Below are 144,179 nucleotides of genomic sequence, written 5' to 3' on the forward strand. Positions count from 1 at the left end.
CCCCACGTGCAATGACTGTTTTACCCCTGTCTTTTGTGCTTCTTCATGCATCAGTTTTCCTTTCAGTTTCTTCATACAGTTTCCATCTTCTACCATTGCATCCCTTTGTCACTCTCCTTCTCCATTCCATATTCACTGCCGTAATCTTCCTTCCTCCCCCAAACTTCACTTACCCTTTCGATTCCTTCACAGCGACGCAACTATCCAGGTATGTTCTATTTCATCCCTCTCCACTTGTTTAGCTTTACTTTATAGTTATTTGCCATTTCTACGTGTGTGTTGCTGTTCTTCTGGGTTGGATTGCGTATCGAACACTATTAGCATTAGGTAAATGCATTAGGGGGGGTTACCATTCCAGGATGTTGGTTTTTTAGGCCTTGTTTTGACTAGGTTTAGGCTTAGCTTGACCATAAGCTTCTGATAGGCAGACTGTAGCTTTCTGATATTGATGCCGATCTCCTGATCTCTTAGACTAACTGAGTGGTGTCCTCACTGTAGATATGACCCAGCGTCCTACGGCCTCGCGTCCTGTTGCGCGGGCTCCCGTTGAAAAAGCACCTTACGACCGGTATGCCTGGATGACTTCAAACGTGAAGGATTCTCCCAACCAGATGGATCTGGAGGAGCTCAATGAGTTCCGACAAGCCGATTACTTGTGTGGTGGGACCGATGAGGAGTCCCACTACGAGGTTTTTGTCCCTACCTTACATGAGTGGATCTATCAACTAAAATTGCATGCCCCCGAATTGCTAATTGGATATGGTTCTATAAGGCAATGTTTACTCAAGTGGGAGTCCGTATCCCCTTTTCCCTTTTCAGATGGCGCTGCTCAACCGATGTGACGTAGCGCCGTCTCAGTTACATCCGAATAGCTGGGCTTCGATCCACTGCTTTGAGATGGTTTGCGAATATCTGGAGCTGCTGGTCTCTGTTGAAGTGTTTTTGTTTCTTTTTACTTTGACGAACCCTTCTAAAGAGGGGAAGGTGAAGAAAGGCTTTATGTCTTTCCGATCTGCCCAATGTAGGATGATTTTTGGTTTGTTTGAGGATTCCTACCATGGGTTTAAAGATAAGTATTTCAAGGTTCTTCCAATGGAGAGCCATCACCCATTTTGGCTAACGTTGAAGGGAGTGCGTCGCATCCCGACCTATTGGAGTTTTGGGGCGGGGGCCAACGCCTTTACCAAAGTGACATACAAATGGTTATCCTCAGAGAATAAAAGGGTTGCCGACATCTTGTTGGCTGTATTTGGGAAGAATAACGTTAATCCCCATCTTTTGATGGGTGATCAGGATGTAGCTAGAAATTATATACGTGAGTAGTTTTTTTTTTTTGCTGACGAGCTCCCGTGTTCTGTACCAGTGTCGATGGCTGGCGAGCAAGTTGGCCTTGAAGATTTGTTTAACACACGATAGTGACAAGGAACCGGCCCCCGACAACCAGGCCACGAATAATCAAGAGAATCCTTCTCAAAATACTGTAGAGGCTGAAGCTCAGTCCCAACCTTCCCAGGGTGAGATAATCGGAACTAGTGGTGGCCTGAAACCTCGGCCGGAGATCGAGGTGGAGAACCCGGATGTGATGATAGTGGACAACCTCAGAAAAAGGAAACTGTCTTCTAGCCCAGAGGGAGCTCTCACCGTGATGGAGAAGAACTTTGATGCCGGGAACTTTATCGATTCCCAACTGCTCCCGGGCACAGAGGACTTCTTCCATGGTGGGGATCTTCCTGCACAAGCGAGATGGATGTATTGCACGTTGTTCCGGGGAGCCGCTATAGCGAGGAAGGCGGAGTTTACTCTGGCAGGGACTTGTTCTTTGGAGAATAGGCTTGAATCCTCTGTTCAAGCAAATAACAAATACAAAGCTGAAGTAGAATCACTCCGGAAGCAACTGGCTACTGCTCAGGAGCAGCTGGCTACTGCTGCAGAGAAGGTCAAGACTTCTGATGCCGCCATTGCGGGGCTTACCGAGAGGGAGATGACTCTGGAGAGTCAGCTCAGGGCAAGGTAAAAGAAGTCGAAAAGGAGCGTGATGAGGCCCTGGCCTCTGCGACTGCGTCTAAGGATGAGGCGACCGAATTAAAAAGAAAGTATAAGGAGACCGTGAAGCAAGGGAAGAACGCCATCTTGATGACTGAGGAGGCCCTCAAGGCTCAAGTGAAGTTGTTGGCTCCCGACTTCGACACCTCAACTGTTGGCGTTTTCAAGACCATCAAGGATGGCAAGATCGTCGACATCCTGAAGAAGTGATTTGGTCTTGCCTTTGTACATCGTATTTTGTAATATGTAGATTTTATATATTTTTGGCTAGTTTGACTGCTGTTTTTTTATGTATGTGTGACAAGGTAGTTGTGGTGAACTTGGTTGCCATTTTGGCATATATGTGACTAATTGCTTATCTAACGCCACGGTTTCTTACCGTTTTACTGGTAGCTAAACGTCTTGTGACTTGTTGCTTTTAATATTTTGGGTTACCGGGGTGATCAGTCTTGGCATACCGTTTTTGTTTCACTTACCGCTCGCGCAAAGAGAGTACGATGAGTTTCAAATGAAATTAACGAGGCATGATAAAGCCGAATAATATAAATGCAAAGTGAAAAGGATAACAAACAATAATCATAAGTCAAATGACCCCGTGTACAGCAATACAAATCTTACTTGCCTGGTTGAACCGGTAGGACGTTTACTCGTCTAGCACGCCTCGGCTGCTAGGGATAGAATCTCCTTAGGTTAACCGCGTTCCATGTTCAGGGTACTTCCTTGCCATCAAGTCGTTTCAATTTGTATGCGCCGCTGCCGAGCACTTCTTTCACTCTGTACGGGCCTTCCCAATTCGCTGCCAACTTTCCTTGCCCTGGTGTCGTAAGTCCAATATCATTGCCCCTTAGGACCAGGTCGTCCCGTTCGAACTCTCTTTTGAGCACCTTGGCGTTGTAGCACAAGGTCATTCTTTGCTTTAACGCCGTTTTTGATAAATGGGCCATCTCACTGACTTCATCCACTAAGTCTTTTTCCACAGCCTCTTCGACTCCTCCTAAGAGTAGTCATGAGCTCAACTCACCGATTTCTACGGGTATTATTGCATTTACTCTGTAAGTGAGCTGGAAAGGCATTTCCCTGGTGGCCGACTGTTGAGTTGTGCAGTAGGACCAAAGAACTGAGGCCAGTTCGTCTGCTCACGCTCCCTTTTTTTGGTCGAGTCGCTTCTTGAGGTCCTGCAAGATGACCTTGTTCGCAGCTTCAACTTGCCCGTTGGTTTGGGGGTGCTCAATTGACGAGAACTTTTGCTTTATGCCCAAACCGGCAAGAAATTCCCCAAATTTTTTATCGGCGAACTGTGTCCCGTTATCCGAGATAACGGCTTTCGGGATACCAAATCTTTCTATTACCTGCCTCCACATGAACTTCCTGCAATTTGCCGAGGATATGCTAGCCAACGGCTCGGCCTCTATCCACTTTTTATAATAATCAATGGCCACTATCAGGTATTTGACCTGCCCTGGCCCGACCAGGAAGGGTCCTAAGAGATCAATTCCCCATTGTAAGAAAGGTCGGGAAGCCGTCAGTAGGCTAAGTTCAGTCGCTGGTGCTTTGTGGAGGTTGGAATTCTCCTGGCATCTTTTGCACCTTCTCACAAATTCTTTGGAATCTGCCATCATAGAGGGCCAGTAATATCTGACTCTGACGAGCTTTCTGGTTAGGGCCTTTCCTCCAATATGGTGGCCACAGCATCCTTCGTGGACTTCTCTGAGGACATAGTCCGTTTGGTCGGGGCGTAGGCACTTCAGCAGCGGTTGGCTCAGCCCTCTTTTAAACAACTGGCCTTGTATGACCGCATACTTAGCCGCTTCACGCCTTATCGCTTTGGCCACCTTCTCGTCACTGGGGAGCCTGGCCTTTTCTAGGAAGTCGATGATCGGGTCCATCCAAGAGGGATCTGACTGGGTCAGATGTAAAGCCACTACTGGTTCTTTTATCAAACCCTGAATGAGAGACCGGTTGCCAGTTCCTGGTTTTGTGCTCGCTAGCTTGGACAGGAGGTCTGCCCGTGTGTTCCTTTCCCTCGGAACGTGCTGGATCGTGACCTCCTCAAATTGCTTACTCAACTCTTTGACTTTCTCCAGATACTTCTGTAACAGTGAGTCTCTAGCCTGGTAGGTCCCATTGATCTGAGAAGTTACGACCTGCGAGTCGCTACATACTTCCAGTCTGGTAGCTCCGACCTCTCTTGCTAAAGTTAGGCCGCCCAGCAGGGCCTCGTATTCTGCTTGATTATTTGACACCGGGAAATCAAATTTGACCAACTGCTCGTATGCAACCCCAGTTGAGTTTTCTAATATGATTCTTGCTCCTCTGAACGTTTGATTGGATGCTCCGTGAACGTGGAGCTTCCACTGTGTGCTCGGTGTCCGGCAGGGTCCCCTGTCACCTCTACTAGGAAGTCAGCCATGGCCTGAGCTTTGATCGTGTGCCTGGGTTCATACTGTAGGTCATATTGGAAAAGTTCAACAGCCCAAGTCATCATTCTACCCGCCAGATCGGGTTTCTGGAGTACTTGCCAGATCACCTGATCCGTCCTAACGATGACTTGGTGTCCTTGGAAGTACTACCGTAATCGGCGCGACGAGGTCAGGAGCGCATATGCCACCTTCTCCAGCTTGCTATACCTTAACTCTGCTCCTTGTAGTGCTTTACTCACAAAATATACTGGTTGTTGCGCCCTCCCTTCTTCTCGCACCAAAATCGCCGCCAAGGCTTCATCGGTTACTGCCAAATACAAGTACAGCGCCTCTCCATTCTTAGGTCTCGCGAGGACGGGCAGTGCCGAGATCACCTCTTTGAAGTGTTTGAAAGCTTCCTCACATGCCGGGGCCACTCGAATGCGATTCCCTTCTTCATCGGGTTAAAGAAAGGTAGGGATTTGGCCGCCAACGCACCGAGGAAGCGGGATAGCGCGACGAGTCTGCCCACCAACCTTTGGACATCTTTCATGCTTCCTAAGCTCTTCATCTGTAGGATTGCTTCACACTTTTCCGGGTTGGCCTCCACCCCCCTTTGGGATATCATGAACCCTAAGAACTTTCTGGCTTCGACGGCGAAGGCACACTTCAGCGGGTTGAGCCTCATTCCGTGTCGACGAAAGGAGGCAAAGACGCTTTCCAGGTCACCTATGAGGTCCCCGGATCTGGCGATATTGACCAGGATATCGTCCACGTATACCTCTATCGTCTTGCCGATTAGGTCTCTGAGGACCTTGTTCATTAGCCTTTGGTATGTGGCCCCTGCATTCTTCAGTCCGAATGACATCACCTTGTAGCATTACGCCCCTCCTGGCGTTATAAATGCCATTTTCTCTTCATCTGGCCGGTGCATCGGTATCTGATTGTACCCAGAATAGGCATCCATGAAGCTCAGATACCGATACCCCGCCGCCGCGTCAACAAGAGCATCATTGTTGGGTTGGGGGAAGGAATCCTTGGGACATGCTTTGTTAAGGTCAGAGTAGTCCACGCACATCCTCCATTTCTCATTGGGCTTTTTGACCAGGACCACGTTCGATAGCCAAGTCGAGTAGTCGAGTTCCCGAATGAAGCCCGCTTCTAGTAGGCTGGCCGTCTGTTTGGCCACCTCTTCTGCGCTTTCTTGGGACATTTTTCTCCTCCTTTGGGCCACTGGCTTTGCCTCCGGCCTCACGGCTAACTGGTGCGACATGAACTGGGCGTCTATACCCGGCATGTCGGCTGGAGTCCAGGCAAACAAGTCACCGTTGACTCTAATCATCTCCATCAGGGGTTCTTTCAAGTAATGGGGTAGATTTCTATTTACAAAAGTAAACTTCTCATCTAAGTCGCCGACCTTGAACTTTTCGAGGTCCCCCTTCTGGTTCTGGTCTGGGTTTGTCATCTACTCTGGCGTCCAGGTCGGCGAGAAAGTCACCGGATGCTTCTTTAGACTTCTTTCTTAGGGAGAGGCTGGCGTTGTCGCATACGACCGCCGTCTCTAGGTCTCCCCTGATGGTCCCCACGGATCCATCATCAGCAACAAACTTCATTAACAATAGCTTGGTGGAAATCATCGCCCCAAATTCATTGATGGTCTTTCTCCCCAAGATGAGGTTGTAGGCCATGGAGTCCCTCAACATAACGAACTCCGCCATTAGCGACCTCTTCCCCCTGCCTCCGCCAATGGAGACCGGGAGGGACACTACGCCGTCTGGTTTGATGAAGTTATCTCCTAGGCCTACTACGCCGTGTTGGTGGCCCCTCAAGTCGGTATACTGTAGGCCTATGGCATCAAATACATTACGGAACATGATATTGGAGTCAGCCCCTGTGTCCACCAGGATCCGCCTTACTAGGCCGGTGCCCACCCTGGCTGTGATCACCATCGGCGGGTTCTCCACAACCTTATCAAACCATTGATCTTCAGGGCCAAAAGATATCGAGGTTACCCTCTGGGGGTTCGGCATGGGGCCAGAGGACATAGCTAAGACCTTGGTGTCCTTCTTGCTAGTCGATTTCGATCTGGGGGGACGACCCTTCCAATCACCACATTTACCACAGTAAGGCCACGCTCACTGTCCTCCTCAGGTTCCCGTCTTTGCCTTACGGCGCAGCTTTTGTCATGAGTTGATCGGTCCCTCCTCCTTGGTTCCCTTATTAGGTTGGAGAACACAACCAACTTTCCTTCCCGAATGGCTTGCTCCAGGGCGTCTTTCAGGTCAAAACAGTCTTGGGTCTTGTGGCCATAACCCTTATGATAATCACAATAGAGGCTCTTGTTTCCTCCCATCCTATCCTTGAGTTGTCGGGGCTTCGACAAGATGCCCTTGTCGGCGATCTGCTGAAAGACCTCGACGATTGGAGCCGCTAGGGGGGTGTAGTTGGTGAACTTCCCAACACGGGGAAAGGGCTTGAAAGTCTTGGCCGATCCTCCGTCTCTGGAGTGTTCCTTAGACCTTTCCCCGCCGCCGGATGGGCGGGCATTAGAGTATGTTGGCTGCCGTTTATTGGCTGCCACGACCTGACTTACTTCTTCATCATTGATATATTCCCTGGCTACGTTCTGAATTTCCTGCATTGTCCAGACGGGTTTGGTGGTAAGGTATTTTCTGAAATCCTCATTTAGTAGCCCATTGGTTAAGCACAAACTGGCCACCAAATCGGTTAGGCCATCAATCTTCAGGCACTTATCATTGAATCTGTTCAGGTACTTCCTGGTCGGCTCGCCGGTTCGTTGTGTCACTCCTAGCAGATTAATCGGGTGTTTCGCTTTGGCGATACGCGTGGTGAACTGGGCTAAGAAGGCGCGACTGATGTCGACAAACGTGGTTATGGAGCCTTGGGAGAGGACATTGAACCAACGAATCGCCGGCCCAGCTAAGGTTACCGGGAAAGCCCGACACCTTACTTCGTCGCCTACCCCTTCCAGGTTCATCCTGGCCTCGAAGGCCGTTAGATGTTCCTGGGGATCTTGAGTACCGTCGTACCTCATATCTATCGACTTATCAAAGTGCTTCGGCAGTCGTACTCCAAGGATCGAGTGGTAGAAAGGGGTTGCCCCCATGACCACTAGTTGCCGGGTTCTTCTCGGTCTTTCCATGCTGGGCTCTCTGTTAGGCCGGCTTCTCCTTGCCCTTTCTCGATGGTGTTCTTGTTGTGGTCGGCTCCTTCTTCTTCGTTCTCTGTCGCTTTCCCATTCTTCCTCTTCGGTATCTCTTGTCGGCGATCGGGTGTAGACCAGAGGATCTCGTCGTCTCCTTGGCGCCTCTCTACTTTCCTGGCCGTCTGGTTTTGTCCGGGGGCTTGGAGTGCGCCTGGAATGACTTCTTCGGAGACTCCTTTCTCATCTTTGAGAGGATCGGAAAGGCTCAATGCTAGGAGTAGGCTGACGACCTTCCTGATTGGCTACTTCTCGCTATCTGCACCTTATGGCGCAACTCTTGTATTATCCTGGCGCTGTCACTGCCTGTTCCTCCAAAGGGTCGTCCCTCGGGTTGCCACGGGGGGATCTGGTGCCCTCGCGAGTGGGAGCTCTGGCGGCTACCCTGCTGCCTCTGGGATCCATTTCTTCCCCGCGGGGCCCGGCTCCGCCGTCAGCCCCACCAGGAACCAAAACAAAGTCCATATCGGCAAGTCCCCACAGACGGCGCCAATGTTCGGTAAGTTGGTTACCGGACGATTTGGGATTACTGATTGGGTGTGAAGATGGGTCCTTGCCTCAGCCTGGATCCTAGAAACGAACAGCGCGAGCGGCCGACTTCCCGAGTTCTTCGTGAGTTGAGGGGGGTGTCACCTGCAAGGACACTGCGATGCTCAAGTCAGTCTAGTGCGTAGGTGGTAAGGAGGAAAAAGTAATGGTGACGTACCTTGGGGAGGGGTAGGGCCCTCCCATATATACTGTGTCAGAGGTGGACCCCGCATGAGCAGACCCACCTTCCGCGAAGCTTCCCCTTGCCAGCTGTTACCAGGTGAGCTGGCTCCCAAGAGGGAAGGTGCTCGGGTCAAGATCCGGGCATGTAGTGCCCTACGGAGTAGTCACCCGGACCCGACAAAGGCGCGTGCCAGTCGGGTCAGTCATAGGGTCAGCCGGGCTGGGCCGCAACACATATAAATTTATATACATAGCATATAAATTTTTATACAAACATATGTTTGCACATAGCAAAAAATTTATCGATATAACACATAAATCTTTATTCATAGCACATAAATTTTTATATAGAACACAAACTTTTATCGCGAATATAATTTGTTGGTGGGGTGAGTCAGTGCTATAAACACGTGATCTTTCAAAAATTTTGGTATTATCTATCAAAAGTTGATGTGTTGGGCATAAAAAAAATTTGTACACCATAATTTATGTGTATTAGTATGTATATTATTAGTCGGTGTAAATGTTTTGAATATATAGTCTTTTAAAAAAATTTATGCAGTGTGTATTTGGTTGGTTGGGTATTAATGTTTTGAATATATATGTAGTCATTGTACATTCAAATCTTTTGTAATGTGCATCAAAATTTGTGTGTTGTGTTCTAATTTTTAATTTTTGAACATATAGAAGAAGATGAAGAAGGCGACAATAATAACGATGATGATAATAAGGTTTACGAGAAGAAAAAAAGAAGAAAAAATATCAAACAAGAGAATAAGAGGACATTGGAAAAGAATAAAAGGACGGCGACAACAATGATAACGATGACGACGTTTTTGGAAAAAAATATGATAATGACAACGACAAAAATAATAAAAGACAAAAAAAAAGATGAGAAAAAAAGTAGCAACAATATATATATATATATATATATATATATATATATATATATATATATATATATTATTTGTACACTAAAATTAGTCACTAAAATCAGCTACCAATGTATTTATGTATAAATACATATGTGGTTTAATTTATTTTCAATATATATTTGTATTTTAACATATATTTTATACTAGTGAGTGATTTTAGGCTGCGTTTGTTTACAGAAACAGGACACTGAAACAGGGACACAGAGACACAAAATCGTGTTTGGCAGAGGAGACATGGACAGAGACAATGTGTCCAGAGACACTGAATTAGTGTATTTTGTGTTCATTCTGAGAGGAAGGACACGGAGACACTAACAAGGAACACAACTTATTTTTTATTTTTTCTTTTATTATTCTTATTAATTTTTCATAATTATATTTTTTATTATTATATTTTCCATCTCAAATTTTTTAAATAAAAAAATAAGAATAAATTGTTCTAGTTTATCACTAAATAGAATACAAGAACACAATATATATATAAGGAGATGCTTCCATAAAGACGCAGAAAACGTCTTTCTTTAAAGATATTTTTTAATAATTAAAATTTAACACATATAATCATTTAAATTATGTTATTTTTATCAAAATTAGGTCAGACAAATTAATTTGACCGAAAAATAGTAAATCAAATTTTGAATCTGTCTAAATTAATATTATTTTTTATAAAAAATTACTACAATACCCCTATTATATAAAATGATTAAAATATTCTTATTATATATATTAATTTTGAGAATTTTAAATTCTAGCCCTTTTCTTCTCTATTGTTATAGGGTTAGATTTTAAAGTTTTCAAAATTAATATATATATATATATATATATATATATATATATATATATATAATAGGAATATTTTAGTTGTGTTTTATAATAGAGATATTATAGTAATTTTTTATAAAAAAAATTAATTTATATCGATTTAAAATTTAATTTATTAATTTTTTTTTACTAAACTGATTTGTCCAGCCTAATTTTAATAAAAATAATATAATTTAATTGATTATATGTGATAAATTTTAATTTTTAAAAAATATCTTTAAAAAAAATATTTTTAACATCTTTATCTAAGTGACTCCCTATATTATAAACGTTTGAAAAGTGTACTGTAATTCAATTGAGTACTTAATTTTAAAAAATTTAGACGGCTAATCTTATTGAACATATTACACGAAAAAATTCAAAAAAATCTTAGAGATTACACCGCTATTAAAATTGAAAAAGTTTAGAGGGTTAGCAACTTTTATGTTTTTTGGTCAGTACTTAACCATCAAAATAAAAGTGATTGATCTCTCACCATTAAATGTAATCTCACACCATTAAAAACATTAGTAATAACCAATTGATGATTACAAAACACCAAAATTATTGCCCCCTAACATTCCTCGTTAAAATTTACTCATTTCTTTTAATAATAAGTACATAGAAGTATAGATTTATAATGGGGCCAGCTACACATACAAGTAAAAAAGCCGTACAAGTTTTACAAGTTATCAGCTCAAACTTCATTAACACGCGCATTAACTCATTTTGAATGGAGCGTAACTACACGCGTCCCACTCAAACGGTTCCTCTTCGTCTTCTTCTTCTTCTTCTCTTCTTCTTCTTCTTCGTCTTCGTCTTCTTCTTCTTCCTCTTCCTCTTCCTCTTCCTCTTCCTCTTCGTTTTTTTTTTCGATTTTCATGGTTTCTGAAATTCTTCTTCTTCTTCTTGCTGCACGTTCTTCTTCTTCTTACTCTTCTTCTTCTCCTTTTCTTTCGTTTCTGCACGTTCTTCTTCCTCGTTTTCCTTTTCTTCTTCTTCTTCTTCTTTTTCTTCATTTACGTCTTTTCTCTCTGTTTTCTCTTTTTTTCGATTTTTCATGGTAAAATCGTTTTTGAAGAAGAAGAAGCAGCAGAAGATGAGGAGGAGAAAGAGAAAGAGTTCTGAATTTTCTTAAATCCTTTGGGTGTATTTTCTTAAATCCTTTGGGTGTATTCCTATAATCGTTTGGGTGAATTCTTGTAACCGTTTGAGTGTATTTTTTGTAATCCTTTGCGTGTATTTCTGTAATCATTTGGGTATATTTGAGTGATATCTAACTGATATCTATGGGTGTATCTGACTCATATCTATGGGTGTATCTTACTGATATCTATGGGTGTATTTTTCATTTCAGAAAAAATGGCAAGTATTACAGAAATACACCCAAACGATTACATAAAATACACCCAAGAGATTACAGAAATACACCCAAACGGTTACAGGAATTCACCCAAACGATTATAGAAATACACCCAAAAGATTACAGAAAATACACCCAAAGGATTTAAGAAATACACCCAAAATCATGTATAATTCAGAACTCTTTCTCTTTCTCCTCCTCATCTTCTGCTACTTCTTCTTCTTCAAAAACGATTTCAGAGCTTGATGTCAAAAAATAATAGAAATCGAGAATAACGAAAAAAGAAGAAGAAGAAGAAGAAGAAGAAGAAGGTGCAGCAAGAAGAAGAAAAAGAAAGAAGAAGAACGTGCAGAAGAAGAAGAAGAAAAAGAAAAGAAGGTGCAATGAAGAAGAAGAAGAAGAAAAGAAGAAGAAGAAGAAGAAGAGGAAGAGGAAGAGGAAGAAGAAGAGGAAGAGGAAGAAGAACGTGCAGCAAGAAGAAGAAGAAGGTGCAATGAAAACGTGCCGTAACAGTATGTGGAGGAACTAACGTCAACGACGAAGAACAAACCAGTGAGAAAGGGGGAGAAAAGAACGATCAAAAAAGAAGGAGAAGAAGAAGAAGGAATGTAGCGCGTGTAAGGAATGTAGCACTTGCAGCAAATTTTGGGGATTAGAGTTTAATTGACTTGTAATACTTACAAGCCCTAATCGCTTGTACGTAGAGTTTTTCTCATTTATAATAGGTCCAAATAATATGTATAGATTACATTTCTTTATTTTTGGCATTATGTATAGAAGATTACATTGTTATTGTAATGGAGTATAATCCTAAAATCAATATGTAATTATTTTGACATAAAATTAATAATTAAAAATTATTAAATAATATATATAACCAAATATGTCCAATTATATAATAATTTTTAACCATCAAATTTATCAAAGAAATTTGCATGGGAGTTTTAGCCTTGCCAACGGATTGTACTTAGCTTGAAGAGTCTCTTAACCGTTTAAGTTCATCAATGAGAGACGTCAGATTCTTATGTGACGATCCACCTTCCTCAACAGCTGCTCTAGCCTTCTTCCCAAGCTCTCTTGCACGTTGTCTGATTTTCTCCGCTTCATCACCACCATCCATCAGCTTCCTCACAGCTTTCTCTATGCTCTCTCTTCCCACCACCTTCTTCTTCACCACAAAACCAATAAAATTCCACTCCTCTGCACCAACCTCCACCCCAATCCCATGCACCTCACTTATAAGCTTCTCATTATAAAACTGTTCATCATGCACCGGCCACATAATCATCGGAACCCCAGCGCTCACTGCCTCCACGGTGGAGTTCCACCCACAATGCGTAAGAAACGCTCCCACTGAGAGGTGGCCTAGTATCAAAACCTGCGGGGCCCACCCTCTTATAATCATCCCTTTGGTCATGTTCCTCTTCTCAAAACCCTTCGGCATCCACTTGGCCTTCTCCTCCTCGCTCTCATTCTCCTTCCCTTTCTTCTCCGGCACCACCCAGACGAAATCGCAACCCGACGCTTCCACCGCGCACGCTATCTCGTATAGCTGCTTATCCGAGAACTGGTTAATACTCCCGAAGCATATGTAGAGTACCGAGTTCGCTCGCTTCGAGTTGAGCCAACTCAGGCACTTATGCGCGCTCACCACGCTCTCTTGACCCCTCTCCGTTTTCTCTTCGGCGGTTCTGCAGATCAGAGACACAGGGCCAACATGCCACGCCTTGTGCCCCGTGGTTTTCTCGTAGTGTTGGATATACTCTTCTCCATCTAGTTCGGCGAAGTTGTTGACGATGATGCCATGGCTTTTGAGCTCCATCTCGAGCAGTGGCTTTGTTGAATCAATCAACACTGTCGGTGGTGTTGCGTTGAGAGTGATACGGTGTGGCAGGTCACGAACGACATTGGGATCGGAATTGGAATAGGATTCGATAGGGTTAGCGTAGATGGAGTGCATGGCGCATACGGCGAAGAGGGAGAAGCCGTTGAAGACAAGCCTCGGGATACGAAGCTTGGTTGCCACGTCATGCACCCATGGGAAGAAGAAATCTGCCACAATGCAATCGGGTGGGTTTCGCTCCAAGAAGCGCTCCATTGGTCCGCGGAGCAGCATGGCGGCTTCGTGGACCTTGACGGAGTCCTCAACATTGTTGACGGCGGCGAGGTTTTCGACGCCATCAGGGAGTCCGAGCTGGCGGGAAGGGAAGTGGACGGTGTGGAGGCGGAGGCGGTGGGAGATGAATTTATGGAGGGTATGGGCGTTGGAAGGGGTGGTGAGGATGGTCACGTGATGTCCACGTGAGGAGAAGAGCCTTGCTATGTCGCAGAGAGGGATCATGTGGCCCGGTGATGGGTACGGAATGAAGTGAAGCCTCAACGAACCTTCATCAAGATCAAAGGCACCCATATCATCAGAGGTGAAACACACACAACGCAAGCAATGGATTATTCAATGTTCAAGACTAATTTCTTGTATTTATAGTTGAAATGAGTATTATTTTAATATCTTAGTACAAGTTGTTCCTACGGGAAGTTAATTAAACTTCTAAACTTTAATTAGTAGCTTGTAGTGTATGTCGCATCCCAATTAAGTTTCACTTGGCCATATATAATCATCAAAACAAACTTTTAAGATATTATTGATCTTCATTTCCTATTCTGTCTTGAACTTGCAAAGTTTCAATTAGAGTGCCGGGCACAGATATTTCTACTTTTGTATTACAAGACAAACATATATGGCTCTTGATCGGTTTTAAATGATCAGAAATGAAGATTTGGATATTTATGTCGTGCTGATGATTTTGATGCTGCCCTAAGCCTTCAGTATAGTAAATAACAAATTTTTTTTTGGTTGTACATGGGGCCTAAGCCCAGACAAAAAGAAAAACTATTAGCTACTATTCACATGAGATCTATCTATTCTCTTAGCCTCATCACTCAGGATGGTCCGTAGTTTTTCTGGTGGTGCATCAAAGAATTGGAACCCTTCTTTTCTATTCATTCCATATTTTGCTAACCTGCCGCCTTATTTGCTTCTCTGTATATGTGCTTGAACTAAATTTTCCAAGGTCTTTTCTTTCATTCTCTGATTTCTTTCAGCAATGGATTAAGACATTGACTTTTCTCATCGTCCATGTTTATAGAATCGATACCGTCTTTGAAATTCAGCTTAATTACCATTTTTCTCATGCCTAATTTCCAAGCGACGCTCAACCCATGTATAACTCTCCAGAGTTCTGCTTGCAACGAACTGCATTTTCCCAAATTGGCGGTGTATCCACTTATCCATTCTCCATTGTGAGTCTGAATAAGTCAACCACACGTCGCTATTCTCGCCCCAACTAACACTGCACCATCTGTGCTAAGTTTAACCCACCCTTTGTTTGGGGTTTCCAATTGGAATTCATTTTGGTATTAGATGGATTGTGTGTTCCCTCCTCCTCCTTATCAAGGGCTTTCCTGTAATCAGCAGCAGCTCGGTAAATTATCTCAACTGCATTATTGGGATCTGAAAAAGAGGAGAATGAATCTCCTGATTCCTCCATTTCCATAATTTCCAACACGTTATAAGAAAAATATCAATCCATTGTTGTGAATTTTTGGCCCTTAAATCATTCTCCAAATTGAGAACTAACCACTCTTTGAATGGTAGATTAAAGAAAATGGGGGTTGCAATTGGGGACAGGACTTGGATCCAAATTCTAGCTACTTTTGGACAGTCTCTGAACACATGAATCATTGTTTCCATCTTGTCTGAGCATGAGTTCTGCAGTGAGTATGCACTCATGTGCAACTAACCAGGCGAAGGATTTAATTCTTTCAGGACCTCTCCATCCCCATATAATTTTTCATAGGATCCCGCTAGGGAGACAATGGACTATTTGTACAATGTGTATAATGGGCTATTGAGTTACAAAATGAACATCCTCATACTATTTAGAATAATCATTCGAGTACTAGCAATAATAAACATCTTCCCAAAAGTTGATTTTGGGGTTCACCAAGGATCGAACTCTTGACCTTTTAGATCTAACGTTCTAATACCATGTCATGATACCACTCATCCCAAAAGCTTTAGCTGATGGAAAAATGTAACACTAATGATTATATCTCTAATACTCCCTAAACCTCTATTGTACACATTGTATAAATATTTCATTGGCTCCTCATACTTTCCCTTTTTCATATTCTTTTTTTATCGCTTCGTTGCTTAGTTAGCACTTTGTATGCCGAGGCCACAGAGAAGATTCCATTTGCAGTATGGCTCCAAAAAATAGTATCCTCCCACGAACATCAGTTAAGGGGGTTGATTTGTAAGTATTATACCATGTATCTGTTCAGGCGTAGGTCACTTATAAGATCTTTATTCCAATTACTCCAATTATCAACAGCTTTTTCCAGAGGCATATTTTCTTCTGCTTCTGTCATCTCTCTTCGATCTAGCTTGTACAACACTTCTCCTCCTTTGAGCCATTTATCTTTAAAGAACGATATTTGTCGTCCATTTTTTTACCACCCATGAGAATTCTCCCCTTTTGGCCTTCCACAGCTTCGAGATATCCTTCCAAAACAAGGAATCTGTACTTCTGCTCACAAATTTATTAGGCCCATGTTAGTTCCTTCCGTATTTGTGGTTTAGTAATTTAACCCATAAAGCATCTAGTTCATTGATTATCCTCCAAATTATTTTCATTTGAAAACCATTGTTAACCTTCTCAAGATGTTTTAATTCATAACCGCCTTGGAGTTTGGAAAGACACAGGGTGTTCCACCCTACATGATGCATCTTTCTTGTACCTTGTGTTTCTCCCCAAATAAAAGTTCTTTGTAATTTTTCAATTTCTCTACATATTTTCTTGGGCAGAAAGCAGTGCTGCATGTCATAATTTGCAATTGGGACTATCACTGACTTTGCCAAGGTCACCCTCCCTGCTAGGGAGAGACATTTTGCTTTCCATCCCTTCAACTTGTTCTTCACATTTTCTATTATAATCTTAAACCTCTCTTTGCCTACCCGATTATTAGTGATCATCGCACCTAAGTACTTGCCAAGGCTTGGTTGCTCCCTATAATTTTGCACCGATCCTTTATTACTTTTCTCACTTCAGTTTTCATATTCGTTGAGAAAATTATGGTTGTTTTTGTTTCGCTCACTTTTAAGTCTGAAACCTGACAAAATTTATCCATCACTTTTTCACAATGTTGATTTGCTGTAAAGTTGCCTCCGCAAAGACCAAAAGGTCATCCACAAAGAGAAGGTGTGATATGATTGGTCCCTCCTTGCCAACCTTAAACCCCCTCCAGCCTTGCTCTTTAACATGATCCTCTATGAGTTGTGACAATTTGTACATGGCAATGACAAACATATAGGGAGAGATCGGATCGCCCTGTCTAATCCCTCTGGACGGGCTAAATTCTTCCGTTTTGTCTCCATTCCACAACACATTATATGATACAGTTGAAACACATTCCATAATTATGTGAACAAGAATTGGTGGTAGATTAAATTCAGTGAGGCATCTTCTCAAAATATTCCAATTAAGGCGATCATATGATTTCTCAAAATCAAATTTTATCGCTATAAAACCCTTCCTCCCTTTGAACTTTTTTATAGAGTGCATTATCTCCTTGGCAATAATTATGTTATCTTATATCTTTCTATTCGGGACAAAATTAGACTGGTAGGGAGCTATTCTTTCCTTAAGGGTGGGCTTGAGCCTCTCGACAATAATCTTAGATATACATTTATAACTAACATTACATAAGGCTATAGGTCGAAATTGAGTGATAAATTCCGGTACCTGGACCTTTGGTATAAGGGTTATGAGAGTTTTGTTGTGGCCTCTAATGATTTCTGGATTGTTCCAAACAAGCTTGATATGTTCAATGACATCCTTCTGAATAATGTTCTAATCTATTCTATTATATAAAAATCAAATTTCTACACTTAATGATGGAGCTGGCGTGGCATGCTTCTGAGAGTATTTCCTAATTTATTTCTTTTAACTCATTAAATACAAGTTATTACGATAAACTAACTATATCAATTAATTGATTTGATTAGATATTTAAATATCATTTAATTTATTATAATTTATATCAATTTAATTTGGTAGTATTTTTTAATTTATTTATTTTAATATTCTGTTAATATTTTTTAATTTATTTTTTTTAATTTATTAAACCAAATTTATTGTGGGTACTAATTAATTAATTTGATTAATTTATTAGTCATTAAAATAATAAATCTATGAATAAAATAGACAATTGAAATATTTTCAACTAAATCAAATCAAATCATATCATATATATTAAGCTAAATTCAAATAATATGAATTAAGGACTAAATTAAAATGAGATAATTTCTTACTTATTCAAGTTGAGTGCAATAAATACAAATTAATTTTTTTAGATAATCATAATTTTTATTTTTAATAAAAATATTATTGTATTAAAATGATGCATTTTAAAGATGTATAAATGAGATTTTTATTAAAAAAATTTACAAGATAGTAAATGCAATTTTATTTTAATTTTATCCTTAACGTTTAGTTTTAATTTTTACCTTTAGAGTTTTAATATGTTTCAATTATACTATTAGAGTGAACAACATTAATTATAACTAATCAATTATATTATCTGATTTGACCAAAATTAAATAAATATTAAATTATTTAATAAATAATAAATAATAAATAAATTTAATTTGAATTATTTTTTTATTATTTTCTATATCTAGGAATCTTAATGTACTTTTATGTATTTTGATTAATAGTTCTCAAAGGAGTTACTATTTTATTTACTAACATTTTAAATTTTTTATAATATTTTCATAAAACTTGATTAATAGGTTCTTCTTCACAATGTTTTTCTTGAACTTTTTAATAAAAATATATCTTAGTTTTTGTCTTTCATATTTTATATTTATTTATTATACTAATTTTTTTACAGTGTATTTTTATCAACTACATACATTATTTTTAGTCTTTTTTTACTTTTTTTAATTATTTTATTACCTTATTTTTAATTATTTATTTTATTTTCACTCCTCATATGTTTATTGTGTTTCACTTCATTTTAGTTTTAATTTCATAGTGAACTTTCAATTATATAAAAGTCAATAGTTTCTTTCAAAACATGGTTAAATATATTATCTATTATATACAATTATTAGGATAAACAAACAAATATAAATTGAATATATAATTTAATTTTAATTTGAACTAAAAACTAAATAAATTGTCAAAAAAATAGCAACTAATTTTGTTTTTAATTTCTCTATAATTTATTTAAAGATAAAAATCTCTCTATAACTACTAACATCGCCGATAACAAAATTATAAGTTTCTATAAAATAAAAAATATATAAAATAAATAACATATATATAATTTTAAAGTTATTAATCATATACTATGGACAAATTTTTTTTTTAAGAAAATCTTATGGATCAACATGTAATTTTTTTATATTTTTTTTTTTTCTAAAATTTTTCAGACTTATTAACCTTTAAGTTGTCTATACATCACTTCTCAAAATATTATGATTTCACAAGATATAATATGTGGGGTGCGGTAAATCACCTTTATAAACCATTTGCATACTAATTTTACGTATATCTTCCAAATTAAAAAAGGCTACGTGCATGTCTCAATTTATATTTCTATGTAAATCAAATTTATGAAGTTCGAATTATGTGTTTTCGTAGTAAATCGAATCTATAAGGTTCGAATTACTTGGATGCTATCTATGCTACTAAATTAAACGAGGGAGATTCAATTTAAAATGAGCTGGATTGCTACTAAGTGAGTATAAATCGAACCTTATTGCTTCGATTTAGCATGGACTACATAAATCGAAATTTATAGATTCGATTTAGTAGGGGATGACATAATTCGAATTTTTTGAATTCAATTTACTTTTGAATCACAATGTCAAGTAATTCAAATCCTATAGATTCGATTTACTACTTATTACCCTAATTTGAATTCATTAAATTCGATTTTTATATAGAAATGTAAAAGGAGACAACTAGGTAACGTTTTTGAATTTAGAAGATTCAGGTAATTTTAGTGTGGCTTTAGTTTATCAACGTAAATTAACCTAATATGTGATATTAGTTATTGTTATATATATGAAAAACGTGACTTATTTATGCATTGTTTGGATTAGAAGAATTTGTAGGGAAATAAAATGTTGGAAAAAAAATGGATGAAAAAATCAATTTTTCATTATTTGGATCAACAAAGAAATTAAATGAAAAACATAAAAGTGTATGTAGAGGTCATGTAAATTTTTTCTCTTCAAAATTGCGAAGAAAACTAATGCAGAAGTGCAAACATGGGTAAAAATACAGAGTTACCATTTGAATTATAATTTATATATAATATATAAAAATATTAATATAATTTTACTCTATTATAATTTTTTCTCTTCTTACTTTTCCTTCCATCCAAGCAAAAGAAAATTTTCCCTCTATTTTCTTTCCATTCAATTTTGCTTTATCTAAACAACACACACAAAAAATATATACTTTTCTTTCCTATCATTTTCTTTCTTTCTATTTTCTTTTCTCTTATTTTCCATTTTATATCCAAACAATAGCTTAATATTTATCCATTTATCTTCTATTAATATTGTTATAACAAGGATACATGTGAATTTATAAAAATGATATAACCCAAACTCTGATTATCACAAAAACAGTCAAAATGGATATTTGCAGGGATCACTCGCATTTTAGGGCTAGATGGGGACTCGTGAAATCCTCATTCCTCACGACCTGTCACGCGAAAAAGGATAGGGACTAGGAGTGGCAAACGGGCCAAAATCCGTCGGGTTGGCCCGCATAACCCGCCAAAAAAGGCGGGTTGGGCTGAAATTTTGAGACCGCCAAACTTAAAAAGCCCGCCTATCCCGCACCGCTTAATCCATGGGTTTCGGCAGGGCGGAGGCGGGGTGGGACAGGCTTCCCCGCTGGACCAAGCTTTTATTTTATTAGGGCCATTTTTTTACAAATTTCTATTATGTTATTAATCTATGAGATGATAAATATGATAACTGAAGATGTTCTAAGTTATATTTTGGATTACATTTTATGTTTGATTAATTATAAACTTGAAGATGTTTAATTATATATTTTGGATAATATTTGTTTTGGTTTGAACAATGTTAGTTTTATTATTTTGTTTCAAAAGATTTTGTTTATAATTATGTTTATTACATATTTATAATTATTAAAATTTTAATGTGTGTGAATTTAAAAATTATAATTTTTTTATATTTTTAGGAATTATAAATTTATTGAAATTGTTGTGAAATTATATATATTATTTAATATTTAATGGTTTATAAAAAAAGGAGATCCCGCCAACCCGCGAGCCTACCATTAGGTGGAACGGGGGAGAAATTCAAGACCGCCTTACTAGGCGGGGCGGGGCGGACCAGCCCACTAGATGGCGGACTTTTGGCGAGACAAGACGGGTTTTCCCATTTGTCACCCATAATGAGGACATGAACATAAGTATCCGCTCCATGGAACCTATTAAATATACACAAATATAAAATTATTAATTTATCCTAATTACATGCATAAATCCATTTCTTAAATTTAGTAACCCAAATTTCTGCTTCCAATTCAATTTTTTTTCTTCCAAACTCATTCTCAGCCTCGATCCTCTCTCTCTAACTCACTTTCTCTGCCTCTCAAATCCGTCACTACGTGGCTCAGTATCGTTTCAAAACATTATGTTATGTTATTATGTTGGAACATGTTTTTATGTTTTCTCCTTTTAAAATGTTATTTTTCATAACGAATATGTTATAAATTGTGTTAAATTATATTAAATTGATTATTTTATGATTATTATATTTTATCTTTTTGTGTTAACTTTTTTCAAAATTTTTTAAAGAATATTCATAGATATTCTGCGTTCCCTAAGGGATAATTAAACAGAAACTTGCAATGACGAAAAAGGAACGCGAGCATTTTTTTTTTAAATAGGAATGAGGGATGGAAGGAAACTTCTCACTCTCCCTTTAGTACTCATTACCATATCTAACTAGCAATGGAGATTCAATTTGAGTCAATTTAGAGGGGACGCATGGACTTTATCTACATTGGGCCTTTAAGGTAATGAACTTAAGTTAGATTTGGGACCCTAACAATGGGTTTTAGTTGATCTTGCTTGCATTGAGATCTTACTATACCCAAATATACGCGTTTTATTTTATTATGGAGAGGGCCTTGGGGTAGGACCGGTATATGGATAATGTGTGTCCTTTACCATGGTGTGGGATCAGATGTGAACAAATTGCACGGTCCAAAATCTTCTTGACAAATCGGAGGGTGCGCATTGCTTCAACAGATCGGTGGGTCCGATCTCTTCCTCCCCCGCCACGTGTCGAATAGCCGTTGGTCCCCAGAACGGTGCCCCACTAACCCCAGCTTCCCTTCACTGCATGTATTCGAGCTATCCGAGTTGAGCTCATTCTTCCTCCCGGCAGCAACCTTTCTCCCATTCCCTTCCTCCTCCAGATCTTCTTCTTCTTCCTAAAGTGAGTAAAAAAAGTTATAATGTCAAAAAAACTAAAATCTAAAGATGTTGATCGTCCTGAGTTTCATATTATAAAATATCTCAGCCATCCCGATTATATAAGTTTGTTACTTAATTTATTTTTTAGTTTTTTAAAAAATATAAATAATATTATCAGAAATTTAATTATAGGTGTTGTTAGTAACTCAAGTTAAGAACATATTAGTGATATTAATATTTCTATTGTTATTATTTTTATTTTTATTATTATTATTATTGTTTGAGAGTTATAATAGTTGTTGTTGCTGTTACTAGCTCAACGTTCCTATGAGAATGTTATTACTATTATTATTATTATGATTAATTAATTTTATTATTATTATTAATTTAGAATTATAATTATTGTTGTTAATTTAGTTATATTATAATTATTCTTGTTAGGTCAATTTGAAAAACATATCTCAGTGATATTATTATTATTATTATTATTATTATTATTATTATTAATTTAGAATTATAATTATTGTTATTAAAAATTTAATTATAGGTTGTTAGTAGTTTAAATTTAGGGTCAATGACGGTAATAATAATAATAATAATAATAATAATAATAATAATAATAATAATATAATTATAATTATTATTATTATTATTATTATTATTATTATTATTATTATTAGTAATTTAGAATTATAGTTATTATTAGTATTAAAATTTTAATCATAGGTTGTTAGTAGTTTAAATTTAGGGTCAGTGACGGGATATTATTATTATTAATTTAATCATAGGTTGTTAGTGGTTTAAATTTAGGGCCAATGACGGTGATATTATTATTATTATTAGGGGTAAGTATGATTTTGGTCCCTAAAGTTTTGTACCAGAATCGATTTCGTCCCTCTTCTAATTTTGGATTTAAAATCGTCCTTAACGTTTTTTTTTTGTATTAAAATCGTCCTTTTAATTGTTTTTGGACAAAAATACCCTCACCACTATCAATATAATTACCTCCTCCACCACCACCAACACCAACACGACCCCCACCCACTACCACTCCATCACCATCTGCATCACACCAACCAAAACTCAGAAAATCAACATCATCATCGTTATCCTCCACCAACTGCCACTCCACCACCATTATCAACATCATCATCACCATCATCATCACCATCAACACCCACTGCCACTCCACCACCACCAACCCCTCCCCCCTTTCCCCTTCCCCCACCCCCACTCCCACCCCGCGTCCCCTCCCCTTCCCGTCTCCCCCTTCCCCCCACCTCGCGTCCCCTCCCCCTCCCCGTCTCCCCCTTTTCCCCACCCCGCGTCCCCACACGTCCCCTCTCCCTCCCCCTCCCCGTCTTCCCTTCTCCCCACTCCCGCCCCCAACCTCCACCTCCACCTCCACACAGAGAATCAGAAACAGAAAGCAACAAATCAACAAGCAGAAACAGAAAGCAACAAATCAACAAATCTGAAGAAGCGGCGGGTAGCGGTGGGATCGGCGGTAAGAAGAAGAAGAAGAAACGGTTCGGCGGCGGGAAGGTGGGCAGCGGGCGGCGGTGCGGCGGCATGGCGTCCCCCTTCTCTCCCCCCTCCACCCTCTCCCCCTTTCTTGCCCCCTCCCCCCCTCTTTTCTTTCTTTCTCTCCCTACCCACCCCGCTTCTTTGTATCCCCCTTGCTTTCTTTTTATTTTTTTATTTATATTTATTTTATTTTAAAATTTTATTTTTTTATTAAAATAGGGGTAGTTTAGGAATTAAATTAAAAATTTTATTTAAAAGAACGATTTTAATACGAAAAAAAAATATTAAGGACGATTTTAAATCCAAAATTAGAAGAGGGACGAAATCGATTCTGGCACAAAACTTTAGGGATCAAAATCGTACTTATCCCTTATTATTATTATTATTATTATTATTATTATTATTATTAATTCAGAATTATAGTTATTATTATTATTAATTTAATCATAGGTTGTTAGTAGTTTAAATTCAGTGTCAGTGACGGTGATATTATTATTATTATTATTATTATTATTATTATTATTATTATTATTATTATTATTATTATTATTATTATTATTATTGTTAGTAGTTTAAAATATAATAATGTAATGTATTTGCTTTTTGATAGTAATTATTTGTTTACCGTTACGTTTTTAATTGAGTTAAGTATGTTGTTGTATTTAGTAGTAATGATTTGTTGATAATATTGGTTGTTCTAGTTTTTCTTATTATAATTTATGTTTTTGTAGAGTTTACGGATGTTGACGTGTGATCACCCTGTCCCTCCGGATCGGTACGATGATAGGGTGGAGGAGCATTTACGTTTTACTGGTTTTTATCTTGCATCTCAAATTGGAATAGTCCAGTGTCAGAAAGCACTCGTAAATGTTTTAGTTGAACAGTGGCATCCAGACACACATACCTTTTACCTACCGATTGGTGAATATGCTGTGACACTCGAAGATGTGGCTATGATTCTTGGTCTTCCGACGGACGGTCTTCCAGTCACAGGGATGACTATCAGCAGTGTTGAAACTTTAGAGGCGGAGTGTTTGCACCAATTTGGGGCTGCACCGAGAAGGTCAGAATGTAGAGGCGGAGTGTTTGCACCAATTTCGCGTGTCCATCTCATTCAAGAAGCGCGTCATCCTGGGGCGACCTTTCGTTACGCGTCGGAGGTACGGATTCGGTACGAATCGCGGCCCGTTGTATGCAGGCCACGTAGTTGGATTCCCCAGTGGCCTAAACCTAGCTCGGTAAACCCGTCGAACTTGGTCCATCTTATACACATCATGAACGTACACTTGCCAATCCAGTCTTTGATTTGCACAACATGCAAACACATGCCGACACGGAATCCGGTCCACCTGGAACTCACCACAGTCACATCAGTGCCGACGAAGGTCAACGACATACTCCAACCCACTTGGCATCTCACGCACTTTAAAGACCTCATTCTGCCTGTCGAAGCAATTAACCTGAATGTTCCCTGATGCAAGTTGGTTTGCATGCAATTTTGAGGTCACAAGTTCAGAAAAAATATGACCAGCACTAATTCGAGCCTCCGCCTCAGATCTTTTTCTAGTGAACAACTCATTAAGCCTGTAGAATGTTGCTTTGACAAGTGCAGTGATGGGGAGATTGCGTGCACCCTTCAAGACTGAGTTGATGCATTCTACTAAATTCGTCGTCATGTGACCCCATCGGTAGCCACCATCAAATGCTAATGCATACTGTTCCCGGGGGATTCAATTTAACCAGTTAGTGTAAGTCTCGCCCCGTTCTCGTAACCGCTGATAACGCACTTCGTACTCATGCACCGTCCTCAAATACCCTGCATAATGGCGACCAATAAAAAAGAAATGGGTTACGAAACACTTATTGAAGGTATCCCTGTTGATAACAAACTTTGAAATACACAATTTACCTATATTAACGACAAGTTTTTGCAGGTACGGTGCCTTGAATTTTCTCAGGAAATTTGACTCTATATGCTTGATGCAAAACATATGGAAAGCTCGAGGAGGTGATCATGCTCCATTACTGCGAGCCACAGCTGCATTGATGGATTCGTGTCGGTCGGATATCAGCCCCACACCATCCCGAGTCACAACATGTTGTCGCAGGCTACTAAGGAAAAAGTGCCACGCATCAGAAGTCTCTCCCTCCACAATAGCAAATGCAATTGGGACGATATTGTTGTTATCATCCTGTGATACTGCCACTAACAAATAACCCTTATACTTTCCGTACAAGTGAGTCCCATCCACCTAGACAACTGGCTTACAATGTCTAAATGTTCTAATGCATGGGTAATAACTCCAAAAGACTCGATGCAACACCCGGATATCATTTACCAAGTCATCGCCTTGGTATGTAGGCATAGTCTCAAAATGGACGATAGCTGATGGCTCCTTATGACACATGGCCTCAAACCAAATCGGCAAAGCTTCGTACAATACTTCCCAACCTCCAAATATTTTTTCTACTGACTTTTGCTTAGCCAACCATACTTTCCGATAACTGACGGTGTAATTGAACTTCGATTGCACTTCTGCAATAACTGATTTTATCTTTAAGGAGGGGTCAGCCTCAACCAATGGCTTTATTGCTTCTGCAATTGTGTTAGAATCCAGCTTCGAATGATCCTGAGAAATGGTGGCTCTGGTACAGGTGTGACTACCATTAAACCTCCTAATAACCCAACAGTACTTTCTGCTGATCATGCTAACCCCGATAAGCCAATCACACTCCTCCCTATACTGTGTACACTTGGCATAAAAGGTCATCGGCTCTGACTCATACACCTGATAGTCTACACTTCTCCGGATGGCATACTCTTTCATCACCTTAATAACAGCTTCCCTTGAACTGAATTTCATCCCCACAGCAAATTCACCATCTGCAACAAGAGGGACTTCTGCCATGACGGCAGCCATACGAAAATTTAATAACCGAAATTAAAGGTAAGTCAAACACTCAATACATCTATGGTCATATTATTAAACTCTACATCAGGTTATTATCTCAATCTTAACAAAATAATAAATAAAATACATAAATACATAAATAAATATTGTTTAACAAACAGTAATTAATATTTAACTACATCAATGACTAACCAAAAATTTTTATTGCCCTACATTTAACTACATAAACACCTGCACAAATGCTAATTGAATATATTCTCACATGTCACTTAACTATTTGCTCCATTAATAACTAACATACAATATTATTATCCTACACTTAACTTATTCAACACATAAACAAATGCTAATTAAATATACTTTCACATGTCACTTAACTATTTGCTCCATCACTCAATATAATTTATTACGGAATTCTAATCCGTCTTATAATAATAGGCAATTACGTACTGGCGCTCATGTAATCTAGAAACTTCGGAGCATGCATGGCTTCCAAATCCAACACTCGCATGAAAGATGGCTCCTCGAACGGCACTTCATTTGCCAGTGCATTTGCCACGTCTGTCACATTTGGAGCCGTGGTGCCATCACCTTGATCTTCATCTCCATTTGGATCCACAACTTCATAATTGCTTTCGAACTCTTCCTCACTGTCACTATTGTAATCTTCTCGTATAATATTTCGGTCGGCCTCAGATTGTTCGAATTCAATGTACAGCTCGATGAACGACATCTGGCCACGAATTTCAATATACATTGAAAACATCTCTTGCATACTCGCTTCATCGGTTATATATTTGGTTTGAAATTGAACGAATCCACCAAATACTGTGATGGGATATCTGTATAAAATACATGATATCTTCCTTGACATCGCAGAATCTATCTTCTCATATATGACACCTTTCAGCTCTTCAAATGAGATTGTGAAGGGAATAACAACATCTAATGGATTTTCACAAATAAATTTTACTCCTTCAGATGTTTCTAACAAAATCTGACCAAAATAATATACTCTTAAAAGAACTCTATCATCCATTTTCCTCAACAACCTAAACAAAAATAGAACCCTCACAATCAAATTTTTTTAACCTCATAAGAAAGAAAAAAGAACCAGAAGAAGTATAAAAACACAGAAGAACACATGGTGTGGGGAAGAAGACGCTCTCTGCCTTATCTATGAGTTACACATTTTTATATACATATAACCCCACAGATCGGACCCTACGAGTTATTCAAACTCGTTCAAAAAATTCTTATAATAATCAAATCGGACCCTACGATTTGATTTTCCTATTTATTAAAAAAAAACAAAACGGACGGTCCGAATTGCACCATCCGAAATTCAAATTTTCCCTCCTAGCAAATCAGACCATCCGATTTGCACCATATATTTTATTCATAGCAATTCGTATGGTCCGAATTGCTCCTGTCTAATGTCACATAAAGCTGCCCCACATTATGGTGAAGCACACCCATACCCCATAATAGATGACTACACACTCATACTTTTGATTACCATAAAAATCAGCCCCAAATATATATTGGATTAATATTTTGAGTCATTGTTATAGTAAATACTAAACTATTTAACATTATAACACTTAGTATATATAAAAGTTGGATATATTTACAAGACATTTTTATTCAAATTAAAAAAATTAATTATCGCTTTTTTAGCTTTAAATATTATTTTCTAATGTAACGAAAAAATAAAAATAACAATAATTACTCACATAATTAAAATAGATAATCTTAATATATACATGACACTATACATATATCAAGGATTATTATATATGATATATAATTTTTTTCTTTTCTATAATGACTATTTATATAATTTATTCAACAATTTTTTCATCTTAATATTTAATAAATTTAACATACAAAATAAGTAATTTAAGTCATCATCTAAGACAATAAGCATAATAGTACAAATACTTATTTATTTATTAGTAGTGAAAAATATGTAAATAGTATAAATTGATATTTTTTAGTATAAAAGCAACAATAAAAGTTAATTACATAATTAAAAAATTATGAAGAATTTTTTAAATAATAATAAAAAATAAGATCACTATTTTCATATATTACAAAGTTTATGAAAAAAATTTTGGATAATAAATCAATTCTCAATAAATTATACATTAATTCTGTCAAAAAAAATAAATAATCAATATATTGGATATTATTATTTACGTACTAATATAATATATATTATTGATTATTAAGTTTATAATTAATTTTTAATCTAATTTTTGGTAATTAAAATTTAAATGATTGAAATTATTAAATGTTAAATATTTTGCATCTAACCAATTTATTTTTTTATTAAAATTAAAAAAGGATGAGTTGTTAATCAATTCTAAATTTAAATTTAAATTTGAGTAAGAAAATAAAAAAATATTTTAAATTTTATCTCGCTAACCAGAATTAATTTCAAGATAAGAAATTACTTTGTACATCGTATATATTGTAGGATAGTATGATCATTTACTATTTTTTAATGGTAAATAATGGTGTAAGAAATTAGAAAAAAATATATTTACAAGTTTAGGAAATATTAATTTATTTTTTAATAGAATAAATTATATATTGAATAACAAAAGTTATTATTGGTTTCTCTTCACACTAACTAATACTCAACGATGGTATTTCGGTACACCATATTACCAAGAACTATTAATCGATCTAATAACTTTTATAATGATATAAGTTTATGAATTTGAAAATTTAAAAATTATTTCATAAAATGTGAAGTTTTGACGAGTAACAATGTTGATTATATTGTTTTGACTTCAAAAATGAATATGATACCAACGAATAAAATTGTCCCAAGTAAATTACAACAAAGACAAAAGTCCATAAGTATTGCTATTAATGAAAAATTAATCTATTTTAAAGACAAATACATTTTTTTTTCTTATGGAGGAGCATATGAAAAATTAATTGTCAACCGAAAATAAAAAATTTGCTCTGGAACCTGATGCATGGAGGACTCCTTGTGAAAGAAAGGTTGAACGCCCGAATACAATCCATCGAACTCTGGTGCCCAAAATGCAATCGGTCACAAAAAAGCATTTTTTCATCGTTTCTGGGAGTGCCCAAATGTGACTAAAACTTGGAAATGTTCAAATTTACCATGGCAGATTTAAGCTCGAGAACCATAGAAGTGGTGAATTCAGTTGGAAGAAGAACTGAGAATGGAAGAAAATTCGATTGAAAAAAGGGCAGTAGCAGCAAACCTCTTATGGAAAATCTGGTTAGCAAGAAACGCCTGGATATTTGAAGGTAAAAATTAAAATCACCCCTTTAAGAACTATGGTGGAGATGGCCAGAAGAAGTGTATGTGAGCGAAGATGAGACCCTTAAGTTTTTACTTTACCTCTTTAGTTTCCTTATGTTTAAGTCATTTTATTAAAGTTGGAACTTCCTATTCTCTTTATTACAATTTCTGTCTGTAGTCCAAATTGGACCAATTTTCAGTAATGAAATTACATAACTTTGATAAAAAAAAAATACAATTTTTTTTACGAATTCCTAACTCAGCAAGTCGAGGACGACTAATCCACCACATATTGATGCTCTATTTATTAAGAGTCTGTCGCTAACTAATGGATTATTTATACACACAAGACGAGATTCGAACTCCAAATATTTGCTTAACCGGACAAATAAGATGATCATTCAACCAATCCAAATTGATTAAAACAAATATTAATTATTTTTAATACTTTTAAGTTATAAAATATTTATAATAATAATTACTATATATATTTTTTATTTAAATTTAAAAAAAATTTATATAATTTTATGTATTACTCCGTACAGGATACGAGAACATACACTAGTTTTCCTTAAAAAACAAGGCTGGAAACCCATCTGTTCCCGGTGCTTTTCACGACCCTATGTCAAAGATAGCTCTTTTGATTTCTTCAGTGTGTGGGGTGCAGCTTAGCGTCTTGCCAATGTCCTCATCAAGAGGTGGGTACAAGGTATTGGAATGAAGAGGGGGGAGGTTATGGTTCTCCTCTGAGTACAAATCTTTGAAGAAATTAACGGCATGTTCCAACAATTCACCTGGTTCCTCTATCCACTCTCCATTCTGTTTTCTTAACTTCAAGATCTTATTTCTTCTCCGTCTAATAATTGTTTTGGTATGGAAATAGCGTGTATTTCTATCACCTTTTACCACCCAATCATCTCTTGATTTTTGTCTCCATAGAGTTTCTTCTCTATCAAGGATATCCTCTAACTCCTTGGTTAACTCCTTTTCCAGCTCCTCCAAGAAGGGATTGCGACCATAGTCACTAGCTCTTTGTATCCCTCCAATTCTATTCATAATTCTATGTTTTTGCCTTCTTACATGGCCAAAAACCTCTCTATTTCACACTTTGAGATCATCCTTGAGAGATTCCAAGGCTTCAAGTAAATTTTCCTTATTTCCCCATCTTTCTTGTATGAACTCTGGGAATTTTGGATGTAGCCTTCACATGGCCTCATATCTAAATGGTCTATTACTAGTTCTACTTTTGGGAGGTTCCAGAGAAACCATAATGGGATGGTGGTCAGACTGAATTCTTGTAAGTACGTCAACTCTTGCTTTAGGGTAGCTAGTTCTCCAAGGAGCATTAGCTAGTGCACGATCAAGTCTCTTGAAGTCTCTTTCCCGCCCTTCCCACTTAGGGTCCCTCCAAGTATACTTAGTCCCTACATGTCTCAGGTCTATTAGGAAACAGTTGTTGATCCAGTTTGCAAATTTTCGGCACGCCTGGGTATCATTTTGTCCCCCTCCTTTCTTTTCTGATGGACAAGCAATTTCATTGAAGCCTCCCAGAAGCAGTCAATCCTCATTCATACTCGTTGCTATTCTTGTCAATTTTCTCTATAGCTCCTCTCTTGCATTCGGTTGTGGGCTAGCATATATTGCTGACATAATCCAACTCTTGTTATCGTGAACAATTCTGCAATGCACGAACTGAGGTGTTGACATCATAACTTCAATCTTTATGTTAGGATTTCTCCATAGCAACCATATACCTCCACTGAATCCTCTTGCTTCCTCAACATGGCTATGACTAAAACCAAAACTTTTAATCACCTTTTGGAACTGTTCACCACTACAATGGGTTTTTAGCAAAATTAACAAATCGGAATTTCTTTGTCGAACCAATTCTCTAAGGGAGTGGCTAAAAGCTGAGCTAGCTTCTCCCCTACAATTCTCGCAATAACAATTATAATATCTATCAAGACAGCATCAAACTTCCTTTATCAGGAAGCAACAGAACGCTAAAAGGAACATACTAGGCATTGTCCCCCTTGGAGGCTATAGCATCACTTTCCTTCTCTTGAAGAGCGGGGCTTGTCTCACATTCCATATTTCCATTCACCATGGGTTCGTCTATTATTTGAGGGAGTTTCAGTCGTACATCTTCTTCATAATTATTGATAGCTTCAAGCATAACATCTGTCCCAACAGAACTGAAGTCAAGTGGTTTGGGTTCCTGGTCCTCATTTTTGTCATCCAACAGAGCTGATTCTGGTACAAAAGTGTCTTTCATTGCCGTGTCTTGGGAAGTATATTGAGACACTTGCCAATTTACACTATGATGGTGTGGAAGGGTTGAATGGTTCAAGAGGGAAGGGTTGGTAGGAACATAGTCATTGTCTTGGTCATGTTAGTTGTTTCATAGTTGGGTTGGAGGTAGTCTAGTTAGGAACGGGGTTATGTGTAGGAGCAAAGTTAGGCTGGGTTAGAACATCACACAAAGGTAGAGTCTGTTGTGGTGTCATTTTTGGATTTTGGGCTAGAGATGCATTCTGGGCTTGTTTTGAGGTTTGGTTTTGGGCAGGTAAAGCTTTGGGTTGGGTTGTCTTTTGTGGGGAGTTCGGGCGGGTTCTAGAAGATGGTTGAGATTGTGATAAACAAACAATATTCTCCTTTTCCACATAATTGGGTAGTCTCTCAGGATTGTTTTGCAAGACATCATTCTCTTCTTGTTGAAGGATCAAGAACCTTGTACCTGGCACTGTCATGGCAGTATCTTTTGCATTTAGCGCATTACCACCTGCATTGCTTGTACTAGCTCCCATTTTGCCCACCTTCTTGCCACGCATAGGACGCTGGACCAGCATCCAAGGTCCGTAGGTGTCATTATCATGTTGGATAACTTTTTTGCCCTTTTCATTTTTTGTAATGACAATATTACCCCTTTCTTGACTTTGACTCTTCTGATTCTCCTCTTGTCTTTCCTCTACTGCACCAGTAGCTGTGCTGCTATTATTCCGTTCGTTTCAGCCGCTTTTTGTAACATCGGACAGTTGAATTTTTCATATCCTGCCATTCCACAGTTAAAACATATACAATGGAGTTCTTCATATTCAACTCCATATTTTATTCCATTAATTGAATATTGTGAAACTAGAGGTTCAGTCAGGTTCAATTTCACACACAGTCATGCAAATTTACCTCTGCATTTTTCTGCAGTATGAGTGTCCACTCTCATGGTTCTCCCCACTATGTTTTCAATTCTTTTTAATATGTCCTCATTGTAATACTCAATAGCCAGGCCAGGTAGTCTTACCCATGCCGCTATCGTGTCAATGGTTGCCTTTAATAGATTGAAATCAGGTTGCTAAAAGCGAATGGAGAGATAATGATAAAAAATCGTCCATGGTCCTCCTATTAAGGCAAAGTCTAGGTCCTCCTATGAAAAGAACCTGACGATAAAGAAATCGTTTCCAATATCGATGACGTCGATGCTTCCCATCTTGCTCCACAATGCCTCAAGCTTCCTCGTCAGTACCGCTAGGGAGATACGACGACCTAAAAGTTTAACAATCAAACATTCCCACCACGGGTTCCTTAAAGACTTCATGACTGCTTCATTTATAACAATGTTGTAAATGCCAGCAACTTTTTCTACCCTTACGTTTGGTTTCTGGTCTTTGTCATCTCTTACCTTGTTCTATTTTCTATTTACTTTTCGCTCTCCATTACTCTTCTCTGTCAATTTTTCCTCCGATTCAGAGAAACTATCATCCTCTTCCATTGTCATTGGTACTCTTTTTCTTCTAGCCATGTCACTGAAAGACTTGGCTGGGAGTTTAGGTTGAACCATACACCCAGGATTATCTCGCATCCATTCTTCCTCCTTTGGAACTGGTGATTCTGTGCCTGTAAAGGTGTGCACCTCTCCTCCTATTTGGACCTTCTTCATTCTTTTGGACAAGTTTGGCTCATGAGCGCGGGAGTGTCCCCCGTAGTAAAGCCTCCCCTCATCGGAGATGACAATAGAATCACACAAGGAAACGAGAAAAAGGGTCACTGTACGGAGAGAAAGAGAAACTATTGCATGAAAAATTTTAAATTACTAGCTAGCTTGAGATCTTACTAAATAACAAAATATTATAAAAAATTTTAGAAAGATTGATATAGTGGATTTATCCAACAAATGTCATATTTTCGGAAACAGGCTTTACATTTGAATGGACCATATAACAGCCCAGTATGAATTCGGGTCTAAAAAATGGAATCCGACAAAAACACAGTATGAATAAAGCAACCAACCCAACCGCTTTCGGCTTTTGGCACAGTCTTAAGTCTAAAACGGCACCGCTTCTTCTCTCTCTTCGCTTTTGCCGTAACCGTAAGATCAGAGATGAGAGTGATAGGTATTCGGTAAATGTAACACGTTTCATTCATTGTGTATTAAGTATTATAGGATAGAACCCAATTGAATTGAACTGAGCACTGAGGAAAGATGAGAGGCCACGATTTGATAAACACCTTCCTCCCCGATGAATTGATGGTCGAGATCTTCGGCCACCTCGCCACCAAATCCAGCCGCGACGCATGCTCCCTCGTCTGCCGCCGCTGGCTTCGCCTTGAGCGCCTCTCCCGCTCCAGCCTCCGAATCGGCGCCTCCGCCTCCCCTGACATCTTCCTCCACCTCCTCCCCTCCCGCTTCTCCAATCTCCGCAACCTCCACATCGACGAGCGTCTCTCCATTCCCCTTCCCCTCTCTCTTCCCGTTCCCGCTAGAAGGCGCTCTCTCAAGGTGCATTGCGTTGCCGACAACACCTCCTCCGCCGAGACCAATCCCGATTCGCTCTGTTTATCCGATGCCGGCTTGGCTGCTCTTGGCGAAGGCCTTCCTAGGCTCGAGCGCTTGAGCTTGATCTGGTGTTCTAACGTCTCTAGCGACGGTTTGAAATCCCTTGCTTACAAATGCACCTTCTTAAAATCGTTGGACTTGCAGGTAATTTCTCACCCTGTTTTTCTTCAATTCAAGATTCCCCTTATCAAATATCAATGCAGTTTATAATTTGCTGAGGATTTTTTAGGGTTGTTTTATTGGAGATCAAGGTCTGGCTGCCATTGGACAGTGTTGCAAGCAACTTGAAGACTTGAATCTTCGATTCTGCGAAGGCTTGACCGATAGCGGTTTCACTGAATTTGCATTGGGTGTGGGGAAATCCATGAAATCTCTTGGTGTGGCAGCTTGTGCCAAGATAACTGATGTCTCCATGGAAGCTGTAGGATCATATTGCAGATCACTTGAGACGTTGACATTGGATTCCGAGTACATACACGATAAAGGGGTGCTTGCTGTGGCTCAAGGATGTCCCCATTTGAAAGTTCTAAAGCTGCAATGTGTTAATCTAACAGATGATGCATTGAAGTCTGTAGGCGCTGCTTGTTTGTCCCTCGAGTTATTGGCACTATATAGTTTTCAGAGATTTACTGATAAGTGAGCGCCTCTCTTGGAAATTTTCTTCGTTATTTTTGGCCTTGTATTTTTTTTTTTCTCCCGGATTTTGCTTCATTTTTTTATTGACTCCATTTTGTTACGTCGGTATTATATACCATGAGTTACTCCAAGGCTTACTCCATGTTGGAAAATTCCTTTCCTGATTTATGAATTGATTAAAGTTTTGTAGTTGATAATTTAGAATAAGGGAACTGAGGAGCTCCATTGTAGCAATTTTCTTCTTGTCTATTTTGTGTTGATAAACTTAGGACTTGTTCTGCATGTGTCCATAATCTCTTCTTGCATGGGTGATGGATCTGATCAATAGTTATGCATCCTCCTTATGATCATGTCTTAACATTCAGGGGCTTGCGTGCCATTGGGAAAGGATGTAAGAAGTTGAAGAATTTGACTTTAATTGATTGTTATTACCTAACTGACAAGGGTTTGGAAGCAATTGCTACTGGCTGCAAGGAGCTTACACATCTTGAAGTCAATGGATGCCACAACATTGGAACCATTGGACTAGAATCCATTGGGAAATCTTGCAAGTAATTTTTTATTTTATTTTTTTCCTTGACATAATTTATGTATGAAATGTTCTAAATAATATGCATGTGTTGTTTAACCAGAATGCTATAATCTTTGAAAAATTGTCTGACTGGGGGATTTTGTGCTTTTTTTTTTCTATCAATCTTTTTTTCACTTCACTCAATTAAACTTATTGCCCATCCTTCTTTCTGACAGATGTAACCATGGTGTGGACCTCTCATATGTATATGAATGTTAGTTCATGATGTTGGCATTATAGTATACTTGATGGCACAAGTTAGAAAAAATTTGGTAAAATTAGTAGAATTGATCCTTAATCTGTGATGTTAATCCAGCTTTCAAAATGCACAGGCATCTCACTGAGTTAGCATTGCTTTACTGCCAAAGAATTGGCAATGTTGGCCTTCTTAAGGTTGGACAGGGTTGCAAATTCTTGCAAGCTCTTCACTTGGTGGATTGCTCGGGCATTGGAGATGAAGCCATTTGTAGTATTGCTAAGGGCTGCAGGAGTTTAAAGAAACTTCATATTCGTCGATGTTATGAGGTAATCTGTCTTCGAGATGTAGATTTTTAAATCTGGCATGGATGGGATTATTTTTTTGGGTTCTCCATACATGGTTATAACCAATTCCACTAGATAAGAAAAGTCTGACCCTGCCATTGTAAATTTTAAACACCATGATATACCTTGTTACTTTATTTGTAGGCTAATAAGGTTTACCATGTTCTAATTCATTTTTACTCATTATTAACTACAGGTCCTCGTCTAGGTTATTATATGGTTAAACTTTGCACATTTCGATGAGTTTATTCACATGTAATGATTTACTTCTATTTTTCCTCCTAAGAGAAAATGAGGGATATAGGAGAAGCATTTTGAGAGGTAGTATTTGGTCATGAATGTCAGTCCCAAATAACTTCTGTTGAACGAATTAAACTTTTATGAGTTTTATCAAAGAAATCTTATATGTTTGTTTATTGCTCTCTCTCTCTCTCTCCTCACCATTCCCCCCCCCCCCCCCTCTTTTTTTTTTCCTTTCTTTACACTGTGATTAGATTGGGACTAAAGGAATCATTGCGGTTGGAGAGCATTGTAATTTGCTAACTGATCTTAGCATCCGATTCTGTGATAGGTAAAACCTTTCTCACTACATATCTATCGCTCCATTTTCCACTGAAAATTTGAAATCATTTTCACCTACACTAACAATTTTGTCTGGTTGTTTTATTGTGTTGATAACTCCTGTACTTCTTTTCTTATATCATCAGTACTATTGTGTAGAATGTCTACATTAATCATGTTTGTTAAATTACTAGGGTTGGGGATGAGGCTCTTATCGCAGTATCTGAGGGTTGTAACCTTCAGTATCTCAATGTTAGTGGTTGCCACCTAGTTGGAGATGCTGGAGTGATAGCCATTGCAAGGGGATGCCCTCAACTCTGTTATATAGATGTGAGCGTGCTGCCGGTATGTGCTCATCTCTGTCTCTCTTTCTATATCGAAAGTACATATAGCTTTTTTAAGTTCCATGTTTCAACTATTTGCTTTCTAATTTTCGTGGTCTTTTCCAAGATTTTCTTGATTCCATCATTGTTGTTCCCCTAAAATAGCATTGATGAACTACATTCACATTTTTAAGTAGTGCATAGATTTTTTAGTATATTTGGAGATACTTGATGCCAAACCCCTGCTTTAGGCATATATGTGGACTCTGCAACTGCACTGCATAATCACTTAATATCTATGTGAAAGTTGAATATTTCATTATGAATATAGTACTTTTTTTGTTCAATTTTTTGTTTACGTTTCAATTCATTTTTTTCCTCATCACAATTGCAGAAGTTGGGTGATATGGCGATGGTTGAGCTGGGAGAAAACTGTCCCTTGCTTAAAGAAATAGTACTTTCACACTCCCGTCAAATTACTGACGTTGGTCTAGCACATCTTGTGAAAAGTTGCACGATGCTGGAATCATGTCACATGGTTTATTGCTCTGGTATAACTTCAGCTGGTGTAGCCACGGTTGTTTCTAGCTGTCCCAACATAAAGAAGGTACTTGTTGAAAAGTGGAAGGTTAGCCAGCGGACCAAGCGACGCGCCGGCTCAGTCATCGCCTACTTGTGTGTGGACCTTTAGAGACCTTTGGTATATATTTGCATCTTTGGGAATTTTTTTCAGTCTGATATATTAATAAAGCTGCTGGCAAGTTGCAGCCTGAATTTATTTCTAGTATAAAAGAGGAGGCAATACTAGGATATGCATGGGCACATATGTTGTAAATTAAGCAGCTCTTTGGTCCCTTACAGGATATGTATCAAGAGTGTAGAAACCTTGGTAAGAGAAATAAATGTTATTGATACTTTGATAGTAGCATGATTTATGGTTAGATACATATAAATGGATTTTATGAGATATGATCCTGATGTTGCTGTAATACATAATAGAAGAATCTTGTCGAGCAAACTTAGGTACTGATCAAGTATAATTCCAGAACATGAAATGTTAGAGCACAATTTTTTCGTTGTATTTGAACCAGCTCTAGCTAGTTTTTTTCCCTCCAAAAATACTGGTCCCTTGGTAAATGGTAATCTAGCATTCTCCAGAATATTTTTTTCTTAAAAAGATGCTTGAATTTTAACAAACGAAATTATGTGATCGAGTAAATGTAAAAAGAGTTAAAAGCAAAGTTATTTGATCCTTTCACATGAAACATTGAGATTGAAAGTTGTTTTTGGGGCAATATTTGGTGGATGAAAGTTAATTTCTATATGAAATGACATCATATATGTATATTACTAAAGATAGGAAAACTCGAACCCACAATCTCTTAGGTGAGTATGGAGAGACAATGTCATTTGAGTTATAACTCATTGGCAAATGACATCATATATTTGAAGGTTAATTTATTAGACAATATACTAGATTTGGAGAAATATATCTTTAAAAAGTTTTATAAAAATAAAATTTTAACCTGATTTTTTATAAGTACTAGCATTAAGAATAGATTGCACTGTATTTATTGAATTCATAATTCATGGATGAGAAATTGTAAAAAACATGGTGATTATTTTAGGCTAAGTTACGAAAAACTTCTCTGTATACGATATTTATCGTTGTATTAGGAAGTACAGATGAATGATTCTGAATCAAAACTCTCAGTCCTTGCTTAGATTTTACTCGTGACAAAGCAACGTACAATTGCCCATGAGTGAAAACAGGCCTAGGCAGGTACAACCTAACTGTGCTTAACGTTTGTCCTTGTGACTTATTAATAGTCATAGCGAACGAAACGATAATGGGAAACTGTCTCCGCTGAAACCTGAATGGAAGAGTCTGGTTGTTAGATATCATGTTCATGCGTGGAATTAGTACCACCTGCCCAGTTTTGTCTCCAGTCAATGTCATACATTCAATTACATGAGTGCCCAGCCTTCTTACCTGTAGCCTTGTTCCGTTACATAACCCACTTGATTGATCAATATTACGGAAAAACATCACAGGCACGCCTTCTTTCAATGTTAGTTGGTGTGGAGGCAGTCCGGAGCAATTAATGGCATTTAGGACATCTGGGGTTAGCGTTTCTAACTCGGATTCCATGTTCCCTTCCTCAAAGCACAATGTATCGGAGCTAAGATAAGTTTTTTCCTCACCACTTAATTGTTGCATTACGTATGCATTGACCTCGTTAACCACTTCCAACGTGGGAGCAAGAATTGATCTTTCCTTGAAGTATTCCATGCGGTTAATGTTGTTCAACAATTTTGGATAGACAAATATCACCAATTCACGAAATGCCTCTGCACTATCATGTATTAACATTTCTTTTGGAATCTCCACCTCTGATTCGCCTTCTGTTGAGTCCCTTACCAACACATCACCAATTTTTAGTAGCCAGTCAGCAAATTCTTTGATCATGCTTACCTCAGATACATTCGTTCCCATTGTTAGTCGCATGTTTTCTGTTAGTGTAAGGACCTGGCAGAAGCGCCACAAATATGAAGAGTTTATTGAAGCATGCACAATTTCTTGACGTGATCCCATTGGAATGACAGGTAGTATCTGTCTAAAGTCTCCACCTAGGACGACAACCTTCCCCATGAAAGGCAAATCTGCATTGTAGTAAGACTCGAACCTAAGTATGTCGCACAAGCACTTATCCAGTAATTCATAACAAAGTTTGTTCAACATTGGTGCCTCATCCCAGATGATTAGTTTAGCCTTGCAGACCAACCTTGCCAATGAACTTCCTTGTTTAATGCAACATATTGAGTCCTCATTTATATCCAAGGGTATCTTAAACCTGGAATGCGCAGTACGCCCATTTGGAAGGAGTAGAGAGGCAATGCCACTTGATGCAACATTGAGCACAATATGACCTTCACTACGAATTGCAGCTGAAAGGGTCATTTATAGATATGTCTTACCGGTCCCACCATACCCATAGACAAAGAAGAAACCACCTTCGTGCTTGTTAACAGCATTATTTATGATATGAAATGCCTTTCTTTGAGCTTCATTCATGCTCTGTAAGTTTGATGACAAATTGACAACTCATCCTTTAGAGATGATAAGTCAAAGTTAAGCTCGTCCATCAACATTCTGTCGTCTAATCCATCAATAACATCCAGAGTTGGTAGAGGCATATGATCATACTCTTTGAGAGAGCGACCATTGGCCTGTAGTTTCTTCTCTATCTTTGTTAACGTCATATTCATTATTTGTTCCTCAGATAGGTGTATGTCTGCACATGAGAATTAGTGGGGTTACTAACCAGAATAATTATCCTTAGTAGATGTATGCTTCATGAGTTTAGAAGAGGCAATACATATGCATTTGGTCTAACCTTCGCATTGCATGCATTTCCTTTGTGAGTATAGTACATCTTCAGATAGTACATGACAGCATTGCTGCCATACAATTGCTGGTCTACCAATGTTATTTGACAATAGCAGCACAACAAAAAGGTCTCAAAGATAGTTTGCAAACGCCCATGTGCTTGCCTCTAGTAATGCATCAATGAAATCTTTGTCGTCTTGCAGCAACCCCAGTGCATAACAGGCTTCCTTAAATGTGTCATATAGAACACCATCAACAGTGCGTAAATCAACAAAACTTAGGCACCCCTTCTGTATATTTAGTAACAGCCTCAGATAGTAGTCATCGTCGTTCCCACGTGGAACATGTGTTAGTCTCCCAACTGAAAATCCTTGCTTCCTCGGCATGCACATTGAAATATCATCCTTCTATACAAACTTGGTTGGAAATTGGCTATACGTTAAGGATCTACCGAATTCGAACAATCTATTTGCAAGCATCCATGCCAGAAGCTTTGTCAACTTCCCATCAATTATGTCGATAACATCCACAATGTTTTCATGGTCTCTAAATACGACTGGGTGCTCATTTGGCAGGTGAAAAGGTAATCTAATAACAGAAGGCTCCTTCAGTTGAATTTCATATCCAAGAATTCGCCATGATGCCTCACATGCTGATATGTACCTGCAATCATAGTAGTTTCGTATCTCGTCAACTACTTGTATGGTATCAGCTTCATTTGTGGTTTGGTAGAATGTAGCAGTGACCCCATCATTCCCTATGTGGACATATTTGAACAGGTACTTGATTGCAGATGTTTGGCATGTATGCTCAACATTGATGTGGCAACCGTATTTTAGCAGCAGTGATGGATTATAGGGAATAATATATGAATTGTCAAGAGTGATGTTTTTCTTCATGATAGTGCGACCATTATCTAATCTTTTATATCTAGGGAATCCAGCATCATCAATAACAGTCCTTGGCCTGAATGGTTTTGGGTAAAATTTTGAGCACCTACCATTTAACATGGGCTACTGTTGTTGTACTTGCCGCATGGTCCATGTACCATGAACTTCTCCATAGCTGCATATAGTTTTGGCCTCATTATCTTATCAGGGATCTGGCTGAGATGTGCTTGTCAATATCATCAGGTGACCTTGGCTTGTCCAACGGATGCATGAACAGCAATATATGCGCGTGGTAATCCCCTCTTCTGGAATTCTATTGTGCAGACATCTGTGCATATTATAATATTAAGTTAGTTATAAGCAACAAACCATGCGCATGAAATATATGAAAGTTAACTTACATGCCACAATCTTCCCAAAAAATCTTCCTTGCTTAAAGTCCATGATCAACTCGTTTAGCTTTATGTTGAATACCCTTGAAATGATGTCAGGCCTCTCTTCTGGTTTGAAACCAGTGTCCTTTAGCAATCGCTTAACCTCGTTCCATTCCGGATTGCACGTAATGGTCATAAAGTAACTTGGATACCCCGCATATTTGCAAATAGCAAATGCATCCTTGCAGTTGTTAAACATGTACCTTGGACCACCTGTAAAGCTGCTTGGTAAAATAATTCTTTGACCGGCGGGAACTGCATTAGCTTCCCCCCTTACCAATGATTCATGCAGTGCACTATACTTGTCCACGCGCAATTTTGGTTGGTTGTTTCTGATGAATCTTAGTCGCTCGGATTCAATCATAGAATATGCATCCACTATGAATTGCTGGAACAATCTCTTCGAATGTAACAATAAGGGAGACTCATGTCCCCTCATTTAAATACGAAATGAGAAGAATTCGCGCATGGTGATATTTTTCCTTTTTTTGGTGTCGTTGATGTCATATCTAGCAGATGTGGCAATGCCGGTCCTAAAGCCATCTTCTCCATATGGGAATACTAAAGAATAGTGTAAGGCCAAGTACAGCAGATGCATTACATCTGTCCTTTGCAACTTGTTAGTAGTAGACTCAAGTATAATATCCCTATCAATTGATAATTCGTTAATGTCTCCTACAATAAGAATAGCAAGCTCAAATTCCGTTGGTAGGTTGTAAACTCTGCCATCAGTATCTCTCCTCCTAATCAATTTTAATCTTATGTCAGTTCTGTTGACGTCATTGAACCGATCTCTTGTTGATCGAAATATCTTGGAGAGTGGGTTGTGTGTGTCTAACATTTGCTTCAGTTGATCCACGATATGAGTTTCAATCTCATGACATGATGCAGAAGACCTACCACATGATAAAAAAATAGGCTGTGTTTTAAAATAGTTGTTTTCATTTATAGTTATAAGATATTGCATATGGTTAGTATCATTGACAATGCGGCCATGCATGGTGTAATAAGGGAAATATATGTATGTAGTATGTGGTACCTGACAACATTTATTCGATTCTGAATTTCGTTGTCTGTGTCATAGATATATAGCTGCGCGAATCTTGGCTTGTCATTGTCTTGAGGGATAAGGCTTCCAATAGTATGGTAATTTTGTCCATTGATTGAAAATATTGGTGGTGCAGTACCATTGTTGATTGATCAATTGCTCTTCCCCGCCATTGACGTGAATGCAAACATCGAATTAAACTTCCTTATGTTCTTTCTAAAGTATCGACTATTTTCGTGATCACCATAATGAAGGTCATGCAATAGTACAGGAGCCTCTGTAAGAAATGGCAACTAAATCTTTCCATCTATGCAACAAAGAGCAAACCTAGGGATCCTATATCTCTTGCTTTTGGCTAATCTCTCTCCATCCCACATACATGCATTACAATGTATACATCGAGGCACTAGATCTCCGGCGTCCCAGGTATCTATTAATTAAAAGGCGATATGTTCATGGTCAGCAAAAAAAGTAATTCAAGGTAAATGGAAATTCTCATTTAGTCAATATACGTAACAAAATTCTTGTAGTAGATATTATTAACTAACCTTGTTCAGATGTATGCGCTTCTGTTTTTGAGTTGTCGACTTGATGGTGATCTAAAGAAATGCAATTGAATAATTTAAACAGAATGATTCTGAAATACATGTTCATATACATTTATACAAAATAGGTTATTAAATAAATAGTACCTTGCTGATCAGTTGGATTGTAATGATGTACGTAGTCAGAGTTTAGAGCAGAATCATCAAATACGTCTAATGCTGATATATTGACATACATTATATGTTTCACGTTAGACATGTTATAAGTTTCCTTTGTCTGGTATGTAAGAGAATAAAGACAACCAGCACAATAAATGACTCCATTTAGTTCTTACTAACCTGCCCCATCCTGGCTTAGGTACTGTATTGTTTGATCGGGATAGTTGTTCCGCGAGATTGATGTCTCCCCACACAGGAGTTGTGAGTCGGAAACACGTCTGATGGATACGTTGCTAACTTTGTTCAGAATTTGATCACGATGATTTCCAGCATGATTGCTTTGCAAAATATTAGGGGGTTATCCAAAAATGTGAAATAGTTAGATGAATATTGCATGGAAAGTGTATTTATAATGAAAGAGTGGGTTATGTAAAATAGGCATGCTACTTTTTCTAATCATGCTTGAAAAAATCCGCATCAAAATTCAATCTCTAAAGTATTTTTTGAAAAATGGGTTAACCATCAAAAAATGCCCGCGAATTATTTAAACGCTAACAAAAATACACTCGAATTTTACTATTGACAAAAAATGCCTTCAAATAATTTAAAAACCCAACAACAATACCCAACAATAAATATATATTTTTAAAAAATACCTTATAGATTGAATTTTGATATAAATTTTTGCAAGCATGATTATAAAAAAAAGATATTATGATACATAAAAATTGGTGATTTTTTGGTAAGTATATATTTTTTTATAATTTTTTTATAACAACCAATAATATTTTTAAAAAATCACAAAACAATATATACTTAACAAAAAATCATCAAATTTTAAGAATCATAATATCTCATTTTTATAATCAATCTTACAAAAAAATGTATCAAAATTCAATCTCTAATGTATTTTTTGAGAAATACATATTTAATGTTAGTATTTTTGCAAGATTATCTAACATTAAATATGTATTTCTCAAAAAATACATTAGAAATTAAATTTTGATACAATATTTTGTAAGGATGATTAAAAAAATAAGATATTATTATCCTTGAAATTTGGTGATTTTTCGTTGAGTATATATTTTTGTTTTGTAATTTTTTTGTTAACAACTAATAATACTTTTAAAAAATCACAAAAAAATATATACTTAGAAAAAAAATCAAATTTTAAGAATAACAATATCTCATTTTTTTAATTATGTTCGTAAAAAATCACATAAAAATTCTATTTCTAAGGCATTTTTTGAAAATATATATTTATTGTTGAGTATTGTTGTTGTGTTTTTTAATTATTTAAAGGCATTGTTGTCAATAGTAAAATTCGGGTGTATTTTTTAATATTTAATGTTAGATATTTTGTTTATAAATTATTTGAGGCCATTTTGTCAATAGCAAGATCAGAGTACATTTTTTTTAACAACAAAATTATTCGAATGCATTTTTTGGCAGTTTACACTTTAATATTAATTTAAAAAATAAACAAAATCTAATAGCACATAAACAAATTTATGTTCTAACCCAAAAGTCTTTTAAATTATGATAGTTATTTAAATTTGAATCATAGTGTAGAAAACCAAATTGGGCTGAACTTGCGACTGGGTTAATTGAGAAGTGGTTATTCGATCGGATCCATTGACTCTGAGAACCATCTAACAAAAAACCGATTTATTAAGCGACCAAATCCTTAATTAATAGGTGAATTGATGAAGCCGACCGAATTTTTTTAGAAATAACCGGTTCAGTGGTAACCCTGCAAAATGACGCCGAACTGAATTTTAAAATAAAGAAACAGAAGTCCAATAAGCTAATACCCATCCCATCCCTTTCTCTCTCTGAAAGTTAAAACAAAAAAAAAAAAACTAACCCTAAACCCTTCGATACACAGCGTCTTAGCCACCAACCCAGCCACGAAAGTTCAGCGTGCTACCGATGCCGGGTGCAGCTGACCGTGGTGGCATCAGGCATCGTCGCCTATGGAAGTTGAAGCTCTGCACGCACTATATTTCTCTAATCATTTTTCTTCCCGTCGTTGTCGCTGTCCATCTATCCCTGTTGCCATCAAGGTCTCTCTCCATATTTCCGTCAAGCTGTTTGTCTCTGTCGCCGTTGAGCTCAACGATTCTTCCTCTGGTTAACATTGCTGCGTGAATTTATTGTGCTTCTTTTTGTACTTTTGTTAATAACGTTGACTGAGTTGCTGATTTTACTATTTTAATGAATTTGATTTGCTGAGTTAATAGGATTGAATCACTGACTTTGATAATTTTTTATTATCCTGAGTTGTTAATTTTTTTAAATATTGTTGTTACTGACTGTTTGAAATAATATCGTTGTTGGTTTTCTGGACGTGGATATGTATGATATTGTAAACAGGGACGGATCAAGATATGGCAAGCAGTGGCACTGGCATTGTAACTTTATTGAAGAAGTATATATATCATATATGTGATTGATAAAAAAAAATATTTTGTGATTTTATATGTTATTATTTTTAATAATGTGATAGGTTTTAGTTTTAAATATTTCTTTTACTGATATCTTTACTCAATCAATTTTATATCATAGTATTATACACTCAAGTCTTTATACTTTTTTAAATTAATTTCTATCTGTTTATTTTTATGAATATAATTGCTTACATTCTTTTGTTTTAATAATTATATTGTCTACTTTAGATATTCTTTTCTTGTAAAAAAATACCAAGTTTTCTTCTAAACTTATATTGTTGAAAAGAAAAACTTTTATCTTACTTTTTTATGATAACTTATTCTAATTATAGTTTTTTTTTTCAAAGTGGTATTTTATAGTCTAAAAGAGTACCAGTAGCTTGGAGATAATTATTAATTTATAAATTATTTTCTACTTTTTGAAAGTTTTAAAAGAATTGATCTTAATTAAAAAGATATGTAACAACTTGTTACCTAAACTTACTGTAAAAAGTATTGATATCTTATAATTTTATATAGTACTACAGGGTACTATGTAATTCTTATATCAAAAACAAAATTATTGACAAAAAATTTTATATTTTTTTATATATTCATAAAATCTTTAAAAAAGAGCAATTAACTAATTACATATCATGCATAAATTACTTTTATACAATGAAAAAAAAAACAAAAAATAATTAAAAAGGGATTTTAAGGGCGTCTTCGATGAAAATCTTGAAACTAACACTCAATGATGATTATGATTTTTTTATGTTTAGAGTTTTGTTTAGTTAAAAACTGTTAGTCAATTTTTGTGGGTAGATTTATTATATATTTGTTAAGAGATTTGATCTATTTGTAATTGTGTGGTATGTTATTAATTTCATTGTTAATTATGTACGTCGTTGTTCAATAGTTGCTTATTGATGATTAGAAATTGTGAAATGTTGAGCCACCCTGTGTCTTTTATTTTCCAATTTAACACTGTATGTATAATGAATCTTGAAATATAATGATTTAAAAAAAAGTGTTGTTAGTTATCCATTGATGAGTAATAACAAAAATATTAATTAAATTGGGATATGCATTACCTTGGAGGGTGAAGCTCTGATTGTTGATTGCTTTCATGATCCAGTGGATGGTTGGTAGGGATGTATTGTAATGAATAACAACTAAATTGAGCATCATTGCATACTAAAAATTATATTAACGAAACAAAGAAATTAATTTGGCCTTATTACCTTCTCAAGGTGCCACTAATGAAGGTGAATCTAATATACTTCAATTATGATAGATAAAAGTTAGTGAATATGTAAATATGGAAAAGGATACCATTGGATATATTGACAAGAGGTCTTCTTTGTTGATCTTTTAAATGAACCAACTTTCTCTTGACTGCATTTTCCTTGTGAATGAGACCATATGACTGAAGTTGGTTGGATACATTCAGCTGGAGTTTAGCGCTTGTTACAACAATAGGGTTGGACATCATATCAGAGGAACTCTTATATGGAAGTAAAGCAGGAAGGAAGTTCCCTATGCAATGAAGTTGATGAATATAAATATATTACAATGTATAAATAGGAAACCCATAGAGAATTCATACCAACACCGCAATGTATTTTTCTTACTTTCTGAACTTACCATGGGTGCCTCGACTTGGATTTGAATTTTCACTATTTAGCTGTCTCCTCTGATCTAATATAATCATTCTTCTCATCCTAGCAAGTTTGGGGCTTAACCTGTAGTCAAGGCTGTCCATGTTAAACCGTTTTGCAACTGACATACTCTGATTAGGTAGGGGTTGATAGTAGTTGAGAAAATTAAATGTTATATATGTCAGGCTCCGAATATTCTTGTTTGGTGGTACACAACCAGAGTTTATTATTGTGACTGAGGTAGTCTATGTATATTGTTCTTTATATAGGCACATCAAAAAATATTGTCAGGATTTTTGAATTTTGACGGCATGAATTATTTGTAGCTATTACATATTATATACACATTGAAGACACTCATCACAGTTAAGCCCATATTTTTTAAATGGAGTTTGTCCATTTGCGATGGCTATCCCTACAAATTCATAGAGACTCCGTATCTGAGCAAAGGGTCAAGTGCTGATACTGAAAGCATAACAACGGGCATTAACTATTAATTTTATAATGGATCAATTTTTGTACTATTTATAAAGGCATCCACATAGTACCATGCCCATATATTCAGATTGACAGAACTATATCCACTTTGTTTGTATCAGTTCACTTTATTATCAGTGTGTGCGTATTGTGAAAAATTCTGAAATGCAACTTGTTGGACTTCTTTTAATATCTCTTGCATATTTCTCCCAATCATGTCTTCATGGCCAGCCTAGAGTGTTAGAACATGTGGCTTTAATGTAATAAGTTGTGCTTAGCACTCTTATCCAATTATCATATGCATCCCTCGTATGGGTAAGGTCCAACTTAATGATATTAAATTCAATTACATATGTTAGTATGTATATAATGTGTAGGATCATGCGTAATGGGTTTATAAAAATCAAGAGTGGATGTTAGTTAATGGGAAAATAAGAACTTAAAGTAGTAATATCATTTAGACTTAAGATGTAGAGCACAAATATATTCTGATTAAATAACCAAAAAAATTTACACCCATTTACCCATTAAACTAGTGATAGCTGAGGGCAATGAAAGTAACTTCGTGAACCATCATTTCATTCCATGTCCAATTCCATATTATCCATATCCATTTTGTAGTAATCAATAAGCAATTCTTTTGGACCCCCTGCAATAATGGTTCACAAAGTTACTCCTCACGTACTCAACATATAGCGATTTATAACAATTTATACCAAAATGAAAACTTCAGCCCAAATTTATTGGGTGTGGTAATGTTCAAAGCTCCAAGACATCTGCATGCATGACTGTTTCATCGAGGGATGAAACTATAAATCTCACTATACTCCCAGGCCTGAGCAGATTATTAGTTAGAAAACCTCTCCATCCCTTGGCCAATACCACCTGGAAGAATTTGTAGTCAAAAGCCCATCAAATTTCCATGTTGTATGAGACCCACTTCGTTGGACAACCCAAACGTGGTCTAGTCTCGAAGGGAATGCATGTGATGCGAAACTTGGTGGCAAAACCTGGATATAGCTTTGAAATACATTAAAGAATAACTCAAAAAAAAAAAAAAAAACAGATGTGTATTCATTTGAATATAATGAAGATAATGGATATTCGGTTAGAAATGCCACCTACCAGTGCCAGTGACGCGGTGTCTTCAATTCTGATGTAGCATGTGTATGACGTGGCTTGACAGATTAGCAGTTCCTTCGGTGGGAAGAGGTTGATAAGGGTTGGTGGATTGAAATGGTCATGTGTTGGAGGGTGAGAAGGTATTTCTACATAAGTATAATTTGGTGGGATGGTGAAGAAGTCTTGGAACTTCGTTGGAAGAACCAAGATATTTGGATAGGTTCCCATAGTGTCAACAATGGTTTTACATTTATTTAGGTCATGCATTTCTATCTGACTAACGCAAAGCGAATCAGGTTCATCCTCCATAGGAGGCAGGACATTAAGGTCAAATGGCAAGGGACTGGATAATGGCGGTTGATCAGCTGAAAGTTGATAAGCATGATTTGACTGGATTGGATTGTTATTACGGTTTACTGGTTGTTCATACAAAATACGTGCAGGGCTCTTTGGATGATTGTGACAACTTTTATTCTACATAGGAAGCATTTTATCCTTCTTCTTTTTCTTCTTCTTGTACATAGCATTATGATATCTTTCAATTTTCACGAAGAATGGATCATCACCCAAAATTTCTTTGCCCTTCACTAAATATGGTGTGGGAAAGATGGATCCAAAACCATGCACTACAATAGGTATGCTGGCCATATTGTTATCCCTTACCTTTAAGATATAGAAGATGTCATCATATAGGTATCTCAGCTTGAGTATGCCTCCTTTGGGTAGTTTGTAAACACTCACCAGATTTTGAAGTCTATGTAGAATATATGCTGTGGTGTACCCTTGAATAATGGTTAGTTGAAACCGATTGTGATTACAATCCACAACTTGGAGATTATCACTCAAGAGGTGCTTGAATCTTCTATAGAATATACTTGATATGACGTGTTCTCTTTGTGTAACATAATGAGGAAGACGAAGACCGATTAGTAGGGTAAAATTATCAACATAATTAACTACTGAAGACTATTATTACCAACACAGATACATGATGCAGCATAATAAGAATGAGCTATTTGTTATAATTTTTGAATATGGAGGTTTTGAAATCGAATCTTACCGCATAAGGATCCACCGTCAGATAAAATACACGATTATCTTCTTCAACGTCATGCTTCTTTCGTATACCATGCATCGTGGACAGTTAATGTACCAGGAGATAGGAGATTGTATACCAGTAGTGATTAAATGAGGTTACGTTTGATGCTTTCAGATACCACTATGCAAGGTTTTGTCGCCCTTAGCCAGGAAAATATTTCTGCATGCAGGGAAGGAGTTCCATTAAAGAGCTACTCTATAAAATGTGGGTGTGGCTGCATTTTAATTGTTGTGTTTCAACATGTGTACAATTAGAAAATGTAAAGATTTGATACTTAAAATTTTATTAATAATTTATTATTTTTGTGATATGTAGAAGATATAGATGATGATTTTCTTGTAAGTTTCCATCACCAACTGGATCGGTCTCTCCACTTCCCAATGGGATGAGACAAAATAGATGTAAAAAATAAGAGATAAGTATTTCGGATGTATCCTGGAGGGTATAGTATAGATGTAATGATTGCCTATGTACATGTATGATCAGAGTTGTATAGTCAACAGTAAGTCATGAGCAGGCTTCGAAGAAATCAGCAGGTGATCCGCATATAAGGCAATTTTGCAAACATAAATTAATAGTTATCTTACTTTTTTGGCATTATATTAGATTAGTAGAATATTTGATGTATAAGTTTTATATACTTAATTCAACCTGGCATCATTCCCGATTAGTTCGGAACACAGCAAAATAGTAGGGGGTATGCATACGGTCAGGAATTGTCTCGTATATGGTGTATCGGACCGCTTCACACAGACCATACAAAGTTAGCACTGCTATTATCATTCTTTTTTTGCATGAAAAGAATAAAAAAATTAGGCGTATATGTGGTTCAGGGTACACCATGCTGTGTTATTGATTTGTTGTAAATTTATTGGGATAGATGCAAGTGGCAACTCTGCACCAGATAAGGTTAGCAATTTTAATAATATCATAGCTGAATTGCATACTAAAGAAGTAAAATATTATAAGTTACAATGACAGCAGATGATAATTTTCTTACATTAAGTAAAAAGTTATCAATATTATAGTAACTAATTTTTTTAACATAATTTATTTTCATTGTTATATTTTTTTAACGGAAACTCATAAGTGAAAGCAAAATATTGTTAAATCGCCTGAACGTGATGGAACTCTATTTCCTTAGATAGTGTAGTTACATATATTAGTACACTTGCAATTGTAGAAGAAAAGGATAGATTTTACTGTTGCGATACTTTGCCATAGAGAATTGTTTTCGTATTTGGTCGCACACTACTTGTTAAATTACAAAACAGATCAATGAACTGATTTTTTGTGATTGTGATAACTAATTTAAACTTATTCCGTCATCGATATAATGATTGGATTCTAATGTGAAGCTCTTTTGGAATAATTCAAGATTAGGGTCATCTAATATCATCGGTGGGGCATATTTGATTGATCAGGAATGCCTTCTAGTGATGCAGACAATGTTGTATTACAACTTCATTTATGACTATCATGGATGAAAATAAAACACAGGAGCGAAATAAAATAAGCGATGATGATTAACATAAGCTGCAGAAAGTAATCACAAATATCTAGTTAAACTATTTATTTTTGGACCACTTTGATGTAAAGAGTAGTCTCGTCGTTGTTGCAAACTGAAAACCTCAACACAGTGCCAACTCTAAATCCATTGATTTTGGCAAGGGATTTCCAACCTCTTGTCAAGTATAGTTGCACCTTCCTCTTCCTACTCCATCGTAGTCCCAAACTATAGCAGAACCCGTTGTCCATGACAACTTTGACATGATTCAGCCTCAACGGAAATGCTCCTTGTGCAAATTTAAGTGGTATAACCTGTTAATCAGACCATTTTTTGTTTGGATAAATTAGAAAGAAGAAATCTGCACCTCTGCTATAGATACCTAGTTTTAATTAAAATATTATTTCAAGAGTCGGAGATCATACCACTGCGCTATTATCAACTTGGTTAGCTGTCAGGAGTTTAAGGCAAGAGTATATTTCAGGTCCTTGAATCATGACATCAGTTTAATCGATGATGGCAGGGATATGATATTGGGTAAATGCCCTCTTCTGTTCGATACATTCATCTGATAGATGGAGATATGTTACAGTTGTTTGATTGTAAAAAGCTCCTTCTTGGAACTCAGCTGGACCTGCATCATGTATTGGATGATTAAAATAGGTAACATTACCTGGTACATTGGAAGTGTACTTTGGATTGGAGTTAGACTGCCTGAACCCAGTTGCATGTTGATGATGACTAATTTTCTTATAAGAAACCAATTCATTGGAAGGAACAGATTCTTGTGGTTTGGTGTCACCATTTTCGATCCCCTGCATGTAGCTAATTGGCACATTGTCAGGGAATGAAGCTGTCGTATGCTCAACAGGATGGCAGTTCATACCATCAATATTTAGTTGGTGCATTGATAGATTACAGACATTATACAATGCTTGAGGAGTGGTTATGGATGTGACTTTAGAGGATTCTTGCCTGTTGGTTTGGCTAATAATTTGCTCCATATTGTTGCCATATAACTTATATGGGGTCGTGAGAATTCTTTCTAATTCATATAGGTATCTTTAACCTTCATAACCACGAAAACGTCTTCTCCTACGAAAATTAATTTCATCCAACCACCGTCTGTAAGACCATAGCAAGTAACCAAATGTCCAAATTGTCAAAGCTACCTATGATGTAGCCAGTCTCATTACCCTTTCCAACGTTAAGCTCAATCTGGTTATCACTGAGTTCTATGAGGAACATCCTATCCTTCAGTAACTCTCTGTATTTGCGATAAAATAGAGATAGAAGTTCATGCAGAATCTACATATGCATTGCATAGTTATAAGTCATAAAGAATACAGAAAGAAGACTTTTGGAGACTTACGTGAAGAAAATATGGAAAGGGACCATAACAAATAACTCACCGCTAGAGGATCTATGTGAAGGTAAAAGATCCTATCATCATCAAAATCGGGGGGAAGCAATCTTCTATTTTCTGCAGCTGGTGGTGATTGACTCATAATGGGGTTTGAGTTGGTTTTAGGGATCATGGAAGGATTGGGACGATGATTCTTCAACTATGATAATTTTATAATTGCTGAAGTGAAGGCATAACTCTTGTGGGTCAAAAACTAATGGTCAAGGCGGGTGTAAAAGGATGATACTTATGAAAGAATTAATACCAGATGAGTAGAGATGTAGTTACCCTCTTTTGTGCAAGATAGAGATAAGAAAGTATGTTCGTGTTGTCAGAGAAGAGTGAGGATTCCCGGGGTGTTGGTGGAGTTAGGGGATTTAAACCTTTCTTAATAGGCAATGAGATATGCCTTAAAGAAAGTAAGATGCAATAAATTAGTGAGGGTTTCGATGGACCTGGTCTTATGTGTTAGGGTACATACTCTTATTAAGATAGTATAGTTAGTACTTGATTCTATATCTTGACAATTTATATAAATATATATATATATATAGTATAAATTTAAGAGTATAAGTGTGTATGCACATAATTTATTTTTGTCAATAAGACATTAAGACACGTATCAATTAATGTATCGATTTGGCAAAGGCTACATAAAGCATGTTGAAATGAGGGGAGGTTTGAAAGATTTGTGCATTCAAGAAAGCATGATGCAAAGATAAGTTAATTTGGATTGGTGGTAGTTTATGATATGGTCTTATGAACATAAGAACATGGTGTAGTCATTGCAAATCAACCATTGAATTTTTATAGCTATTTGCATCTGCATGTTAGAGGAATGCATTATTGGAGACCTGCGAAAGTGGCTGTTGTACTTGTTGATGTAGGGAGGATTTGTGTATCAGGAAAAGTCTTGCAAGTTAACATGTTATGGCCACTATTTTATTCAATTGAAAAAACGACAACACAACAGGCACACAGTTGCACTATCGATACAAAATGTGCCCATGCTACACATTCCATACATATGAAGCAAATAAGGGTTGGGTTCAACCACATAGAACACTAACTTAGCGCTAGATAAACTAAAATATAGAATAGGAACAACTCCATGTTAAAAACAACATAGCAAGACAAACAACAAACTAAATACAGGCTTCATCAACCGGCTAATGTCGAATTGACCAGCAACAAATGGATTGGTAGTGGCCATTGAAACGTTACATGAACTATTCCTCCACTGTCTTGTTGGCATTAGCATTGTCACCATTGACAACCTTCCTGCATTTTGAAGATGACGCATTTGAAGAGTCAGGATAAAGTTCGATGAGCTTTTTGGACCAACCTTCACTAATAATTTTCTCCTTTGGGGTGGAGTACCTATCAACATCAGCGGCCAAAATTTTGACAGATGGGGATCTTGTACCCTGTAAAAATGATATAAACTTGTTAAACTAGATCCACATTCTATTCATCAGGATTTTATGAATGGTTGGAAACATGTGACCAACATTATGAGTTTGGACAGAGTCAGTTTGCATGCTGAGGAGTTCTGAGTTCTCAAAGCCTACGGACGGCTACAATGTTAACATATAAAATAATTTAGTTATCTTTAATCAAAAAATAATTCAACATACATACACTATTCATTGGATACCTCGTGCATGTAATGCTTATCCAAAAACTTGGTTAAGACACTTGTCTCCCCACATAGCATAGTGACAATTATCCTGCATGGCTAAAAGGCATTCAGATCTTCCATCTTAACGGCAACTTTGAATAGAAATTTTTGTCCCACCAATGAGTTCAGTTCGGTTTGATATTTCTCATTGATACCACCCTACGTGTATAAAATATGTTAAGCGTCTTGCTAAATTTGGATTAATAATAGTATAATGTACATTTAACCCACAAATTCGATACCTTTGTCAACTGAGCTAGCCTAATATCAGAGGTAGTAACTCCGAGGTGTTTGACCGCCTCTGTGTCGTACAGTAAGAATGAAGCTGCTTCCGTATCGTCAGCCACTCTCATGTTAATGTTGTACCTATAATTGTTGATTTAAAGGTACAGCTTGGAATACTTTGTAAGTGATGTTATTCTAAATATTGAATAAACAACTTGCGGAACCATTCCTAGGAGTGTGAGTGTTTGGATATGTGTCACATTTAGTACAGTGGTATGAATTTTCTGTCACTTTTAATGAGTGAAAGCAATGTTTGCAACTCTTATACCACCATCCATTCTTTGGATCAATTGCAACAACACCAATAGTAACAAAATTACCACCTTGTTTTTGGTTAGGGTCAGATTCCTATAACTATGAACAAAATTTTTAAAGAAAAATGAGAACATCTATAGCAGCTCACCTCAATTGTCTCTTTAAGCTCTGATATTGACTTGTATGTAGATTGGTTGATGAGGTCATCTTCCAGATTGTATATGGGTTTTGCAGCAAGTTGGGATAGCCTGTTTGCAGGTGGCACCCCAGACATGATAATACTGCAAGAATAAGCTGACGCTAATATTATAGCCAATAGTTTTAGGTACATTACATAATCTCTAACAATGTAACAAACAACTAACTGCCAAAACCTTTGACGAAATTCCTTCACTTCTTTGCGGTTTGCATTTATGTGCAGTATTGAGTTGTAATTGGTATTCGATATACCCATTGTGCCTGTTAGATTTGAAGGATTGTCTAAGACAAATAAACAATCAATATTAATCAAAATACATTCGGAATAAAAACGGTCATGGTAATTAACAACAGTTTGTTTTCAAAGTAATTAACCTTTATATAGATTGAATTTTGCAAATTGCAAGATGAGTATATACTCAGAGGTTGGTTGTTTATCTATATGCTTCACCAACTGAGTAGCAAATTCTTCCCACAGAGTACATCAAATGTTACCTTTTTCCCTATTTCAAAATGGTTCCATATGAGAGCACTTAGAAGGCATAACTTTAAAACGAAAAGCATGTATAATTTTTTGTACTCACTACATGTCTTGAAGCTCAATGACTATGTAAATGCAGGTCTTTTCATTCCTTCTAAATTTGATAATGTCACTCTTGGCAGTAATTAGTCCGATGACATCTGCATGAAAAAATCTAATGAGACGTCAATGCGATAGTAATAACCACAACGAACTAGCATAAAGTTGTGAATATGCCATACCAATAAAATGGGATTGAGCATTGGTGTGATTAAGTATCAGCTCATTGGGAACAAACTGAAACATGTTAATGGGAAATGAATTATCTTGCACGGTCCTAATTTGAGTATCCCTTTTGAAATAAATTTGCTGTGCGTGATTGGTTGGCTTGTACTTCTTGATCGTTTGAAGACAATGAAAAATTTGATATGGTGTATATGTTGCCTTCGGCCAGGTCATCTTCAAATAGCCATCTGTATGGGTTTCTGATGGAGATTTGTATGCGATCCCCCTGCACATAATTGTCAATTTTTCAAATTAACACTAACATATTGCAAAACAAATAGGAAATAAGTATGCACATGATTTTTGATTACCCAAGTTAATAAGTGAATCCATGATATAAGCTTATCAAGTGATCTATAACCACCATGTCCAGCATAGGCTTTTGATATTTCTGTTCGGAATGTCTGACAGACCAGATCTTTATTACCCTTACTTTGATCTTACAACTTGGATTCTCCACGTTAGAGGCAATATCCTTTAGCAGAGTCACTGAAGTGGCCATGATAATGAACTTTCTGAGGAGATTCCAGTGCACAACGATAGCTATCTGAAGATGGTTGGGGTGGTGGAGCAAGCTAGAGGATGGTTGAATTTATATTGGGTAGTCAGCTTCTCACGGGACGGGCCGATGAGGATGCTCAATGTTTCAATGTAGGGAATAAGACAATGATTGCTATGAAAAGTCATTATCATTTGTTGGACTTTTGTGGCTAGTGCAGTGTAATGAACATGCTTCATAGATTGTTAAGCATATAAGACAGAGTAGCAGGTAATTTCTAAGATGTGTAATGTCTCAGCTAAAAAAAGAACTTGGCGTGGTTCCGTGTGCACATTTTGGAGACAATATGTTTTGCGGCCCTTTTGTATGAGTACAGGGTCGAAAAGGAGTGCATGTGTACTGCCAGAAAAATTATTCCAATGTACATCAATAACTTGTTTTGTCTTGTATGCGTAATTGAAATTTAACATTTTGCGAAAAATAAAGGCGACTAAAAAGAATAGGTATAATCCTTATTTAAAAAGCAATTTTTAATATACCCATTAACTGATGATAGTTGAGGCATGAAAAATACAATATTGATGTTTGTTTTAGCGATTATTATGTGCGGGGTAACGAAATAAAATTATTGAGGCACTAATAATTCAATTAACAAAAATATGATAAGTAAGTATATTGACCAAGAGAGAATGATTCCATTCATCTTTGTGACTAACAAAATCGAACCTGAAACGTCCAACAGCAGCAGCCGAGCAACCAAATTCAAAGGAAGTGACAAAAAACAGTGACGATTGATGGAGCATGGGTTGCTATGGCCAAATCTGGCGATCAATTGCAGACATGATTCAAGAAGACCTTATCTCCGTCACTGACCACACGTTGTCGTCGACGGCTGTCATCGATAATGGCAAAGATCTTTGCCGCCGCTAGTAGGTGCTCGCACATTGAGGCATTGATCGAGATGGATGTCGTTGTCATTCTGACCTCGATCCACTCTTGTTTGCATCTTATATCTGAACTTGTGTTTGGATATTCTTGTACTTATGAAGAAAAAAAACAGGGGAATTGCAAGCATGACATAGAGCACTGTTTGAATAAGAGGTTCTGTTTGCTTATAATTACCTTTAGGGTTTTGATTAGTTTTTTCTTTTTTTTTTATGGTTTGGTCATTCTGCTTCTATTTGGACTGGGCAAGTTATAGTTAGTTACTTTAACACAATATACTGGGCCCAATGAATTAATTTACATGTAGGAAAGTTATATAGAGTTATCGTTATTGTTATATAATAACTGGGCCCAACTATGTTACTTGAAGCGAGATGCATGGTATAGGCTAGGCCAAAAAGAATTAAACAATCATGCAATAGATGATGCCTCATGTTTGACTTTTCTTTTAAAATCATACATATGATGAAATGCAGAACATTACTATTTGATTCCTAATTATAGGAATAACATTAGACTGGTCTCAAAAGAATAACTTATTAACGTATGGAAGCACGCATTTGGATTGAACTAAACAAACCCATTAGGCTTATGATATCTCGTAGTTGCCTTGGTATGCAATATATCTATCTAGTGGGATACAATAAATATAAACATAAATTTTTTTATTAGAACTTCATTACATTGTAAGCAAGCAAAAAGACCAAAGGATTAGAGACTATTCAAGCCACACTACATAATTAGCACTCATGAAGGTTACTATTAATAATTTTCCTAACCTAGACCAAGTAATACGTATTTCACTGGTGCTAATAGTCTCGCACTAAAGGCGTAAAACCTGAAAAAACATAAGCATTTCATCATAGACGGATACACTAAAGCGCACAACGCTCCCTCCCTTTAACCTGTGGGCAACAGAGAATCTGCGCCAGCCCCTAGTGAGAAATGCCTCTGATGACCTTGTACTCCTCCATCTAAGCTTCATTAAGACAAGTGGTTTATACATGTCCCAAACATAAATGAAATCCAGCCTTGATGGGAATGCTTGAGAAACAAATGCAGTTGGTAGAAGCTACAAAAAAGATTTGATTCCACCATGAGTTACATTCATAAAAAAATACCGAATAATGTATAAAAGTAAAAGAAATATATATATATATATATATATATATATATATATATATATATATATATATTATATCTTGCCATTGAGTAATGAGAAGCTTGGTATGTTGAAATTATCCCGACAACTGTAATCAGCTCTAGCGTCGGTGTTCGATTCTGCGGCTGGATATTTTGAATAGGTTCCGGAGGAGGTGGGTTGTCTTCTTCGTTAACCACTGCTGTTCATACCCTGGGTCGAGTTACCCGACCCGGGATGATTGGCGACAAAGCGACCGACCTCTTCAGGTCAGACTACCCGACCTCTTCTAAAGAGCTCGGCCAAATCGACAGGAAAGCCCAATAAAGGGCCCAAATAGAGGAACACGACCCAAATCCAAAGGCAATCCCAGCCTATAGAGATAAAGGGGGTTCCCTTAAAGATAAGCCGACTTCATCCAAAACAGGATAAGATAAGATAAGATAACTAACTTATCTTATCAGAAAGGTCAGCCCCCACTACTATAAATACACTGGAGCACCCAGGTATAACTCATACTCTGATTCTACTAAAAACCTGCTCAATACCCTTGCTAACTTAAGCATCGGAGTCTCTTGCAGGTACCCCCCGCCCTTCGGTGGCAAATGATCAGCAGCACAACCAGTCCAACAAGTCGGACGCACCAGCTCCGGTCGCCATTCACCAACCGGACACCTCGGTTCCGACCAGCACAGAAGATCTCGACCGAGATTGACCTACAAATTCAGGCAACCCTCGGAACATTGGCACCGTTGCCGGGGACCTGGAAGTCATCTCATCACCATGGCGGACAACCATGACAACGATCACGATTCAGGTCTGGAGGATCGAACACCGCACAAAAATGCAAACGTCACGCTACAAGACACTCCGGAGACCAACCAAGACAAAGACTCACCAAATTCAGGGGCCATAGAAGCACTCCAAGATCGCCTAAAACAACTGGAAAAAGAAACCCACCAACAACGGGAAATTGGAAGAGATCTACAAAGAGAGATGCGACGACGTCGGGAGTTGGAAGAAAAACTGCAGCAATTGGAAGCCGATCTCAAATCAAAAGCCCCTCGCGCTAATCTCGAGGAGAATTCACACAAAGAGCAAGACCCCTTCACTAGGGAAATCATGAAAACCAAAATTCCAAAAGACTTCAAACTCCCGGATATGGTTCTATATGACGGCACCACGGATCCCAACCACCATCTCAGTAACTTCAGAAGTAGAATGTACCTCACTGACGCCCCAGATGCTGTTCGCTGTAAAGCCTTCCCAACAACTCTCACAAAGACAGCTATTCGGTGGTTCGACAACTTACCCCCAAAATTCATCTCAAGTTTCGACGACTTAGCTAAGAAATTCCTAGCCAGATTTTCCATTCAAAAGGATAAAGCTAAGCACGCCCCCAGTTTATTAGGAGTCAAACAAGGAGATCGGGAGAGCCTTCGCAACTACATGGAAAGATTCAACAAAACATGCATGGACATACAAAGTTTACCCACGGAGGCCGCAATCATGGGACTCATCAACGGCCTACAAGAGGGACCTTTCAGCCAATCTATATCAAAAAAGTACCCGACTACCCTCGACGAAGTACAGGAGCGAGCAGAAAAATACATCAATATGGAAGAAAACGCTCGGTTAGGAGAATCCTCGAAATCGGGAGCTTCCTACCGTGACAGAGACAAGGAATCCAAAAGAAAAGACGACAGAAAAGGGGAGAAAATTAAGAAGTACCATAACTATACTCCTCTTAGGGCATCCTTGGTCGAAATATACAAAGAAGTCTGCCATACGGAAAAAATTCCCCCAGCACGGCCACTCAAAGGCAAGAAGGGAGGAGGAAATCGAAAGGAGTATTGTGAATATCATCGGGTCCGGGGACACTCCACTAACGAATGCTTCGACTTAAAAAACATCATAGAAAAATTGGTGAGGGAAGGAAAACTAGATCGATTCCTGGCCACCCGAGATGACGAGCAAAGAAAGAGACGAAGGGATGATGACATTGAACGAGCAGAACGATCACCTCGGACCCCAGAAAGACATATCCACATGATACATGGCGGCTTTGCAGCAGGAGGGATCTCCAAATCCTCTCGTAAGAGATACCTCAAAGAAGTATACCATGTCGAAGGAAAGGAAGAAACACTCAACATCCCAACGATAACATTCACTAAAGAGGATGCAACCGGCATCATTACAGGACACGACGATCCCATGGTTATCACTATCATATTGGCAAACGCCAACCTACATTGGACGCTAATAGATCAAGGGAGTTCTGCCGACATCTTATTCAAAACAGCCTTTGATAAACTCGGCTTAGAAGAAAAAGAACTTAAAGCATATCCAAACAGTTTGTTCGGGCTAGGAGACACTCCGGTTCGACCACTAGGATACATACCACTACATACAACCTTTAGAAAGGGAGACCAATCCAAGACCCTCAAAATAGACTACATTGTAGTCAACGTAAGCTCAGCCTACAACGCTCTCATAGGCCGAACCACGCTCAACCAACTCGGTGCAATAGTCTCGACCCCACACCTATGCATGAAATTCCCAACTCCAAAAGGGATAGCCACGATAAAAGCAGACCAGAGGATGGCGCGTCGCTGTTACAATGAGAGCCTTAACCTCAGGGGCAAAGGAGAAGAGTTCCACACAATCGAGCTGGGCAGAGTTCAACGACGAGAGGAGTTTCGCCCCCAACCAGAGGGCGAGATAGAAAAAATTCAGATCGGGGACACCTCGGAAAAAAACAACTAATATCGGCACAATCCTCAAAGGAAATTTAAAAGAAATGCTAATACAATTCTTACGAGATAATGCCGACCTGTTTGCATGGAAAGCCGCAGACATGCCAGGCATAGACCCTAAACTAATGTGTCACAAGTTGGCAGTTTATCCAGGATCTCGACCGGTCCAGCAGAGACGAAGAAAACTCGGGCCAGAGCGATCCCAAGCTGTGGAAGAGCAAGCGCAGGCACTGCTGGAAGCCGGATTTATAAGAGAAGTCAAATACCCAATGTGGCTAGCCAACGTCGTTTTGGTGAAAAAATCAAATGGGAAGTGGCGAATATGCACCGATTACACAGATCTCAACAAAGCTTGCCCAAAAGATCCATACCCACTCCCGAGTATTGACGCCCTGGTAGATGCCTCCTCTGGATATAAATATCTCTCGTTTATGGATGCGTATTCAGGATACAACCAAATTCCTATGTACCCACCGGACCAGAAAAAGACCTTGTTTTTAACGCCAAAGGCGAACTACTGCTACATCGTAATGCCTTTCGGCCTTAAGAACGCAGGAGCCACTTATCAAAGGTTAATGAATCAAGTCTTCTCGAATCACATCGGGAAAATCATGGAAGTTTATGTGAACGACATGCTAATTAAAATAAAAAGCGAACAGACACTGTTGACCGACCTAGCCCAGGTGTTCGACACCATCAGGAAGCATGATATGCGACTCAATCCAGCAAAATGCACCTTTGCGGTAGAAGTAGGCAAATTCTTAGGCTTCATGCTCACACAAAGAGGAATTGAAGCAAATCCAGATAAATGCCAGGCAATACTCAACATGAAAAGCCCAACCTGCGTAAAAGAAGTACAGCAACTCAACGGGAGGTTGGCCGCCCTATCCCGATTCTTAGCAGGAGCCGCAATAAGATCTCTCCCCTTCTATGCTACTTTAAGAAAGGGAAAACAGTTCGAGTGGACGACAGAATGCGAACAAGCGTTCCAAGACTTTAAAAAGTTCTTAGGACAGCCACCTATCCTATCCCGACCTCAAGAAGGAGAACCACTCATATTATATCTTGCAGTAGGAGACAAGGCAATAGCGTCAGCACTGGTCCGAGAAAGCAAAAACGGGCAACAACCCGTCTACTTCATTAGCAAAGCACTGCAGGGATCCGAGCTGAACTATCAGAAAATAGAAAAATTTGCTTACACTCTCGTTTTAACATCTCGGCGACTCCGCCCCTACTTCCAGGCCCACACCATTAAAGTTCGAACTAATCAGCCTTTAAAGGGAATACTGCAGAAAACAGGTTTAGCAGGCAGAATTCTACAATGGGCAGTCGAGCTGTCAGAATTTGACCTCCAATATGAAGCTCGGACCGCCATCAAATCACAATACCTGGCCGATTTTATCGCCGAATTCACAGATGCCCTAGAAGCCCCCATAGAGTGGAATCTGTATGTGGATGGTTCTTCAAATAAAACGGGAAGTGGTGCAGGAGTTATAATAGAAAGCAACCAGGGAACCCAAGTTGAGCTCTCCCTCAAGTTCGGATTCCCGGCTTCAAATAACCAGGCGGAATACGAAGCATTGTTAGCTGGTCTAAAACTGGCTGAAGAGGTGGGAGCTCGAAAACTTAACATTTATAGTGATTCGCAAGTGGTCACATCACAGATAGCAGGGAGCTACCAAGCTAAAGATCCCACCATGAAACGATATCTGGATAAAACCAAGCAACAGCTCGAACAAATCGGGGAATACAAGATCTGCCACATACCCCGTGAGCAAAATGCTCGAGCTGACGCACTCTCAAAACTGGCCAGCACCAAACCAGGGGGCAATAATAAAAGCCTCATCCAGGAAATGTTACAGAACCCATTAATCTCGGAAACGAAAAAAGTCCTAACCATAACAGGCCAGGACCAAGGATGGATGATTCCCATAATTAACTACCTCAAAACAGGAACGCTCCCCGCGGAAGAAAAGGAAGTGAAGAAGCTAAAAAGGGAGGCACAGTACTACACCATCATAAACAACATCCTGTACAAAAGAGAGATCTCGGTACCATTACTAAAGTGCGTGTCGACCTCCCACACCAGGGAAGTGTTGGAAGAGGTACACAGCGGCATTTGCGGCAATCATCTCGGAGCACGGGCTCTTGCCAAAAAGATACTCCAGGCAGGGTTTTACTGGCCAACTTTACAGAAAGAATCTACAGAATTCGTAAAGACATGTCCACCATATCAGAAACATGCCAATTTCCACATCGCCCCGCCAGAAGAACTCATCAGCGTGACTGCACCTTGGCCTTTTGCGAAATGGGGACTCGACCTTCTCGGCCCCTTTCCCCAGGGATCAGGGCAAGTTAAATTCCTCATAGTAGGGGTAGATTACTTTACAAAGTGGATCGAAGCAGAACCATTAGCCAATGCCACTGCCCAAAGAAGCCGAAAATTCTTATACAGAAACATTGTCACAAGATTTGGGGTTCCGTACTCAATAACCACAGACAATGGCACCCAATTCACATATGCGGGCTTCAGAAAATTAGTCGCCGACTTAAATATAAAGCACCAGTACACCTCTGTCGAACACCCCCAAGCTAACAAACAGGCCGAAGCCGCCAACAAAGTCATATTGACAGGGTTAAAACGGAGATTGCAGGATGCGAAGGGAGCCTGGGCAGAGGAGCTCCCACAAGTCCTATGGGCATATCGAACGACGCCACATTCCACCACAAAGGAATCCCCATTCCGGCTAACATACAGAACGGAGGCAATGATTCCAGTAGAAATTGAGGAAGGATCACGTAGGACAGTCCATTATAATGAGGGAGCAAACTCCCAACTCCAGAGGGAAGAACTCGACCTACTACCTGAGGTTCAGGAAAGAGCTCGGATCAGAGAAGAAGCGCTAAAACGCCGAATGGCTTCTAGATATAACCAAAGGGTAGTACCAAGAAATTTCGCTGAAAATGACCTCATCTTAATCCGAAACGACATCGGAACAACTCGACCCGGAGAGGGAAAGCTGGCAGCCAATTGGAAAGGACCATACCGAGTCATAGAAGTACTCGGGAAGGGCTACTACAGAGTGTCCGAACTCAACGGACGGGAGCTTCCAAGGTCATGGCACGCCTGCAACCTAAGAAGGTACTACAGTTAGAAAAGGTAAAAGATCTCACCAGTGGATGCGCTCTTTTTCCTGAAAAGGTTTTTTAATGAGGCACCAGGTTGAGACATAGATCATACCCAACTTCAGAGGATGAGAAAATTCCCATATGTATATATTTGCATTTTCTTTGAATAAAATTTATCTAGGTATTCTACAAAGATTTCAAGACGCATTAATCTGAAGTATTCATTGTCCGATTATAAAGCTACAGGTCGGCAGAAAGTGAAAAACAATTTCACTGCACGACCACGATAAAGATGAGTCGTCCGATAAAGGTGAAAACGCGATTCACCCAAAGGACGAGCTAGAGATGTCAACCACTTTCTACAAATCGGCAAAGATGAACACAGAATAATGTAAGATGTTATAGAAAGCAATCTAAAAAAGAACATGACGAGGTCTTACGGATAGCTAATAAAATAACTTAAAGACTGGCCGGCGTTCAGAAGTCAGACCAAGTCAACCCAAGTTACAAGTAAACCCTGGAAAGAGGTCTGGCCAACCCTATTAAAGAGGATTACTTTAACTTAGAAGGGCTCGACCTAGCAAAGTCAGCCCAAGACGAAAAAGTTATAAAAGTAATCCCTGAAAAAGACCTAACAAAGGTCCAAGAAAGAGGATTATGAAATAACTTAGAAGAGATCGACCTAACGAAGTCGACCTCCTACAAAAGACAAGTTATAAAAGTAATCCCTGAAAGAGACCTAACAAAGGTCCAAGAAAGAGGATTATGAAATAACTTAGAAGAGATCGACCTAACGAAGTCGACCTCCTATAAAAGACAAGTTATAAAAGTAATCCCTGAAAGAGACCTAACAAAGGTCCAAGAAAGAGGATTACGAAATAACTTAGAAGAGATCGACCTAACGAAATCGACCTCCTACAAAAGACAAGTTATAAAAGTAATCCCTAAAAGAGACCTAACAAAGGTCCAAGAAAGAGGATTACAAAATAACTTAGAAGAGATCGACCTAACGAAGTCGACCTCCTACAAAAGACAAGTTATACAAGTAATCCCTGAAAGAGACCTAACAAAGGTCCAAGAAAGAGGATTACGAAATAACTTAGAAGAAGTCGACCCGACGAAGTCGATCTACTACAAAAATCCAAGCAATCCCTGAAAGAGACCTCACGAAGGTCCAAGAAAGAGGATTACAAATTGGAGTCTATCAGGGGACCAACACAAAGAAGTCGGTTACAAAGCACTAAAGAACACACGCAAAGCAAGAAAACCAAATTGGACCCCTACAGCTACAAAGAGTCAAAAACTCAAGAAGTTCGAATTGGGAGAGTTCAACATCAGCAGGTTTTATATAAAATTATAAAAGCCTCGAAGGGCCACCAACACTTACTACCCAAAAAGTAGCAAGCTACTTGTCTGTTTTTTAAAATAAAAAGTTGCTAGGAAAGCAACTAGAAAGTCAACATCTTAATAAAGTTTCAAAAAAAAATGCCCACAAGTCGGGCCAACTACAATCAACAAACATCAGAAGTTTTCTCGGCAGCATCATAAGCTTTCTTGGCAACATCAGGACCAGGAGAAGGAGGGCGAGCTTAAATCGGCACCGCATCAACAGTCCCATCCTCCCGATTCAAGATCTGGCAATCCAGGTCAGGCACAGCAGGAGGAACGGAAGAAGTCGGCGCTTTGGTGGAAGACACAAGGAGAGGAACAACTTCATCATCATCACCCTCATCATCAGGGACAATCTTGCCATCTCTGACAACATTATCCAAGCTGAAAAGGGTGAGATCAGCCTCGAGAGCAATAATTCGGACTTGTTCTTTCAAGTTCTCGTAAGCAGCAGTTATGCTGCCAACAAGATGACCTTGGAGCTCAGCATAATCCTCCCGGGGCATTGTCGAGCTCTTCCCTCAGGCGCCTCCCCTCCCTATAGGAAGTCACATAGCTGTCCTTGTGCATCATGGCCGCATCCTCAGCCAACCTCAAGGAAGCAGCCAGCGCCTCAGAACTTGCCTTCTCATTTTCGAGGTCCTTCTCCAATTTGACCACCTTCACCTCGAGCTCCTCCTTCAAACCCTTCATCCGGTCAAACTCTCGTTTCGCCTCCTCCATAAACGCCTTGGTAGCGTGGAGAGGAAGATTCTGGGCAGTACGATGAAGTGCAGCCGACATAAAAGCCATCCTCACATGATTCTGAGCCATAAACTCCAAATGATGTAGAATGGACACATCATCCATGGGAATGGTACCATATGGCCCAATTTGTTGATCTATAAACTCAATGGCGTTGAAGTCAGGAGCGTTGAGGTCAAAAGGCTCAGAAGTCTTTTGCTTTTTACTTGGAGGAGCGGCGGATGGAGCAGCAGAAGAAGAAGGAGGATCCACCAAACGAACCCGAGGTATCGGGATCGCCTTCTTCACCCCGGGAGAACTCGGCACGGCCGGCTTCTCGCGGGGCTGAGAGGACCCCTCCCCAACAGCTCGGGCGGTAACATTCCTGGCAGCAGTCGCCTTCTGTGCCCTTTTAAAAGCTTTCATAGGCTCATTGTTCTTCATTGCCTCTGCAAATAAAACAGAAGTCAAGCTACAAATCAAACAAGTCGAAAATACAACTACAAGCATCATAAGACAAACAGCAAAGGAAACACAAGATACCCAGTTCAGATTGAAGAAGAGAAGGATTGGTTAGAAATTTCTTTGTGTCGAGATGGGGAGGCTGACCCCAACGCTCCTCTAAAACAGTCACAAAGGCTCGCTCAGCCTCATCCAACATGTCCTAAGAGTACCTGGAGACCCTAACATCCTTCTGCCACTCTAAGGGAAAGGCGGGCTCATCATTTTCATCCAAGAAAAAGGGCCGAGATCCTTTAACAGCTCGGACCTTGAAAAAATAGTTTTTAAAATCCCAAAACGATTCATCAAACATGGAAAAAACTTTCTTTCCTTGGGTAGAATGGAAGGAGACCCAAGCTGACTTCTTTTTCACCACGCCAGGCTTAGTCAAGACAAACAAACAGAAAAAGAGAGATTGGGAAGCAGGAATACCAAAACCATTACACAACAATTGGAAGATTTTAATAAAACCCCAGGAGTTGGGGTGAAGTTGAGAAGGGGCAACATTACAAGACCATAACAGGTCGATTTCAAATTGAGTAAAGGGAAGAGTAATTCCAAGTTGACCAAATAAAAAATCGTAGGCATAAAAGAAAGGGCGATTGTCAACAACTCGAGTCGAGAAACAGACTCTCTCGTCAGAGGAAGGAGGAACAAGCTCATAATTCTTCTCATCACCAGAGTTACTACAAACGCTGTGAAACTGCCTAAGCTGAGAACAAAACTCAGAGTCAACCAGCGAGACACACATGAGAACCATGGAGTCCACCCAATCGGCCATACCCGCAGGGACCTGGGAAGGCACCGCTACGACGTTATTTCGGGAAGACATGAGGACAACTAAGATCCTACAAAAGAAAAGAAGAGCGGATTACTCAAAAACATCTCGGGCACGGGTCAAAACATCTCGACGGGCGGATAAACAAAAGGAAAACCCCAAGACTCAAACCAAAAGTCTTGGGGCATCCTTTGGAGGCAATAACAAAAGCAAGGTTTCTAGGAAAAACATACACCCCAGTATCTTTCAAAACAAGGAAAGAAGGCCTAAAGCAGCAAGCATTTCGTCCATCAAATTAAAAAACGCAAAAGTCATCAAAGCAACTATCTTTCTATAGTCTACCAGCAAAAGGACTGTCAACATCAACAAATGCCAAACAGAAAATCACCAAAAGACACAACCTTTCTCAGAATTAGGCAAAAAACCACCATCAAAAGCACAAACAGAAAAGGCGATAGCGTGCAAAAACCTAAAAGCATTAAGCAAAAGCAATCATGCAGAAGATGAAGAAACTCCAGAACACATGGTGACAGACAGAAACGGCGGCAACATGCAAAAGAAAAAGATTCGCACCAAAAAACAAAGAAATTCCAGAGCATGCAACAAGTCAAGCATGATAAAAAACAGAAAGATCCAAACTTTCTCCAAAAAGAAAAACAAACGAGGACAAATACGAAATGGGACTAACCTGGAGACGGAAGAAGCTGCGAGGAAGAGTGGAAGCGCGGAGACAAAGGCTGCCCAGAAAAACGCCAAGTGACGAAAGCAGAAGCGCAAGCGAAAGACAGAAAGTGAGAGAGTGAAAGAAAAAATGTGAAGAAGTTACGAAAAGGGCGAAGGAGAGAAACCATTTTCTTGAGTACAAAATTCAAAAAAATAGAGAAGTTAGGGGAAACGGGGCAATTAAATGCCAATTAAATGCAGATATTAAAACCGCTTGCATTCCCAAAACAGCGCCCGATATAAAAGCGCGCGCTTTTAGAGGAAAAACGTTCTACATTCAAAAACTTCTACAAAGGAATTCGACAAAATACTTGAGTTCGGCTTCATCAGAGAAGGACCGAAGTCAAAGACTCAACCTCAACAAAAAGACCGAGCTCAAGCAGGGGCACTGTTCATACCCTGGGTTGAGTTACCCGACCCGGGATGATTGGCGACAAAGCGACCGACCTCTTCAGGTCAGACTACCCGACCTCTTCTAAAGAGCTCGGCTAAATCGACAGGAAAGCCCAATAAAGGGCCCAAATAGAGGAACACGACCCAAATCCAAAGGCAATCCCAGCCTATAGAGATAAAGGCGGTTCCCTTAAAGATAAGCTGACTTCATCCAAAACAGGATAAGATAAGATAAGATAACTAACTTATCTTATCAGAAAGGTCAGCCCCCACTACTATAAATACACTGGAGCACCCAGGTATAACTCATACTCTGATTCTACTAAAAACCTGCTCAATACCCTTGCTAACTTAAGCATCAGAGTCTCTTGCAGGTACCCCCCACCCTTCGGTGGCAAAGGATCAGCAGCACAACCAGTCCAACAAGTCGGACGTACCATCTCCGGTCGCCATTCACCAACCGGACACCTCGGTTCTGACCAGCACAGAAGATCTCGACCGAGATCGACCTACAAATTCAGGTAACCCTCGGAACAACTGCTATGTTGGTGTTTGAGTTCTCTATTCCTTCATTGCTTAAAGGTTCGAATAGGGCCTCAACGGGTGGAATAGCCACATCGGAATAGGCATCAACGCCACACATGGAAAGAGCTTCTCTTGTAAAATCTAGCACATCATGAAATGTTAACTGCGCAGCTGATGGGCTGGGACAAAAGTTAAGCTGCGGGCATATGCCACCAGCGATGGTAGATACCACCAACCTAAGGTGCTGCCGTTCGGGGTCGGCATCAACTTCATAGCCATGAGGGAAATGTTCTGCATGTGAAACTGACGCCGATATGTTAGGAGAGTTGATAGGAGAGCTTCCAAATGATGGCGATGGAGTTTCTTGTGCGAGTGAGCTGCCGTGTGGAGTGTGGTCGGATATTTGTATGACTTCATCAACAATGACCGTAGGTTTGATGTCGAGTGGCGGCTTCAGAGGTAGGAAACAGGGAACCTTCGTACACATATTATAGTCATTTGCCTCAATGATTAGGAATTTGTCTCCCCCAACAAAACAGACAGTAAGCCATCCACCGTCTTTAAGGCCATAAAGGGTTGAGAGATTTTTGTATCCGGTAACAATTATAGCGGTACGGTGTCCCTTTTCAATGACGACATCAACTTCGTTGCCAGCAAAATCATAAAATGTCATGTAGTTCGGTATTACATCCTTGAATCTCCTAAAAAATATGGATGGTAGTTCACCCATGTCCTGAAAAAAATAAGTGGATTTAATAAGTTCATTTTCGGTAGCAGGGGTGTAATAGTTAATTTTTAAATGAGTAAGAACAATAATAATCAACCACTATCAAGTAGATATATACCATATCCGGATTGATTTTCATGTAAAAATATCTTCCTTAATGATGAAAACCGTTAGACGCCATGCCTAATACGCGATGAAACCACTGATGTTAAGTAATGGATGCAGGTGTGAATGAAATTGTTGGAGTTATTTCTAGCGTCAGGTTGAAAACAAAATCTGTAAATATATAAAAAGGTAGAAACAGATAAAAAGAGATGAAGGTTAAGAGATAAGGGCCACGAGAGTTTGACTTCTATTTGTTTATGGATTTGTAATTGTAATGATAACAACTCTGTAGTGAGGATGTTGTCAGTAAATTCATTGTTTCGAGGCAAGTTTTGAATGCACCGACCCAGCTAGATTACAAAAGTGAGTTACAAAAGTATATTAAGAATATAGTAGCATATATTAGCATGTACTTAGTATTAAGATATTCAACAATAATAGCATATATTGGGATGTACCTAGTATACGCTAAACATGAAAAGCTGGAGATATATGTTATTAGAGAGTAGATATTAAGTAATTACTATGAAACAATAAAAATATGTAGAAAAAATTATTTTGGAATTTATACATGTTATATTAGTTAAAATGCATAATAAGAATTATTATTATTATTATTATTATTATTACTACTTCCTAGTAGTACAGTAACATGATTAGCATTTAAGTTAATTAAAAAATTAAAAAGTAAAATGAAATTTAGATTCAATGGGTACTTTGGGTAACTTAGAAAGAAAGAAGAAGGATTAATAACATAGTAACATATATTTTCATATCCAATCTACTATACATATTCTGTACATTCTGTACATGAGGTTCAGGAAGACTCTCGAATATGTTTACGATAGTGTGGATTGCTTGCGCTGCTTGACACGTAGGAAACGCACTAATGAATGGGCCTTGGTTTCATATATAGTTATAAGATATTTAGAAAAATGTAATATTTTATCTTGCATATTTGATAATTTTACATTAACTAAATTATTTTTTTATACAATGATTATAATTGTTTAAAAAAATAAATAGTGTTTGAACATCGAATTTTGCCCTATTTTACATATACATTAATATGGCTGTTACAAATCCAAAATCATAACTCGGCGTTATGCACCATAACTCGGCATCAGGCGTTACAACTCGGTATTATGTGTTATAATTTGACTCAACGGATTATAGCTTGGAATAAAAATGTCCGACCAGATACTATAACCTACTAATCTCTAATAACTACTCTTCAATATACATGATCAACGAAAGCATAGCCGACCTATTCTACCTCACCTATAAAGGTATGATATTTTATCCTGAGACGACACATTGAATTCACAATACTAACTTAAGCATCGGAGTGCCTTATGCAAGTACACTCCCCCTTTGTTCACACCCTCCGCGACGTGATATATCTCTGGACGAAGAACTCAGACCTTCAAAGCCCGTAGCTCAGCATTGAGGACAACAACTCGGCATCGACTGTCAGGGACCGAGTTATATCCAGGTTACTCACCCAAAAATAATTGGCGCCCACCGTAGGGTCGAGAACATAAAGCCTTTTTTATTTATTAGCCTCAGTACTGTCGCGTACATCCACGGCTGACGCGCCTCTACCTACACCATCTGAAATTCTTCGGATGGTAACCGAGCTACAACTAGCCAACCAACGTATGGCGCAGGCCAACCAACGCATGACAGAAGAAAATCAAAGAATGGAAAATCAGATTGCCGAATCAGCAAATGCTCGAATTGAAAACAATAATGATCGTCATGAACAACCAGAGGATGAAGAGCACCAATCTGATCCGTTGAAACTATTCGAGTTCAAGAAGCTCGGCCTCCGCGAAACGAGGATGGTCAACCAGAAAACGAGGATACCGAGCACGATAACTCTGCAGATCCATTCACAGCCGAAGTTATGAATTTCGAGCTACTAAGAAAGTTCACTTTGCCACCGACCTTAACCCTCTACGACGGGGTAGGAGATCCGAAGAAATACCTCAAAAAATTCAGATCCATAATGATCGTAAATGGTGCTTCCGATTCTGTCTTATGTCGTTGTTTTCCATCTTATTTAGACGGCCCTGCACTTGATTGGTTTTGTTCTTTGCCTGCAGATTCTATCTCTCATTTTTGGCAACTAGCAAAGCTTTTCGATGATCACTTTGCAGGATTTGTAATCTACTTAAATGACGCGGACTCCCTGAATACAATCAAACAAGGCCCGAATGAAAGCCTGATGGACTACATGACTCATTTTACAAAAGTCGTCATGAGCATCCTAGATCTCCATCCCGAGGTGCATTTGCACGCTATCAAGAGTGGACCTCGACCAGGAAAATTCTAAGAAGTAATTGCAGTAGCCAAGCCAAAGACCCTGGCCGAGTTTCGCGAAAAGGCAAAAGGACAAATGGATATTGAGGAACTTCGACAAGCTCGGAAGGTTGACAAACCTCAGTACAAAGACGAGGATAAAGCTCGGGACAATAAGAAAAATTTCAAGCTAACCCCTCGTTATGAGTCATACACTCAGTTCAATACAAAAAGGGACGACATCATCAAAGAAATTCTCAACTCCAACCTGGTCAAGCCTTCGCGAAAGCCATCACCTATCAAGATGCAAAAATGTCGACAAATCCAAATATTGCACTTTCCATCAGAAGTACAGCCACATTACTGACGAGTGTGTCATCGCCAAGGACCTCCTAGAGCGATTAGCTCGACAAGGTCACTTGGACAAATATATCAATGGCCACGTACAAAGGCATACCCCGTTTCCTGCTGACAATTCGTCGGTAGGACAACACTCCCGTGACAAAGAAAGGACAACCTCAATTCACCCCAATCAACCAGGAGGAGTTATTAACTGTATTTCTGGGGGTTTTGCAGGTGGAGGAGCATCAAACTCAGCAAGGAAGCGTTCATACCGAGCTATGTTATTGGTTGAGGGAAACCTCGGCACCAACCAAGCACCCTCCCATTTTCCTCAATTGACATTCCAGGACTCTGATTTCAACACCAATACCACAAATTTAGATGACCCAGTCGTCATTACCATTCAACTAGGAGACCTTTTGGTACAAAAAGTACTATTGGATCCAGGGAGTAGTGCCGAAGCTCTTTTCTATTCCACCTTTCAGAAATGAAGCTAAACAACAACATGCTTCAACCTTCCACTGGAGATTTAGTCAGTTTTTCAGGGAAAAGGGTCCCGGTGATGGGATCTGTGTGGTTACAAACCACACTGGGTGAGCATCCATTATCAAAACTTCAAATGTTCAATATTTAATTGTTGACTGTTTTAGCCCATATAATTTAATCCTTGGCCGACCTTTTTTAAATTGGTTCAGTGCTATAGTATCTACAATTTATCTTTGCGTTAAGTTTCCTATGCAGGACGACCTCATTGTGACTATTCACAGTGACAATCGTGAAGCTCGCCCATGTTATAACATCAGCTTGAAAAAGCCCAACCGTCATATGGGTTCGCATGTAAATAACATTTGCAACTCGGTCAAACTCCCAGCCCTTGCAGATCTTGACCCAAGGGCCGAGGCTCTCGAAAGACCAACCCCAACAGAGGACTTACAAAAGGTTTATCTTACAATGATCCTAACAAATTTACTTATGTAGGAACCACGCTTAGTTCGGTAGAGAAAGTTTCATTTCAAAATTTTCTACAACAACATGCCAATCTCTTTGCCTGGACTCCTGCTGACATGCCCGACATTAGTCCATCAGTGATTTCACACAAATTGGTACTAGATCCGTCATTCCGACCCATAGCCCAGAATAAGCGAAACCTCGGTCTCGAAAAGAAGCAGGCATCCTTAGAGGAAACCAGAAAACTGATCAATGCTGGCTTCATACAAGAAATCCGCTTCACAACATGGTTGGCAAACGTCGTCATGGTAAAAAAGCATAACGGTAAATGGCGCATGTGTGTTGATTTCACCGATCTCAACAAAGCATGCCCAAAAGATTCATATCTCCTACCCTCTATTGACTGTTTAGTAGATAATGCTTCAGGTTATCAAACATTAAGCTTCATGGATGCATATTCTAGTTATAACTAGATTCTAATACATCTATCTGATCAAAATAAAACAGCATTTATTACTGAATATGAAAATTACTATTATAAATTTATGCCGTTTGGACTTAAGAATGCAGGGGCAACATACCAACATCTTATGGACAAGGTATTCACTAATCAAATCGGCAAAAACCTCGAAGTTTACGTCGACGACATGGTGGCCAAAACAAAGCTCAGTCACAGCCACCTCGACGACCTCTTAGAGATCTTCAACCAAATTCGTCATTACAATATGAGACTTAACCCAGAGAAATGCGCCTTCGAAGTTCAGGGAGGTAAATTCCTTGGCTTCTCTTATTAACCGAGGAATTAAAGCCAATCCTGAGAAATGCCTAGCTATATTGGACATGACAAGTCCACAAACAATCAAAGAAGTCCAACGACTAATAGGGAGACTTGCTGCATTATCTAGATTCCTGCCTTGTTTAGCATCTAAATCTTTCTATTTTTTCCAAACTCTAAAAAAGAAAAACAACTTTAATTGGACTAATGAGTGTGAAGAGGCTTTTACTAGCATAAAAAACATTCTTTCAAAACCACCAATTTTATACAATCCCTTCGGGGAGAAGAACTTTTTTTTATATTTATCTGTCACTGACTGGGCAATAAGTTCTATTCTTGTCACAGAAAGGAACAAGCAAGAACAGCCGATTTACTTCATTAGTAAATCCTTACAGAATGCCGAGCTTCGCTACTCAAAGATAAAAAAATTAGCTTTGGCTTTAGTTTTCTCAACTTGGCGTCTCTGACCTTATTTTCAAACCCACGTAGTCCACATTCGAACTGATCAGCTATTAAGACAAGTGCTACAAAAACCAGAGCTGGTTGGCCGACAGGTAAAATGGTCTGTAGAACTTTCCGAGTTCGACACCAGATACCAAAGCTGAGGTCCAATAAAGTCTCAGTATATTGCTAATTTTATAGCCGAATTCACCGTACCAAGCTCGGAGAACAACTCAAAACAGTGGACTTCATATGTGGATGGGGCATCCAACCCCCAAGGTTGTGGGGCCGGAGTTTTACTTGAAGATGAAAATGGCATAGTCCTGGAACAATCTCTACATCTTTCTTTCAAGGCAAGCAACAATCAAACAGAATATGAAGCTCTAATTGCAGGCCTAAGGCTCGCAGCTGAACTTAAAATTTCAAACTTAAAGGTATACTGTAACTCTTTGCTAGTCGTCCAACAGGTAAATGATTTCTTTCAAGTGAAGGACCCCCTATTAGCAAAATACTTGGATATTGTCAAAAAGATTATTTCTAACTTCTCAACAATTGAGCACAATAGCTGAGCTGATATCTTATCTAAGCTCGCTAGTACACAAATACCAACTTTTACTTTATATCAATCTTTGCTATATGAACCGAGCATAAAACTAACCGAAATTTTAAGTGCTACACAGGAAGAAGATTGGCATACACCCTACATAGAATATCTCAATACTGGAGTAATTCCAGACAAAATTACTAATGCTCGGCAATTTCGCCGGCAGGCATCTTTCTTTACCATATATAACAATTCTCTATATAGGCGAGGTTTTTCTCGTCCACTTCTTAAGTGTCTTTCTAGGTCGAAGGCTGAGCTTGCGCTTGCTGAAGCACATGAAGGTATATGTGGCACTCATGTTGGAGCACGAAGTTTGTCATCCAAAATACTATGCGCTGGCTTCTTCTGGACAACTTTGCAACAAGATCGTAACAACAAAGTCAAACATTGTGACAATTGCCAGAGGCACTGCCCAATCACACATCTTCCGGCCGAGGACCTTCATAGCTTCGAGATAAGTTGGCCTTTCAATCATTGGGGGCTCGATATACTCGGCCCATTCCCTTTAGCAAAGGGACAGGTAAAATTTGTAATTGTTGCAATTGACTACTTTTCGAAATGGATAGAAGCCCAACCCCTAGCCAAAATAACATCAAAACAAATAATATCTTTTGTATGGAAGAACATTGTCTGCAGGTTTGGCATACCTCGGCACATTATCACTGATAATGGTCGCTAGTTCGCTGATCACAAGTTTACCTCTTTTTTATAGAATCTCAAAATCAAGCATCACTTCTCATCGGTAGAACATCCATAAACAAACGGCTCGGCAAAAGCTGCCAACAAAGTCATCTTACATACTTTACGAAAGAAACTTGATGATGCAAAAGGACTATGGGCCAAATTAATCCCTGAATTGGTATGGGGATACAACACCACAATCCACTCAACAACAAAAGAAACACCCTTTTGGATGGTATACGGATCAGAAGCATTGATTCCCTTAGAAGTATCTTAATCCTCAATCAGAACTCAAATAGACGACCAACATCAAGCTCGGCAGATAGACCTCGATACACTTGAAGAAATCAGGGATATTGTAACTCTCCGGCACCGAGCAGCGCAACAAATCATAGCTCAGCGCCACAATGCTAAGGTCCATCCCCAATCTTTCCAGCTAAACGATTTGGTTCTTCGGAAAACAGAGCAGGCCCGCCGACCACCATCACATGGAAAGCTCGCCGCAAATTGGGAAGGCCCATTCAGAATTGTTGAAGTCCTCAGAAATGGAGCATATCGACTCCAATATTTGAATGGTACAACCATATCTAATACCTGGAATCTCTCTTCTTTAAAACAATACTATAGTTAAAGTCAGGGATAGGCTTGTACTCTTTTTTCTACTACCAAGATTTTTTCCAAAAAAGGTTTTGCTTGGAGAGGTTTTAACGAGGCATGCCTACCTGCACCTTTGTAAACAAAGGTCAATAAAATATCATATAATTCTAGACCTCTAATTTGTCTTGTCTATTTTTACTGACACCTCTAACCTTAACTTACCGAACTATATTCGCAAGCGCAAAGGTCAAACTTTTGACCTATATCTAACAAAACTACAAATTTGATCTACCCCTGCAAGTCCAGGTTCCCAAATTACATCTCTTTGAGATACACTAATCAAGCAAATTATTGACTGAGGTCATGTAAACTCTAACAAAAACAAATACCACCAGCAAACATAGGTATTTCTAAAGTTAAATCAAACATTTGCATATGCAACAGCTCACAGCAAACAAATAACAATCTCAAACAAAATTGGCAGCAAGTCATATTTACCATCAACTATCGCTAATCTAACATAAAGATTTAGCAAATTATAAATAAGTCAACAAAAGCTCCATACAGAGCAAACAGACCCAAGTAGCATAAACATCAGTATTCGCAAATTATAAATTACATATAAGGTAAGCTAATCAATATTCTCCTCTTCTTCCTCAATTGCACCGTCATCCTCCACCAAAACCCCATGTCGGACGATCTTGCCTGGATCCATTGGGGAAAAATCAAATTCTGGGACCAAAAACTTTGCCTACAATGAAACCCATTCAAAACCTTCAACAAACGAATCCAAAATTTCCACCTCTTTTAACTTTGCTGTTACTTCAATTACTTGAGCACTCATGCTAGAGAGGTTGGCCTCCTTCTTCTTAAGATCTTCCACCTCCTTTGCATAATTCACTTTCATCGACTTCAACTCTTTCTCCTTCTCAGATAATTTAGACTCCAGCTCAGCTACTTTAATGTTTTTTAATGCTAACTCCTCCTACAAACTTGGATCTTGCTTCTGCCCAGCAAGCTTCCTATGCTTATTTTCTTGGCTATGCCCTAAGCTGACCAACCAAAAACCAAGCACCTTACAAAACCAAAAGCACCATGCTGATTAACAAAAAAAAACATATATATAATACTAATAAACAGCAAAAATGATACCTGCATGTATTGACCAATGGCAACATCCCCAACCTCGTTCACCAAAGAAACATCTGCCGACGATTGAAAAACCTCGTCGGCAATGACCATATAGGGAAAATCCTTCTCCCAGACAAATGAGCCGTCATTTTGGTTGGCAATGTCATGCAACTTCTTTGGATTTTCCATAAAAGCATGTATCTCTTCAATCGGAACTTCCTCTCTATCTTCATCAGAACCTTCAGATAGATCCACTACATCCGTCTTTCTCTTCTTCATTATAACCTTTTTTCTTCTCGGCCGAGGCTGATTAACCTCGCCAACACCAGCAACTTTATCAGCCTTCGAAGTCGACCCCTCTTTCTCAAGGTTTTTGCTTTTTACCTGAGTTCTTAAGGTGGCAGCGGATACCCTGGGATACTTTCTTCCTAAAACAAAACATCCAGTTATCAAATTATAAAGTCAAAACATACAAATCAACAATTCAAAATCTCACCTAGGTATTCTACCATAGCTTGCCTATTTTCTTCCCACTGAAGTAAATCAAAAACCGAAATCAATTCCTTCCGATCAACAACATCCACTAGGTATTCAATAATACATTCAACCCTTGCACTAATGGTTTCAGGCCCCAGAATATTTTGAGGCTCTGAACACCACCAAAGGGGGAATTTCTCCCCCAAATGCTCGTACATATAAAAAGAGAAATCACCCTCAGCATTTGTAACTTTCAAATACATTTCTTTAAAGTCTTTAAACGAAGACTTACAGAGTTTGAAGACAGCAAACCTCGGCGAGCTGTTCAAGTTCACCAAACCCCCCTTCCAGATACCTTTTGCATGGAATAAAGAGAAGAATAACTCCACAGAAGGAGTCTCCTCCAGAAACTCCATCAAAACTTTGAAGCTCCGCAAAAAAGCCCAACCATTGGGTGGAGTTGTGAGGGCGCACAGTTCAGTTGTTTCAGAACCTGGTATTGAAAATCAGTGAAGGGAAGCTTCACCCTCAACTCCTCCAGAACACAACTATACATATAGAAATATTCAAATCTTTCTCCCTTATGATACACACGATCACTAGAAGAACAAGGGAATAGCTCTAAACGAACCCCAAACCACACTTAACAATCTTACTCTTATCTATCTCCTTGACAGCTTCTTCATCTAAGAACAGAAAATAACGTTTTCTAACATCATCATTTACCCAATCATATGACCAATCAACCTTCTCCTTTCTCTCTTTCTCAAAACCCATCAGAATGACTCAAGCAAAGATGAAGAATAACAGAAATTACAAGAGAACAAAGAGAAAAACAGCGTACCTCTTTTACTCATGCTTCTTCACAATGTTTCTGATAACAAGGAAAACTAGTGCAACCTAACACAACCTTTTAGATTCCAAAGATTTTAATTAACCACTACAAAACTGTTTTGAATTCCACCCCAACCATCCCATCAGTTACATCAAAGGAAATACAGCACATTGGGAACACGCACATTCCTTAATGGGCATTTAATTTTTCTCTCTCCTACTCATATCAATAGAAATCGCAATTAAATAATCTTTTAATAAAGCATCTTGAACTGGAGGCTCCAAGGCTAATTCAATGGCCGAGTTATGGCTCAGCAAAAGCTCAACCTGCTTCATTAAAATGCATTTCTAGGCCAAGATTGGGGCTATGATATGGCTGTTACAAATCCAAAATCATAACTCGGCGTTATACACTATAACTCGGCATCAGGCGTTACAGCTCGGTATTATGTGTTATAATTTGACTCAATGGATTATAGCTTGGAATAAAAACGTCTGACCAGATACTGTAACCTACTAATCTCTAATAACTGCTCTTCAATATACATGATCAATGGAAGCATAGCCAACCTATTCTACCTCACCTATAAAGGTATGATATTTTATCCTGAGACGAGACATTGAATTCACAATACTAACTTAAGTATCGGAGTGCCTTATGCAGGTACACTCCCCCTTTGTTCACACCCTCCGTAACGTGATATATCTTTGGACAAGAACTCAGACCTTCAAAGCCCGTAGCTCGGCGTTGAGGACAACAACTCGGCATCGACTATCAGGGACCGAGTTATATCCAGGTTACTCACCCAAGAACATACACCATCTATAGAAGTATACAAATGTTTTTAAAACAGAAGCATTGAAAATGTTATACATTGATGAAGTTTTAGAGAATCACAATGTCATTTATCAATTTTAAGGATTTTTTTGGTTGGAAATCTGAATATTTTGGAGTCAAACGTAATTTACTTTAATATTCATGTGTTGGAACTTAGAATCTAGGTGGTCTGGTAATATAGTTAGTTGTGATTTTCAAATGTATGAGCTAATATTTTGTGATTGATAAATAAAAAAATTGTTATGCATATATTTTTAGATTTTAAAAATTAAGAGTGTTTTTAATACATTTTAAAACTAATTTGTAAGTTTTGAAATGAAAAAGGTCCCATGAACTTTTTTATTTAATTTAATAAAATATAATTTTTACTGAATTATGTAATGGCCAAATATTTATCTATATATGTTATGTACTGTGTTCGAAAATATATAAAAAAAATGCATCTCAGATATGTAGTAATCGGAATATGGCACATGCTCAATGTTACATATCTTAGGTGCATTCCGGGATGTGATATAAATGCTGAAAACGGATATTCGGTGCCCAAGATATGTGTGTAATGATTTGTGGTCTCAGTACTCGAGATATATTGAGCTCGATTGTATATAAAGTGCATTTGAGATGTTTTTCATTTGAGTGATTTTGTTAGTTTTGGAAAGTTTTAAAAGCATATATGGCTCAACATCAGAATTACGTGCACTCAAAAAATATTAACAGACTAAATGCGACGTAACATGTGGTCGAGGTATTGAATTTTAAGGTTGGTTTGTCTATCCCTTATTTTAATTAGTTGATTAGTTAACATGTTAAGATATTTTGACTTATTTAGTTTTAGTTGATATGAATATATGATAGGATATTTCGATTTAATTAGTTAAAAAATATATTAGAATAATGACATGTTGGATTAACTTATTTTAATTAATCAGTTTTTATGTTAGGATAGTTGAATTTAAGTAATTAGAGTACGTATTAGACATGTTTGTATGGTCATATTCCGAGTGCAACCAAGTTTTTTTTTTAATCTGGATCATATCCTAAGAACACAGTCTCTGATTTATGTAATTAATAGTTTTTTTTACTGTGTATCCGAAATGTGTAACGGTTATTTAAAAATAGTAATTTATCTACACATTATACAATTCAATAAATATTATATTTTATTAATTTAAATAAAAAAATCCAAGGTCCCGTCTATTAGAAATAAGAAAAAAAAAAGAAAAAACAACAATTTGTACTCATAAACTTTCTGAACGCTGACAAAAGTACCTATCAAACAAGAAAATTGTTATACCCATAAAAGATGGGATCTGTATGACAAAAATTTGGAATAATGTTTATAATTATGAGTTTTTGATTGTTTTGTATTTTTTTTCTTTTATTAATTTGTATGAAACTGGATTAAACTCTTACTATGGTTGATTTTAATGATTTTGGAATAATCTCTATCAGGATTCGTTGCTGGGGAGATGGTCGCTGAGAGAGAAGAAGGTGACAATAGACAAAAGAGATGTTGATGTCATCGCTGTCCAGTACCGCTGCAAGCTCCAACTTGCCACCGAATCCAAGTTTTGCTTTCTTTCGTTTTGCTCTGCTTCAATATAACCATAGATTTGTTGAGGTAGTTAATGTTAGCGTTGTCATAGTACTAGATATGGTGGAGTAGTAAAGAAGAGAAAATATGGTTAAGATGGTGGCAATGGAGGGTTGTGAAAGTTTGGCATTTACGGCAGAAGAAATGGTATTGAGTTGATGTTGAAGATAAATGTTGGGGTAATTTAGAAATTTTATTAAAAGTCAACAAAAATTAGAGTTTGGATACTTTTGTCACACATAATATATCTTTTATGAATATAACGTTAGTTTTCTTATTTGATAGATACTTTTGTCAGTGCAAAGTTCATGGGTATTGTTCATACCTGGCCCAAAGCATAAACCAGTCCTAAAGGCAGAAAAGGCCCAAAATACAACTGTCCTAACCGACCTCTTCATTTGTCGGACCAAAGCGCTGCATGGTAACACTCTTCACTCTAAAGGAGTTATAACTAACCCCTAATATTTCTCACCCACTTCTAGAAGAGAGATCTCAACAACCCTTAGATAAAGGGACGATTATCCACCACCAGAAGTGGAACTACTCCAATGGTGGTTATTGGTTCATCACCTATAAATATACTAACACCCTCAAGTACACTTAAGTTCCAATACACTAAATCCTACTAAGACCCTTGCTGACTTAGGCATCGGACTGTTTTGCAGGTACCATCCCCCCCCCCATCTTCCCACAAACAACTCGAACAATGGCTGCTTGGCACAAGATAAGTCGGAGATCATCTCATTAAGAGCTTGGACCTCATGTTCAAGCCCAAACACAACCCAGTTTCAGGTAACCCTCGGAACATTGGCACCGTTGTTGGGGACCTGAAAATCGACACTCCATGGCGGACGATCACCTTGAAGACGGACGCACAACATCGGAATCAGATCCAGAGTATCAAGACATGGTCAACAACAACCAAGCTCTTGTGGCACCTCCTTCAAGGATGGAGGGACCACATGGTGAAGGCACGTCAGGCGATCATCACCATCAAAGAATCCCCTCCGAGGTTCACCATCCGGAAGGAGAAAACCAACCCCATTCCACCGACTTCATGGAGCTGCTACATGGACATCATGGCTGACTTGAGCAACTAGAGCAAGAGTTAGAGTGACAACGGGAGGCAGAGAGAAATCTGAAGAGAGAAATTAAACGGCGAAGAGAGCTGGAAGAAAAGCTCTCAAAGTTAGAATCTGACCTCCGAGGCAGGAATTCGCATACAACTCGGGAAAACACCCCGTTAGGAGGAGAAGATCTTTTCACCAAAGACATCATGCGGGCGAGAGTTCCTAGAAACTTCAAAAGCCCAGACATGAACCTGTATGACGGGACGACTGACCCGAGGCACCACCTAAGTAACTTCAAAAGTCAAATGTACTTGGCTGACGCCTCAGATGCTACTCACTGCAAGGCCTTCCCGACAACCTTAACAAAGTCGACCATGAAATGGTTTGACAGCCTCCCACCTAGGTCAGTTACTAGTTTCGACGACCTTGCGCAAAAATTCCTCATGCAATTTTCAATTCAAAAGGACAAGGTCAAGCACACGCCCATTTTACTCGGAGTTAAACAGGAAGTCGGCAAATCCCTCAAAAATTACATGGAGAGATTCAACAAGGCCTGCTTGGAAATCCAAAACTTACCCACCAAGGCAATAATAATGGGATTAGTCAATGGTCTCCGAGAAGGCCCATTTTCCCAGTCCATCTCAAAAAGACACCCGACTTCCTTGAGCAATGTACAGGAACAGGCTAAAAAATACATCAATATAAAAGAAAACGTCAGGCTGCGAGAACCAAACTGGCGACTAGGGCATCCTCATCAAGCACGAGAAAAGGAAAAAGAGCCCAACAAGAACTAAGAGTATAACTCGGAAAAACCTAGGAGGTATCACAATTACAACCCACTATGAGTTTCTCTCGTGGATGTCTATAGGAAAATTTGCCACATCGAGAAGCTTCCCTCTTCCCCTCCTCCCCGCGTCCGATCAAAAATAAGAAGAGGGGAAGCCGTAACGAGTATTGTGAGTACCATAAGCTGTATGGGCACTCTACAAATGACTGTTACGACTTAAAAAATGTGATAAAAAAAACTGGCCAGGGAAGGTTGGTTAGATAGATATCTCATGAAAATATCAGACGGTCATGGAAAGAGGAAGAGAGAGAACAAAGAAGTCGGCCGAAAAGGTCAGCCCCCACAAACTCCAGAGCGACATGTCCACATGATAGCAGGAGGTTTTACTGGCGGAGGAGTGACCAAGTCGTCTCGAAAGAGATACTTAAAAGAAGTCTACTATGTCGGAGAAGAGACTCCTGATCTTCCGACCATCTCTTTCACAAAGGAGGATGTGCAAGGAATAGCATCTGGGAATGATGACCCCGTTGTAATCACCATGATACTTGCTAATGCAAATTTACACAGGACCTTAGTGGACCAAGGAAGCTCAACCAACATACTATTCAAACCTACATTCGACAAGTTAGGATTGGAAGAAAAGGAATTAAAGTCTTACCCGGATACTCTCTTCGGGTTGGGAGATACGCCAATTAGGTCATTAGGGTTCATTTCCCTATATACTACTTTTAGAAAGGGATTGAAGTCAAAAACCCTAAGCATTGACTACATTGTTGTGGATGTAGCTTCAGCCTACAATGCCCTAATTGGCAGGACAACACTAAATTGGCTGGGAGCTGTTGTTTCTACTCCTCATCTATGCATGAAATTCCCAACACAGGAAGGAATTGCAACCATCAAGGGAGATCAAAAGCTGGCAAGAAAATGTTATAATAAAATCTTGAATCTACAAGGTAAAGGAAAGGAAGTCAATTCCATTGAGCTTGGAAGAGTCCGAGGAAGAGATGAACTATGACCACAGCCTGAAGGAAAGACAGAAGAGATCCAAATCGGAGAAGAAGTCGGAAAAAATACCAACATAGGAGTTAATATAAGAACATATTTGAAGAAGGAGCTCGTAAAACTCCTACAGGAGAATTCCGATCTCTTCGCTTGAAGGCTGCTGACATGCCCGGTATAGACCCTGAATTCATGACGCACAAGCTAGCGGTCTATCCCGGGTCCTGACCTGTGCAACAAAGACGTCGTAAGCTCGGACCAGAGTGAGCTCAAGTGGTCGAAGAACAAGTTCAAGCCCTACTAGAAGCCGGATTCATCAGGGAGGTCAAGTATCCGACATGGTTAGCAAATGTGGTGCTGGTAAAAAGGCAAAATAGGAAATGGAGGATGTGTGTCAATTATACCGACCTCAACAAAACCTGTCTGAAGGACCCATATCCCCTGCCCAATATCGATGCTTTGGTGGATTCCTCTTCAGGATACCAGTATCTATCATTCATGGATGCATATTCGGGATACAATCAAATCCCGATGTGCAAGTCGGATCAGGAGAAGACGTTGTTTATCACACCCAGAGCAAATTACTGCTATGTGGTCATGCCATTTTGATTAAAAAATGTAGGAGCCACGTATCAAAGGTTGATGAACAAGATGTTCGCACCTCACCTCGGAAACTTAATGGAGGTATATATGGACGACATGTTAGTAAAAACTAAGGATGAGGCAAATCTCCTGTCCGACCTCTCACAAGTCTTCAGCACCATAAGAAGACATGAAATGAGACTACATCCCACCAAATGCACCTTTGCAGTAGAAGCAGGAAAATTTTTGGAATTTTTGCTCACACAAAGGGAAATTGAGGCTAACCTTGACAAGTGTAGAGCAATCTTAGAGATGAGGAGCCCGACTTGTTTGAAAAAAGTCCAATAGTTGAATGGCTGACTTTCAGCCTTGTCCAAATTTTTGACAGGATCAGCATTGAGATCCTTGCCACTTTTTTCACTACTTAGAAAATGATGCCAATTTGAGTGGACTTTTGAATGTGAGGAAGCCTTTAAAGAATTCAAGAAATTCTTAAGTCAACCACACATCCTTACCCGACCAGAAACGGGAGAAGAGCTCGTGTTGTACTTAGCTGTCACTGAGAAGGCAGTAGCACCAGCACTGATACGAGAAGATGAGGTCGGACAACATCCAATTTATTTCGCTAGTAAATTTCTACAAGGGCTAGAATTAAGGTATCAAAAAATTGAGAAATTTGCATATGCTTTAATCGTGGCATTTAGAAGACTTCGACCTTACTTCCAGGCACACACCATAAGAGTCCGAACAAATCAACCCATGAAACAGATCCTGCAAAAGACAGATATAACATGTTGGAGGGTACAGAGGGTCATAGAACTATCCGAGTTCGACCTAAGGTATGAAACTCGGATAGTCATCAAAGCTCAATGTCTCACCGACTTCATAACAGAGTATACAAGAGACAAGAATGAAAACTCCATGACCTAGAATCTTTATGTAGATGAATCCTCCAATAAATTCGAGAGTGGTGCGGGCATCATATTGGTCAATGAAGAGGGGACGCAAATAGAGCTCTCCCTGAAGTTTGAATTTCCTGCTTCCAATAATCAAGCCGAGTATGAAGCTCTGATTGCAGGATTGAAACTCGTCAAAGAAGTTAGAGCGACCAAAGTGGTAGTCTTCAGTGATTCTCAAATAGTAACCTCTCAAATCAATGGAGAGTACCAGGCAAAAGATCCCAATATAAAGAGGTACTTGGAGAAAACACTTGAGTATCTTCAGCAATTCCTTTGACACCGAGGTTCGACACATAACTCGTGAACTTAATAGTAAAGCAGATGCCCTTTCTAAATTAGCAAGTACCAAACCTGGGGGAAACAACAGAAGTTTGATACAAGAAACCCTCAAGGGCCCTCCGTTATTAAGCCAGATAAGAAGTCGGATATTTTACCTGTTTTTTGCTTAAACATCGGATGGATGACTCCCTTTATTGAATATCTGAAATTCAACATTCTTTCCAAAGGGCAAAAGGAAGTGAAGAAAATTCGGAGAGAAGCACAAAACTATACCTTGGTACAAAACGTCCTTTACAAAAGAGGAGTATCTACACCTTTGTTGAAATGTGTCCCGACTTGCAAAACTGAAGAAGTCTTGAAGAAAGTACATAATGGCATCTGTGGAAACCATCTCGGAGCACGATCTCTAGCTAGGAAGGTGGTCCGAGATGGATTCTTTTGGCCGACCTTGCAAAAGGACGCGACCGACTTTATTAAAAAGTGTCTGCCTTGCCAGATGCATGCCAACTTCCACATCGCTCCCCCTGACCCAAAGCATAAGCCAGGCCCAAAGGCAGAGAAAGCCCAAAATGCAGCTGCCCATAACCGACCTCTTCATAGGTCGGACCAAAGCGCTGCATGGTAACACTCTTCACTCCAAAGGAGTTATAACTAACCCCTAATATTTCTCACCACTTCTAGAAGAGAGATCTCAACAACCCTTAGATAAAAGAACGGTTATCCACCACCAGAAGTGGAACTACTCCAATGGTGGTTATTGGTTCATCACCTATAAATACACTGACACCCTCAGGTACACTTAAGTTCCAATACACTAAAACCTGCTAAGACCCTTGCTGACTTAGGCATTGGAGCGCTTTGCAAGTACCACCCTCCATCTTCCAACAAACAACTCGGACGACAGCTGCTTGACGCAGGATAAGTCAGAGATCATCTCATTAAGAGCTTAGACCTCACGTTCAAGCCCAAACACAACCCAGTTTTAGGTAACCCTCGAAACAGGTACAAATGATTATTTTTTTTCTAAAAAAAAGAGTAAATAGTTATTTCTAATAATGAAAGATTGAGGTGCTGACAATACTTACTATGACTAATTTAAATAAATTTTATAACTATAAAAGATTATATGCATTTGACATTTCTAACTAAATGTTAGTCTATGAGAGATGCCGTTAGTTTTCAATCCTAAGTGGCTTGTTGGTGTTAATAATGTCATGCAAATCCTTATTTCTCTTCGAAACCTCTCCTTCTTCTTCTCATCTTTTTTACCAATCAAAACCCTAAGTCCTAATTTGTAAAGATGAAACAAGACAAAGGTAAGAAAATAAAATGGCATAATTAACATGAAGATTTAGTCCAAAGTAAGAATTTGAACAAAATCTTAAATAGCTCAAAATCAAAAGGTCTGAGTTTCATCCGTTATAGAGAAGAAACAAAAAGAATATCAAAAGACCACAAAAATAATAATTAACAAATTGAATGATATCATAGAATAAAGAAGGAAATGATTTTGGAACCAAAATCTATTATTTCACCTTCAATTCTACCCTCTTTGGACTAGACACATGTTCCTCTTTTTCCTTCCTTTATTTCAACGCACGTGCGCCAAAACGCACTGTTTAAAGGTAAGGGCTTTTATCTTGGTTACTTTTGTCAAGGACTTTTCAACAGAACGATGATAGAATTATGATTGATTTTACTTCGTTGAGGATTGATTCATTCTAAGATAATGAAAATGGTGATAGAAATGAAGAAAAAATAAGGTAGCTTAAAATTTTGTTTTGATAAAAAAGATGAGAAGGAGAGTATTCAGAAAAAAAAGAGAGATGACATTACTAGCGACGTCTTTCATATATAAAGGTTTGGTTAAGGTTTGGGGTTATAAAATTTATAAAATTTATTTAAAATTTATTTAAATTAAGGTTTGGGGTTATAAATTAAGGTTTGGTTAAGGTTTGACATTACTAGCGACGTCTTGCAGGGATGGCGGATCTGATGAAGACGCTGAGATCAGTGGAATAGTGGTCGAACAGACTGCTATGGATGACGGAGACATAATAGAACAAGATGGAGGCAAGTTGGAAGTGTGTGCGAAGTTGAATGGTGCGAGGTTTGATGATGGCTGTGCTGAAGCTGGGACTGGCTTGGATTTTGGTGCTGGTAATCTGAAGAACAAAGATGGAATGGCTCATGATAGGGCAGAACAGATGTTGGAAAATAAGAAGGTGTGGGAATTAGCTGTTGAGGCAGGAGCGGTGCAGTACGACGAAGATGAGGATATTATGGCAATTCTTCAAGAACAGAATGAAGCACTAGCTCAAAAACGGAGGATGGCAAAGAAAAAAGAAAAGGTACGGAGATGCAGACCAAAAAAGCTCAATAAGGTGTGTAATACATATGTGAAATGATTTTTAGTTCCTGGAATGTTAGGGGACTACGGGGTGTTGAGAAGCTGAGTATGGTGAAAGAACTAAAAAAGAAGCAAAAACTAAATATGTTAGGTTTGGTTGAATCTAAACTACAGGTTGTGACTAAGTTTGATGTAATACGTATTTGGGAAAATGATGCTGTGGGGTGGGAGTATATAGGATCAGAAGGAACGTCTGGGGGTCTGTTGTTAATATGGGATGATACGCTGTTCAGAATGAATAACTGTTACAAAGGAGGTAGATGGTTATGTGTTGAAGGAGTCCTATTAAAGAATGGATTTAACTGTGCCTTTTGTTTGGTATATGGTGCTCACACTAGAGCGGAGAAACTTACAGTGTGGGAGGAATTGAGTTTTATAGCTGGCCTATGTCAAGTTCCGATGTGTTATATGGGTGACTTTAATGAGGTTCTTCAGGTTGAAAGAAAAGGTCAGGCAGGTTAACAGCGTCTGCAAAGGATTTTAAAGGTTAGGTTCAAGATATGCAGCTAGTGGATTTACCATTGAATGATCGACAATTTACATGGTTTAGAGGCCGCTCTTGCAGTCGTATTGATAGAGCTCTAGTGAGTGTAGAATGGACTGAGGAGTTCCCGGAGATTCAGTTAAAAGGAGACCCAAGAGGGTTGTCAGATCACTGCCCAATTATAGTTGACGTCTCCAAATTCAGAAGTGGTCCACGCCCCTTCCGGAGTCTAGATTCTTGGTTCACACATGCTGGTTTCCTAAGAATGGTTAGGGAGGAATGGAGAAATCTTGGGGAGATGCAGCTCACAGATAAGCTGAAGGCTCTAACGGTGCCGTTGGGGAGATGGCATAAGGACAAGTTTGGTGACATGGCCAAGAAAATTCAGAGCTTTGGAGAGGAGATCAAGAAGATAGATGATATGGCTGGCAATGGAGTTTATGATGAAACAGTGGAGGCTAGAAGAAAGGCTCTAGTAAACTGTTGCAAGCGGTGGTATGTGAGAAAGGAACTACATTGGAAGCAGATGTCCCGATCCAGGCATGCGAAGGATATGGATAAAAATACTAGGTATTTTCATAACTTAGCATCGGCAAGAAGAAGGAATAACAGTATTGACGCTCTGATAATTAATAGAAGATTGATAAGAAATCAAGCTCGGATTAAGATCGCTATCAGGGAGTTTTATAAGAAGTTGTATCATCAGGAGAGGTCACCAGTTGTGGGATTTAGGGATGGCCTGGTAAATAGGATTGATGAAGAAGATGTCGTAGCTTTGGAGAGGATGCCGACAATGGAAGAGGTTAGGGAGGCAGTTTGGGATTGTGAATCTTCAAAGGCACCAGGAAGTGATGGGTATAACATGAACTTCATTAAAAAGTGTTGGGATGAGATTGGTACGGAGTTCACAACAGCTGTTCTGGAATTCTTTCGGTCATCAAGATTGCCTGCGGATTCTAATATTACGTGGGTGGCCCTAACACCTAAGTTTACTGGAGCTAAAGAGATCAAGGACCTCAGGCCGATTAGCATGGTAGGCTGTGTATATAAAGTGATCTCTAAAGTGATGGTCAGACGATTGAGATCAGTGATGCCAGGTCTAGTAGGGGAGACGCAGAGCGCATTCGTGAAGGGTCGAAAAATACATGATGGGGCTCTTATTGCTTGCGAAACAGTGCAATGGTTAAAGATGAGAAAGAAGAAAGTAGCTATCATTAAATTGGACTTTCAGAAGGCTTATGATCGGGTAAAATGGAGCTTTGTGGATATAGTGTTACAGAAGATGGGTTTGGTTGGAGGTGGAGAGAATGGGTGAAGGAATGTGTTGGTACTGCATCAATGTCAATACTGATAAATGGCTTACCATCTAAACCTTTTAAGATGGAGAGGGGCTGGAGACAAGGTGACCCATTGTCCCCATTTTTATTTGTTCTTGTTGTTGATGTTCTGCATAGGATATTAGGGGAGGCAGTCAGAAACAGACGTATCTCGCCTCTGTTGGTTGGAAAGAATAATATAGAGTTGTCACACCTCCAATTCGCGGATGACACTATATTATTCTGTCCACTGGAGGAAGAGACCATTAAGAACTATGCCAGGCTGCTAAGGTGTTTTGAGTTGATATCGGGGTTAAGTATCAACTATGACAAGTCAAGTCTAATCCAATCAATTGTGATCAGCAGTGGACCTACAACATGTGTAACTCATTGGGTTGTAAGGAGGCTAATCTTCCAATTAGGTATCTGGGCATCTCGCTAGGAGCAAACCCAAGGCTGGTAAGCACTTGGAAACCTATTATTGATAAAGTCAAGGAGAAACTTAGCTTATGGAAGGCAAAAATACTCAATAAAGCGGGTAAGCTAGTCCTTATTAAATCTGTGTTGAATAGCTTGCCTGTGTACTATTTGAGTCTATACAAGATGCCGAAAACAGTGGCAGAAAGGTTGATTTCGTTGCAGTGACAATTCCTATGGAGCAAGGAGGACGGTCGAAATGGTGTGCCGATGGTTAAGTGGGAAATGGTTCAGGCTCCTAAGAAGTTGGGTGGATTGGGAGTAGGTGACGCCGTGATTAGGAACACAGCCCTCCTGTTCAAGTGGTGGTGGCATTTTTCAAAAGAGGAGTGCTCATTATGGAAGAAAGTTATATGCTCCTATTATAATTTGAACCCTAATGTAATGCTATCTGCTCAGACATTGCCTAGTAGAGGGGGTCCGTGGAAGGATATCTGTCAATTACAATTCAAGAACAGTAATGTAAGAGATAAGATGATTAATGGGCTGTCCATGGAGGTGGGTGACGGAAGAAGGACTCGCTTTTGGGAAGATGTTTGGCTACAGAGCGGTTCACTGATGATGAGTTTTCCGAGGTTTTTCTCTATTTCAAACCAAAAAGGATCTGTCATAGGGGATTGTGGGTTTTGGGATGGGTTAGAGTGGATTTGGAATCTCCAGTGGAGGTGAGAGTTATATCAATGGGAGTTGGAATTAGTGAATCAATTACATGAGACTTTACGACCTGTAAAGTTAGCTTATGATACGCAAGATAGAGTTGTCTGGAAGTTTGACAAGGAAGGCATTTTTTCAACTAACTCTTTGTGCAGGTGATGCATTCAGAAACAACTCCGAAAGATATTACCAGCTATAACTTCACAAGAACCATATGGCAAGGATTGGTTCCACCGCGAGTGGAGGTATTTACTTGGTTTGTGTTGATAGGACGAGTTAATACTAAAGAAAGACTGAGTAGACTGGGTATCATTAGTCATGGTGATGACATGTGCGTACTGTGTAAAAAAGAGGGTGAACACTTTTACCATTTGTTCCTTGATTGTGAATTCACTTAGCAGGTGTGGTGTGACTGGTTATCAGACTTTCGGAGACTCTGGTCTATTCCGGACTCACTGAAAGAGCACTTTGAGAGTTGGACAGGTGTCGCCAACAGAAAGAGGAACGCAAAAAGTGGCTCATTTGCTTCTTTGTTGTTATTTGGAACGTTTGGTTAGAGAGAAATAGACGGATCTTTAATAATAAGAAAGTAGGTGTAGAAGAGGTGTACCAGAGTTAGAAAGTGGAGTAGCTTAGATCCCTTTAGCTGTTGATGGCTATGCCGTAGATAGCACAAGGGAGATTTTTCTATTTTATCCTTTTGTGTATGTTTAAGTTTGTTTGACTCTTCTATCGCTCCACTCTGTGTGTTGAGCTCACTTGTTCCAAAAAAAAAATGATGGTAACTATTGTGAGCACCTTATGGCCATAAAGGACTATTTTCTCAAAAAAAAAAAAAAAAAAAAAAAAAAAAGCAGTACTGTCATACTCATTGGTATAAATAAGAAGATTCACTCGGTTGTCTGAAACTTGGTTCGTTCATTCTCTCGTTCAGGTTCTATTTTCTTCATCCTGGGCAATTCATCAATCTGAGTCGGTTCAGTGCCAATCACTGATCGGAAAGAAGAAAGCGTTTTAAAAGAATTCGAATTAAATTAACAAAATTTTCATACCCTAATCTAATGGGACAACACGGACACGGTACTTTTGCCCTTCGTTCTGAATTTCTGATGCACCCATCTAATCCAATGAAACGCATGTAATCAAGCTCTTCGTATTTCGATTCCATATTTGCAGGTGATAAGGGCCGACCCTTCAAAAAGTTCAAGCCCTCTAACAAATTCGTTAGTTCACTTGCGATATCTTCGATTTTAGTTCCTCTTTTAGTTCGTTTATTTTCGTGCTTCAACTCCTCTTGATGTTGTTTGCTTCAGGAAGATAGCAGCAAAAGAGGATTCGATGACGATGACGTTTATGGCGGCGACGATGCACACGACGAGGATGGTAAGTTTACCATCTAATTAAATTGCATTTAGGATTAGATTTTGGAGAAGGGGGTTAGTTGAGTTTTTAGGATAATATTGGATTGAGTTTTTTGTATGAATCAGATGGCAAAGTCAAAGATTTTAGCAAATTAGAGCTGAAACCGGATCACCTCAATCGTCCTCTCTGGGCCTGTGGCAATGGCCGCATATTCCTTGAGACCTTCTCTCCTTTGTACAAGCAAGCTTATGATTTTCTTATTGCCATTGCCGAACCCGTTTGCAGGTTGCTTCTTTTCCTTTTGAGTAATCATTTTTATATAGATTTAGATATATGAGGAAGATAGTTGCAGGGTGTGTTGTGTTATTAGATTGTTACTTATAAGTTTGGTGTGTGATGATACTGATGGATAGGCCGGAGTCTATGCATGAATACAACCTTACACCACACTCGCTGTATGCTGCTGTTTCTGTTGGTCTGGAAACAGAAACTATCATATCCGTTTTGAACAAGTTATCAAAGACCAAGCTTCCCAAAGAGATGATTAGTTTCATACATGATTCCACTGCTAATTATGGTAAAGTGAAGCTGGTGCTCAAGAAGAATCGCTACTTTATTGAATCTCCATTTCCTGAGGTATGGAAATGTTGCTCTCAGCCTCTCACTGACCCATTGTGTTTCCCTTAGCAGTCTATGCAAATACTTTGTTAAGATCTTGTTTGTTTCATTATAACAAATTTTATAGGTATTGAAGACATTGCTTAAAGATGAAGTCATATCTCGAGCAAGAATTACTTCTGAGGTTTGTGATCACATTTTTTTCTGCTAAAATGCATATTTTTGGATGTAAAAATTTGCAAATGTTACTATATGCTCAATACTACACAGTGTGCATTCCTGTTACTACTTCTTCCCATGACGTGACTGAATCAGTGAATTTCAAATTCCATATTGTCCTTTCTCTTATAGGGTACAAATGGGGATGGATTTACAATTAGCAAAGCAGCAGGTGAAATTGAAGGCAGACATGACGAGTTGCTAAATGAAGCCGAGGTGGCAGCAGCTGCTGAAGAGAAAGAAACTCATGCTTTTGAAATTAATCCTTCTCAGGTAACTTAGTTGTGAGCTTTTGAAAGAGATTGTCTTATTTTCACTCTGAAGCAAATCCCTTTGTTTTCAGTTTTGCATCATGATACCTAGACTTACACCACAAATTTGAATCAGAGTTCTGTTATTTCTCATGAAAAAATGATGCTGGGTTTGGTAATTCAGGTCCCAAATGAATGGATGAGTTAATTGACTCGAATCCAAGGGGAAAATTTTTAATATATATACAGTAATTAGAAGAAGTAGATAATATTAGCAGCATATTTTTTATTACTAGGTTCTTTTTTCTCTATGCTGTGGCTCTGATATTGTTCTGTATGCTGTTTCGATTGCCACAACGACAAGTGTAAATACATTAAGTGGATTCCACACTAAATCCTTAATTTTACACAGTTGATCGTCACCCAAATTACATAGTTCATCTTTCCATCTTTTTGGCAGTCAACTTTGTTACTTCAGTTTGCGTGAGTATCTGTTTGGAATTCGCCGATAAATAATATGATGTCAAAATGTTTTTAATTTGCAAGAAAATTGAGATTTTATCTGTTGGAAATCAAAATAGTGATTGCAATTGCTTTACATACATTCTATTACAGGTTGAAAATGTAAAGCAACGGTGCTTGCCAAATGCATTAAATTATCCCATGTTGGAGGAGTATGATTTCAGAAATGATACAGTGAGTTTACATAATTTTTCTTCCAAAGAAACCTTATAGGGTTGTAATTATGTTTACTGATAGTACATCTTGCTAATTTACAGTTATGAGCTTTGAATTGGTTATCTTGCATGCATTCAATTGTATTCTGTTAATGTTGCAGGTGAACCCTGACCTTGACATGGAACTAAAGCCTCAAGCACAACCACGACCTTATCAAGAGAAGAGCCTTAGCAAAATGTTTGGAAATGGTAATGCTGATATCTTAAACAAGGACTTTATCTCTTGCAATTTACTAAATTTAGAGCACACATCAACTTTTGTTTTTGAATTGATTGAATTTATTTATTTATTCATTTATTTTTTTAGTTTGGTCTTAAACTTGGGTCTACAACACAATTTTCAAGTTTTGCATATTATGAAGACTATAATTTTCAGCTTCATTAAACCATAACATATAGTTTAAAAACCGTATGCATTAGTATGATTAACATTAATTTTCCTTTGGAATTTGTGTGTTAATATCATAACATATAGATTAAAAATCATGTTAAGGATATTTCGCTAGTGGTGTGGCTGTTGTGGCTGTTGTGACTGGTTTTGGATTGGCATGACTTCAGCAACATTAAATGATTAATGTTTCTATTCTGTAAATGCCTATTGAAATATAAATTATTTCTGAGTGCAACTCTTTTTTTCGCTGCTCAGGTAGAGCAAGATCTGGTATAATAGTCCTGCCCTGTGGTGCTGGAAAGTCCCTGGTTGGTGTATCTGCAGCTAGCCGGATCAAGAAGAGTTGCCTTTGTTTGGCAACAAATGCTGTCTCTGTAGATCAGTGGGCTTTTCAGTTTAAACTATGGTCAACTATCCGAGAGGAAAATATTTGCCGTTTTACATCTGATAGCAAAGAGAGATTCCGTGGTAATGCTGGAGTTGTTGTGACAACATATAATATGGTTGCTTTTGGTGGTAAACGGTCTGAAGAATCTGAAAAGATCATTGAAGAAATAAGAAACAGAGAATGGGGATTGCTCCTTATGGATGAGGTAATCCTAAAACCTACTCTTTCGTTATGATGAAATATAGCTCGTTATTTATGCATGATATCATTGCATAATAAACAGGTGCATGTGGTTCCAGCCCATATGTTTCGAAAAGTCATTAGTATCACTAAATCTCACTGCAAACTTGGGCTAACAGGTATGCTCTTTTATGTTAATTTATTATCACGTGGACTATGATTCTAGCCTCTTTTTTTTTTTTTTGGGTTGGAGTGAGATCTTGACCATTAATATTGCAGCTACACTTGTGAGAGAGGATGAAAGGATTACAGATCTCAACTTCCTAATTGGTCCCAAGCTGTATGAGGCAAATTGGTTAGACTTAGTAAAAGGTGGATTTATTGCAAATGTTCAGTGTGCTGAAGTATGGTGTCCAATGACAAGAGAGTTTTTTGCTGAGTATCTGAAGAAAGAGAATTCCAAGAAGAGGCAGGTAAGGCTTCTCGGAATGTTTGTGGATCTTTTCAGGAGGAAGCATGTAGAGTGATTATGATTTGTTGGTTGTTTCACATGATATATTGTATTAATGGATTAAAAAATCTTTTTTTGAATACTTTCAACTACTCAGAGTTTACTTGTTTTGGATCTACTCTTCCTAACTGATGAGCTTTACATGTGCAGGCACTTTATGTGATGAATCCAAATAAGTTCAGAGCTTGTGAATTTCTCATAAATTACCATGAAAGGGCACGTGGCGATAAAATTATTGTCTTTGCTGATAATCTTTTCGCTCTCACTGAGTATGCCATGAAACTCCGCAAACCAATGATATATGGTGCTACAAGGTGCTGTTGACACGTTACTCTCTCTCTCTCCCCCCCCCCCCCCCCAAAAAAAAAAAAAAAAAAACACGCAAACACACACGCATGCACACACACAAGCTGTGTTTTGGGTTCTGTTGCAACATCTATTCTAATATGTGTTGTCTTCAGCCATGTTGAGAGGACGAAAATTCTACAAGCATTCAAAACTAGCAAAGACGTGAACACTGTTTTTCTTTCGAAGGTATCTTTTGTAGTTTAGTTCACTTCTATTTTTGAGGCTTATCTGCTATTCTGATTTATTTTTCTTTGGATTTGTCAAAGCATGTACTAATCAATCTTATTGACATTCATCAATGTAAACATTTGAATTGATATATATTTTTAGTTTTGTTGTGTTAGCTTGGGTTCGTAAGGAGTGTGCTTTTTTTGCGTCAGTTCTTTATGCTCTATTGTGGATATTATCAGGTTTTAACATCTTACTAAAAAATATGATATTTAATAATCTAATATTCTCAGGTGGGTGACAACTCAATTGATATTCCCGAAGCAAATGTGATAATTCAAATTTCTTCGCATGCTGGTTCTAGGCGTCAAGAAGCCCAGCGTCTAGGTCGTATTCTTAGGGCCAAGGTCAGTTTCTGAATTTTAAAGCCACCTTACAGAGTAAATTCTAAACTTAAAATGATGGTTGACGGAAGTTTGAAGTTCTCTGCCACTAATATCTTAATATCATCTGTCAGTAATGCATTGTGCAATGCGGTGCCTGATATATTCAAATTATATCAATTAAAATCGCAGGGAAAGCTTCAGGATAGGATGGCAGGCGGTAAAGAAGAGTATAATGCATTTTTTTATTCCCTTGTCTCAACTGATACCCAGGTATATCATCTATTATGCACCATGGCCTGCACTTATACAAATTATTCATGGTTTAATATACATCTATCATTTCTTGGCTTTGCAGGAGATGTATTACTCGACTAAAAGGCAACAATTTTTAATTGATCAGGGTTATAGCTTTAAGGTATGTTCTTTAATTTTATTTTTGCTAAATATTGCACGTGTTGTTATTTTCTTGAAGAGACACATCAATTGCTCATTTGCTTTATGTATTCCAAGTGGTTGATGTGTTAGATGAAGTTGTTATCTACTTTATAAAGGAAATGGAGAGAAAGGAAATGAACGAGCTAATGTATTTGGAGTCAATCAAACCCTAAATATAAATACAGGGTTGCTTCACTGTCTTCTCTTATCGATCTTCTTATACCAGACATTGCATCAAGTAGATTTCCCGATTTTGTTGAGCTCAATCGAGTAAAAAAATTATTATTAACAGTATTAGGAAGGCCATGCTTGATCATGTGTTATTCTGGTTGGTCACCGAAACTGCCTTGACAAGATCTCCAATCAAACATATCCTAAGCTTTTGATGGTACTTGACAGGTAATTACAAGCTTGCCTCCACCTGATGAAGGGCCGCGATTGAGCTATCATCATCTTGATGATCAACTTGCACTTCTTTCAAAGGTTTCCATCTTCATCATATTTTGACTTCAAATTTAATTGTTGGTTGGGAAATGAAATAACTGGTATGCCGTGTACCTGTATTAGGTATTGAGTGCTGGTGATGATGCAGTGGGGCTAGAACAGCTAGAAGAAGATACAGATGAAATAGCTCTCCGCCATGCCCGTCGTTCTCAAGGATCAATGAGTGCAATGTCAGGTGCAAAGGGGATGGTTTACATGGAGTACAGGTTTGTACTTATAGTGATCTATGTCAATCTGTTACATTGCCTTTTGGGAGTTCATAGATCCTTGATCTTATAACTAGATACCAAACTAAACAGATTTGTGATCATGATTTGCTTTTTCTTTTGCTTGCAGTACTGGCAAAGGCAAAGCACCTGTTAAGAGCAAGCCAAAAGACCCATCAAAGAGACACCACTTATTCAGAAAGCGATTTGGTTGAAATCTTTGATTAAGGAAATAGCTGATGGAATGGGAAAGAAGATGGTGCTTAGGCATGAAGCACTAAAGTATGTGGGTCTATCTTAATGCAATAGATCATTGGAAGAATAGTGATGAGCCAATTTCCAAGTGTAATATAATAAGTAATAACAGCAAGCACACGTGTTATAGTATATTACTGTCTTTCTGAATAGATGTGTAACAATTTTGAAGATAATGATATATTTGGGACTCCCCAATATGAGTGTGGATTGTGTCTTCTCCCTAAAACACACTTGTAGCTCGAAAAAATATCGGACCAAGTTTAGCGACATCTCTTGTACGGTTGATAATGATTTTGTTAAGTAATATGGGTTGAAAAAAGGTAAATGCTTTAATCTGAACAAGATAAAATTAAGGGAAAAGGACAAATTAGTCCTTGAATTTTTAAATCGTGGACAAATTAGGGGTGAGCACGGGTAGCGGGTACCCGATTATCCACCCGGACCCGAACTGAACCAATTAAATTGGTTCAGGAACCGACGGGTAATCGGGTCTAACTCGAACCGAACCGAATTGATGACATTTACTGATGATTGGTTCGGGTATCGGTTTTGGGGTGCGGAACCCGAACCAACCCGTATACCCGATCATAATTAATTATATATATATATATATATATATATGACTTTGAAAACACATAACCTGATAACCCTAATACTATCTCATTCTCACTAATGGCGCAACCAAACCATGGCGAAACCCTAGCAGAGGTAGAGGCGCAGAGCTTCCTCCTACCACGCAACCAGCTTCTCCAATCTTCATCGTCTTCTCCATTAGGCGTCAGGCGCATCGTCTTCTCCACCTTGTCCGTGGGACCATCTGGTGTATCATCTTCCTCGTAGCGGCAGCGACGCAGCAACCAACTTTCTCTCGATTGTTGGCGTCTCAGTCGGTATCTCTGTCAGCATCATTGTTCGCGGTTCCCTCCCAGCTTCATCTTCAGTCAGCCGTTTCCTCTCCAGCAGCCAGCTTCCTCCAGGCTCCAGCGTCGTCTTCTCCAGTCACTCATTTAGGTTAGTCTATAATTTTTGGGGAATGTTATATGTTAAACTGTTAATTATTTTATTTTCTGTTCAATTTTTGAAATTATACATTCTTAGTTGTTGAATAAAGCAATCTTGATCACTCTGAAACAATCGTGCTGTTCAATTTTTTAAATATTAATAGAATCTTGCTCTTATGTAAAAGCTAGATTTGATTTTGAACTAAGGATCTTCTATAAGCTAATTTTGATTTTTAACTTCAAAAATATTATGCTAATTGCTATGCAGTTACTATTATAATCCATGGTAGCAGATATTTATAACAGAGACCAAACCCTTAGAGTTTTTTATCTATCATGCAATTTCACTAATATGTGATTTTATCTTGTTAATTGAGTTGATTTGATTAATTTAAACCGGTGTCTATATATATATATATTGAATTTTGTATTGAATCATAAGATATAGGAGCAAAGTAGTATCCATTGGAGTTGATGTTGTTTACAACAATTTGAGGTTAACATTTTAATTATTGTTATTTGTTGAATTACTTTTAATTAATCAATTTTATATATTGACATTAGTTAATTATATGCTGATTTTTTGAAGGTCACAACTCCTCTCTTGAATATGCTTGGTTGATGGAGTGAAGGATTATGGCGTAAAGACTTTGAAAACTAGACAAATATTTCTATTGCACTTTTGTATTGAGCTTCTAATGTTTAGATTTTATTGTGTTTTGGTTTTAGCTTTTTCAAAGATTATTTACTAGACTTTTGTATTTAACTTCTAATATTTCTATTGCACTTTTATATTTTCATTAGACAAGATTATTCACTATTACTATGTATGTTTGGATTTTGATGAGTTTAGTTTTTAATGTATTTGGTGTTTAATATGTTTGCATTATTTTTGTTGATGTTACATGTTTATTGTATTTGTTGAATTTTTAACATAAAAATTTTCCAATTTATTTTTTCTTATGAATTTCAACTTCATCAGGTACCTGCTATCCGAACCGAACTAACCCACTCTTAATCGGTTTGGTTTGGTTCGGGTACAAGCATAAAAAAACGCAAATCCGAACCAAACCGAACCAATTACTTTTTGATCGGTTCGGTTCTAATTTTATCTTAAACCCGAACCAAACCGACCCGTGCTCACCCCTAGGACAAATCGATCCCTTAAGATCTAAAAATACTAAAACGCCCCTTACTATTCAAAACGTGTGACGGATCGATCCTTCCGTGCAAAATGATGTGCCAGACGTAACGGAGAGGGGTGATCTGTCGCTTAGTTGGCGTGTGTTGGACCTAGGTGGCAAGATGGGACCGTTGAGGAAGCTTGGTGTGCCCGTTGGGAAAAAGTCTTGGACAAATAGGTCCTTATGATTGAAAATGGCGTCGCTTTTCTGTTTGCCCTATTTGTTCAAATGGAACTCGTTCGCCATTACCGTTGTTCATTTCTGTGAGTGGTTGAGTGTGAGGATATTGTGCAAGCTTAAATGGCTAGTGACGGAGCCTCCTCCAGCTCACGACGAGTTCGATTGCCGCCAACCATGAAATGCGTGGAAGCTTCAGAGGAGAAGGACGAGATTGCTCCGATGTGTAAATGCCGTGTGTACGCCATATTGTACAAATCGAGGACGACGACGAACCCCAATAGATTGTTCTTTGGGTGTCCATTCTTTAAGGTATGTTGGTGATTTTATTTGGTCAGTTTGATTATAGGGGAGTTGATTAAGTTCTGTTTGTTTTGGAACGATGAACATGCAGCTGAAAAATCCCAGTCACTGCAAGTTCTTCTTAGGGCTGGATGACCATCTTTCAATAATAAGAGTCCTTGAAAAGTTTACTACGGAGGACGAGGTTGATGATCTGAAAGTGTATCTTGGGAAGAAGGTAGTGGAACAGAAACTGATTGATTTGGAGAAGAAGGTGTTGTATCTAGAGAGGAAGAAGAATGTTAATTTGTATTTGGTTATTGTAGCAGTGGTTTGTATAATTTTTGCTCCTGTCATTGTCAATCTTGGCTGAAAAGTAGGTAAAAAAAAATCTTGTAATGTAGTATGGGATGAGCTTCCATTTTGTTGTATGCTATTCGAACAAATAATGTTGTAAGGTAAATTATGATATGTTTAGCAAAGTCATTGCCCTAAGCAAGTGAGTGGCATAATTATTTAGAGACATCATTATATATGTAAAGCATAATTTAATCTCATGAAAGAGTTGTTAATATTGACAAAAGAAGTCAAGTACATGTCTACTGCCAAAGTAAGGCATAACTTAAGCCTGCCAGCTATAGCTAATCACGTTGTTTCCAAAAAGAGTTGCTTAGTAAAATAACAGTGTTTCTCAAAAAGGGGTTGAGGTCATGACTAAAGTCTAAACATGTAGCATTAACTACTTGGCTTGTTTAGTCCTGGAGTGGGGATGAACTTAAACAGCCGTTGAGTTGCTTTGCCTGCTGCTGCCAAAGTCTGTGGAGATGCTCCTGATGCAGTTGGTTGTTGTGGAGAGGGGAGATGCTGCTCACTTTGGGCAGGTGGCATAGACTGCGAGGGTTTATTTGTCACAGGCTTCCTCCTAACTGGTTGCTTAGGCCTAAATGTACCTCGTGTCGGGCGTGATGTAGACTGGGCTGGGGGCTTGAATAGTGCTTTTGGAGGCATTGATTGTGTCTCAACCGCTATTACTGAGGGACCAGATTCTTGCTCATTCATCGGTGCAGTGTTTGCATTGGAATTACCCTGCATGAAGGTCAAAACAAGTGTGAAATGCAATGAAACCAGCAAGCAACAACAATGAAATGTCACCAAAATTGTTACCTCATTAGCAACTGACTGATTAGCAGAATTTTGTTCAACATGAGGAGGGTTCGTAGCAGCAGGGGGACTCTGTTTCACAATCTGAGATGAGGCATTGTGTAAAATGTATCCAGTTAGTTTAAACAGTCCCAGTAAAGCACATTATATCATAAGACATTTAAAACCTTGAAGTCTAAAAATATAGACAAATAGCTCCCTAACTAAAACTAAAATAGACACTTAAATCCCTGAGTTTATTGTCGGGGGGACAATTACATCCCTGGGAAAGTAAGTATTACCTCTTCCTCGGGGGCTGACTATGACAAAGGTAGAACCACAAGTGATTGAGAGTCCTTGGCCTTTGTTCTTGATTTTTTCGTCTTTGGCTTCCAGTTTGGGTTGGATGGGGCCCTTTTGCACGTCTTGTAGTTGTGTCCCCTCTCACCACACTTGCTACATGTGACATAGAAACTCCTCTTCAATTTGTCCCCATCAATAACAGCCTCAGCTGGGTCCTTCTGTCTGTTATGCACCTTGGGACGTCCAATTGGCCTTTTTAACACAGGTGGAGCAGGCTTAGTAAACTCAGATCTTGTCCAGTATTCCTCACTCGTTACCGGCTGGATGAAGTGCTCGTATGTCTTTCTAATGGATTCCATACATAGCCATGGATGAACATAATCGTCGGGATTATCATGCCGTTTTCTGATTGCTGCTATAGCATGAATGCACGGCATCCCTTCACAGCAGGACAGCGGTTTCACAACAACAAAATGGCATAAACATGACTAAAAGTTGAATGAACTAATATAAATTCACAGCATGGCTAACAGGTTCACAGCATAGTTAATATCAACACAATCACAGCATGTTAATTAGATTCACACCAAGCATGTCCAAATTCACAGCATGGTTAACATCATCTATGAGTAAAATTGAAATTCACATCAACTATGAATTCACAGCAGGCTTAAATTAAAAAAATACACAGCATGGTTATATTGAAATTCAGGAACCTGACTAACCTATGAGTTGCCATTTGTTACACGAGCAGCTGTGTTTGATCAGATCCACATCAACTTTGGATCCCTTGTGAGTGACTTCAAACCGTTTGTGCTCATTATCACCAATCCAATTCGCTGTCCATTTGTTGCTTGGTTTGATAAGCCTCTGTAGCATTTTCTCTTGCACTGGTGCCAGTTTTCCCTCATGAGTCCCCAGAAGTTTCTTGTGTTGAACCATTCGCCGCATCACGTAGCACCGTAACTCCTCGCACATGTTGTTTGTTAGGTTGTCGACTTTGGGACCATGGCTAAAGTATGCTCTAACCCAGGTAGCAGGTTCAAATTTCATGAGATACGCCCAAGCATCCTTGTTCACTACTTTTAGTCTTTCCATGGTTGTCTTGAACTCTGAGATGGTTGTGCATCTAGCACATTCCCACACAATTTCTCTTATATACAGATCCTTGAATCGGTTTATAAAATTTTTCCACATATGCATGACGCAGTTTCCAACATGTGTACCAGGCATTACCTCCTTCAGTGCAGGTAGCAGTCCCTAACAACAATGAAGGCATGAAGCCATGTTTACAACAATATATAATACAGTAAATGACTAAGACAACAAACACAAAATGACAAAAAGGGAACTAACCTTCTGTTGATCCGACATAAAATTCCAACCGTGGTTGCCTACATCACCAATATCCTCCTGTAAGCATGTTAGGAACCACTTCCAAGATTCTTTGTTCTCGGATCTTGCAACTGCGTATGCAACCACGTAAAACTGGTTGTTGGCATCCTGTGCAATGGCAGAAAGTAGTTGTCTCCCATGGTATGTTGTAAGAAATGCTCCATCTAGGTGGATCAATGGTCTGCAGCCACTCTTGAATCCCTGCTTGTAGGCCTCAAAACAAACATATAACTTGTCAAACATAGGGGCTTCTTGAGGCTGAGGGATCAGGTCTAGAAATGCAGAAGACCCAGGGTTACTTCTATGTATCTCTAATAAGTAATCCCTCAATTTGCCATACTGTTGCCTTTCGTTACCCATCATCCTCTCCCTTGCCTCCTTCACAGCTCTATACACCATCTTTGGGTGTGCAGTAAGGTCAAAGTCCTCTCTTAGAAAATCAATGGCTTCATGGGTTGTCATATGCGGGTGCGTTGCCATCCTCTTCTCCACCTTTTTACTGATCCAGTGTTGATCAGCAGCGTTGCTTCCAAGGTCTCTTGCACAAGTGTGCTCGTTTCTATACGTCTTGACTTGGAAGCATTGTAGTTGCCGATTGTAAGACAAGTGGGCAATCCAACCACACTCTTCGTCCTTGCATCCAACCCTAACTCTTTCCCTATCATTCTTTATCCACACCAACTCCCGGCCTTTAGCAATAAAGGTGTCCTTTACCACCTCTTTGAACCTCTCAATTGTTGCAAACCTTGTTCCAAGCTCAAATCTTCCCTCTCCGAAACTATATTGGTCATTGAACTCAGGCCAATGATGTTTGTTTCCTCATCATTAGAAGAGACAGGTGTATGCAGCTCCTCAAATTCATACTCCCATACAATATCATCACCATCCGTGTCTACATCACTCACGTAGTCTACTAGTGCTGGCCTTGGTCCTCTGGCCCTATTGGGCTCCATTGCAGGCCTGGATATATTGGGCTCCCCTGCAGGCCTACATCCACTGGGTTATCCACCAGGCCCACCTGCCTCGGGCTCATGGACAGGCCCTTTCTTTGTTGCAGCAGACCTTGTTCTTTGAGACACACGTCGCACTTGCTTCCTGGGTTGCTTACTTGGCTGAGGGGTTCTCTTAGAGGAATGAGGCACTTGTTTCCTCTTCTCTCTGCCAAACACAGACCCACTGACAACATCTTTCCCACTATCACTGTTACTTTCATCACCAGGAGGTTGAGGTGCATACGGCTCATCCTCTGCGCTCTCGTAACTATCGTGCTCCGTCGACGACTCACCCAATTCATCCACCTCGACACCAACATCATCTTCCTCTGCCTCAACGTTTTCCTTTCCAGCACAATCTACAGGTTCTGGGTCATCAATAGGATGATCAAAGAATATATAGAACTCATCAGTATCTTTGTTTGTCATCTTTGCTTGCCGCATCTGGTTGATGCCTGCATCTCCCCTCAGAACATGCAGCCCTGACTCCATATCCTTGCTCTTTGGATCATACCAGTATGCCTCCTTGTATGATTGATATCCCAATCCTTTGAACAGTGTTATCAAATCACCAAAATTTACAAAATCCAGGTCCATGGGGGGAACCTCTCAACCTTACCATCGAGATAAACTAACTCACCATTCGGAGCCCGTTGAAAGTAGCCCCCGTGATGGAAAACAGGAATCACGAAAATATCTACCATCTGCATCATTGTTTGACTCAACGATTACCACTAAGCATTAGCAAATAAACAACTACCTAAGCCATAAACCACACACAACTCATCTTCCATGCCCCTCCCAACACTACATTACACCTAAACCCCAACCCACGACATGCACAGCAGATAACGTTCGAAAGTAACAGTCACATTCAGTTTCGCATTAAGGGTACTTACCACTACCGATGACACCCGCAACTCCACCAACGAAGCTTCACTAGCGCAACCTTACACGAAGACGACGACGGGAAGAAGATCAATCGTTTTTTTTTGGAGGAAAAAGATCATACATATGTGTGCTAGGGCTTCTTTGGAATTGTGTGTGATTGATATGGGCTTCTTTGGAATTGTGACTACAGCCAACGTTCTCAAAACGTTGCCGTTTTCAATCATAAGGACCTATTTGTCCAAGACTTTTTCCCAACGGGCACACCAAGCTTTCTCAACGGTCCCGTCTTGCCACCTAGGCCCAACACACGCCAACTAAGCGACAGATCACCCCTCTCCGTTACGTCTGGCACATCATTTTGCACGGAAGGATCGATCCGTTACACGTTTTGAATAGTAAGGGACGTTTTAGTATTTTTAGATCTTAAGGGATCGATTTGTCCACGATTTAAAAATTCAGGGACTAATTTGTCCTTTTTCCTAAAATTAATTTGGAAATTTTGTACAAAATAAAAGTTGTGCGAGTGTTTTACCAGAGGCAAAGAACTTCCGCGATTTGAATCCTTTCATTTTCCATAACAAGATAATGGGATGTCGTTAGAAATGCTAAATCAAAAGTAGGGGTGTCCATGGATCGGATCGTATCCGCAGATCCGCGGTAAATATCCGCATCTGATCCAAAAATTGCGGATACGATCCGATCCGCACCCTTTGCGGATCGGATCGCGGATATTTGCTCTACATGCACGTATCCGATCTGCGGATCCGCACAATAATAATTAAAAAATAAATAAATATATATATATATATACTTGTTTGTATGTTTTAGTTAGTAATTATTATTCATAAATTGTATTATTTTATTTTTGTTATTTAAAAAGAATTTGATTAAAAATATTTTAGGAATAAATAAGTTTAAAAGTATGAAAAAAATATTTTTATTGAATTTTTTACATAGAAATATGATTAAAAAGAGAAGGTTTAATCATGCGGATATATCTGATATCTGATCCGATTTGCGAATCGGATATCGGATCGGATCCGGCACTAAAAAGTGCGGATATCATATCTGATCCGATCCGATGAAAATTGTGCGGATCGGATCGAATTTTCAGCCATATCCAATCCGATCCGCGGACACCCCTAATCAAAAGGGTTACAATATTTTAGATGTTATTGTCTACCAAAATATGATTATTTTCATCACTGAAGTACAGTAACGCTTTTATATGAAATCGAAATTCTCTCCAAGTATATTTGTATATTTGGTTTTAGAAAATACAGAACTTGTTAGTATTTACTTGTGTTAATTTTTAACAAAAATTATTTGTAATGTCATCATTCTATGCTTCAACTTTTAAGCTATTATTATTTATTGTTGACGAAGCATAGATTCGAAGTGAAATTGAATAATAATTACTTACAATTTAATACTATTGGTGATTATTATTTTAAAAATTGTCAGTTTTATTTTTGTTAATAACAAAAGACTACAATTTTGGTGTAATTTTTTTCTTTTTCCAACATTTAGCTCTGTTGTTCATTAAAAAAAATTGAAGTATTATTTTTATTTCTAATATTTAAAAAATTTTTAAAGTTATTCTTATTGTTTAAATTATTCTATTAAAATTTATAACGTTTCTTAATATGTTAAGAAAAACTTTGCTTTATTCTTAAAAAAATAATAATTTATTCTAACATTTTATTTATATCTAAATTTAAAACATTTAAATACAAAAATACACACAAATGGTATAACATAAAAATCAAAAGAAAATAAGCAAACAAAAATACACGCGCAATATTTTTTTTATATTAGATTATTAGGTATAAATTTTTTAAAAATAACTCAAATTATGTATTATATGTCGTTGTGAATCTGGCGGTTTTTTTATAATTAAAATAATATTTTTTAATAAAATATTAATCTTTTATAGTTAATTCTTTTTAATTATAAACCGTGAATGATATTTTATAGGCCTTGTTACCATAATAGTATAGGAAACGTTTCAAGTGCTCCAGGGTATTTTTTTAAAGATCAGTATGCCAAGTACGGTTAGGTTGCAAAATTTATTTTGTCCTAGAGTGATGCAGGAAAGGACTAATTTATCCTTGAAAAGTAAATGAAAAGGACAAGGGGCAGCTGCTATGAGAGATGCAGAGAGATGCAGAGAGAGAAAAATTTCAAATCAATCTATCTCTATCACCACATTTTTTTTAAAAAAAAAATATCTATTTTAACATCAAATCTATTACGAATAGAAAAAGAAAAATATTTTTTTCTTTAATTTTTAAAAAAAAAAAAATTTGAGAACCTTATTTTTTATCAGATTTATTGAATATTAAATTTAAGTATTCATATATATAACTATATTTTTTATAAAAAAAATGAATATGAACATTTTTATTTTAATAATGTCATTTAAAAAAATACAAATATACAATATAAAAAATTATGTATGAAATGATATTATCAAAAATAGAAGAACCATTATTATTTATTTTTTTATGTATTATTTAGGTAAAAATATTATTACATTTACTAAAAATTAGCTATTAAATTAGTTATTTTATATTTATGTATATTTATATATAGGTTTATATATATTTTTTCACTGAATAATTAGTTATAAGAGGAAACAACCAAAAAAAAAAAAGATTCTATTATTAAAAATGATGACTAAGTAAATAAAAAAGAAATTTTGAAAAAGTTCTGCTAACAAAAATTTATTGTTTACTTGTAAAAGAAAAAATAAATTAAAAGAAATCCAACTTCTATGTTAATATTAATATTTTTATAAAAATAGCAAGATTAACATAGAAGTGTCGAAATAATTTTATATATGAAATATCAAGTAGTATAATTTAAATATCATATTTTTTTCTTTAAATGTTAAGATTGATGAACATAGTTGAAACAGTTAAATTCTATAAGTTTTTGTGTGCTAAAATATCTAAATTAAGAATAACACTTCATTGAAATTATCATAAAAAAAATTTTCTATTAAAAAAATAGCAAACTATTTCTAATAAAATAAAATCTTTTTTGTTTTTAAAATTATAAATAATTTGATTCCTCAATAATATTATTTTTTTAAAAAAATGAGAATTAATTTATACTTTATAAAATTTTACAATAGATTATTTTTTAAAATAAAAATCTTAATTTTTAAATTTGTATTATAAACAGGTAATTTATATTTATCTATATTACTTATTAATTTTAATGTACAAACTAAAAAATTAAGAAAGAAATGAGTATTTCAAAAACACAAACTACAAAATTATAAAACAGCAAAGAAAATTATTTTTATTTTTGCATGTTATGTAAGTGAAATCATATAATGAAAGATATTCTAATCATAAATTTTAATAAAAAAATATTTTTATTTGTATTTAAATAAAATAAAAAGTAAAAACTAATACAAATTGAAATCTAATTTTTTTTTAAATCAAATTTATTTATAAAATTGTGTTTTTTATAAATTTATAACTTTAAACTACATATTTGGATTTTAAAACAATTTATTTAATATATAATTTTTTAAAGTGGCACGGAAATTTAAACTTAAGAATTTAGAATAACAAATAATTATAATAAAATAAAGTAAGAATACTAACTAAATTTATGCAATTATGATTTTGAAAATAATTAAAGCATAACATTAGTTAAATTACTATTTAATTTGTAAAATAAATATAGTATAACAAATGTTTAGATATTATTATATGTTAGTTCAAACTCTAAAAATGTTAACTTTAAATTCATATATCATATGTAGGACTATATGTTAGGTGTATCTATTCAAAATAAAAAATTTTGGTAATGGTTCCATGGCTGGACGATGATAAATTAAATGATGATTTATAATAAAACTTAAGAAATTATTATGGATTTGTTTTAAATTGATAAACTTATAAAAAATATTATTTTTAATGAATTTGAATTGAAACACAAAATTTAGATTTTTATTATATTTTATTTTTATATTTTATTTCAATTCAAATAGAAGTATATATATTTTTTTATTGATATTTATATTTTAAAGATTATGAAAAATAAATGATTAATTTAAAATAATATTTTAATATAATTAAAATTTATTTTATGTGATTTTACATGCATAGTCTGTGAAATAGAGATGAATTTTTTGTTTTGGTTTTTAATTTTGCAAAAAATACTTATGAAATAGTATTTTTTTTAAAATTTATCAATATATCTCAACAAAATAAGACTAGCTGTGAAATAAAACTACCCACAAAATTAACAAATAATATGTATAATAGTAAATTTGTTCTTTTTAACACAAATTAAAAAATATTTTTTCTTTAAATAAAAAACTCCTAATATGTTTGATATTCTAAAAGATTAAAAAATAATTTATTTTTTTTATTAAAAACTAGTTTGTCCAAAAAAAATTATTAAAAACCAATTGAAGTATTACTAAAAAATAAATGAACAAATTAAAGTCTTAAAATTAATATTTTCTAATATAAGCTAATGTTGTTTTCTTATTGTAATTTGTAAATTTTGAATATTTTATCAATTGAAATTGTTATTATTAGTTGATAAATTGTTAATAATATATGTATAATAAATTGAGTAAGGATGCAAGATTAATGGGAATCAGATGAATATGAAATTTGTGATATACCTGATAAAAAATTGGCTTAAATGGACAAAATTATGGATTTTTTTGTGTTTTTAGAAAAAAAATTTTCTTTTTAGTGATTTTTTTAAAAGATAAAAATAATTTTATATTTAAATATTTTGTGCAAAAATATTTTATTCTCTTTATAATATTAAAGTTAAAATATTTTTTTAAGTCATTTTTTAAAAATTATAAAAATATTTTTAAAGTTTTTTAAATTTTTATTGTTAAAATTTTATCAAATATATTAAAAAATTATTAAAAAATATTTTTATTTAACAATTTAATTACAACCAAATAAATTTTGGCTCATCATTTCATTGTAAGCTAACTACAGGGCACATGACATAAGTCATAAGCTAGTCCACATCATCACACCGTAGTGGACATTATGGACTTCTTCCATACCTATGAACTTGACAATGAAAAAACAGGTTAACGGTCCACCATGCACTCATTTATCTCATTTCACAACATTCCTCTCTCCCATAATCTCATCCCTTTATATATTTTATATTATATCTTAATGGTTCACAGGCATGGCACACTGAACCTCCAATATATAGTACAATGCCTCAGCTGAAATGCATCCAATAGTATAAACCACTATATGACGTATATATTAAAATTAGCTATTAAAATCAGATTATTAATATAAATATGTTAAAATATAAATATATTTTAAAAATAAATTAAATTCTACATATATTTATATACAAATATTTTAATAATTAATTTTAATAGTTAATTTTAATCTACGAATAATATTTTTATAGTATAAAATATTAAAATATTCAAATATTGTTGTGTTGCACACTAAAATCATTCATACCTCAAACATTTAGGCCACTTAGTGCACCTAAATCTCTATTTAAAATCATCTTTGACAAAATATTTAAAATTTAGTTTCCGTTTTTTTTTTTCTCGAAATTAAATTACTTGCTTGTATTTTGTCATTTTTGTGTGTGCGTCAGTGGTGGTGGTGGTGGTGGTTCCCTAACCGCAACGCATGGCCGGTGGATGCAGCATCAGAGCTATCTGGATTCTGAACAACCTCGACGCCGTCGTTTTCTCCAGGTCCTACTCTCTCTCAATCTCTCAGCAGATATATTGAACTTCGAATTTACGATTCCATTTTCCTTTAGGAGATTCCCTGTTGTAGAAAAGCGTTGGCGAGCTGCTTTGAACTTCGAGAGCGATGAGCTCTTCACTTCAATTCCCAACGACTCTGAACTCGCCGATGCTTTCATGGACAGAAAGCAAAGGGAAGGATCTGCTCGCGGATTCGGCGTACGTAGAACTCATCAATCCTCTCCGGGATCTGATTCTTGGATCGATGATCCTATCACTCGTCATATCGTATCCCTTTACATTACCAAAGAGGAGCAAAAGAATCTCTTGTGGCCTTTAATCTTGCACATAAGGGGCCTTTTCACTATTCTTGTTCTGCCATTCGTCGAACCTAAGCATTTAAAGGCTTATGCAAGTTTGTGTAAGAGACCTGATTGTGGAAGTGCTCTTGGCCTTGACCATGGTTTGTCTTCGCTTTTGATCCAACTTCCCTCAATAACAGGGTATGGTAAGTTAAGTTACTTGCAAAATTTGAACTAACATTCAGGATTATCATGCTTTATTGATTTATCAGGTTACCGTCCATAAGAGCAATTTGTGAAACAAAAATGCTATGTGCACACCAAAAATTAGCTACCGAATCAGCAGTTCAGCACCATGTATTTGCGTATGCATACATGTATTGTTTCACTCATTTTCAATGTGTATTTCGCATTCCAACAAGCATTCTATACAAGTGTCTGATCTGGTGGCTATTTTTGGTGTAGGTTGTTTTCGAAATGTTTGTTTGAAAGGTTACCACATTTACCATATAGAATAAAGATTTTCCTTATGTTTTCCTTGACGGAATTGATTGTGGTTCATTGTTGGTTCTTATACACTGAATTGATTGGCCACAGTCCCAGATAATGGTAGTGGACTTTTACTTCCTTTTATGAACTTCTCAACAGAGATATCTTATCGCATTTCCTTTCATTTTACAGGGCATTTATGATAGCTCACGCCATCGGTGACATAATTACAGGCGACGTAGTAGAGCCTGAAGTGATTGTAAGTTCAGCTCCCTCTGTTGGAGGGCTGTTTGATTCACTAACTGGTAGTATAGGCATATCTTCCAGGCCAAAACCGGTAGCTCCATCAGTTGCTTCTTCTGCTCCATTGGGTGCAGCTGTACCAGGATTAGCTACAGCAGATAGTCAAAAATTTGGGTCTAGGCCTTTGGATAAAGATGCACTGAGAACATTTATTAGTAGTTCAATGCCATTTGGTTGGTACTTTTTATTATGGTATTTCTCATCTCATAGTTTGTAGTGTTTCTTCAAGATAAGCTTGCAGTTACTTATTGCTTGTAAATTTAATCCATCTGTTTATTTTGCATACAGGCACTCCTTTGGACCTTAATTACTCAAATATTTTTAATATCAAGGCCAATGGCTTTTCTGCATCAGATTTGCCTCCTGCTGACCAGAAGCAACCAGCTTGGAAGCCATATTTGTACAAGGGAAAGCAGAGAGTATTGTTTACAATTCATGAGACTGTTCATGCAGCTCTGTATGATAGAGATGAGATTCCGGATATTATATCAATTTCTGGTCAAATGAATTGTCGTGCTGATCTGGAAGGCTTGCCAGATGTGTCATTGCCATTGTCAGGAGTGAACACAGCCAACCTTGAGGTTTCATCCTATCACCCTTGTGCTCAAGTTTCAGATCAAGGTCTGGATAAGCAGGGTGTGATGTTTTCTCCACCATTAGGTAATTTTGTGTTAATGCGCTATCAGGCAACTTGTGCCCTCGGACCACCTGTTAGCGGATTTTATCAGCTGTCAATGGTTTCGGAGGACAAAGGTGCATTTCTATTCAAGTTGCGTCTAATGGAAGGTTATAAGGCTCCTTTGACAATGGAGTTTTGTACTGTGATTATGCCCTTTCCTAGGAGAAGGATTGTATCTTTGGATGGAACTCCTTCTGTCGGAACAGTTTCAACTTCTGATCACTCTGTAGAGTGGAAAATAGTGCCAAGTGGACGTGGACTGTCTGGAAAAAGTATTGAGGTGACTTTCCCAGGAACAGTCAAGTTTGCACCATGGCAAAACCAAAGGGTGCCGTCCTCTAGGTCTATTGGAGCCACTGCTGACGAAGATAGTGATAATGAGGCAGAAAATGCTAGCAACATGGTCAATGAAGAACATTTGATGGAGAAAATGAACAAGGATCTTCCTCCAGTTGATCTAGAGGAGCCATTCTGCTGGCAGGCATACAATTATGCCAAAGTAATCGCATCCCTTTTAATAATTATCTTTTTGGTATTTTATCGAGTTGATGCTATCTTTTCTGTTTGCATAAAATGCTGTTTGCTTCATTTATTATTTTGGGTGTTAGATTAGTACATTATTTTGATAACTCTGTCATTATTTCATCATATTCTTACCTTGTGCCTGATATGATATGGGTGTAAATTTCTTGTAATGATGATGATGACAAAATGAGGAGCATCTATTTGTTTAGACTTGCATATTTTTTAAAGTATGACAAGATTTTTATTATATAACAATAAGGTTTTTCTTATATAGTTATTTGCTTGTTTTGACAGGTATCCTTCAAGATTGTTGGAGCATCTCTATCTAGAATTGCTATTGATCCTAAATCTGTGAGTTTACAAGTCTATTTTAGCCAAAAACTCGTTTCAGATAGATAAACAAACAAATAAATAAGATCCATATCATTGTGTTTCAGTTCTGCAAACATATTCTAGTTTAGCATCATGAATAAATTAATCTATGTTTCTCTGTCTTTCTATTGTTTGGAAGCCATTCGCATGGTATAAATTCATCAGACAACCTATCCTTGTTACTATGGTATCTCTTTTAAGTCTCGCTTTGGAGGATGTATCAAGTCATCAGCCATCCCTGAACTGAATCTTACGTTTTTAAACTGTCATTCTTTTGCTTTGACTATCTAACTGATAACTTGTGTATTTTTCAGGTGAGCATCTATCCAGCTGTTAAAGCACCTGTGGAGTTTGCAACTCAGGTATGTGATTCCAATAATTGTTTGTGTAAGATCAGCAAACACCGTCGAACCCTGTATGATGGAAATAAATTTCCTGCTCTTTCGAGTTTCGTTATCATCTGCTCATATTTTTGTATTATTTCTGGCATAACCAGGTAACTTCTGGGGACTATATTTTGTGGAATACTCTTGGTAAGTGCCCACATGTAGCCACAGTAAAGACGTAAGTATGATTGGCCATGGGGGAATATTTGAAATTGCTGGGAGATATCTGTTGGGAACTCTGAAGTTTTATTAATTTTTCGCTGAGTAGCTAGACACTAGACAGTGCATGATTGTGTCTTCCTAGCTATTTTATTAAGACAATACCTTCTATTAGTGCTTCTAATTATTTTAAATAGGAAAGTCTTGTATACTTTTTTTTTTTTTTTTAAATTGTTTAGTTGTTTTTTGTCTTTTATTTTATTTTAAAATGTAAGCAATGCGTTACTGTTAGCAGATTCCTTTCTAGACATTTGGGATTACAATAAAAAAGAAGTTTCACTTTCAATCTTTTTCCCGGATACTTGGGGTAGGTGGAGAAATATAAATTCACAAGGCTCATTATTAAAGTTTCATAGTTTCAATAGAAATAATCTACCAAGCTTTGCTGATCCAAATTTCATAACTCGCCCAAGGGAATCAGTTTGGTAGAAAGTAGCCTACGAAGATGTTGCATGCTACGCATGAGGCATGTATAAACGTTGTATTGTTCTTATCTTGTATAATAAAGGCTGAGGGCCAAACATAATTGCAGAAAAGTTAAATAATTATATACAGTGAATGAAACAAAAATTAGGTTACACTTATGCGAAGAAGCTGAAGCTCTTCGTACTTACCCTGTCAACAAATACATGATTTATATCTGCATATTGTTTGTTATGCTTCCTACAATAATGTAACCACCAAGCCAAAGGCAAGGCATAAAAAAAATACTACGACAAGGAATGGGAAAATTAAAACAGAACTTACAACTCTCCATTGCTTGCCTAGAAAACTAAAAGCTAGACGCTGCTGGAGATATCAGTTCCCTTCCTGTCCGCCAAATACGAGTTAGAAAACTATACATACTCAGATCTCTCCATCTCACCTTTTTCTTCATTAATTATTCTTCGAAACCCATTTTATTAAGTGTTCCCCTTCTTAATTTCTCCTTATATTCTTTTAATTCTTTTTTATTTTTTATTTTATGCTTTTTGTTTTTTTGTTTTTTTATTTCGTCATTCTTCAAAGAAATGATGTCTAGAGGACCAGAATAGATCATAAGGAGCCCATAAATGGTCAACAGTGCATGGCTTCCTTGAATCTAACCTCAACCATGGCTTCCCCTTACCACTCCAATGCAACAAACTTATAGGACCAGGGTGCAGGCCCCTACATTTACCTTCAAAGTTATCCCCACCCAATCCATGTTGGTTCCATCTATGGTCCACCGCTGTGATATTCCCCGCCAGAACCAGCAAGAAGGGTGGTAGTGACCCCAAATGATAGATCCTCTTCTGTTGCTTCTGCACCGCCATCCATTCCTCCACCTTCCCTGTGTACCCTTCACTCCTCCATTTGTCCACGTCCATCACCATCACCCCTGTATTGAAATAACACGGCTTCCTCCCCTCAAATGTCTTTGACAAAACGGGGTCTAACCAGAACTTGTCAGTGAAATACAAGGTGAAGTTTGCATGGCAATATTCCGGTGCAGCCACCACCTTTTCTTCCATGTCAGTGGACCAAAGCTTAGCTATATCATCAACCACTACAAGGTCTGAGTCCAGATATATCACGCGCTTCACGTCGTCTGGTATGGTGTCCGCCAGGTATATCCTTGCATAATTCAATGGCTGATCCAATGCTTGTCGAATCGACTTGGATATCTTGTCATGGACTCTATTGGAATCAAAGCGGTAAATCTTCATGTTGAGATAAGGGAAAGTTTTTCTGATGCTGTAGAATAGTTCAGGAGTGTAGTGTGCGGTTAGGAAGTAGAATGCCAGGTTCTCCGGGCACGTGGAATGTTGCAACATGGACAAAACTGCAGCCATGGTGCCACGGAGGTAGTTTGCGTCGAGGGTCATGGCTACATTGATGCGTTCAGCTGGGGTGGAGCCACATTCTTGGCCGTTCCGGAAGGCAGGGGCTTCCCGGAAAGCGGGGATGTCAGCGCTTTGTCGCTCGACGAAGCCAAAGCGGATGGCAACGACAGGTTGGAGAAGGAGAAGGAGAAGGACGAAGGACAGGAGGCCAAGGAGTGCATGAGAATTGGTGCTCCAAAAGACCATCCTGTCGTAACAAGGTTTATTGATTTGTTTTGGTTGTGGTCAGAAGAATATGGGTTTTGGAAATGGCAGAGAATATAGGAATGAGATTGCGGAGAAGAAGAAGAAGAACAGCAACAACTAACAACAACAAAATCTGATCAAGAGAGGTTCATTGGTTTTGTGGTTTGTTGAGTATGAACCTTTTTCGGTTGGTGCAATTTGTGAGGATGAGAGCAACCTTCGGGCTATCTTTTACTAACTATGGACTAATTTAGAAACCAATTGAAGCTAATTTATGTTATACGGCGTTTAGAAAACTAAATTACACAAACTACATATTGAGTTTATCCAAACAAATTTATATCTCTATCTTTATAAGGGTGTTCTTTGTATAACTATCATCATTATATATATAAGAAGTGATTTTCCTCCGAACGGTTTTGTTAGGAAACTAATTAGGAGTGAAGCCAACTTAACCAACTAATTAAAAAACAGGTTTGTTACAAAAAAATAAAAACTTACCCTAATTTTTCTAATTAAATCAGAAATAAAAAAAAATTGGTTTAGTTGGCTTATATTATATTGTAGTTGGCTCCTAAAATTTTTCTTTTCCAAATCATATACTACGTGACAAAAAATGCATGACTGCATGAAACGTTGCAAAATTAAAAATTGTATAGCCTGGGGAAAAAATTGATTTCGGCTACTAAAGTCATGCACATACGGATATCACCATCAAATTAAACTTGATTATAACTAGATGGGTTCAAGGCCAATCTAAACACAAACTAAAATCTATAATCTATACAATACTATTTACATGTGATCTTCTGAGTGTTCAAGTACACAAAATACAAAATGAGAAATGTTAGAAGCCAACACTTTTGCTGTAAAATAAGAGAAAGAATTGACTAATATTGATTAAACTATAAGACAAAAATGAAAAAAATATTGGTCACTTAACATTCATAAGACTACAAGGACGAAGAAAGTGTAGGCATTAAGAAGATATGAAATCTATAGTGTGAAGAGTGTAGTGTAAACATCAACCTTGAGAAGAAGCTCCGTAATGACCTTTTTCGTGATCACAATCTTAAAGGTCCTACCACTTCCACTTTGAAAGAGTTGCAGCCATTGGAATACATGGATATATAGCTGTTATCTAACAACCCATTCACCATATTACAGGCTTCCTTGTCTCCAGAGAAATGCTTCCTCTGCCTCTACACATCTTGACAACATTTTTTAAAAGCTTTTTCTATCCGAAGCCTTTCACCTATTGCTATTACTCTATTACCCCTTGTAATGGCGACAACTTTCTACTCTTGCCTACCATGGCATGGACTAACCAAATTACACCTTGTTTTTAAAGAAAGAGAAAATGAGAATAAAATAAACGTATAAATTCTTCTATGGAATTTTACTTTGTTTTATACTTTTATTCTTAAATAAAAAGATTGGTAAAATAATAAAGTGATAGATTAATCATTATTGAATTTGTAACTTTTATCATATGTGAGTTTTACCATCTAATTGTAAAGTAATTAATCATTCACTTTACTATTCTATCAATTTTTTTTTTCAAAGAAAAACTCGAATTCGCGACCTCTAAGTAAGTACGAGGAAATTATGTTATTTGAGACATAGTTTGTTAACGTTCTATCAATTTCTTTACTTTAAAAGAGTTTGATCAGTGTTTGATAAAAATTTTTTATTTTGTGCAATAAATAGGAGAACTAATAAGATGTGTACCATGTCAATGCCACATCACCTTCTTACATGGCCACTGCCACCTCATTTGTTAGTAATTGGTCCTTTCATGAAAGTTGGAGGCGACATTGCTCCACTAGAAGCTAGAGAGGATTTGAAATTAGATTATTTTGGAGGCAGAGCGTCAACATCAAAAGTGGAACATAACTAACATCTTTAAGAAAACTTTGATGATGGTAAATTGAAGCAGAAGTAGTAGGGGGGTGGTCATTTTTTTGAGGATGAAATTTGAGTAAACTTAAAATAAAAATGAAATGATATGATATGATATGGGGCTACATGAATTTAAGTGAAGGGTAATAAGGGTGAAAGAGGGGCATGATTGCATTGGGTGCGGAGTAGTGCATACTTGTATAATACGGAAAAGTGAGCCAATGAGAAAGAAGCTGCCAAACAGGGTCACTCAGCAGAATGATGCTCTATGGCTGGAGCAATCAACACAGATTCCTATTTTGCAAGAAAATATAGGACAAGGACATGCACTTCCATTCAAAATGTGTGTGTTTGTGCGAGTGAGAAAGAGAATGTTTGCTTAAAGCACGAGAAGAATCATGTGGCGTGTATGGGTAGAGGGAACTTAACTTATCATATATCATATGAATCAAAATCACTTGTCTACTATTAAATGCAACTTGTGTTTTAATATCAACAAAATACTTGAGTTATACACTATAATTTGGCTATGAACGTTACAAATCGAAAATTAATATTGATATCACATAAACTATTTTTAAACGTCTTTATTTCTTATTATTAGCATGATTATAACAAATAATAGCTAGTGACATACACGAAGCTTATAAAAGGATAAATTTAAAGAAAAAAAAGGATTGATCTAAGATTATTTCTTAAAAAAAATTCATTACTCACACGTTAATTTGAACGTCAGAATGTTTCCATTCGAAAATTGAAAAACAATCACTTAGATACGAACTATATCAAAGTCAATCTACCCAAGAACAACTCCAATAAATATTATGTGAATTTAGGAGACATAAATAACTCTCTTCAAATTATATGATCACTATATTTGTATGTGTGTGTTCGGAATCCATTATCTACAATTTTCGAGATAGATTTAGTCCTGGCATTGGCAGGGCTCGAGGTGTGACATTATGGATCACAAAGGAGCCACAATTATTTGGTCACCTTGGCTTGTATGTATGTGGTGATGGACCATCTAGTTCTAAGCAACTCTCTCTCACTCACTCACTATTTGTGGGGACTTCCCTATGAGATTGGTCACTTAAAAAGTTCACAAAAAATAAATCTTAAGCACACCTACGAGGAATGATTCTTGTGGGAGCCATCTTTTGTAGTTCAAGATTACTACTTCTCCCTTTGATTATTAAATACTGCTTTTTCAATACTATCCTATATGGACCAATTCATTATATGGTCTCCTCTAAGTTCATTTTCATGTTTTAACAATAAAAAAATACTTAATCCAACTCAGTTTAGGATGAGACCACCTTATTTTATATTTGCATGGTTAATCTTCCAAAAACATTTAATTTCCTTAATATAAGCATGTTCATACAATCATCAAGATCCTACTTTCTTCATAATTGTTATGTCGTAATGGTAGTCTCACCATCACTTACCACCTGGGGTATAATGAAAACAATAATAAATAATAATTTATCACAAATAACTAACGTTATGCCCATTACAACTCTGTTCATTTTCCTCCAATAGCTTCTACCACTATGTTCACGGGATTAAAGTCTCGTATATTTTATCCTTTTGTTTTTCAATAGAATAATAGAAAGAAAAGTCAATGAACTTATCAATGAGACCCACACCAATGAAGCTCTCCCATACTCCTCAAGAGCTTGAGAAGAACATGCCTAGATACAAAGATAGACATGAATATGTATTTGAATAATGAAGCTGCTTTAATTGTTCTCCAGACTCCAGAGCATGCACTAACTCATAAGAAAAAAAATATATATATTAATTTGATTTAGAGTTAGAGAAGGAGCATAGTGGGGTCCCTAAGAAGCATTTGGGCAAATACTTGGTGCGCATGATACAGTAGCACTTGTGTTGTGTGATGGTGTGATTAGGTAGAGTGCAGTGCACACTCATGAAGTTAAATTCCCATATTAACCCTGAGGCAAAAATGGCACATGTGTGTGCCAAACTCTGCGCGTGCTAGCAACTATGGCGGCTTAAGCCACCAAGTAATGAAAAATGTCTCGCAGGGTAAGGGCATAGTGGGGACCACATGTTACCCAACTCCAACATTAACACTTGAAACAAACTTGGACCCCCTTTTGTACCATGAACTTGGGGACACATGCTAGATGATGTGTACCCACTGTGGGCCCATCCACGCTGCCTGTCGGAGGGGCACGTTACTATTTAGTGGGCCCATCTATGCCTTTAAGGCAGAAGGAGGATGTGGCATCCAGGTTAGAAGAGAAGCTCCTCACTACTTTTAGTGGGCTCAATTTTTTGGATTAAACTTACTTTCAACTTTCAACCCTAGCTAAAACGATTTATCGTTATCATTATTATTATTATTATTATTATTTTGAAATATCCCTTTCTTTGTCCGACTAAATTACCAATGCGTATGTGAATGTGTATGTCTTGGCCAACAATTAGCTCTAAGACTAATAAGAGTTCTAAGTATTAGGCTCGAAACTTTTGATGTGAAAAGGTAGGGCTTTTTTTTTGGTTCGAGAGTTAAAAAGATCAATTCTATTACTCATCTAAGTCTTTTTTATAACTAAGTTTAATTAAGTTGGTTCAAATTTAACAAAAGCTACTTTTATTATTTGTAGTGTATATACACGTATGCTTCACTAATGTAAATATATCATTTTTTTTCGCGTTTTTTCCTCTTCTTTTTTCGTCGCGTTCCTTCTTCTTATCCACGTATTTTTTTTTTCCATTATCGTTCTTTTATTGTTATTGTGATTGCTGTATTTTTTCTTTTCCTCCTAGTAATTTTGCAACATTAATTTTTTCTTTTTTTTTATTCTTCTTAAAAAAGTGAAACAAAAAGAATTATGAAAAAAATGAAATAAGAAGATGAAGAAGAAGTAGCATAACATAAAGAGGAGAAAGAGAAAGAGTTTTGAATTATGCATAACTTATTAGAATAAAAATATACTGAAATTTCTTAACAAATATACACATAAATTTCTTAGTTTTTACACCAAAATTTTACTACAAAAACACAAAAATATATTTTTTAATGCTGCATTTTTTTCTTCTTCTTTTTTCTTATTTCTTTCTTTATTTTAGTTGAATGAATATAGGTTCATCCTTTTTCTAGTAATTTTGCAGTATTATGTATTTCTTTTTCTTCTTTGTTTGATTTTTTTGTTTTTATTCTTGTTAAAAGAGTAAAACAAGAAGAAACTTTAGAAGGTAAAACAAAAAAAAAGATGAATAAAAAAAAGATGATGATGAAAAATAAGAAGCGGCAGCAAAAGATGAGGAGAAGAAGAGGAAGAGTTTTGAATTATGTAGAATAAAAATACACCAAAAGTTATTAACAAATACACAAAAATTTCTTAGTTTTTACATCGAAATTTTGCTACAAAAGTACAAAAATATATTCTTTAATGCTGTATTTTTTTTTTCTTTTTTTTTTCTTATTTCTTTCTTTCTTTTAGTTGAATGAATGTAGGTTTATTCTCTTCCTAGTAAGTTTGCAACATAATGTATTTCTTCTTTTTCTTTATTTGATTTTTTTGTTTTATTTGTTAAGAGAGTAAAACAAGAAGGAAAATAAGAATAAGAGAAAAAAAGAAGATGATGATGAAAAAGAAAAAGAAGAAAAAGTAATAGCAGAAGATGAGGAGGAGGAAGAAGAAGAAGAGTTTTGAATTATGCATAGTCTATCAGAATAAAAATACACTGAAATTTCTTAATAAATACACATAAATTTCTTAATTTTTACACTAAAATTTTGCTACAAAAGTAAAAAAATGTCTTCTTTAATGTTGCATTTTTTTTCTTTATTTCTTTCTTTCTTTTAGTTGAATACATGTAGGTTCATTATTTTTATTCTTGTTAAGAGAATAAAATAAGAAAAATTTGAGAATGTAAAATAAAAAAGAAAAGATGAATAAAAAAAAAGACGATGATGATGAAAAAGAAGCAGTTGCAAGACCTAGAGTAATTTATCATAGCCTAATGCAAGTAGTTATGGAACGATTAACACTTTAGTACTGTGACATCTTATTAGCAAGTTAGTGGGCAGGAATAATTGGATAAATTGTGTGCTTTTTGGTCAGGTTGTAGATAATATTCTTCCGCACCTTGAAGAAGGAAGGGTTGGACCCCTCATTGTTGTGCTGAGTTTTGAATTATGCAAAATTTATCAGAATAAAAATACACCGAAATTTCTTAACAGATACGCATAAATTTCTTAGTTTTTATACCGAAATTACTTAATGATTGCGACACGTAAACTCAGTTCGAAAACAAGCACACAAATAAGATTGAATCATGAACAAAAACACATCCAAATTAATTTTGAATCAGATAACATCATTAATATGACAAAAATTGAATGATAGTGATAATAATAACGACAATAACGATAAAAAAGATGACGATGACGATGACGAAATAAAGATAACGATGATGATGATGATGGAGAAGAAGTAGGAGGAAAACAAATAAAAAAAAAAATCAAATAAAAAAAGAGAAGAAGAGGAGGAGAAGGTAGTGATAGTAGTAGTGATGACGACGATAACGAAAAAAAAAATAATAACTGAGATGTCAGTAAAAAGAAGAATAAGAGAAAAAGGAAGAGAAGGAGAAGGAAAAAGAAATAGAAAAAAAAAAACGAAAAAAAGAGAAGAAAAAGGAGAATGTACATAATTTAAAAAGTAATTATAACAATTTAATTAAACTTAATTAAGTATTTTAATGTAAAGTTTTATTAATGTATTTAAGATTTGATTTTTTTAACGTGGTTGACCATGTTTTCTTTTGCTTGATGATACATGTGGAATGAGAATGACTTTATGCAAAATTGTAAGGATGTGATTGATGCTAGCATATTAAAAATTGAATAAACAATTAAAACTAATTCTAAAAAATTTAAACGCTGACAAATTTAATCCTAAAAAAAAAACTAATTTATAATGCATGAATGTTTTATTATTTTCATTAATTTTAATTTAATTTTAAATTTAAATATTTACATCATAAGTGATATGTATTCAATAACGTAATATATAGGCTAAATTATTAACGTCATTCATTTTTGATTGACGTTTGATTAGTTTTAACGAATAGAATGAATAATTTTTTTTTTGGTGACTAACAGAATGAATAATTTAGAATTATAAGTTAATTTTCTTTTTTTTAGAATCAGATTTGTCTGCGTTTAAATTTTTTAGAGTCAATTTTGGTAATTTATTTTTAAAAATTTGATAAAAATTCAGGTGTAACTAATTTTATGTAAAATTAATAGTTGAGAACTGTTAGATGATAATTTAATCAAATTTATTAAATTATTTAACGATTTTTAACTATCAATTTTATATGAAGTTAACTCGTTGAGTTTTCATCTAAAAATTTGGGATTTGTGGATATTAAATATGATATGAAAATGAGAATAAAATTATCAAAATTGAAGTATAATAAAAATAGATATTAACATGCATTTGGTATGTGTTGTTGGGTTGGGTTGGCTTGCGTGTAAGGGTGAGAGTGAGAGTGAGAGAGTGGAAGTGTGGGTGCGCGTGCTGCGTGCATGACAAAGAGAAAGAGGTGGCTGCCACCCACATTCATGACGCCATACATTCCAACATCATTTCTGCCTCTCTTAACTATCTCCTTATTTTCCATTCCGAACTCACAATTTTTCATCATTGCCTTCTCTCTATATTTTTATTCTTTCTCTTTCTAAACTCACTTTTATTTCTACTTATCTTTATACTATACATACAATAAGCGTGATTCATTATGCTTATGAACACAATTCTCTTCAATTGAAAGTCAAGGAGACCATGTATGTTTAGCTATATGATGAATATATTCATGAAGATTAAAATTAAGATAGTTTTGCCCTTACTAATTACTCCCTTTTACTTCACAATTACTGTTCCTCCCTCCCTTATTATCAAACTAGTAGTTAAAAACATTATGATCCAAATCTACTTAATGTCCGACCAAATTGGAAGAGTTATTATACTTGAACTGGGTTTTAATATGGTCGTATTCTTAATCAGAAAACATTATAATAAAAGGAGTACAGTTAGAATGAGATGCATGTATACGATGGTATTGGTAGTATAATCATTATCATAACAACACTAAACAAAAATGGAATCCTTTTAGTATTTAATTGTTTTTTGTAACCCAATCTTTTTGAAACTAATCACTTGGATGACATAGAGAATCCTTTTTTAATTCCGATGCTGATACGGTTAAAAAGTGTGCATGCATGCTTTGATAAATACAGGAGGAAAAACACAAACAAGTTTGATAAAATAGATAAAATAATGATAATGCCACCTAGATACATGAAATTGCATGAAGAATAAAAATGATCGATGTGAGTGCTTTTCATTTCACGTACGGGCCTCCCCTCATTCAAAGATATTCTCATTATTTACATGCCACGCCTGATTCCTTTTGATTTTTTTTTCTTTTTTTTTTTTTGTTATGTAGTTTTCTTCTTCTGCATAATAATAATAATAATAATAATTAATTATTATTATTATTCTAACCCAAATATAGATGACATTCTGGGCACGTCAAGTTTGTTGTTAATTAACGCTTGCTCTCCTAGGAATAGACAATGTTGTCTCCATCAACTCACCTTTCCATCATGCAATAGCCATTATCACCATTAGAGAGTGCTCATTCTCAAACAAAGTCCCAAGTGATTGGTACTTTTATTCCCAATTTCACCACTTTTTGGTTGCAATTTAATTTAATCTAATGAGTTTGTGCCTTTGTTTTTAACCTCTCTATCTTGGCTACTAATGTAGCTCTAATTAGAATGGTCTCTCACTCATTCCATTACCCTCTCTCTCAGAGCTAATAATAATAATTGTTTGTCTTGCAGCACCACAAATACATCATCATCTTGGTGTGGTTTATGATTATGTTTCTATTTTATTAGAACTATCATTGGAACAGTTACATTGAATGCTGAATTTTGACTCACACAATACAAACAGCTTAATTGACCATGATCTCTATTACATGTCTCTCTTTACTAAGTTTTCATTTTGAGTTTTGTAAAGGAATTTTTTATATGATTTTCAACACAATTATGTCCGACATTTCCCTGCATAAGTTCTAGTCAAAACAAAACAGTCCTTCATCCTTCAAAGCTTGAAATTCTATTTAGTTTCCCCTGCATTAAAATTGTAATGACGAGAAAGAAATTCACCATGCATCTTTCTCCCCCATCCCCCCTTCCCCTCCCTAAAACCAATAAGTAAAGTTAGTTAATAAATAATAAGCTTAGGCTGCTACATCATGGGCAAGTAAGTTAGGGAACTATTTGATGTGTGATGTGATGCTTGACAATCTTTAAATTATTGAAATGAGATAACAAAATCTACTTAGGTAGGAAAAAAAGGCATTTAATATATATATATATATATATATATATATATATATATATATATATATATATATATATATGATAATTAAAAATTATTTGATGAAAGTTTAATCAAATATATTAAACTATAGTTTTTAACTATCATATTTACATAAAATAATCGTATGTGAATTAATTTGATATATTTGACCAGAAAAATGGAAACTAAAAATCTAAAGAGAGAGATTAAAATTAAATTAAAAATTTGACAACGGGGAATTGATGAACATGGAAATAAATTTAAAAAACAAAATTGAAAGCACTTAAAAAAGTAAATAGTAGAATTGCATATAGGTTCGGTTTGGATAGAATAGAGTGGTAGAATGATAAAAAAAAAACATACCAAAACAAAAATATATACAACAAATAATTTAGATAAAATATTGTGTAAAAATAATAATAAAGAGCCCATATTTTTAGCAAATAAAATATTAGGTAAAAATAGTAGTAAAAGACCGATAATCTTTTATTTTAAAGTCAAATTTTTTTAACAAAAATAATAAAATAATTTTTAAAAATAAAAATTATATTTTTTTATTCTTTCAAAAACTCTAAATTAAGTTTTTAAAAGATTAAAAGTATTTTTCAAATACCAAATACAAAGGTGACTTTTCATAATTAAAAAAAAAAAAAAAAAAGGTTTTGCTACTTCCCATACCGCTCATACTCTATGACGATCCTATTCACTTGATTATGGCAAGAATGATGATTCTTGGTTCAGTCACCCGCATGCTCTTTCTTCTCTTCTAAACAACACACACTTATAAATCCCATTCACCCTCCCATTCTTTTCTTACACACACCTCCACCTCACTCATCCACATCTCTGTTTTCCTCTGCTTTCCTCTGTTCCATTCTAAACTCCAATGGCCGTCTCCGGCTTCGAAGGCTTTGAGAAACGCTTGGAGCTTCATTTCTTTGGCGATGATTTCCAACTTGGTCTCCGAAAGATAGACTTCGAATCAATACAATTAGTCCTGGAACAAGTCCAATGCACCGTCGTCTCCGCCGTCGGCAACGCCTACTTCGACGCCTATGTTCTTTCGGAATCAAGCCTCTTCGTATACCCAACAAAGATCATAATCAAAACATGCGGAACAACCCAACTTCTGAAATCAATTCGACCCTTGATCTTCTATTCACGCCTCATAGGCCTCACACTCTGTTCATGCCGTTACACACGTGGAACCTTCATCTTCCCAAAGTCGCAGCCTTTTCCTCACACAAGCTTCAAAGACGAAGTCACTTACTTGGAAGACACAATCCCTTCCAACCTCTGCTTCAGAAAAGCTTCCATCATGCCTTCCATGTCTTCTTCTCATTCATGGCATGTTTTCACTGCCACCATTGACCACCATGACCAAGACAATGAACTCTTCACCATGGAGGTCTGCATGACTGACCTTGACCCCATCCTCGCTAGGAAGTTCTTCCGCCGACCGGACGATGGAAAAACCGGCCACTCTGCCGGAAAAGAGATGACAGAGCTGACAGGGATCAATGACATAAACGCGGACGCACTCGTCTGCGATTTCGCCTTTGATCCCTGCGGTTACTCCATGAATGGCATGGATGGTGATTGGTATTCCACCATCCATGTCACACCTGAGGATGGTTTTAGCTATGCCAGCTTTGAATGCGTTGGTTCCGTTAACGCCAACAACATAGGACATGTTTTGAGGAAGGTGGTTCAGATTTTCCGACCGGGTACGATGTCGGTTTCTACGACGTGCAGCGGTTACAGCAATGAGATGTGGAAGCAGATGGCAACTGCGGTTGAGCCTTTGGGATTCAAATGCCGGAGTTGCGCAATGGACCAGTTCCCTGCAGCAGCTACTGTTGTCTTTCAAACGTTTACGCCTCGCCGGAAAAGTACTTAGAACAAGATCGATATCATGCGGCGAACGGCGATGGTAGGTTAGGAAGTTAGAGTTAGTTGAAAAAAATTTAGAGGAGTTGGGATGGGGTCGTGACGTGGCCAAATCTGATTGGTTTATGACGGTTGATGTTGGATTTTGACTTAATTTGTTGGTTTTAAAAAGAGAAATATTATATGCGCTATTTTTGTGTATATCTTTTATTTTTTTTTTATATAAAAACAATTGATAAAATTTAAAAGAAAAAAAATAGAAGATATTGTACACAAAAATTAGTATAAACTATTATTTCTCTTTAAAAAATGAATTATATAAAAAGTGGGATAATGTTATGACTTATGAGTGATGTATCAAGTTAAAAAGCTAAGATAGAGGGTGGGTTAGGGAATTTACTGAATTGAATTGAATTGTTCTAAACGAATAGTATCATGAAGAAATGGGAATGGGAAGGTAGAGAGAGTGGGATGGGGTTGATCATGATAATGCACCCCACTTTGGCTTGTCACGCCTAAAGATTTTTGAGACCATATGTGTAGTGGGTGTAAAAGTGCTCTTGTTTGAGGTTATATTCATCCTTTCTTTTCTTTTTATTTATCTTCTTTTTTTCTCTCCTGCAGTCCTGCTTCTACATCTTGTAGTTTTCATTGACTTTCCTCTCTTGTTTTTTATGCTTTTTTTTAAAGATTATTAAAGACCAAATTCATACTTTCCAGTACATTCTCTTCTTATAAAATTGTTGTGCATTTATCATTGCTCCATGCTCGGTTACATTACACTCTGCTCGGGAACTCGGCAATTAAAAATTGTTGTGCATGCAAAAGAGTTGCCATGTGTGTATAAATTGAAAAGGGAAGTGCTAGGGGAATACTGTGCTCACGTACACTTACTACTATTATTACCTAAAGTGTGAATCCAGTATAAAGAAGAATCATATGTTATCTAACACAGGTGAATCCGACGAATATCTTATGGGAAAACTTTCAATACCGGTACACTTATATACCGATATACTTCAAAATTTTCCTGTCTTATCGTGAATACCATGCCTTGTATATCACAGCATTTATTTTTGTGGTCAGAATTATAGGATTATGCCCAGGGATGGATCCACTCCGCTGTGGCCGCAAGCGGCCCTTACCATTTGAAATTTTATTAAGTAGTATATAATAATAATATTTATTTACTTTTATTAAATTATTAAATTTGATCCCATAATCATTTTTATTTAACTTTCGATATTTGATAGTCAATTTAAAAACTTCTATTAGATGTCCATTATAATGATTAATTTTTAAATTTAAATAAGATTGATGTTCTTTTTTAAAAATCGACTCGAAAAAATATTATTTATTCATTTATATTTTTTCTTTTAAAATTAGCTCTAGTTTTTTTCATAATAACTACACCAATTAAATGAACTTTTTTAACTATGAATATCATCAAAAGCTAATTGTATGAAAGTTAAATTTTAAATAATTGTTTAACGATATATACAAAAAAAAAGACATTTTAATTATATTGTCGAAATTTTAAAATATGAAATATAAAAAATTAAATTTTAAATTATATGTTATTATTTAAATTACTATTTTAATATTTTAATTTATAATTAGATATTTTAAAACCTAATCAGATTTTACAATAACAAAATATAATTATAACAACAATGATGTTACGTATACATAAAATAATCACTTGTACAGAATAAATCTTAAAATATAAATTTTGAAATACAAAATACACATTAAAAATAAGTTAAATGATATATGTATTTATACACAAATTTATAGTAGATAATTTAATAGTTAATTTTTTATATAAACGTAATATTTTTATTATAAAAATTATTATTATATTATATATATTTCGCTCCCACTATTAAAATTTTTTGGATCCGTCACTTTATGGCTAACTAAGTTTAGGTTATCTTGTGACGTTTTATTTTGCATGGCTTTTATCTCGTGGAACATCTAAGTTATAACTTATAACATGTTCCCAAATCGGGTCGGATTTGGATAATCCGTTTAAGAATAAGACTCAATTCACGTAGTGAGGCCTCGCCTAATTGTTGGACCTAAATCAATTTTTTGGACCTTTAATTTATTGGCTTTCTCCTAGTGATTTTTTCATGGGCAGTACAAATATCGGATAAAAGCATTAGAGGACTCTTAAGCGGTTTCTTTAAGTAGACAATAAAAAATTTGAACAATATGAATAATGTATTAAAAATTTAGCCTAATAAAATAAAAAAAAAAACACATTCTATTCAAATTACATATTCAACCAAAAAATCTCATTCAATAATTTAAAAATTTTAACTATTTATTATCTTTTTTATTGTCGTTGGTTCGTCAACAAAGACCCTCATCGATGTTGCTCTCCTCTAGACCGGAAACGAACAGTGCTGCCGGGTTCCTCCTTGCCGTCGCTCATCCTTAATGAAAATAATCATCCATTTAAGGATAAAAATAATCATCTGCATACCTAGTGAATTGAACATCTAGTATATTTTAATTGTATATAACTAAACCCAGTCCAATCAAATAACTATCCACATAAGAATTAAAATAACTATTCGCATACCTACTAAAATGACCATCCTGAACTAGCCATGATTGAATACCAGAACTTAAACTTAGGAGACGGCGAACGAAGGGACGGAACCCATCGGAACCCCTGGTAGGGAGAGTGGCACCGTCGTAAAATTCCTGAATTTCAGAACTCAACACATACATTAACAATGTTGAGGTTCGTACCATATGTATCATGTGTGGCATATGAAGATGGTGCAAAAGATCTTACTTCCCCATATGAACGTTCCATATCGGCTTCGCAACTATTTTCTTGGCTCAATTAATTCCCTATTCACTAGCCTTCAGCAGCGGCACCCCCCTAACGGATTGCGAACTGCAGCAATTCGAGATTCGTGAACAGCAGTAGTTTGGGGGTTGTGAACAGCAGTGGCGGTGGCACTGTGGTCATGTACAGCAACGGCAGCGGGAGACCGTGGTCGCAAAACAGAAATGGCTGCAGTGGCTCGTGAACAGCAGCGGTGGTGGTACTGTGGTCGTGAACAGGAGCGGCGGCGGGAGAACGTGGTCGCGACCCAGCAGTGGCAGCAGCGATATGAGTATGGTGGTGTGATGAGATGAGATGTTCAATTAAGGGGTGTGAATGAGTTTAGGAGGTGTATTGGAGGTTATGGTGAGATAAAGAATAACCGTACGTAGTGTGAATGCGTTTAAATGCTAATCCTAATTTTTTAAATTTTAAAATTTGAAATTAAATAATTAATTAATGATCTAATTTTTAATTTTAATTTTAATTTTACCTTCTTTTTTATATTCATTGTTCACAATTATCATTGTTTTCCTATACTTTCTCAAAAAATTATATTTGATAAATAAGACATAAATAGAGATATTGTATCCAAAGACATTGAATTAGTATATTTTACATTCTTTTTGACAAAAATGACATAAAAATACTAATAAAAGATATAATTTATTTTTTATTTTTAATTATTTTTATCAAATTTTCATAATTATATTTTTTCTTAAATTTTTTTATAAAAAAATAAAAAAAATTAAATTTTTATAATTCATCAAACAAAATATAAGAACATTAATTTTTGTGTCTCTATCATTTATGTCTTGTTCTTAATATTTTATTTTATCATATTCTCAAAATCAAACGCGGTCTTAGAAATATTAATATATTATTAAATGTGTATGAAAATAATAAATATGAAGTTACTAGAGAGAGTAAAGTTTTTATATTATAACTACTAGTATTTTATTTAAATTCTTTGAAATTGCAAAATGTATTCTTTATAAATATATAAGACAAAAGATATTTTAGAAATCAATTTCGCTAAATAATTAATAGGAGTCTAGCCAACAACAAGTCAACAAGTATTTTTAAACTATACTTTATATTAATTAATTATCATTAATTTGATTATTTAAATTTATTTTTAAACAAATAAAAAATTATTAATTATTAATTATAGTTGTTTAAAATTGATTAGTTAAAAGTTGTTTATCTATATTTTTTTTTAAAATAAAAAAATTTTACTCCATAAAATAAAAATAAAATATTTAAAATTTATTAAATATTATCTATTTGTCTTTTTTAATAAGTTAGGTATAATATCATATACACCGTAACATTCACCTAAATCTAAACATGTAACACGCCAAATGAAAAGGTAATAAGAAATGGTAATCCGCCTTCTTTTCTTTTGATACAAACTTTCATACACACACACACACACACATATATATATATATATATATATACTCTAATAAACAAATCACAGCAAATCTTTTCCTAATATAGCAGCTTGATTTGTTATCCTAATTTATTCCTATAAAAAATATATATGACAGATTGCTATATACATAAATAACCAAACTTTCTAATTGACATTTTTATATATAACTTATGTTGACCGTTGTTATCCCCACTCAAGTTGGCTCGTGTAAATTTTGAATGCCCAACTTGACTAAGAGCTTCCCAAACTGTTTCGTCGCGAGAGCCTTGGTGAAAATATCAGCTAGTTGGAGATGAGTAGGAACGTAAGAAGGTAATAGTCGATTGTGTATGATTTCATCCCGGACAAAATGACAGTCCACTTCGATGTGTTTGGTACGTTCGTGGAAGACTGGATTTTTAGCAATGTGAAGCGCCGCTTGATTATCGCAGTGCAAGCGAATGGGAGTAGGATGCGATACGTGCAGCGAGGATAGTATATCCTTTATCCATATTAATTCCCTGGTTGTCTTGGCCATTGAGTGGTACTCAACTTCAGCAAAAGAGGCGGAGACCGTTTGTTATTTCTGTGTTTTCCACGAGATAGGGGCGGTACCGAATTGAATAAACCACCTTGTAAGAGACCGGCGTGTTAGCGGACAGCCAATCCAATCAGAATCACACCAGCCATAGAGTTGCAAATCATTTTCTTTAGGTAGAAGTATGCCCTGCCCCAGATGTCCCTTCAAATACCGAACAACCCGTAAAGCGGCGCGCCAATGTTCAATACGTGGGTTCTGCATAAACTGGGACAAAACATGAACACTATAGGTGAGGTCAGGTCTGGTGAAACACAAATATATGAGTCTTCCAACGAGGCGGTGATACATGTTAGGATCAGAGAGAACAAGGCCAGCAGCGGATGCCAACCGGTGATTTTCCTCACACGGAGTAGCTGCGGGCTTAGCAGCCAGCAAACCTGCTTCAGTGATGATGTCCAAGGCGTATTTCCGCTGGCATAGAAAAATTCCCTTGGAAGATCGGGCAACTTCAACCCACAAAAAATATTTCAGGCGCCCTAAGTCTTTCATGTAAAAGTACTTGTGCAAGTACTGTTTGAATTTGTTAATTGCATCACCATTATTTCTTGCAATCACAAGGTCATCAACATACACCAAAACAACTAGGTGGACATCATTTTTACAAAGACTAAACAAGGAATGGTCGTTTTGTGACTGCTGGAAACTAAATCGAGTAAGGGCAGAGGATAATTTTGCAAACCAACAACACGGAGCTTATCGCAAGCCATAGATGGATTTTTGAAGTTTACACACTAAGCTTGGCTGAGACACTTGGAACCCAGGTGGGAGCTTCATGTACACATCTTCATCAAGGTCGCCATGCAGAAAGGCGTTATGGACATCCATTAGGTGAAGTTCCCAATCCTGGGCTACTGCAACAGCAAGAGTTGTTCGAATGGTCATCATCTTTGCTACCGGAGAGAACGTTTCATTGTAATCTAGTCCTTCCACTTGTTGATTTCCTAAGATGACCAACCGTGCTTTGAATCGCTCGACTGACCCATCAGAATTGTATTTAATTCGATAAATTCACTTACAACCATAAGCTTTCTTTCCTGGAGGAAGAGGTGTGAGCTTCCACGTGTTGTTAACTTCCAGTGCTTGAATTTCTTTGGACATGGCATCTCGCCATCGCGAATCTGTAACAGCTTGGGAGAAGGACCAAGGTTCTTGCTCGGCTTGTAATGAAGCAAGAAAAATGCGGTGTTGGTCAGAGAAATTGTTACAATTTACAAAAATTTGTATAGGATAGGACACACCTGAGGAAGTTGATGAAGTCGGATTCTGGACGGAGGGACTCTTTTGGACAGTGGCGGTGGTGACAAAGTCGCGCAGCTTGATGGAGGGCATTTTCACACGGTGTCCACGGCCAAGGGGGTCTTCGGTTGCAGCTGGTGGTAAATCGGAGATAGGCACCGTTTCCTCGGCACTGATTTTGGAGGGGATGACGACGTCCTCGTCTGGGTCGTCTCGGAGCTCATGTCCCCCTTGTCTTGGATGTCAGGTGCAGTGGTGAATGTTCTAGAGTCTCATTTTGATTTGGAGGAATGGGCTCAGCTGTGGGAAAAGTGAAAATTGACCTAATTGGAGTGTCCTCTTCAAAAATATGCTCTAGCATTGGGGGTTCAATTTGGTCAACTCGTGAGTTTGCTCTTTGGGCTTCACGAAAGGAAAACACACCTTCAATGAAATGTACATCACGAGATACAAGAAAAACTTTCTTTTCCAAATCAAACAGCTTCCATCCTTTTTGCCCAAACGGATACCCGACAAACACAAATTTCCTACTTCGACTGTCAAATTTGTCATTTTTTCTACTTTGGTTATAAGCATAACACAAAGAACGAAAAACTCGCAGGTGTTCATAACTGGGAACTCTTCCATGAATAATTTCATATGGAGATTTTCCTTTCAACACTAAGGACGTTGTGAGATTGATTAGGTGCCCGGCAGTTAAAACGCATTCTCCCCAAAACTTAATAGGGAGATTACCTTGGAATCACAAGGACCGAGCAACATTTAGAATATGTCTGTGCTTGCGCTCTACTCTTCCATTTTGTTGTGGAGTTCTGACACACGAAGTTTGATGAACCACTCCTTGTTGCATAAAGTACTGCTTTAAACACATGAACTCTGTTCCATTATCGGATCGCACCATTTTGACGCATTTATTGTATTGTTTTTCAACCAAAACACAGAAATTTTCAACGTAACAGACACTTCCATCTTTTCTTTTAACAAATATATCCAAACAGCCCGTGAGCAATCATCCACAATGGTTAAGAAATATGAGGCTCCACATGACGACGGAGTTTTATAAGGTCCCCACAAGTCACAATGAATCAAATAAAAAATACTCGAAGCATGACTATCACTTAATGGAAACTTATCTCTTGTTTGTTTGGATTTTTTACAAATTTCACAAATTTTATTCACCTCTTCGCTAGTACATTTGTCACTCACATGGGGGATCATTTGAACAATTTTAAATGATGGATGTCCCAATCTCTTATGCCACAGAGTCAATTTATTTTTAGCTTTGACATGACTTGCTTGAGCCTTGTGCACACCACGATACCAATAGAGCCCATTCTTCCGTTCACCCACTCCAATCATCTTCCTCGAAGTGCGGTCCTGCATAATACACAGCTTGTCAGTGAATTGTACAACACAGTTTTCTTCATCAGTCAATTGTGGAACAGAAAGTAAGTTGCATTTTAATTTTGGTACATAAAAGACATTTTTCAACTGAAGTCCTCCGTCAAGAACCACAGTTCCTTGTTTGCAAGCAAGCACCTGCTCACCGTTAGGCAGCCCCACTGGGCATCCTGGAATGGTCCTTTTTTCACACAAAATTTTCAAGGTACCTGTCATGTAGTTAGAAGCACCACTATCGATGATCCACAAATCCCAAATTCTCTTACCAGTCATTTTCTCAGATTCAGCTGGTTTTTGTTTGCTGATCATATCAACCAATACCTTCCATTGCTCACTAGTTAAACCTGCCATGTCAAGATTCTTTTCTTCTAGGTTGTTCACACAACTTCCACTTCCTCCAGTACATGCCACATTAGCACGTGTTTGAGCCCCTCGGTTGCGCATCCCTTGTCTTCCTGATCCTCTGGCAATGCCTTTTCGTTCGTGCCTTGGCCGGCCACCCCACCATTCTGGGTAACCCATTATTTGAAAACACTCTTTCACATCATGCCCATTTTCGCCGCACTTGGAACACGTTACGGCCTTTTCTCCATGTTCACCTCCCCTTCTAGCCTTGTTGCCGACATACGCCGCAAGTCCCACAACCAATTCCCTTTCATCCGCCGACTTGGTGATTGTCTTATATAGGGCTGCACGCGGATCGGATCGAATCGGATATGGCCAAAATTTCGATCCGATCCACACTAAAATCATCGGATCGGATCGGATCCAATATCCGCAGTTTTTAATGTTGGATCGGATCGGATAACGGATATATCCGCAAAACACAAAAATATTTTTAAAAGCTTATTTTTATTAAAAAAATATCAATAAAATTCATTTTTTCTATTCTTTTAAATATTTTTACTCTTAAAATAATATTAAACATACTTTTCTTAAATAATAAATTAAAATAATACATTATATATGATAATTATTAGTTGAAATAAAATATAAAAAGAATATTTATTTATTTATTTAGTTTTGCGGATACGCAGATATGCGGATACTAACGTAAAATTCGCAATCCGATCCGATTAGTGTGCGGATCCGATCCGATCCGAAAGCCTTGCGGATCGGATCCATATCCGCAATTTTCGGATCAAATTCGGATAAATACCGCGGATATGCGGATCAGATCCGATCCATGATCACCCCTAGTCTTATATAGCAATTTGTCATATATATTTTTGGTAGGAATAAATTAGGATAACAAATCAAGCTGCTATATTAGAAAAAGATTTGCTGTGATTTGTTATCCTAATTTATTCCTACCAAAAATATATATGACAGATTGCTATATACATAAATAACTAAACTGTCTAATTGACATTTCTATATATAATTTATGTTGACCGTTGTTAAAAGATAATAATTGAATTTGGGTGACACGACAAACCAGGGCATATAGGTGTGATTCAAGGCACCATTAGAGAAACCATAATAACATGTTTAAAAAAATTCTCGGTTCCCCTTTCACAAAACTAGGAGATATTAGACAAACAACCACCACCACCCAAAAAAAGGTTTATAATTAGTATACGGAATACAAGTTATATATGGCAAATAACCTATTGTTTTTGTAGTTTAATGATACCAACAATATATATGTGAGCCATGATGAAGTATAATTGTATTTATTCAATTTAACTCAAACTCTTACTAAAAAGATTTAATAATGGAGCGTGAAGACGGGTAGAAGAGACACACAAGACACAATAAGCACAAAATCAAACCAGCAGAAAACCTCCCACAAATTAAGTTACCAACATAAGACTAGAATCTATTCACAAAAATTTGTCTCTTCTCTTTTCTTTTTCTTTTTTTTTTTTATGACTTATAAATCCATGACATTACCTGCGTTGGAGGACCCTGACCCTTTTAAAGCTCAAATTTCGACATTCATCTTCACAAGAATATAGATAATTAGATATATCCTAGTATAGTGGTACATATCTAGCGTTTGGGTGGTGTTCCTCCTCAAACATTGACACATTGTCATGTCCAAAAAAAAAAAAAAACACATTGACACATTCACATTCACATGCAACGCAGTAACAAATCTAGTCTAGTAGTTATAATTTGGTTGTAACTAAAATTTCGGGCAAAAACGTTCTTAAATATTATGAGCCAGTGCTGAATCATCGATCTCGTTATTACTATTTGGTTGTAACAGACTATTTGAAATAGGGAGACACTCGAATAAAGATGGTTAAAATGTCTTTTTTTAAAGATATTTATTATTAACTAAAATTTAATACATATAATTGATTAAATTATATTATTTTTGTCAAAATTATATCAGACAAATTGATTTGGTCAAAAAATCCGTAAACAAAACCTTAAACCGATTTAAATTAATATTTTTTTTTTATAGAAAATGACTATAATAATTTTATTATAAAAAATGAATAAAATATTTTTATTATATATTTTTAGGAAAATTCCACTCCCCTCCCTACGAGATGCTAAAATGACACTCTCCTCCCATCTATTTTATAAATGTACATTTACCTCCCTTCTAATTTTTAAAAAACCTCCTCTTTAGTCCATTTTAAATTTTTTGTGTTAACTAATATTAACTTTATCCATTTTAAAAAAAAAATATTTTTAAAAAAATACCCATTAACAAAAATTTTATTTTTTATCATTAAATTTTACTTACCAAAATATCCTTTAATAAATTATTCTTTTATTGATTAAATTATAAAAAATTAATAATTATATTATTTTTTCTAAAATATTCTTCAATAATTTTTTAATTATTAAATTATAATTTTACCAAAATTTTTGTTAATAATTTTTTTATATTTTACTATTAATTTTTCGATATCTATATATATTATTTTAACATTAAAAAAATTTTAGTAAGATTATTTTTTAATATCAATATATATTAATTGTTATACATATTAACAGTGGTAAGATTTTTTTATTTAATGTTAAAATAATATATATTGATATCAAATAATTAATAGTAAATATAAAAATAATTGTTAATAAAAATTTTAGTAAAATCATAATTTAATAATTTAAAAATTATTGAAGGGTAGGTGTCTTAGAAAAAAATAATTTAATTATTAATTTTTTTGAAAATATTTTGGTAAAATACAATTTAATCAATAAAAGAATAATTTATTAAAGGGTATTTTGGTAAGTAAAATTTAATAATAAAAAATAAAATTTTGTTTAATGGATATTTTTTCAAAAAATAATTTATTTTTTTTAAAAAATGGATAAAGTTAACATTAGTTAACACAAAAAATTTAAAATGGATTAAAGAAGAGGTTTTTTAAAAGTTAGAAGGGAGGGGAATGTACATTTATAAAATAGAGGGGAGGTGAGTGTCATTTTAGTATTTCGCAGGGGAGGGGAGTGGAATTTTTCCTATTTTTTTTAATATTAAAAATCTTAAATTCTAACCCTATAACAATACAGAGAAAAGAAAATGGTTAAAATTTAGGGTTCTTAATATATATATATGTCATTTTTTATAATAGAAATATTGTAATTATTTTTTATAAAAAATATTAATTTAGACCAAATCAAGGTATAATTTATTAATTTTTTTGTCAAATCAATTTATCTGATCTAATTTTAATAAAAATAATATAGTTTAATCAATTATATGTATTGAATTTTAATTAATTAAAAATATCTTTAAAAAAGGCGTTTTAAACGTCTTTATCTAAGTGACTCCTTTTAAAATATCAATAATTCATTACTTATAAAAAAAATAAATAAATAACTTTCTAATCATTAAAGATTTTACTGTTGATAAAATTAATCATAAAAAATTAAATTAATTTTATATTCATAAAAAATAAATTATATCTGATAAAAATAGCTAATAATTAAATTTATATTAATTATATTAAAAATATATGTTAAATACCAAAATTATCATGTACTATCATCTTCAATCTCTTGATTTTGACAAAAGAAAGAGAGAATATCAAAAAATAAAAATAGTCGAAATCTTTCCTTTTAGAAAATAAAAAAAAAAGTTTTTTGATTTTCAAGAAATAAGAAGCATTATTAACAAGCAGAAAAAAAATCAATAATAACATAAAATTATAAAATATGACTTGAAGAAATCAAAATATCATGATAAAAGAAAATAAATTTATTAAAGATCACTGAATAACAGGTCATAGCTATTTACTTTAATCTTAAATCTATCAAAAAAAATAAATACACACAGAAAAGAAAAAAACAGAGAAAATAAAAAAAAAAGGGAAAAAAAAAAAGACCGACAAAATGGGTCACCGCCGTCGTAGCAAAGAAGAAAGAAAAAGAGAAAGAAATGAAGGAAATAAAAACAAAGGGGAAAATAAGGAGAAGGGGAAGAGGAGAGGGCGACGATATAGAAAACCATGGCCGCCACGGCCGTCCAACAAGGTCTCTCTCTCCATTTTCAACTTCTTCCATTGTGCTGTCGCGTGATACGAGGAATCTGCCACCAATCTTTAATGAAGAAAGGGCTTCTTCCATCTGATGTTAGTTTTGTTTGTTGAGATCCAGTTATTATTATTATGGTCTATCATAAAATTTTTGTGGTTTCTAATAACCATATGAACGGCTAACAAAACATGGTTTAAAATTAAAAAGAATAATGAAACGTCAGTGAATAAAGGTTTTGTTTTCTTACACTTACTACATGATATCTACTTTTAGAATATCTGATTTTTGTTCAGAAAAATATGTGGTCTGCTTTGGAATGTTAGGCATGGAAGTGGAAGAAATTGAATGGTTGGATTGGAATTGGATTAAGCACTAAAAAAGTTGAAGATGATAAAAAGGGTCATTTAAAAATTTTCAAAAAAAATTAATGAAATTTTAAATTTGACTATTGGATATTTTTGTCTAATAAAATTCATCTTTCATGGATATAAAGTTAGTTTAATTTTTTTATGGTTAGTTTTGTCAGCGGTCAAATCTTTGATGGTTAGAAATAATTATTTACTCTATAAAAGAAACATTTATATTTTTGAAAAAATATATGTTTTGGATTTCATTTGGTTTTGCTCCTAAGATATACAATAATAATTTGATCGTCATAAATATCTTTTTCAGGTACTGACTAAAGATATACGGGTCGAATTGGTTTGAAAATGAAAAAATGAGAATCGAATTGGTTCGAATTTTGCGATTCCAGAACCAATATCCAAATTAATTAACGTCGGGTTTAATAAGGTCTGACCCGATTATACCTATTATCCATCGGTCTAGAATTAATATAATCAGATCAGTTTTAAATGAATAATCGAGTTATCTGTAACCATAAATACCTCTAGTACCCATACTTCATGTTCTTAATTGTCAAAATATATATACTTCATTTATCAAAAAAGAAACATTTTCAACCTCAACAGAAAAAGTTATATAACAGAGAGCTTAACTGCACAAGAACAAAAACCATAATTGAATTTAAATTTGAACTACTCAACAATTTTAATTATTTTATAACCTAGCATCTACTTTTAATAGACGGTTCTCATCCCATACTGTGTTGTTGTTTTCAGATGCAGGTTGAGAGGCTCCTCGCTAGGCGTCTGGATCATGAAGCAGAGTAGTCCCTGGGTTGTTTGGGTTTTATGATTGTATATATATGTACCTATGTATTTAGCTTGCTCTCTAAGAAACTTGTTTATTTTGCTCCTCATAGAGGTTGAGGGAGAGATATGATCTTATTTTGTATTTTGTGTATTTTGTGTTGAGTTAAGAAATTAACTAAATTAATTAATGATGACAAACATTATTTTTGAGCAAAATAAATAATTAGTGTTGATTAATTATATCTACCTATTAACTAATTGTTTATTGTTGCAGACCAAATGTTAATAGTCCAAATGGAATAAAAGGCATTCATCAAAGAATATTGGGCTGAAAGCAAAATAAAGAGCCCAAGCAAAAGCAAAGGAAGAAACCAAAGAAATTAAATCGGGCTATGCATACTAATACCCGATCCAAGCCCGAACTGATTTCAGAATTGAAATTCCCTCTCTCCTGCTTAACCAAAAGCAACGTTCTTCTTCCTTCTAATCAAGTCACATCAAGATTTCAGAAAAAGCAAGAAAGAGAAAGAGAAGAAAAGCTTCTTCCATAAGCCATTAACCAAAGAAGCAAGAGAGAGAGAGTTGAAGCTTGAAGCACAGAAGCTAAAACAGAAATCCCAAGCTAAATCAAGCTTAAGAAAGGTAATCCATCTCATCTTGCATGCATCAAGATCCTCATCCCTTCTTCCCAACTCTCTGCACTACCCGAAAATGGCTTTGAAGGGAAAGTTGTTTTCTGCCCCATTCTGCTGTGTATCTACGGACTTAATCAAAACTTGGGGACCAAGTTGCATCTCTATGGTTCAGATTTGGTTGACCAATGGAAAACAATTCCGGTTACTTCTTCATGGCTTTCGGTCAAGTTGGAAAAGTCAGAAGCAAAGGTTCTACTTTGATGCTTGAGAAGAAAAAGTAAGCTTGTGGGTTGGTGAAGCTCAAAGCTCAAGGTGTTGATCTTGGAAGAAGAACTCAGCCACATGCAAGGAGATATAAGAAGTTTGCTGTTCATTCAGAAACCAAGGAGAGAAAACCAGTGAATAGAGGTTATTGTTCTGAGAGAGCTCTTTGAAGAAGTTCAACTAACTGGACAGTGTAACCTAATCAAAGGTGCATTCCGCCAGTATGAAGAACTGAATCAGAGGCTTGCTAATCTGGTTTTTCGCATAGCACAGAGGCTGTTGATGAAGTCAATCTCCTTCATGTTTTACTGATTGTAATGTTCTTTTCAATGTTTATCATTCTGTAATTTCTAGTGAGAAAAGGCATTGTGAGAAAACTCAAGTAAAAGCCATGAGTGAAAAAAGGCTGAGTGAAACACTTGAGAGAAAAGCCTAGAGTTATTTTCAGATTTCTTTAGATGTGTTCATGTCTTGTATCTTGTACCTGTGAGGTATCCCTTTCTTAGTTGGGTTAGCACTAAGAGGTATAGTTAGGTATTAGCATAGCCAATGTCAAGTTAGGTTAGAACTTGAGTGTGAAAGGATTGGGTCAATCCTGTGTTATTGGTGTATGTAATACTGTTTACTATAGTGAAATTCTTCCATAGTTGTGGAGGAGACTGGATGTAGGTTGCATAGCACAAGGCAACCGAACCAGGATACATGCTGGTGTTAGCTTTTCTCTTCTCTGCTGTGTTCTGTTTTCTGATATTCATGAGACAAAAATAAATTGTCTCATAAATTTCCGCTGCTAAGTTAAAACAGAATCAGAATTGCAAATCTGTTCTAAAAGGGTAACAACAGTAATTAAAAGGAAGGCATAGATTCAACCCCCCTTCTCTAAGCCTACCACAACCTTCAATTGGTATCAGAGCTAAGGTCTCAAGAATCAAGCTTAACCGCTTGGACCAAAGATCCAATGGCGAACAATCTGGGCACAACCACAATTGCCTACACCCTCACTGAAGGCCAGTCAAACAACCGGCCACCTTTCTTTAACGGAAAGAACTATTCCTACTGGAAAGAAAGGATAAGGATCTTCAT

The 144,179-nt window shown here is 36.8% G+C and overlaps 14 protein-coding genes across 29 annotated transcripts; 5 read left to right on the top strand and 9 right to left on the bottom strand.

The window, feature by feature from the left end:
* Positions 1 to 3,179: 3,179 nt before the first annotated feature.
* Positions 3,180 to 4,525, bottom strand: LOC112722011 (uncharacterized). Its single transcript, XM_025772997.1, has 2 exons — positions 4,363 to 4,525; positions 3,180 to 4,267 (listed from the first exon to the last, which is right to left on the bottom strand). Exons 1-2 carry the CDS (start codon positions 4,523 to 4,525, stop codon positions 3,180 to 3,182), a joined length of 1,251 nt encoding a protein of 416 aa, XP_025628782.1.
* A 1,964-nt stretch (positions 4,526 to 6,489) lies between these two features.
* Positions 6,490 to 7,569, bottom strand: LOC112722013 (uncharacterized). The gene has a single exon (XM_025772998.1). It carries the CDS (start codon positions 7,567 to 7,569, stop codon positions 6,490 to 6,492), a length of 1,080 nt encoding a protein of 359 aa, XP_025628783.1.
* A 4,873-nt stretch (positions 7,570 to 12,442) lies between these two features.
* On the bottom strand, positions 12,443 to 13,885 carry LOC112722014 (UDP-glucose flavonoid 3-O-glucosyltransferase 7-like). Its single transcript, XM_025772999.1, has one exon. It carries the CDS (start codon positions 13,883 to 13,885, stop codon positions 12,443 to 12,445), a length of 1,443 nt encoding a protein of 480 aa, XP_025628784.1.
* A 20,123-nt stretch (positions 13,886 to 34,008) lies between these two features.
* Positions 34,009 to 38,171, top strand: LOC112723007 (uncharacterized). The gene is made up of 7 exons (XM_025774225.3): positions 34,009 to 34,714; positions 34,800 to 35,206; positions 35,572 to 35,757; positions 36,110 to 36,302; positions 36,815 to 36,891; positions 37,076 to 37,226; positions 37,599 to 38,171. Exons 1-7 carry the CDS (start codon positions 34,217 to 34,219, stop codon positions 37,893 to 37,895), a joined length of 1,809 nt encoding a protein of 602 aa, XP_025630010.1. The 5' UTR covers positions 34,009 to 34,216; the 3' UTR covers positions 37,896 to 38,171.
* A 657-nt stretch (positions 38,172 to 38,828) lies between these two features.
* On the bottom strand, positions 38,829 to 40,166 carry LOC112722015 (ATP-dependent DNA helicase PIF1-like). Its single transcript, XM_025773000.1, has one exon. It carries the CDS (start codon positions 40,164 to 40,166, stop codon positions 38,829 to 38,831), a length of 1,338 nt encoding a protein of 445 aa, XP_025628785.1.
* An 836-nt stretch (positions 40,167 to 41,002) lies between these two features.
* Positions 41,003 to 41,605, bottom strand: LOC140176244 (uncharacterized). The gene has a single exon (XM_072206179.1). It carries the CDS (start codon positions 41,603 to 41,605, stop codon positions 41,003 to 41,005), a length of 603 nt encoding a protein of 200 aa, XP_072062280.1.
* Positions 41,606 to 41,724: 119 nt separating this feature from the next.
* On the bottom strand, positions 41,725 to 42,358 carry LOC140176245 (uncharacterized). Its single transcript, XM_072206181.1, has 2 exons — positions 41,887 to 42,358; positions 41,725 to 41,813 (listed from the first exon to the last, which is right to left on the bottom strand). Exons 1-2 carry the CDS (start codon positions 42,356 to 42,358, stop codon positions 41,725 to 41,727), a joined length of 561 nt encoding a protein of 186 aa, XP_072062282.1.
* Positions 42,359 to 54,284: 11,926 nt separating this feature from the next.
* LOC112723008 (uncharacterized) lies at positions 54,285 to 58,262 on the bottom strand. 14 transcript variants are annotated; one of them, XM_072207561.1, is made up of 12 exons: positions 57,821 to 58,262; positions 56,907 to 57,493; positions 56,553 to 56,821; positions 56,375 to 56,471; positions 56,166 to 56,293; positions 55,967 to 56,072; positions 55,741 to 55,873; positions 55,295 to 55,418; positions 55,029 to 55,211; positions 54,883 to 54,948; positions 54,752 to 54,798; positions 54,344 to 54,652 (listed from the first exon to the last, which is right to left on the bottom strand). In XM_072207561.1, exons 9-12 carry the CDS (start codon positions 55,086 to 55,088, stop codon positions 54,601 to 54,603), a joined length of 225 nt encoding a protein of 74 aa, XP_072063662.1. In that variant the 5' UTR covers positions 55,089 to 55,211; positions 55,295 to 55,418; positions 55,741 to 55,873; positions 55,967 to 56,072; positions 56,166 to 56,293; positions 56,375 to 56,471; positions 56,553 to 56,821; positions 56,907 to 57,493; positions 57,821 to 58,262; the 3' UTR covers positions 54,344 to 54,600. The 14 variants fall into 14 exon arrangements, 7 of the variants coding, with proteins under 7 accessions (XP_072063659.1, XP_072063656.1, XP_072063658.1 ...); XM_072207558.1 differs by having other exon boundaries at positions 54,285 to 54,798; positions 55,967 to 56,051; XM_072207555.1 differs by having other exon boundaries at positions 54,285 to 54,798.
* Positions 58,263 to 68,776: 10,514 nt separating this feature from the next.
* Positions 68,777 to 71,089, bottom strand: LOC112724095 (uncharacterized). The gene is made up of 2 exons (XM_025775369.3): positions 70,943 to 71,089; positions 68,777 to 70,830 (listed from the first exon to the last, which is right to left on the bottom strand). Exons 1-2 carry the CDS (start codon positions 70,961 to 70,963, stop codon positions 70,090 to 70,092), a joined length of 762 nt encoding a protein of 253 aa, XP_025631154.1. The 5' UTR covers positions 70,964 to 71,089; the 3' UTR covers positions 68,777 to 70,089.
* Positions 71,090 to 91,403: 20,314 nt separating this feature from the next.
* On the top strand, positions 91,404 to 91,823 carry LOC112722016 (uncharacterized mitochondrial protein AtMg01250-like). Its single transcript, XM_025773002.1, has one exon. It carries the CDS (start codon positions 91,404 to 91,406, stop codon positions 91,821 to 91,823), a length of 420 nt encoding a protein of 139 aa, XP_025628787.1.
* A 1,546-nt stretch (positions 91,824 to 93,369) lies between these two features.
* On the top strand, positions 93,370 to 99,669 carry LOC112723009 (general transcription and DNA repair factor IIH helicase/translocase subunit XPB1). Of its 2 annotated transcripts, XM_025774226.3 has the most exons (20): positions 93,370 to 93,592; positions 93,689 to 93,735; positions 93,826 to 93,895; positions 94,000 to 94,159; positions 94,288 to 94,510; positions 94,620 to 94,676; positions 94,844 to 94,984; positions 95,578 to 95,658; positions 95,801 to 95,888; positions 96,346 to 96,683; positions 96,762 to 96,837; positions 96,938 to 97,131; positions 97,320 to 97,483; positions 97,631 to 97,703; positions 97,979 to 98,092; positions 98,261 to 98,341; positions 98,427 to 98,486; positions 98,906 to 98,989; positions 99,074 to 99,216; positions 99,347 to 99,669. In XM_025774226.3, exons 1-20 carry the CDS (start codon positions 93,574 to 93,576, stop codon positions 99,429 to 99,431), a joined length of 2,298 nt encoding a protein of 765 aa, XP_025630011.1. In that variant the 5' UTR covers positions 93,370 to 93,573; the 3' UTR covers positions 99,432 to 99,669. The 2 variants fall into 2 exon arrangements, with proteins under 2 accessions (XP_025630011.1, XP_072063663.1); XM_072207562.1 differs by lacking the exon at positions 93,689 to 93,735 and having other exon boundaries at positions 93,417 to 93,688.
* Positions 99,670 to 112,296: 12,627 nt separating this feature from the next.
* LOC112723010 (AP-5 complex subunit mu) lies at positions 112,297 to 116,122 on the top strand. Of its 2 annotated transcripts, XM_025774227.3 has the most exons (7): positions 112,297 to 112,567; positions 112,636 to 113,064; positions 113,545 to 113,828; positions 113,944 to 114,833; positions 115,154 to 115,210; positions 115,546 to 115,593; positions 115,728 to 116,122. In XM_025774227.3, the coding sequence occupies exons 1-7, from the start codon at positions 112,500 to 112,502 to the stop codon at positions 115,797 to 115,799; spliced, it is 1,848 nt and encodes a 615-aa protein (XP_025630012.1). In that variant the 5' UTR covers positions 112,297 to 112,499; the 3' UTR covers positions 115,800 to 116,122. The 2 variants fall into 2 exon arrangements, with proteins under 2 accessions (XP_025630012.1, XP_072063664.1); XM_072207563.1 differs by having other exon boundaries at positions 112,376 to 113,064.
* Positions 116,123 to 116,695: 573 nt separating this feature from the next.
* On the bottom strand, positions 116,696 to 118,006 carry LOC112723011 (probable galacturonosyltransferase-like 4). Its single transcript, XM_025774228.3, has one exon. The coding sequence runs from the start codon at positions 117,885 to 117,887 to the stop codon at positions 116,832 to 116,834; it is 1,056 nt and encodes a 351-aa protein (XP_025630013.1). The 5' UTR covers positions 117,888 to 118,006; the 3' UTR covers positions 116,696 to 116,831.
* Positions 118,007 to 127,915: 9,909 nt separating this feature from the next.
* Positions 127,916 to 129,812, top strand: LOC112723012 (S-adenosylmethionine decarboxylase proenzyme 4-like). Its single transcript, XM_025774229.3, has one exon. The coding sequence runs from the start codon at positions 128,097 to 128,099 to the stop codon at positions 129,108 to 129,110; it is 1,014 nt and encodes a 337-aa protein (XP_025630014.1). The 5' UTR covers positions 127,916 to 128,096; the 3' UTR covers positions 129,111 to 129,812.
* The last annotated feature ends 14,367 nt before the right edge of the window (positions 129,813 to 144,179 follow it).

Source organism: Arachis hypogaea, chromosome 11 (genome assembly GCF_003086295.3).
Source record: "Arachis hypogaea cultivar Tifrunner chromosome 11, arahy.Tifrunner.gnm2.J5K5, whole genome shotgun sequence".
Taxonomy (NCBI): Eukaryota; Viridiplantae; Streptophyta; class Magnoliopsida; order Fabales; family Fabaceae; genus Arachis; species Arachis hypogaea.

Bases quoted from the DNA above. Each gene is read 5' to 3' on its own strand.
- LOC112723009 (XM_025774226.3), top strand. The intron at 94,511-94,619 runs GTATGGAAATGT...CAAATTTTATAG, and splicing joins TTGAATCTCCATTTCCTGAG to GTATTGAAGACATTGCTTAA. The intron at 98,342-98,426 runs GTATATCATCTA...TTGGCTTTGCAG, and splicing joins TTGTCTCAACTGATACCCAG to GAGATGTATTACTCGACTAA.
- LOC112723011 (XM_025774228.3), bottom strand. From the start codon at position 117,887: ATGGTCTTTTGGAGCACCAATTCTCATGCACTCCTTGGCCTCCTGTCC.
- LOC112722014 (XM_025772999.1), bottom strand. From the start codon at position 13,885: ATGGGTGCCTTTGATCTTGATGAAGGTTCGTTGAGGCTTCACTTCATT.
- LOC140176244 (XM_072206179.1), bottom strand. From the start codon at position 41,605: ATGTTAAATGGTAGGTGCTCAAAATTTTACCCAAAACCATTCAGGCCA.
- LOC140176245 (XM_072206181.1), bottom strand. From the start codon at position 42,358: ATGAGGGGACATGAGTCTCCCTTATTGTTACATTCGAAGAGATTGTTC. The intron at 41,814-41,886 runs GTAAGTTAACTT...TAATATGCACAG, and splicing joins TTTTGGGAAGATTGTGGCAT to ATGTCTGCACAATAGAATTC.
- LOC112722016 (XM_025773002.1), top strand. From the start codon at position 91,404: ATGTCAATACTGATAAATGGCTTACCATCTAAACCTTTTAAGATGGAG.
- LOC112723008 (XM_072207558.1), bottom strand. From the start codon at position 55,088: ATGCTATGTGGGGAGACAAGTGTCTTAACCAAGTTTTTGGATAAGCAT. The intron at 54,949-55,028 runs GTATCCAATGAA...TTAACATTGTAG, and splicing joins ATAAGCATTACATGCACGAG to CCGTCCGTAGGCTTTGAGAA. The intron at 54,799-54,882 runs GTTGGTCACATG...TCATTTTTACAG, and splicing joins ACTCTGTCCAAACTCATAAT to GGTACAAGATCCCCATCTGT.
- LOC112722015 (XM_025773000.1), bottom strand. From the start codon at position 40,166: ATGACCCTTTCAGCTGCAATTCGTAGTGAAGGTCATATTGTGCTCAAT.
- LOC112722013 (XM_025772998.1), bottom strand. From the start codon at position 7,569: ATGGGGGCAACCCCTTTCTACCACTCGATCCTTGGAGTACGACTGCCG.
- LOC112722011 (XM_025772997.1), bottom strand. From the start codon at position 4,525: ATGACTTGGGCTGTTGAACTTTTCCAATATGACCTACAGTATGAACCC. The intron at 4,268-4,362 runs GTTCAGAGGAGC...ATAATCAAGCAG, and splicing joins CACGGAGCATCCAATCAAAC to AATACGAGGCCCTGCTGGGC.
- LOC112724095 (XM_025775369.3), bottom strand. From the start codon at position 70,963: ATGAAAATCAATCCGGATATG. The intron at 70,831-70,942 runs GTATATATCTAC...TATTTTTTTCAG, and splicing joins TGAAAATCAATCCGGATATG to GACATGGGTGAACTACCATC.
- LOC112723007 (XM_025774225.3), top strand. From the start codon at position 34,217: ATGAGAGGCCACGATTTGATAAACACCTTCCTCCCCGATGAATTGATG. The intron at 34,715-34,799 runs GTAATTTCTCAC...AGGATTTTTTAG, and splicing joins TAAAATCGTTGGACTTGCAG to GGTTGTTTTATTGGAGATCA. The intron at 36,892-37,075 runs GTAAAACCTTTC...TTAAATTACTAG, and splicing joins AGCATCCGATTCTGTGATAG to GGTTGGGGATGAGGCTCTTA.
- LOC112723012 (XM_025774229.3), top strand. From the start codon at position 128,097: ATGGCCGTCTCCGGCTTCGAAGGCTTTGAGAAACGCTTGGAGCTTCAT.
- LOC112723010 (XM_072207563.1), top strand. From the start codon at position 112,511: ATGCAGCATCAGAGCTATCTGGATTCTGAACAACCTCGACGCCGTCGT. The intron at 113,065-113,544 runs GTATGGTAAGTT...TTCATTTTACAG, and splicing joins CAACTTCCCTCAATAACAGG to GGCATTTATGATAGCTCACG. The intron at 114,834-115,153 runs GTAATCGCATCC...TTGTTTTGACAG, and splicing joins AGGCATACAATTATGCCAAA to GTATCCTTCAAGATTGTTGG.